General features: G+C 34.0%; 1 protein-coding gene across 1 annotated transcript; it reads left to right on the top strand.

The window, feature by feature from the left end:
• Positions 1-2,774: 2,774 nt before the first annotated feature.
• LOC129233318 (dynactin subunit 2-A-like) lies at positions 2,775-41,622 on the top strand (the record flags this gene model as incomplete). The annotated part of the gene is given in 11 exon segments (XM_054867369.1): positions 2,775-2,852; positions 3,588-3,678; positions 6,103-6,170; positions 8,549-8,647; positions 14,647-14,807; positions 16,668-16,812; positions 20,263-20,328; positions 23,172-23,210; positions 34,554-34,806; positions 40,457-40,548; positions 41,387-41,622. Coding segments are annotated over 11 exon segments (1,176 nt in total), but the record flags the coding sequence as incomplete, so codon positions are not given.
• Positions 41,623-113,300: the final 71,678 nt, after the last annotated feature.

The raw sequence follows: 113,300 nt of genomic DNA, 5'->3' as shown, positions 1-113,300 counted from the left end.
GTGCACAAAGGAAATTTGTGAAGATTCTTTCAATCCCAGCAGAACTAGCTGGCATTATCATCAAAGAACAAGCAAGATTCACAAAACTTTCATCTATAGCACATTTTTTCAAATTGAACCACCATGCAGTAGCTGGCGTAGTTGTTATAACTTGATTGGAAAAATAGGTTTCGGGAAAAGGGGCCAATTTGTTTTGTAAAGCTATGGTATAGGGTACATAATCAGGGTTAATATTTGTGAGTAAAGTTCGGGCACTTCTTGATTACATGATAAATTTACTCCCAAATACTTTGGATGGAGCATATAGGCTAGTAAATGGTTATCAGTAACTGCTTGATTCAATCTGTGCATCACTTCCTTCTCAAAAGCACACATAAGAGCGTCTTTTGTTAAATGAATCCAAACATCGCAAGCATCTGCAACTGAGCAGTTCTCTTTTTGAACTGAATCCAGAGCAATAGTAACAGGTTTTATCTGCAGCAGCAAGTGTTGAACTTCTTTGTGAATCATCTGATTATTTATAATCTGAACAATACCTTTGTCATGAATATCAGCTTCATATTCTTCTAGTATTTGTAAATAATATGGGCGATTCTTCATAAACGACTCTAAGCAGTCCACCTGGCTCTTCCACCGTGTATTACAAGGTGTATGTGGTTTCACAGCTTTTGGGTACTCCTTTAGCCAAGCTCCTTGCCTGTGATGGTTTCTGAAATATTTCTGGACTGAAACCACATGTTTAATAAGAGAATCTGGTAGGATATCCAGTCCAAGAAGATTTTAAGTAATGAGCTGAACAACAATAAGTTGTAACAGATGGCATTTCTTCTTCAATAATTTTCTTCATTAACTCCATCTTGTGTTCATTGTCAGTTACTAAAGATAATACTTTGCAGTCATATTTCGTTTCAAGCTCTATTATTGCATTTTTCGCTAAATCAGCACAGTAAGTTGCAGCAGCAGGAGCTCTTTGAGAATAGCTTTATTCAGTTATATTAAGTGTAAGTGTGTTAGAGTTGAATGAAATAAAAAAATATGTATTAATTTAAATATTTGATATATTACACTTTATATCTTGAATGCAAACAAAATAGTTATAAACAAACTGAAAAACTTGTTACTTACATTACAAGGCTAAAATTTCTAACACATAGCAATTTCAACTATGATACATTTTACTTTGCTTTGGAAATGTCAGTCTTGTTATTTAACATATTTTTACACTAATTATTAAATAACTATTATATTAAGTTTCTGAAATGATGAAATGGGGCTATATTTTTTATTTTTCTTAATTGCCTGTCATTAAGTAATTACTAGAGCTATTAAAAACGTTTTCTAGTTTTTGCCAGTTTCTGCCGGTTTTTACCGGTTATAACCAGTTTCTGCCGGCAAAAAGCCAACCCTGTTTAAAACGCAAGCTATTTTTTATCTAGAGGTCTATCATCAGCAAAAAGAAAAAGTTATTGAATAAATGTATTAATTGTTTTAATTGGTCAGAACTTTAAGTTTAGTCAGCAGTGCAGCATAGCAAGTAACAAAGCCGACAAAATGCCGGGGTTTTTATGAATAGGTTTGAATGTTTAAGTCATCATGATTAATCTGCTGATTATCTGCTATTGATTTTTGGGTGAACAGCCTTTTTCATATGGTTGCATCTTCACTGCATACTATACTCAACAAAGTAGTAAATAATTACACAACATATGGTTACATACGAGGGCGCGTTTTTAATTTTGCGGAATGGCGAGGATGGGAATAAGTGGTGGGGATATTTTTAGCCGTCAGGTGTTCTGTGACTCTTCATTAGTATAAATACCAAGTTTTATCTTAACTGCATCATTAGACTTTGAACAATGGCCAATCAAGCAATTCAATCGGGAAGAAAACTGAAAACATGAAGACCTCTTAAAGATTGTGTATTGGCCCGGATTGTTAACGCTACGAGGTTGAAACTCGTGTTTATCCTTACGAACCTGAGTCTAAGCAAGACTCCATACAGTGGCACAAAAAAGGAACAGCACTGCCAAAGAAGTTTAAGGTGACACAATCAGCTGGAAACCACATGGCGGCGATCTTTTGGGATTCAGAAGGAGTATTATTGATCGATTATAAAGATAAAGGTGTCTGTATAGCAGGAGAATATTCTGCTTCAATATTAGAACAGTTTAAAGAAGCAATTAAAGAAAAAAGAGGACATATTGATGAAAGTTGTGTTGTTCCTGCATGACAATGCTGCAGTTCACAAGAGTCGTCTTTTGTTGGCTGCCCTGCACAAAGTAGGCTTTGATACTAAGAATCATTCACCCAATAGTCCAGACCTGGTCCCGAGTAAATACTTCCTGTTCCTCAAAATGAAAATAAAAAGAACTTGTGGGAAGAAATTTACAAGCAATGAAGAAGTGAAATGAGGAATTTTTCAGCATATTTTTTGGTGAAAGATTCAATATTTTTTTATGCAGGTAAAAACCAATTTATTGATAGAGCTGAGAAGTGTTTTTGAGTTGCAAATGAATAGATAAAAAAAGAAAAATATCATTGAAGTTTAATTTACTATCCTTGTCCTCCATTCCACGAATTTAAAAAAGACTTCTCGTACTTTTCTCAATGTTTTTTTTTTTTTCTTTTTTCTGGCCTTTTCATCCTGGCTTAATGAGAAGTTCCTTTCATACTCCTTGTACAAGTACTTATGGGACTGTGCTGCATTTATTCAAAGGTAAGTATTCCTTTACGTTATTACTTCATTTAATGATTCTTCTGTCTTCCAGGCACATGACCAGCCTGATGTATATGAGACCAATGACTTGCCTGAAGCCGAGCAGGGGACCCTGTCGATGTCGGACGCTCTTGTGGTATGTTTTTATGTTGCCACATCTGTTGTTATGTGTAGTGTTGTACCCAGTACTTGACCACTTACTACTATGCCCAGTACCGAGTATTAGTTGATTTTTATGAATGGAACCATCAACACATGTGAAGAATTTTACACTGATTCAAATACGGTCGAACCTCGTCAAAATGGACTCAACTGACCCTTAAAATTAATTCATCTTAACTGTACTTCATCTTATCCAAAAAACAACAACAATAAGACTGATTGCAAATGTAGTAGTAATTTGTTTTAAGTATGTTCAGATAAATGAGGTTTGACTGTATCAATATGGATCTTGAAGAGCGTGTAATCTTATTTTTTTTGTAGTTAAGTTTTAGTTGCAATTTTGTCAAAAGACGTCTTAAAGATTTTTTGCCAATAAGTGTACAATAATAAAATTTTTTTAAATACAGTCAAATCTCGTTATTGGGACACCCGGATTTCATGACTCTCCAAATATCAAGTCACTTTTTCAAAGTCCTGAACTCATGCCATATAGTTTTAATGTTACGTGGCTACAGATTTTACAAGTTTTTTTTTTTGTGAAACTCTGGTTAAGACATTGCCTCTATGGGGAAATATTCGGTTCCGTGAGGTTTTATGCATATAAGCTGGGTATTCATTTATCCATTACCCAATTAAGCAGGGCTGACAGTATGTAAAATGTGAGTAATAAACAGTGGAAATTTAACAGCCATTTGCATCTTGTTTTCAGGATCAATGTGACAGTGTGGAAACGCTGAAAATCTCTCCGAATGATGCCTACACGAAATTTAAAGGCAAAACTCTTGATAGCAGAGGTGTAGGTGAGTGGTTTCTCTGAATTTCATTTCTTGTATGTTTATTATTTACACACTATCACCAGTAACGCAATAGCATTGAACTGTTAATAGTTGAAGAACCAATAGCATCAATAGTTTTGATTGATTTATACAGAGTTGTTCTGAAGCCCATATTATAACTAAACATCAAATATTTATTTTATTTTGAGAACATTTTGCTTATTGATACCTATCGACTTTTACCAGTGTTCGAAATTCATTGGTGATTTGCTGATCCCAGACCAGTGTAAACTGCTTTAGACCACTGAAATAGAATTCAGTAGTTCACGAGACTAGTGGTTAATCATTGTTTTTTAACACTTTTATTTTTACACTAGTGGTACCCGCATGGCTTTGCCCATAATAGAAAATTAAAAGGTCTTTTGGTTCGCCTGTATATTTACAAATAATGTATGGTGAATTTTCTCGCCAATTGGCTTGTGCCCATGTTACGGTTCCATGTTATGATAATTTCGTAATTTACTCATCCATCTTAAGATAATTTAGTTCTTAAAATTTTAATAGAAAAAGAACCACATCGAATTTTCGAAAAATCACTTCGAGGTGCACACTCCCATGCTACAAACTAACTTCGTGCCAAATTTCAGGAAAATCGGCCGAACGGTCTAGGCGCTATGCGTGTCACAGAGATCCCGACAGACAGAGGGACTTTCAGCTTTATTATTACAGGGATGAGATTTTTCCGGCTTTTTCTGTTGGTTTTTAAAACCTTTCCTCCTTTTCCTCCTTTTTTTGTCTCTTTCAGGCCTTATTTTTCTCAAAAATCGGGAAAAAAAATACGGTTTTTTGAAATTTTCGGTCCCCTATTTCTTATTTGTTCTATTTTTCCCCCTTGAATCTTCATCCTCCTCGATATCTGCCAAAAACGTACGTTTTGGAATCATGCAACGACGTCAAACACGTGCTGCGCCGAAGGTTGCATGCCTCATTTCAGATTTCAATCTTTTTGCATCCTGAAAGTATTTCAATTATTTTAAATATTGGGTGGTTTTTTCCTATGTACTACCTAATATCTGCTTATTTTATTCGTCATTTTAATAATATTTTTATTTCTTTAATTTATTTTAGAAAAAATGCAAAACCCAATCAGAAATGGGGCTCAGCACCCACAGTCCTCGAATTTTTTTGTAACTTGGCATGGTTACTTTTTTTGTGTATTTAAGAAAGGGTAAAAAATATTTATGGTGAATCTCAAATGGTTTTAGGCTTTACAATCTGTTAAAAGTTTTGAAATTTCATGATTAAATGAGGCAGCTGAAAGTTGTTCTTTTTATTCCAAAATTGTATTAGAAAGTTTTTAAAAACAAATTTTGGGCTCAAATGCAAGGAAAAAGATAAGCAATCGTTTATATACATATATATTTATTTATTTTCAATTCTTACTATGAAAAGTATGTTCTACCACATGAAGAAATTTTAGATTTTTCTCTGTTGTAAATTTTTACTTTACAAACAGATCTAATTTTAAAATTTATGTTCGCACTCGTTTAACACTATAAACTCAAATGTTTTTAATGTAAAAAATATTTTTCTCTAAAAAATATAAAAAGGTGACACTTGTGTGATGCAGCCAAGATTGACCTCTGGCTCCCCCAACCCTAGCTCAAGGACTCCAGGGTTAGAAATTGTTGCCTCTCTTTCAAAATTTAGATTTTTTTAGGAATCAACACTCTTGCAAAGAAATGGTACAATGCAGCAAATTGTACAAAATTATTACTCATACTTGATTAAATACGTATTACCTTTAAAACTGGTAAATTAGCCATTTTTTGTTGAGTTTTTGAATATCATGGCTTTCAGGTTCTATTTGGATGCGGTTTTGGACATCATCCCTTTCACGAAATTTTTTTTGGATATCATCGCTTTTACGAAATTTTTTTTGGATTTCCTCCTTTTTGCTCTCTGACCACTCTCATCCCTGTTATTAGTAAAGATTTACAGTTAGTTTTAAGATTTTACATTTACTTAAACTTATCTTGTATGCACTATCAGTTTTCAGTCTTATGAAAAACAAGTCATATGTAAATAAAATGCTAATAAATTTATGTAAAAGCATAATTCATCTTTATCTACCATTTGTGTTAAGGGGACTAATCATATTGTTTGCAGACCAGAAAATCTTCATCCTTACTGATCTGCAGGACCAGTTACTTTTTTAACAGATTTCTAATGCTGTTTACTAAATATATTTATTGCAGTTTCTCAAAGAAATTAAAATCATTTTTTTTTTTATTTAAATATATGGTATGTTTTGATGCATATCTTAACCTTTCTTATTTTCAATTTTCCCCTATTGCCATGAAACAATTCACTTTTCAATTCATATTACTGAACTCAAACATAAGTTTTGTGATGCAATGATATCAAATAAGAGCATTTCCTTTTTAGATTTTACCGACGGTATTGGTCGTTCTGGTAAAACTGGTTATGATGTCAGATCAGGTGACTGGGAAATGGTATTTATTTTTCTTTGCACGTAGTTACTGAAATAAGAGATAAAATTTCTAAATCTTTGTAGTAAATCATGATTATTTGTATTAAAGCATTTTAGTGCGTATCATGAAACCCAAAAAATATTTACAAACATGGTGGACTCTATTATTCTTTATTTAGTTAATTTAATGTGTTATGTGGTATCAATGCCATTACTAAATTAGTGGTATAATTAATGACCAAAATTTCTTGGATTCTTTCTGCTACTTTACCCGCAACATCTGATGCACTGAGATTAATGTTTTGGTAATTCAACTTTACCATCATTTTGCACCCACAAGTAATAAATAGTTCATGACAGCTTTATAAGTTGGCAAATTATGGCGACTTTACTTCTTAAGTGCACAAAAGATAGAAAGAAAACCAACTCTTTGATTTAGAATTTTTCTTCTTGCAAATAACATGGTTAAAATACATAATGTTATTTTTATTTATCAATTTTTGATTGGTTTAGCAGGTGATGTTATAAAAAAAAATCTCTATTTTAAGTAATGTTCTTAAAAACAGGTTTTTTATATGCAACACAATATTTTGTTCAAATTGAAATAAAATCACCAAATTATAATGATTAAATCATGGGATCAGTGAAACAACTGTATGCTAAGGTTTTTATTTTAGTTCCTTTGCTTTTTATTTGAGAAAGATCCATCCACATACCAAAAATAAAGATGCAAATTTTTAACTGCTTTGGAAAACATCTTCTAAAAATCACCAAAGAAATGAAAACTGGATACCTTTTTTTCTGTTTTCCTCAAAACTTTGCTCATGTATGCTGCCCACCAAAACTCAACTTTTCCACACTTCATTTTTTTTTCTTAAATTCTCTACACTAGTGGTTGAAATTGAATAACTGAATCTAAAATGTTTATAAAGCATTCCTTTTCTTTCTGTGTGTATTCCTTTTTTTTTTCTTCTTTTTGCAAAGATTTAAAAGGTGAGCTTATGAAAAAGAATGTTAGAGAGAGGGGGGGGGGGGGGGGGCAAGTAGAATACAAGAGGTGTAATAAATGAAACTGATGTTTTCAGGCTAACAAACTTAATGCTACTTATATTGGTGCTTCTTTCAAATTCAATAAAAATAATTGAAATAATAATTAGGGATTAAATGGCTTTTACTTTTGTTTGATCTGTTATTTTCCTTAAAAAACAAACATGTTACCTCTTTTTATGCCTGAAGAAATAGCCATCAATCTAAATAGAAAAAAAAAGCAAGGATTTCTGACAGTGTAATGTTTTCTTACTTTTGTTTTTCAGCAATTTTAGATGAACAAAAATATTTTTATTTGTTCATGTTCTCTTTTGAATCAAATGTAAATGCTTTTCGTGTGATGATTTTTTTTTTTTTAACCGCATTATATTTCCCACAAGAATGACATATTTAGTTCCAAATAAACCTTTACTGTAAAGGCACTTATTTTCGTCAGCCATAATTTTTGCAAAATGATTTCGTAAGCTAAAAATTTTGTGAATTTTTTTGAAAAATAAAATAATATTTCTCAAGGCTTCAATTTTCGTGATTATGACGGGATTGCGAAAATAAATATTTTTACAGTATTTGTTGCTTTAGAACTATTGAAAAAATTACTCTCTCAAAAGTAGCATAGTTGAGGCAGTGAGAAGGAAAGGGAAGTGCCAAAAAATTGAAAAAAATGGAGATAACCGGTACAAATAGTTAGAGAACCTCTCATCTGTTCTGGGGCAAAAGATGGTACTACAGTAAAACCTGTCTACAACAATACTGTTGGGACCTAAAAAAAATGTTGTTATGGGCAGGTTATCGTTATGCACACATTTTGTTGGGGCCAAAATGAAAAAAAAAAAAAAAAATTGTTATATGCAGGTTTATTGTTATAAACAGTATTGTTATACACAGGTTTCACTCTAATAGCCTTGATAGGTGCTGCTATATAGCATGATTTTTTGAAGAAAAAAATAACGAAAGCTCACCTAGAATCTGAACTTTAGACATGTTTTACTCAAAGCTTTATGAAACCCTTTTACATTCCTTTGCTTCTCACTGTCTTAGTTGTTCTTTTTAACAAATACTTAGTGTAGTTAAGCTTGAAACCGAACACATTTTCATCGACTTCATGATGTAACTAACCTTCTATTGAAATTTTTTTGCCTAAACAATACATTTATGCAAAAAAAATACATATGCATATATGTTTTTTAAATTTGTCTTTTTATCTGCCTTGATCTTCATTTTCTGCTTAGTAAACATTGGCATTGGCAAATTATTACTATTGTTGTAATTTGAACTCACTATGCTTCCAAACAATATGATTAAATATTTTCTCTGGTTCTATGATTGGTATTATTTATTTATTTGTTTTTCCAGATTGGAGATCACTCCCAAGAAAAGGAAACTCCTTTGCAGGCATACAACAGAATTCAGTTTGAAACAAAACAGCTATATGAGCAAGTGAATGAAATGAAGGTAACTTTGAATGTACATTCATTTTTGCTTGTTTTTATATTAATTTTGTGTAGCAGTTGCTTGCAAAAAGATAGGTGTCCAGTAGGGTGGTTCAAAAAAACTTTTTTTCTACTAGAGTCCAGGACCCCCTCCCCCCCCCCCCTTTTTAGACTTACTAATAGTATTATGCTGTAAAAATTTTAGCTTCTTATTCACATTTTAAAGGGTGCTGAATGACCCCTTAATTGAATATTAGACGTAGCATAGAAAATGCCACTAATTTTGAAACATTTAATTTCCCCAGCTGTTTTTTCGGGTAAATAATAATTTTATTGCAATGTATATGCATATTACTAGTGTATATGATAATGTGTAGCATTGTTTTTTCAGTTCAATGTATTTTGTTAGCCCCCTCCCCATACTTATGAAGTTTAGGGGAGGGAGTTGAGCACCCTCTTTCAGTTGAAATAAAAAGTTTAAATTCTTCTAGTATATTACTATCTACAAGTCTAAAAATATTGAGTGGTGTCCTATTATCTAGGACAAACTTTTTTTTTTACATGTATTTTTGAACCACCCTACTGTCCAGCCTCTTTATCCGTAATTTAGCATAATATATGTATAGTTTGTAACGTACCTACTATTGATGTTAAGAAAAAGGTTCATTAGTCCTTTTTTATGAGAAATAAATGCTAACAAATCTGTGTTTAGCTTCATCTTAATAAATTAGATTTCAACTTCAATATCTTTATCTAAAATTATGGTAAAATCTATTTGATTCTCATTAAAAATATATTTATATTGTTCTAAATTGTTTTGTCGATAGCTTTTAACCTCATGAGAAAAATTATTGAAGTATTGAAATTTTGATGATGGAACAGGTGCCCTCTGTTTAAATACATAAATAACAAAAAATCTATTACAAAAGTTATTATTGAAGTTATAAACTTCTTGTTTCCTATTTTTGTTGCAACAATTTTAAAGATGAATATGCTCATGATTTGAAATCAGAGTTGTAGTACCACTCATCTTTTCCACCCTCTCCTCATTTGTTGAAAATCTGCTCATCTGTCATTATTTTTAAATTTATTTACTTACTAAGGGAGGGTGGGCCACAATGAGACATTGTAAATTCAAAAATAAATACAATTCTGACAGCTACCACCACCTAGGGAGAGTATACATAACTAAAATGCTTCCCCCAGAATTCCTAGTTCCATACTGTTCTATGCTTTTGTTTTGCAGGAAAAAATTAGTTACTGTTCGGACGCAATGAAAGTTATTTGGATAATTTCTTGCATATATCATAATCTTGAAGAACTTCAACAATTAAGCTAAGTGTTGTAGTTTATGTTGTTACTGACACTTTAATCTTTTATTATTCAGCTGTAGAGATGAAAACAGTCGGAAAAAAAACAGAAAATTTCCGAAAATACGGAAAAACACCATTTTTTCCCGGAGTTAATTTTCACTTCAGAAAAATTGAAAAAAAAAATTTCTACTTTTCAAGGTTTTAATTGAAATTTTCAGCAAAAAGTGATTAGAAATCCCCCCCCCCCTTTTTATGTTAAAATACTGTCTAACCTTACTGCAAGTTTTTGTATGATCATATAACTTGCATATAGATCAAAAAACGTTTAATAATATTTTTTGCAAAAAAGCTTAAATCAATAACCTTAGTGAAGAATTTATTTTCCTTCTTCATGAAACAAACAAGCACAACATCAACCACAAAACTATGTTTCTAATGACTGTGCAAATCAAATGTACAGGGTGTGGCAAAAAAAAAAAAAAAAAACCATCCATTAGAAGACCTGAAATCCTATTTTTTTTTCAAACATTAACCTTGAAGAGCCAACTACTGAAACACTGGCCACTACCGGTGTGTTTACCTTATTTATGATACTTACGAGACAGATAACAGCATTCAGAACAATTTTACAAGCAAAAAAACCCACAGAGTAAATTTTTACCGCGATTTGTAGTTAACAAATTTAAAAAAAAAAAGAAAAATGGGTTTGTAGTTCTAGGGTTAAAAATTGCATATTTTGTCGAAATTTTCGAAAGGATAAAACTTGCCCATAAAGCTGAAGTATCAAAGTTTAACTCACATGGCATCAAAAGATAATTATATATTTAACCTGTAACACTATTTACTTTTTACCGGTGAAATACTGACAGATGTACCAGCCCTCAAAACTAAATTCCGCATAATGTCCTAAATCAGAGAAGTGTCCCAAGTAGAGATGAAAACAGTCGGGAAAATTTCCAAAAAAACGGAAAAAAAAAACGTTTTTTTCCGAAGGGGTTTATTTCCACTCCGGAAAAATTGGAAAAAATGATTTTTTTCAACTTTTCAGGAAGTTAAATTGAAATTTTCAAAACGTTACTAGAAATTTCTCACATTTAAATTCTGATGAAATCCCCCCCCCTCCTTGAATGTTAAAATACTGTCTAATTTTAATGCAAGCTGTTGTATGATAATATAATTTGCATAAAGATCAAAAAACGTTTAATAATAATTTTTGCAAAAAAGCTTAACCAATAACCTTAGTAAAGAATTTATTTTTCTTCTTCATTAAACAAGCAAGCATAACTTGAATCACAAAATTATGTTCTGCTGACTGTGCGAACCAAATGTACAGGGTGCGACAAAAAACCTGGGCAAGCAATTTTCCATGAAACTTTATTAAAAATGAATAAATTAACAAAACACAAAAATAATATGAGTAAACCTTTAGCAATCAATAAATTTAATTGGTTTCAAACTAGCAGCTTTTTGCAGTAATACAGAGATGCAACTGCTTATTGAATTTTGCCACAAGTCCTTTATTCAATCCTATTCCCTATAAAGCAATTGGTTTAGAGAGTTCAAACGTACGTGTAGTTTAGGATAGACCTTCGACTCCTAAATAGGCCATACAGTGTAATAAATGAGATTGAGGTCTAGCGAGTAGAGCGTCCACTCAAAAGATGATATCATACCAAAAAAAAAATGCGCCTTGCACCTATCTTGTCTTTTTGCCCATATGAATCGGTGCGGGAGTTCAAGGAAAATGTCCGGTATACGTTGCTGAAGTGCTCTTAGGCCCACAGAAGTACTATAACTTCTAAAATGTCCTTCTGGTTCACTTTTTGATTCATTTTACGACCCTCATCCACAAAAAACTAGAGATTTTTTTTCGCTTGTGCTCATTCCATCACAGACCAAGGCTGATTTCGGATTTTGGCGATATTTAACATTTTTTAAGGTACTTGGCTACAGACCAATTCTTATTGTTCTGGGGGATATGAGCTGGTTGAATACTATCTCTTTCAGCGTGACCTTGCGGCCTGTCTCAAACGTTTTGGGCATCTTTGGAGTCATACAAATGCCTGAACTTTTTGGAACTCGTAAAACTTTTGTTTAAGCTGTTTTTTCCCTTAGTCGCACTTTATCAGTCACAAATTCCCATCTTACGAACAACTGCTCTCGTGGAAACCCAAGGATTTCATTGAACTCACTTTTGGATGACCTGACGATTAACTCAAATGTTCTTTGTTCATTTTGTCAACTTTCCGGACATCGACGATCATTTCCAAGCCACTTGAAACAACATACCGTTTCAAATACTGTTTGCCGGGGCACAACAAGCAAACGAAATGCCTAAAAAAAAAAATTCGATATATGGAGATTTTTTCGATATATAGAAGCAGTTTTTCTATGTAATGAACATGCAGATTGCAAAAATTTCGATATACAGAAAATTTTGATATATGGAAGTTCGATATATGGAGGTCCGACTGTATATATATATATATATATATATATATATATATGTTTGAAAGTCAAAAAATTTCAATTAATATTTCAAGTTAAATAATAAAAATGTAATTTTTATGATTAGACACACATTACCCAATATTAATGGTTGAATGACGACTGGAAATATTTCTGATGTTTGACCATGAAAGCTCTCAGTTATAAAACAAAAAGGTTTTTTTTTAAAATTAATCTTACCTTTATGGGTATTTCTGTCTAGCAGAAAAAGATGTGTGGGTAGCATATATTTTTTAATGCTTAACCCTTTATGTTCCAAGAAACACAGAGCTGTTAAGAAACCCTAATTTTATTCATAAAAAAACCAAAATTTCCATTTTTTCCAAATTTTCCCGAAAAAACTCCGTTAAAAAAACGTTTTTTTTCCATCACTTCAAAATTTCCGGAAATTTTACATCTCTATTCAGCTGTAATATTTTTAAATCATGGTTTATTTTAATGATATGGAGCAAAAATCTTTATTTTTGTCGTTTGGGCCACAATGAGCCATCTCATTGTGACTCAAGCAGCAGTAAGCAAGTGAAAAATACTTATCTACTTCTTGTTTTAGTTTACACAAAAGAAGTTCAACAATAAAAAATAGGCTTGATTTAAAAATATTTATATTTTAACTAATTATTACAAGTGAACTTTTTCTTTTACTACACAGCTTTGTACAAAACAAAACTAGAAACCGGTTAGTTGTTTTAAAGTTTGCCACACGTGGTACTTATTTCAAAGCACTTTATAATTATAATAAATATTTGTATAAAATAATTGTATAAGTTAAATGCCAAATATTTATTATTTTATTCTTTTTTTGTTACTTAAATCCTAATGGTTTTTTTTTTTTTGCTTACTGTAATTAAAATTGTTTCATATGTAAGAAAAAAAGTTTTAACCATTTAAAATATGCTTTAAGGGGGTACTGGACATTGAAACCATGAAATTTATGAAAAAAAAAAAAAAAAAAAAAAAATCCGTTGTGAAAAAATCAGTATCACATGATGTTGAAATTTTTTAGTAACTCTGTACTGAATTAAGTTTCTTTAATTAACTAGTTGAAGGTACTTATTTTGCAAACTTTAAGTAAAAATACAGTGATAATTCAGCTATCCATTGTGGCCGTAGTTAATGTCTCATAGTGGCCCATCACTGGGCCACAAATTAGGCGGTCACTTGGTGATATATCGCCAGTCTTTTGGTTGCCAAGTTTTGTCGCCAACTTGGCGAAAAATTGGCGATTTTTTTTTTTTTTTTTAAATCTGCTTTCAATGTGGCCATTGCTAGTGATATTTAAAGAGTTAGAGAGAGAATCCCATTAAAATTGCAATAATAGGGAAATAGCATTAAATTGGTGTAAAAGGAAGTCATGTGATGCACACATCAGCTCGTTTTTTCTAACATTAAATGGGCTGAATTTGATGCAATATGCTATAATTTAATACCTTTAATATAATCAAGTATGTTTCTGTGCTTTAGAACTCACCAATATACGAAAAAAGAAAAATATGTTTTTTGTCTCATTATTGTGGCCCACCTTCCCCTAACCCTTAAATGCATGATTTTTAAAAATTTATCTTTTGGCTTTAAACTTCTGTTCAAATTATGAGAAAAATACTTCAAAAAATCATAGTTTAATTTAGGGATTGTTTATGGTTAAACAACCACTTGGCAACATCAGGATTTAACAAAAAATGCCACATAATTTCCAATCAAATGTCAAAACATTGATGAAAATTGTAAAATTGGCTTACTTTTTAAGTAGTCGTAAAATTTATTTGTCATGGAATTAAAAGTAGGCATTTTCACTTTAAGAAACACAAACTTTAAGAAAAATAATAATAATAAAAAATCCTACATTTTCAGATTCCAAATAACAAATCTGTTTTTGTTCTCCATCAGATGGGTGCATTTACAATTATAAAATTGGTTTTAGCCACTACAGAGTTTAATTTTTACTTATAGTATTTTGAAGACTTTAGTTGAGAATGTTACCGAATGACATGCATTAAACACAATGCATTAAAGGGTTGATGCCATTTGCTATTTTTTGTTTCAAACTAAAGTCCTTGTTTTTAAACAAGTGAAGTATTTTCGTTCATTGAAAGAAAATGCATTCTTTGTATCATTTCAAGAAACTCCTAGAGGCATTTTTGGTTGGTAATTTTGTTGAGAACGCTAGAGCAGCACTAATTGAGTATGGTTCTTTGATCCTCAGGTGTCTTCGGAGAAAGAAAGCGAGTCATCTCAAGTGCCGCCTGCAGTGCTGCTGCAGCAGATAGAGCAGCTGCAGAAAGAACTTCAGAATCTGCACATGGAGAAGGTCCTGGGCTCGGAGGCCCTCTCAGAAATGTCCGATCCCCTCGGTGCCCTACATAAGTAAGGACAACCTTTATTTCCCAAATTGGAATTTGTTTCACTGGGACGTCTTACATTTTTTCTCTGCAAATCTTTTTAAAGGTTCAGAAAACGGTATTTGTTTCCACTAAAGCTTAGAAATTTCTCATGATTATAAAACCGATTCTACCTGGCTGTTATAATTTCAAATGTTTTCCCCTTGATTCTATTCTATTACATTTTTTAATCCTTTAAGACTTCATGAAAAGCAGACTTTCTTAAAATACTAAAGAGAAGCAGACCATAACCACCTAAAGAGGTGGGAGCTAGTCAGGCTATTGTATAGCCTTTACTCCCATCTACTCAATCAGGGATTCTCAATTCGACTGAGAGAAATATATTTCTGTTTGTAATTTCTTTTTATTTTATATGTGAAATGCATATTTGTAATATATATATATATATATGTGTGTATATATATGTATATATATATGTATGTGTATATATATATTTCCCTGATTGAAATAAAATGAATTGAATTGAATAACTGGGTGGCGACAGATCAGGGAAATCAGGGAACTTTATTAATCTGGGAAAAATCAGGGAAATATCAGGGAATTTTGAAAAAAAATAACAAAAAATCAGGGAAAATTGATTTTATGAAGAAAAAAAAATTTTTTTTTTGCTTTTCAAAATTAAGTAGTTTAATTCCCTACGCATTTTCCGCCAATTATCTGTTCAAAAAGTAAAATTAATGAGGTGCGATTATACACTGCCGCATATTTGTGCATCTTTTTTCCTCATCGTCAAAGTATTGAATCTTACTTATTAACCACAGGATGAACTTCCTAAGATTGTTTCTGTGTCTGTTAGATTGTTTATTTTACCTAGCTTGAAATTTCCTTTTACGCTTTCAATACTACGTAAAATAAACAACCATACATGCAAAGAGGAAGCCTTCATTAATGCCTTAGCTCCTTTGCTTTTATTCCAATGACTCGAAGTGATTAGCGTACTGTAATCACGATTTCAAGAAGAAATCTTTGGTTTTTGAATTAATACTATAAAGCTTAAAAGTTATTACTTCTTCACATTTTTAATTTAATTGCTAAAATTGAACTTTCAATTAAAAAAACTTTTTTTGCCGTTATACTATTTGTTGTCACCGCAGATTATAGAGGTTTTCTTTTCTTCCGACTTAAGTGTTTCTTTTATTTTATAACCAAGTTGTATTCTTCTTTTATGTATTTTGAAATTAACTAATTGTTTTTTTTTTTTCTCTTGCATTTCAAAGTTGTTTGTTGCAAAAGCAATCTAAGATTTTTTTTTCGTTACATACTGAAATCATTTGAAATATAGTTAACTTGTGTACTTAAGTAAATATCTTTATTTTATTTTTTTTATTGTTAAAATGCTGTATTCATACATTAAAACCTATATTCTTGATTAGAGAAAAGCTCCCTATGAATGGATGTCAAATAGTTTCATCTGTTTTGCATAAATATGTCAATTAGTTATATAAGAATAACTACATTACTTCTATTCTTTCACTATTACTTGTTATACTTGCAACAATTATTATACTGTTTGAAAATTTAGTTCAAAATAACTTCAATTACTTTTTAGTTCTATCATAAATACACATATGTTCTGAAAGAGTGATTTTAATAGTTGCTTAAAATTCTTATGCTAAGTGGTTTCTGGAAGTAATTTTTTTTTTTTTTAAATTTTCTATAATCTTTCCATGTAGAAAAATTTAATATACTGTTTTGTAGGTCTTTTTCCCCAAATCAAAATTGACTTGATATGTTTTTTTTTATAACCATTTTATTAAGAAGTTAGCATCTTTTTAAAAATATATCTTTAGTTCAACTAAATGAGAATTGTTTTAATCATTTTTAGAAAGCTTATGGCACAAGTTGATGCATTCAAAAAACAACCTGTCCCAGAAAAAAAGACCAAAACTTCTTCGGCTGTCACCGAAGATACCATCAAGTATGAGCTGTACGTGAAGCCTGACCAATCAAAATTGGAGCAAGCATCCAAAGTATAAACAAATTCCTTGACAATTCCACTTTTGTTCCTGTATTCTTTCAAATTTGGTTCGCACACTACATTTTTCTGTTATTTGTGAATTTTAAATGCAGTCCCTACCTGCATTATTATTATTATTATTATTTTTTTTTTTTTTTTTTTTTTTTTTCAATGTGGTGCATACAATGCCTTTATAGGTACAAAATGTCAGAAAATATTTTTATGCATTCCTGTTTGTGTCTTATTTTAGAACTAATGGGAGAATTATTTACCAATAACTATATTGAAAGGATTCTGGTGTTTTGGGAGGGAGAAAAGTAACAATATTAATTTACTGTTTCATTTTTTTTTTTTTCCTTTTTTGGTATTCTTACATTGTAAAATGATAGGAGCGCTTTGACAATATAATGGATTTATTGCAAAATAGTTTCCTTGTTTGACAACCAGGGTTCGGCGTATTTTTTTAAAAAAAAGTCAGACTTTTTTGTCAAGAATTTGGTTTTAAAATTTTATTTATTTTTAAATAACAAATGCAAGTCCATTTGAGGCAGGGTTGGCAAAAACCCGGGTTTTTTTAAAAAAGCCCATGGACCCAGGGTTTTTTGGGTTTTTTTAAATAAAACCCAAAAAAAAACCCAACTAAAGTTGGGTTTTTTAAAAGAAATGTGGGTTTTTTTTGTCTTTTTTTAGGGAAAATGTAGGGTACTTGTAGCATATTGTAGCGTAAGTATATGGGCAAAGTGCAAAAATTGTCTTCGGGGAAAAAAAGCTGGAAAACTAGTTAAAATTCAGCATTTTCTGAAGAAAAGTATGAAAGACGAAAAAATCTAAGTATGGTGAAGTTTCGGATTTTTTAATTTTCATTATTACCAACAGTTAAGGCAAAGTTACTTCTCGAGTGAGAAAATCTATTGTTCGTTTTTAATTACTACGTTTTTTTTTTTTTTTTTTTTTTTTGCATTTTACTTTATTGTATTTATTTTGTTATGCAAAACTACTGTAGAACCTCAAGTAGTTTAAATCCCTTTTTACTGAATTCCAGCTTAATCAAGACATTCTTTGAATTTTATGTTGCCTGTTTTTCTATTTCTGTGTACAGAGTTAGAAATATTCAACTTTTTCGTAAGATAATGAAAATACTGTATCTGTTCTGTCGACCGTTTGAAAAATCTGTTTATTTCTAAAAAATATACCTTGTGTTTATTCGAGATTTGTGATGTGTTGGTTAGCAGAAAATAATTCACATGAAAGCCTTTTAACTAGATTAGTTTCCTCTGTACACATATTGAGAAAATCAGACGTGACAGGACTTGATGGAGATAATTTGAGTTATTTATTGACCAGTTAAAGAAAAAAGTTAAATACATTTATTTAAAATCTTTGAAGTATTTTTTTAATGCCGTTAAGAGTTAAGAAATTCTATTAAAGTTCAAAATTCATTTTTTTATGTTCATTGTCTGCGGTGAAGAACAAATAAGAAAAAAGTTTAAATTGTGAAAGTATTTAAATTAATTATTTAAAAAAAAAAAAAAATTCTCAGAAAATTTTAAAAAACCCAAAAGTGGGCTAAATAATGGGTTTTTTTAAATGGGTTTTTTCAAAAAAACCCATTGGGTCCAATTCGGCCAACCCTGATTTGAGGCAGTGAGAAGTGCAGGGAGATAAGTGGACATTTTCAAGTTTTGTCAAAAAAATGTTTAAAGCTCTTGCCCTAGGTTTTCATTGAAAAGTTTTCTAAGTCATATTGTACAGCAGCACCTACCTGGGCCAGTAGTTCTATGTATTGCCCCCAAACAGAGGAGAAATTTGCCTATCATTTGAAATGGTTATCTTCAAATTTTTAATTTTTCCCCTTACGTCCCTTTGCTTCTTACTGCTTCATTTATACTGCGCAAAAAATCTTTGATTGTTACTGTGTTTGTTACTATCTTTGTTACTATGTTTAAAATTATTGTTTTTTTTTTTTTTCCTTCCAAATACTTTTGCTAAAATTGAATTTCTATCTTTTTTAGAATAAATAAATTCCAAAATAGTCTGGAATCCTGATTCTACGAGTTAATTTTTTTAATTTTTATTTTATTTAATTTTACTTTTATTATTATTATTATTAGTATTTATGAAAAAAAGTTATTTTAAGCAAATGTCTCAGGTGCCTACAGACCTAAAAAACTTTCAAGTGGCCTTAATTTTTAAAGAATTTGAATAGAAGGTCATAAATTTTCTTAAAACTGTATGAAAAATATCTTAACTTTACCAATGGCAGAGATCACTGGATTTTAGCCAACTACAAAAAGAAAAAAAAAAGGGTTTGTTTTCAAAATTTATGCATAAAATTGTACTTTACTTATGTAAACAAATAAAAATTCTTATTTAGACTAAACATAATCTGTTTATTAATTATATAAAAATCCTACATCATTTATATACTACTCTCAAAAGTCTTAGATGATTCCTGATTCAATTTTTTTTCTATATTTCTTTCCTTTTCTCCTTTAAAAAAAATCATGTGTAAAATTAATTTTATTTATGTAAACTCTGTACCTCAGAGCCAGACTGATTTAAGTCCAAAATTTGCAATTTTCCATTTATTAGTGCATTGTGTTTGTAGAATCCTATTGCGCATTGAGCCATATGAATGTAAGGCTAAAAAAAATTGTTTGTAATTATTTGCCAAGTGTCAAAAGAGCACGAGTCCAATCCTTTGTATGCACCAAGCCATTGTTTCTCTGCTCTCCTGTAAAGTAGTGATTATGTGACTTATGTTAGTCTGGCTCTGAGGTCAGTACTGTCATGTATATTTATGGATGACATATATTCTTTATATAAGTTTTGTGAAAAGTATATCATGCATATAAATATTTTAAATATGTTGCATGAGTTTTAAAATCTAATGAAACTGGTTTTTATCAAGATAGAATGGGGTTCATATCCATTATATTGCATTAGTAGGTAAATTTCCTTTATTTATGCCCAACGGAATTGATATTTATAATTGAATAGTTAATCAGGGCCGTAACCAGAAAATAATTTCAGGGAGGGTTTAAAAACTAATGCGCAGTTTTGCGCTATTTGTGTATTCAAGTCTTCTGGTTATCTATTATGAAATCGTTTTATGTGATTGATATACAGATGAAAGACATTTGAGTTTTGGAGCAATATTTTTTGGAAATTTTTAAATATAAACAAATTTTTAAATGTCAAATTGAACTTTTCGGTGGAGGGGGGGGGGGGGTTGAACCCTAAGACTCCCCCTTGCATACGGCCCTCTAGTTAACTCGTCTTGAGACAAAGAATTTTTTGGTGCTGTTCATTAACAACATGGAAAAAGTAAATGATTGTGTTCATTTTTTTTTGTAATGTAGCTTAACTTGGTTTATTCTTGCACTTTTTGACTTCCTTACTTTTGTATGATTATGCATTGCAGCATAACTATAAAAGTATTTATTTATTCATTCATTTTTAGTTAGCAAGTCTAGAGCAACGTCTAAGGAATCTTGAAAGTATTATTGGACCAGACAAGAAGAAAATGGTAAAAATTCATCTACCATTGAACCACTTCCCTCTTACCACTCAAGATTTAATCTAATCTGTCTGAGCAACTGTATGCTTAAAAATCATACTTCACTAAATTTGTAATTTTAATGTAACTTTCTTCGTCATCTTAAAAGTCACTACTGCCTTTTCCAGGGTTTATGCGCCCTTGAAAAACCTTGAAAAGTACTTGAAAAAAAAAAAAAAAGGTTCATTCTCAAGTGCTTGAAAACGTTTCTTAGGGCTTAAATCATCAGCATCTTGCAAATGTTTAAACATTTGGCTAATCGAATGTTATTTTCACATATGGGTCATTCTCCAGAAAACAACTTTTGAACGCAAATATTTTTCAATTTCAAAAACTTTTGTTTTCTTTTTTTTTTCATTCTTACATGAAAGTGTTACTTACTAGAAGTCACCATAAACAATGGCCCAGCTAAGTTCCAATTATTTTACTTATAAATAAAAAAAATAAATAATGCCTTTTCACGGAAATAAAAAAAAAAAACTTTTAATGTCTAAAAATCGTGACCAATTTCATATCAAAGTAGTAACTTTGTTAATTGTGCAAGCAATCAACTATTTTAATGATTAGTGGGAACGTAATATTAAGCTCTCTTAATTAAAGTATGGCTTAATTAGTAGTTTCAAATATATGTCAAATAATAGCATTTAGTAAATTTGAGGATATACTGGCAATTTATAATTTTGGTAGGATGCCTATTATTGATGTATTTCCCTCCATCATTTATTTTCACCTCAGAAATAATGTCATTGATGAAGTTCTGTCTCGGTGGTGAGGAATTTTCCATTAATATGCACCTAATAGGTAAATTTTTCAAAGTTTTTTTTTTCTTCGTTGTTACAATCTGCACATATTAAGCATATGAAAACATGTTCTCTTCTTTTTTTACATTAATTTATACCCCTGAAATTCAAGTTCAGGGAGGTGAGAAGTCGGAATAACCACGTTAAGTTTTTAAAGCAAAATCTCTATCTTCTTGTTTTCAACATTGTGTGTTTAGGTAATGAAGGTGAGAATTTATTGTGTGACATGACTCCTTGTCCTACTAAAACGAACTAAAACACACTATTAAAAGATTAAATAATCTTAAACAATTAGTATTTGAGACACTTATGAAAGGAATAATAAATAAATAAGTATATACTTTAAATTAAATAAGTTATTAAGCTACATAAACAGTCACTCAAGGTGTGTGACATGCCACGGAGGTGAGAATTCACATGTTGTGAACCAAAAATATACTGAAATAAAAATTATTATTGAAAAATTGGTGGCAGGTTTAAATAGATATATTTTTGATGAAATCAAAAATCAATGTTAAATGAATTATTTCTTAACGTTTTTACTGTAAAAGGCATGTGACAGAAAAGTTACTTTTTGAAGAATGACCCATATGCTACCTTAGATTAGTATATTTTATATTTAATTTAAATAAAAAATTAATAATTTCATTTTATGGGAAATTGCCAACATTAAACTTGGTTCACGAAAATTTGCTTCCCTTGTTTGAGATTTCAATCCTTCTGCATCTTGTGAATCTTTTTAAATTTTTGGCAATTAGAAATTATTTTGACGCATGCTACATCAGATTAGCTTGTGTTAGTAATATTTTTAATAATTAAAAGATTAATTACTTTTGTTTTGTTGAATTATATACCTATATTGAAAACCTCCTCTCTGGCTATGTCACTGAACTTAGGTATTTTGGTTTTGTCCCATTAAAGTTAAAAACACTCATGCAAAAGTTTTTTTTTTTTTTTTTTTTTTTTTTTAATAGCTTGCTGATTCTTAAAAGTATACTGCTTTTAATGTGGAGATTGAAAAGCTAAAACTTATGTGATCTTCTCTTTATGACCAGGCTTTTCAGAAAACTTTTGACACATTATCAAAGTGTCTCTTGTTTTAGAAAATACAATTTTGATTGCTGATACTTTTAATGTTGCTTATTATTTATATGTTTGCATTAAATGAAATCTGCATAAATTTTTAGTATAAATTTACAATATAGAAAAAATCTTGAAAAGTAGTTGGATTTTTTTCTCTCTGAAGAGTATGAACCCTGTTTTCTGTATTTGCTTTTTTATTATATTTTTAAAAAACTTTTGGCTTTTTAAATTGTTTATTTGCAAAACTTTAATTGATCTTTCAATCTTAGGTTTTAAGCAAGAAAGAGAAGATCATTAATTGAAAGCAGTTATATGTCAACTATATTTGAAAGTTGAACGATTGAAATTTTTTTAGCATAACAAGTTTCATTTTCATTTGCTTAGTTGAAAAATGTTAAAATGTGTCCTTAGCCCTTGAATTTTGTTTTTTAAAAAGGCTTATGAAAGCTGCCAAACTTGATGCATTAAAGTTGTGGAGTTGTGAGTTAATTTTTATTTTCACAAATAAAAATTAACTCAATAAAAATCTTATTTTTGGAAACTTGCTAACATCAAGCGTGTGCTTCACCAAAATTTGCATGCAGTGTTCGAGATTTCAGTTGTTCTGTATCTTGTAATTTCAATTATTTTTGAAGTTGGAAGCTATTTTAATCCACCTGCTTATTTTATTTTTCTATTAAACTTTTAATAATGAAAAGAAATGCATTTCCACAGATATTAAAGGAAGAGAAAATTTTGTTGCATATATATATTGCATGTGGAAGAAAACAGATTAAGGAAGCAGGCTCAGGATTAATGTTATATTATGTAAATAAAAATTGAGGAAATAAATCAGTCTTTTATCTCCAATTTTGTTCCCTAATATAATTATATGTTCTTAGTGATTTTGAATTTTCTACTCAATTTAATGATTTTGTTTTTTATTTGCAGTCTTTCCTTACCTCCAACACTGATGGAAAAAGTGTAACTGTGAGTATTTTCTTTACCTTTCACAATTTCTTCAAAGTTTCTCTCTTTTCAGCCATTGTAGAACCCTTTGGTGTATCTTGTCAAATCAAATAAAATATTCATTTGATTAGTTTATAAATGCATTGTTTTTCATGCAAGAAGTCAGAAGCGTACAATTAGTATATTTTTTTATACTAAATGTGTTGAAGGTAATGAGGTTTAAGTCGACGCTGGCCTCATCAGTGGGAATTAAAAGTTACAGTTGAGGAGCAAAAATTGACTTGTACTGTACAATTTATTTCTTCCCTGTACTTTCTCCCTGTGTGAATTCAGAGCAGGGGTCATGACCCCTTTATAAGTGATCAAAGATTGCCTAAAGTTGTGTTTTGGAGACTTATTAATGACAGAAATCTTGCGACTCCTTTCTAAGAAATAATAATGGGGTGGATTTCCGAAATATTTAGAAGTGTTATTCTTCTGGTTCCAAATTGCACTCTGCTTTTGTTTTAATAATTCATTTTACATCCCATTCTTTGCTCAGTTCAAAGTTACCTTCAGTTGCTGGATCACTTAGAATTAAGTCAGTAAGTCATTTTAAATGTTTTTTATTATTATTATTTTAATTTTTAGTAACGGTACAACATTTAAATAGTTTTTCTTTTGTTTTATGCCAATAGATTCTATCATACTATTAAAGTATGAATAAGACAGTTTAAAATAGAAAATGTTGGGGAAAGTTGCCTTTAATGTCTAACTGTTTCAAAATGCTCCAGAAAACATCAGGCCATACTCTGGTGTCTGTTACAGAAGGAGATTTCCTCTCAGAATTTGCATGTTTTTTTGGGAAAATAGCAATTTTTCTCAAAACTTTGACATTGTTGATTGCATAACCTCCCCTCCCCTTCAAAGACTAATTAGAATAACACCTACTCGCAATCAGATGGCACAACTTTGAGGGTCACGGCTGTGGACAAAATTCTGGATTAATAAAACTAAAAATAAATCATCATAAATAAAATATAGAATATTAAGTTGAATAAGTATAATTTTATGTATTGTAACTATCATAGTGTCCTATCACAGTTCCAAAAATATGAATTGAAAATATCAGATGAATAAACATTGTCAAGTGCACCACCGCTATGCCAGGAACATTTCTTAAAAATAACATATGATATTGAAAAAAAGCTGAAAAGATTTATTAAATAAAGACAATGTGAAAAGTTAGAAATATCAATGGTAAATTATGGTCACAGACCATTTTTGTGTGTGAGACATCAAAATCCCATCAGCGAGTACACGCAGCAGACTCAACAAGCATGGCTCCTCCAAGCAATGGAACCCATTTTGTGAAGAATCACACTAAGTGAAAGTTAAAAGTCCATACTTGAAGTTGAAGTTCATAATTTTATGGATCCACCACATATGTATGGTAAACCCTGTACTGGTCTGACCACCAATTATATGGAAAGGCTAATATCCAGTTTACTGGTGGAAATGGAAGTGCCTATTATCTTTTAGGGATAGTAGTTTTTCTGATACTGATGTGCACATTTGCCTCTTAATTATTTCGACCCAGATTTTTTTTAATGACAATTTATTCACTGCAATAATTTTTAAGTCAAAACTATACTCGATCTATGTTCTCACTACAAAATTAATTGATTTATTTTGTTTACAACATAATTTTGAGCTTACAATTTTGCTTTTAAATTTCCGAACGAAATGAAAACATTTTCTTTTCTTTTTGTTCTTTCCATAGAAACTCGTTTTGTTTCCACTCATTTTCACCTCGATGAAGACAATAAATAAATAAGGCCCTAGTGAAATTATGAAATGCGTGGCTCAAAATCACATTGCTATTTTTCCTTCTCCCCTGCTAGGTTCATTCAGAAGGAAACGTCTTAACTTGGCCGATTGCCAAATCACGTACAATCTCTGGCAATGCCAAAAAATGTAAATCTTGTGTCACGTGATATGTATCACGTAAAAGTATATAAACCTTGTCGGGACACGCAAGCGAGTCGCTTGCCATCATGTTAAGTTTATTTGCTGATTTTTTGTCACGCATGTTTCACGCTTCTAACAGTGAATTTCAACAATGGAAAAGCGATAAAATTTTTTAGTTTCGCCAACTAAAAAACGCTTATAACTTTTTCTCTAGTGGATTTAGGTTATTTGATCTTGGACGCCCTGACAATTTTATCATTAGGAGTGCAATATTTAGAAACCAAATAAAATCAAAAGTCCATTCTGTTCTCACGTAGTGTGATTTCCGCTGAATAATTCAGGGTGGCGACAGATCAGGGAAAACAGGGAGATCAGGGAAAAGTCAGGGAACTTTATTAATCAGGGAAAAGTCAGGGAAATATCAGGAAATTTTGGAGAAATAACAAAAAATCAGGGAAAATTGATTTTATGAAGAAAAAAATTCTTTTTTGCTTTACATAATTAAGTACAGTGGCGGATCACCGCATAGGCGCATGAGGCGATAGCTGGGGCCTCCAGCAAAGCAGGGGGCCTCCGGGCCGCGAAGTGTTACATACTCAAAACGAAAATATTTTGCTTTAGGATTTGCCATGGAAAGTCATAATTTTGAGTGCAAAATGATCAAAATTCATGGAAATTGACAGTAATGGATTTTAAGCGCTGACTGATTGCTCCCCATAGGGCCGCGTCTAAGGGGGCCCCAGGCTTCAGGTGCTTTTGTTTGGATCTTTCCAGGGGAAAAAATTGTTCGTTTAGAGGAATTGCAATGGGTAACGTCATAATTTTGAGTGGAAAATGCTCGAAACTCATGGAATCTACAATTAGTCATGGATTTCAGGCGCGGGTTTGCTGCTCCCAATGGGGCCCCCAGCGTCTAAAGGAGCCCCAGGCTTGGAGTGCGTTTGTTTGGATTTTTCCAGGAGAAAAAAATGTTTATTTTGAGGATTTGCCATGGAAAGTAATCATTTTGAGTGGAAAATACTCAAAACTAATGGAAATTGACAGTTAGTGATGGATTTTTGGCGCGAGCTGATTGCTCCCAATAGGGCCCCCTAATAGGATTGCTCCCAATAGGGCCACATCTAAGAGGGCCACAGGCTTCAGGTGTCTTTGTTTGGATTTTTCCAGGAGAAAAAATTGTTCGTTTAGAGGATTTGCAATGGAATGTCATAATTTTGAGTGGAGAATACTCAAAACTCACGGAATCGACAGTTAGTCATGGATTTTAGGCGCGGGTTTGCTGCTCCCAATAGGGTACACTGCTTCTAAAGGGGCCCCAAGCTTCAAGTGCGTTTGTTTGGATTTTTCCAGGATAAAAAAATGCTTGTTTTGAGGATTTGCCATGGAAAGTAATAATTTTGAGTGAAAAATGCTCTAAACTCATGGAAATTGAGAGTTAGTCATGAATTTTAGGCGTGGACTGATTGCTCCCAATAGGGTACCCTAATAGGATTGATCCCAAAAGGGCTTCGTCTAAGGGGGCCCCAGGTTTCAGGTGCCTTTGTTTGAATTTTTTCAGGAGGAAAAATTATTCATTTAGAGGATTTACAATGGGTAAAGTCATAATTTTTTGTAAAAAATGCTCAATACTCATAGAATTATCAATTAGTCATGAATTTCAAAATATATTTGTTTCTTTCCTCCGTAATGCTTCATCGAAACAAACAGCATATTTCGTGTTCCACCGTAGCCATCACTTTTTCTGAGATCGGAAAGTTCCCGCTTTTTTTTCAAGGTCGTGTGTCCCCTAAAGAAAGTGGGGTGTTAGATAAGAAGTAACAAAAGGAAAGGCATTATATGGCTCAAGTTCCACGTCAAATGGAAGCCAAAACAGGGCGGTTGACCTTGGGAAAATGACCGCGAGCACCGTCCTTCTTCCCTGTACATTTCAATCCAATTCAGCAGTGCAGTGTCATCTTGTCTTGCAACAGTGGTCAGAATCTTGCTAGTTTAATGAAAGAAAAGAAGCCTTCTCCCCCCCCCCAAAAAAACAGCACTGGAATTTAGGTGAGCAATCAAACTTTTTTTTTCTCTAATGCCTGAACTTACTTTTTAGTCGTAAGTTTGAAAACGAAATTGTTTCAATAGAATCGGTAAAGTAGGGAAATGTGGGGCAAAGTGAAATGGTTAAGATCACTTACTTCATTTCAGTATGAACAAATTGGAATTTTGTTCGAAAATTTTCGGCTCATAAAGTAGGAACAATATATTTTGTAATAAAACTTGCATTTAAACATTATTTTTAATTTTTAGCTATAACTTTGCACCTCCAAAAAAAGGTCGAAATATTTACTTTTTTTTCTATGGGGCAAAGTGAAAAATGAAATTTTTTCGAATTAAACATTTTTTATTTGATTATTAAAGATATCTTTGATCAAATGAATGAGTAAATAAAAGAATAAATGAATGAATAAATAAAAAGAAAAGGAAAAAATAAGCAAATAAAAAATAATTAGTTAATATATGAGAAAAATTAAATGAGTCAATAAAAAAAAATAATTTTAATTCTGAAATTTTGAATTCAAATTCTGTGTTTCGCAATAACGAGTTGCGACAGGACCCTACTCATTGGAGTTATTGTTTACAGAAACGGCTCCTGTCCCCCCAAGCCTGCCCCTCCTCCTGGGAAGTTACGTGTGCTTAGTTGTGTGTGTGTAAACCTATGTGTATGCACGTAGGCGTGTGTGTATGAGTATGAGCGTGCGTGTGTGCAGGACATCGACGCCACCTACCAGAAGAAGCAGATTCCGGGGGACAATGCTCAGGACCAGCAGAGGACGGTGGGCTGTAGTGCTGCAGAGGAAATCGGGAGGAAAATAAAATCACAGTAACGTCAAGGACAGTCAAATGAGAACAATAAGCAATCGTGATTGCTCAATTGTGAATGAATAAGAAAATGAATGAATGACTAAATAAGGTAACTATTAAATAAAAGAATGTAAATGAAATAATTAATAAATAAATACGCAAGTGATTTTATAAAGTATTGAAGAAGTAAACGAAATGGAGCTGTTTCACTTTGTCCCATCTACTTTGCCCCACATGCACTTGAATAACTGTACAAATTATTTAAAACAACAAATAAGAAGCTTAATATTAAACAAATACTTTGCCGAATATTAGTAGATCTCAATTAATATTTAAAACATTAATTCCAAGAACTTTATCATCTAATAATAACAAAAATAATTTTTGACTTACAGCAAAATATTACAATATGAGTATCAATTTTTTTCTTTCTTTTTCTTTTCTTTTTTTTTTTTTCGCTCACAAAAGTAAATTTTTATAATTTGCTTTCAACTGTCAGGTCTCGCGTAGGGTGGTTAAGTAATTATATCATATTAAACCAAGATTTCTGTTCCTTGAATATAAGGCACGTGCGCAGACCAAGTTGATACCGAGTAATACTTAAGATTTATAAATTGTAAGGATTATTTCCTTTTACCAGAAATGCTTAGAAATGCCCCCCCCCCCCAAAAAAAAAAGCATCTATCAGTCACATTTGAATTTCGACGTCTTGAATTCAAATTATTTTTTAGAAATCAGGAACTGCAATAAGACCCTACTCGTTGGGTTTCTTGTTTTTACAAATAAAATGGAATGATCAAGAAATTTGCACCCGTCATATTATGACTGGTGGTTTTCTAGAATTGGTGACACGAGGTATTTCCACAAAAAAGAAATAGTGATTAGATTGCCGTAATACAAATGAAGAATTTATAGCCGATATCCACCAGTAAGTATACTTATCATGAAGATTATTTACAGTGTATAACGTTATGTATTTTAATTTCTTATCAGTCTTAAATGACGGGATAAGTGGACAGAGTACTAAGTGCGTACCGAGTACCCGGTACCACACTAATTACTGCTATTCTTTCACCACTATTCTAGAGAAATTGATATAATTATTGTACATTACTGATTCTCGTGGGCATGTTCTACGTAATACATTGTTTTAAGCAGCTCCCCCCCACAAGGCCGTAGCCAGAGGGGGGAGGTCAGGGTGTCAGGCCCCTCTCGAAATTTTCAAAATCTTGCATGCTATAAAAACGCTCTCAAAAATGTTTCGCACTTCAACTCGAAAAAGTTAAAAATCTCCCCCCCCCCCCCAATATCACCGAAGATCGTCTAAACTTCCGTTTTAAAGGCTTCAATTCCAAAAAAATCTCCGTTGAAGCGCCCCCGAAAATTAGCGAAAAAGGGCCCACAAACCTCTCCTCCCACTATCGTTACCGAAGATGTTCTAAAACATGCGTTTTAAAGCTGACTTCAAAATTTTTTGCAGGAATATCTCTCTGCCCCCCCCCCCTCATTGAAATCATTAAAGATTATCTTAGTTTTCATGGCTTAAATTTCAAACATTTTTCAGAGGAGAGCGTCCGAAAACTCCTTTTTTCCCTAACAGCATTGAAAGTCAACCAAAATTACGTTTTCGGAGCTTCAATTGGGAAAGATGGCCAATCCACTTTACGTTACCGAAGATGATCTTTCAATCGTATTTTAAAGATTTCAGTTTCAAAAAAAAAAAAATCCCAGAGATTGACACCAAATCTCTCTCCTCCCTAACATTACCAAATATCGTTTAAAACTCCATTTTTGCAACTATAATTTCGGACATTTTCGGGGGAGAGCCGCCGCCGAACCCCCTTTCTCGTAGCATAATAGGTGATAATTGACAGTTTTAAAGGATACAATTTCAAAAAAGACCGGGGGAGCGCCTCTGAACCTCTATTTACATTACCAAAAGTTGTCTAAAATGCATTTTTAAAACTACAAATAAAGAAAATTTGCGAGGTCGGGCCCTGGAATCTCTCTTCCCCATAACATCACCAAATGTCTTCTAAAACTGCGTTTTTGAGCTATAATTGAAAAAAAAATTAGTTGGCGAGCTCCTGAAAAGCCCTTTTATTAACATAATTTAGAGATGTAACAATACTGCGGTTTTACAATTATCTTCATACCTCTTCTGCTTCTAACATTACAAAAGATCGTCAAAAACGAATTTTCAAGACTACAATTCCTTAAACTTACTGGGGCAGAAGCCGCTGCATTAAAAACACTTATGATATAAAAGAAGAGACCTGCATTTTCATACACCTCCTATTATTTTTTATTTGACTTCGGAATCGCCCTGAAGGTCGGATCATGCCGCGACAGCAACTTCTGACACTTACCACTGATCCAAAAGAGGGTTTTAACCCTTTTGACAAAATCAAAGACAGTCGAAAATTAGGTTTTTACGATCGTAATTCTGGAAAATTTTCGACTCAGAGTCCCCAATCCCTGCTATCCTCCCAAAAGTCACTTAAAAGTCCATTTTCAGAATTTTGATTTCGAAAATTTGCGAGAGGACAGCAGCTACTTACCCACCTCTTATGCAGTTACCAAAGAGAACTTTAGAATGTGTTTTAAGAAGGGAAAACTCCTAAATTTAAATCTCCTTCCCATAAACTCTCCCAAAGAAGATTTGTAATGGCATTTTTAAAGTTTTATTGTATATAACTTGAAATCCTCTCAAACCTCTTCTCTTCTCCACCAGCATCATCAATCGTAGACCTTATAATTTCAAAAACTTTCCGAGTTAAAGCAACCACCTCTCCCCCTAATATGTCCACATGCATCCCAAAATTGCGTTTTTTAAACTACAATAACAAAATTTCCCGGGGTCAACCCCAAATGCGTTTTTAGGGTTCAAAAATTTCCAGGGGAGCCTTCACAAAACAAACCCTTTTCCTTGTGTTTTTACCAAATATAGCCTGAAATTGCGTTAAAAAAATGTCTTTTGAAATTGCGTCTAAAATGAGGTATCAAACCCAATGTCAGTTTTTCAAAATATTAAAAATACTTCTGAATCTGCTCCTCTCTTATAAACAATAATTTAGGTGCTCCTGACCTTCAAAGCTCAGGAAAAGTGATTGGTGGTTTATATTACTATTTCATGTTCTAATTTGTGATCCAATTAAAGGTCTTCATGTCATTGGTATCTCTTTCACGATTGCGACATTTAAGACGCCACACATCATTTTTTGTACCAACAAACTTGTACATTATTGAATTTTGATTAAGTGATATTATAATAATAATAAATTATTTGGAGAGTGGGAAAAAAAATTATAAAATAAAAAAAAGCCTTCAAAACGGCCGAGAAGATAACCAGCAGTAGCAGTGCATTTTTTAAAGTAATATAAAATATTTAATATAGTTTGGAAATTCTTGGGATAATGACTGATAATCATCACTAAGGATCGCATTAAAATCTTTTATTTGATGTCCTAAAGGTATAAATAAATTAAGATTCCCCCTCCCGTTGAAAAAAAAAATCAGGACTGTAATTGCTAAGGGGGGCACCTAGGCATATCAAAATGACCGTTACGTAACGTTTCAGAAATTATTTATCAAATTTGTAGTCTCCAGTTACATTTCGTTCTCCAGCTGAGCTTTAATTTAGACTATGATGTGCGCAAAATTAGAAACGCTTGTATTTGTCTAATATTAACTGAGCAAATTGTAACAAACTTCATCTTCTACAGAAGAAAAGCTGTTTTCGACGACGTAAAATATTAAGGAGTGCGTATGTCAATTTTAAAATACCAATTTTTGATATTTATACATAATTACACTAGTGGCGCAATCAGAGGGGGGAGTGGGGATCACGGCCTCCCCCTCATAATGCTGAGTTGATTTTTTTAAACTATTCTTTATTATTGAAGCGAAGAAAAGAACAGGTCTTGGGAAAACACAGTGATTGTTGAAAGAAAAAAATAATAATGATGGGAAAAATCTAAATTTCTCTTTAAAAGAAATCTCTGAGATAAAAAAATTCAGCAGTATGGCTTACTGTGTTCTTATTGCCACCCCATTCATATTTCGTTCTTATCTCTCCCTCTTAAGTTTTAAAATTGACACTTCTCTAAAGTCCCCCCTTCACACACACACACACACACACCGAAAGCATTATGGAGAGAAGAGCGAGACTCTGAAATACCATTTTTGAAGATCTTCAATTTCACAAAAGTTCCAGGGGTAAGCCCCCAAACAAGATCGAAAATCGCTTAAAACTGCGTTTTTGGAACTTTAATTTCCAAAAATTACTGGCTCTAATGTTGCAAAATATGGTCTTAACAATCGCGTTTTTAAGACTTGAATTTCGGAAAATATTCGAGCAATGGTCGCTGAACCACCTTCCTCTAATATCATAAAAAAATAAGTTTTTAAAATTACACTTAGAAACAGTTTAAGTGGATTAGCCCCTGAATATAAATGCTTAAGTTTTTAGGACCATAATTTTGAAACAAATGTCCAGGAGGAGAGGCTCCAGAACCTCTTTTCTGTAAAATTGTTTATCCCGTAATGTTGTCTACAATTGCGTTTTTGAAACTTCAGTTTCTAAAATCCGGAAAGAGCTAGGAGTAATTGATTTCGAGCTATTTAAAAAAAACAAAAAACAAACAAACAAACAATCGATTGGAGGCAGTTCCCTGAGCTCCATTCTTTACCCTAACGTCAATAAATATGGCCTATAATCGCGTTTTTAAGGCATCTATTTCAACAGCTTTCCCCTTGCACCTTTTGCCCCCTAACATCAGCGAAGTCTAAAATTGCTTTTTAAAACTACAAGTTTCAAATTTTTCCCGGGGGTAACCCCCGGACCCCCCTTTCTTATCCGATCAGAGGTTATCCCCCCTCTCTTTTTGCCAACTACCCCCCCCCCCGCCCCCCGTTGGAAAAACTGGGTAATTCTGGGATTTTGCCAGAAGATGGCACAAATCGGGGTCGGATATGCACCCCTGCATTAACTAAATTGCAAAAAAAAAAGAGAAAACAAAATTTTTTCGCTGTAAAGTTTTTTTTTTTTGTCGGAAATGTCGTTTTTCTCCTATTAAATAAGGATGTAAGCCCCCCCCCCCCCCACCCATTGCTGCTTGATTCAAAAATAAAAGAAAGTTATGATTTTCTGCATTGTTAATAGTAGCAAACTATCATTTTTGTCGTGTCAATTAGAGGGCCTCCGGATCAAGTTGCGCCTGGGGCCTCAAAATCGCATGATCCGCCACTGATTAAGTACTCTAATTCCCTACGCATTTTCCGCCAATTATCTGTTTAAAAAAAAGTAAAATAAATGACGTACGATTATACACTGCTGCATATTTGTGCATCTTTTTTACTAAACGTCAAAGTATTGAAATTTCCTTATACGCTTTCAATGCTACGTAATATAAACAACCACACAGTCAAAGAGGAAGCCTTCATTCCTTTGCCTTTATTCCATTGTCTCGAAGTAATTAGTGTACTGTAATCACGATTTCAAGAAGAAATCTTTGGTTTTTGAATTAAGACCTTGAAACTTTAAAAGTTATTATTTCTTCGCATTTTTAATTTAATTGCTAGAATTGAACTTTCAATTAAAAAAACTTTGTTTTTTGATGTTATACTATTTGTTGTCACCGCAGATTATAAAGGTTTTCTTTTCTTCAGACTTTAGTGATTCTTTAATTTTATAACCAAGCTGTTTTCTTCTTTTATATATTTTGAAATTAACTAATTGCTTTTTTTTCCCTTGCATTTCAAAGTTGTTTGTTACAAAAGCAATCTAAGATTTTTTTTAGTTACATACTGAAATCATTTGAAATGGAGTTAACTTGTGTACTTAAGTAAATATCTTAATTTTTTTATTGTTAAAATGCTGTATTCATTCATTAAAACCTATGTTCTTGATTAGAGAAAAGCTCCCTATGAATGGATGTCAAATGGTTTCATCTGTTTTGCATAAATATGTCAGTTATTGATTGTTATTCTTGCAACAATTATTATACTGTTTGAAAACTTAGTTCAAAATAATTTCAATTACTTTTTAGTTCTATCATAAATACACATGTTTTTAAGAGTAATTTTAATACTTTCTTAAAATTCTTATGCTAAGTGGTTTCTGAAGTTAAGTTTTTTTTTCAATTCTCTATAATTTTTCCATGCAGAAAAATTTAATATACTATTTTGTAGGTTTTTTCCCCCCAAAAAATTGACTTGATATGTTTTTTTTAACCATTTAAATAAAAAAATTAGCATCTTTTTAAAATATACCTTTAGTTCACCAACTTTACACAACTTAAAACGTTTAAAATACTGCGTTTTATACAAACATACAATGGATTTCAAGTAGAGCAAAGAAAGAAAACCATTATCATTGGTAACGTAAATCAGGGAAATTTGGTGAACTTAATCAGGGAAATCAGGGAAAAGTCAGGGAACTTTTTTTCACAGTTCCTGTCGCCACCCTGTAATTTTAAGATACTTCAAATACCCGCTACAAATCCATGGTCAAACAGTTAGTGCATTTATGGTAGTTAGCGTTGATGCAGCTCGCCTTCTTTGCAGGCTGCCATCGGCATCTTGTCCTCGAAGCTGAACCTGCTGGATGCGGGCTACTTGGACCAGATCGAGGGCCGCCTGGTGCTCCTGCACCAGTGCATGCAACAGGTGGCGGAGAAGAGGCAGCAGATAGAGGATGCCGACAAGCAGAACAGGGTTGCTGAGCTCTACGAACTGGCCAAGAAGGTGGACGAGCTCAGCACCAGCCTGCCGCAGGTGGTCGAGAGGCTCGTCTCCCTCAAGGAGCTGCACGAGCAAGGTGAGTATCTTCCACTATAATATTAAAATCTGTTCGCGTCCGTCTGTCTGTCTGAAGATCGATCTTCTCGAGAACCACTGCGAATCGGGAGTCAAACGAGATACCGATCAATTCGAAATTTTCAAAAGAAAACAATAGGACCAATCTCATAATTGTACGACTTTAGTTAGCGGAGATATTAATTAAAACGTTAATTAACATAACCCTATTCAGAAATTTTTATTTCTTTCCTGTTGAAATTTTGCATATGGGTGAGCAAATAAAATTCTAATAATTGTGTCAAAAGAGATTTTTTTGGCTGCTGTCCAAATCTTAAAACAACGTTTCCATCTAGAATTTCATTTTACATTAGTTTAAAATTGGTTGTTCTATTCGGACATTTATTGTCTGTACTTTCTTATTTTTTCATATTCAACGTTCTTAACTCTTTTCAGCATATGAAAAATGTTTCTTTAGTAATGTTTATTGATTGTAGTGTAAGTTTATCATTCACCGGCCTCATATTTTGGTACATTTAGGATGTGCGACTAATTATCTTTATTTTGTTGGACTTTTTACCGTCACATGGGTGAGTTTTCGAATTGTAATAAATCTCTTTTTCCTTCCTGTTTCGATTTTTGCAATACAGTTTGCATCGTTAAAAGAACACGTTAAATTAAGATTGTTTGGATTTCTTTAAGTGAAACAGAGTTGAACAAAAAAGATTGTTTTTAAGGATTTTAACTAAAGCTTAATTGGAATCTGATGACTTGATAATAAATTAATGCTTATTGGTATTTAATAAGTCTTGGTGCTTTAGTTTCACGTAATTAACAAAAAAGTGTGTGTAATTTTATGTAAAAAGCTGATTGTAATTGTACATAAATATTTCAGATATATTTTATCAGATTTAATTCAGTTTAAAGTGAGCACATATTATAGTTGAGAATGCATATATTTTCATCTTTTGTGCTAATTGAAAATACTCATAACTTGTATTATTGATAAATATGATTAACGTTAAAGAGGTTTTTGCCAAAAAAATGCTCTACTGGTGTTTTGCAAACCTTGCATTACGCGTAATTATTTACTCCTTAGCGCTTTAGAAACTGATGTCAGAATAATACAAAAACATGAATTGAACAGCTCTTTCATTTTTTAAGTAGCCTGTGCAACGCCGGGCACGCAGGCTAGTATATAATTAAAAACTGAGCGTATGTATCTATGTATGTTTGTATGTCCAAGTTTCTTGTCCCGAACGACAGTGAACTGACCATCGAACCAGGTATCGATGGATTCCTAATCTTCCTGTCCTATCTAATATAATCCTCCGATATTAATTAGCAGAGATATCAATTAAAAACTATTAATTATGACACTTACATTTTGACTTAAAATCCCTATTTTTTGAAGGCTTTCCTCCATTCAAATCATTCATCTCAGCTTTCCGCAACAATGCTTTCATTAAAATTCGTAACCCCCCCCCCCCCAATGAGAAGAAAAATCTGTTGTCATTTTTTTTCTCAAATAAGAACAAATAAAGTTCTGGATTTTGTTTTAAGGCTTTTTCTGTAATTAGGGGATTTAAAATGTTTCCTTTTTGGTTTTTTTTCTGCAATCTGCCACAAAATTTTACTGATTTTTTTTTTTTTGTTCAAGCCTGGTTGTTGAACACCTTTCACTTGACATAACTTTTTTATTTTCGAGGTGGACCGTACAAAGCCAGGCAATGCAGCTAGTCATGACATCATTGCCACCGATTCTCCTGATTAGCAAGGGTCGGAGTCGGGCCGATTTTGGGGTAAAGGAGACGGAGTAGGGAGTCGAAGGTTTAAAATTCGAAGAGTCAGAGTCTGTTATTTTCCCTTTAAGTCTGCTAGAGTTGCGGATCCAGAAATTTTTGTAAGCGGGGTCAAGTCCCGATGGGCAGCGCTATTATAGCTCCTAAGTAAAAAGTATCGATTAAGCATATCCTTCCAAAGGTGATGGAGCACCCCCCCCCCCCAAATGAGATTGAAACCTTTTCTTATTGTCCCTTTTTTAATTTTTCCAATGGATCATATTCTTTCAAATTTTTATCAAAAGCCATATTACTTTTGGCAGACCAACTGGTCACGACCGTGATCTTAGAATATATGAGATTACAGTTATAAAATAGTTAGAAAAGCATAAACAATACAGAAATGTGGTTAGAGATGGAAGGGTGCTCTGAAAAAACGTTTAACTCATTATAAATGATTGTTATTTTGAAAAGGAACAAAAAACTCAAAATAGCAATAGCTCAGTAAATGAACCAAATCAATCCTTTGAGTTTTGACGCACTAAGAAGAAATACCTTACAGAACCAAACACATTAATTCCACTACATTTTCGGATCTAAGAAATTGAAGTAATAGTAAACATAATAAAATTCTTGTTACAGGGGTTCAGCTGGCCCTTTGACCCTCCCCTGACTCTGCAACTCTCTTAGTGCTTTCAGAGTCAGACAAAATTTGGTGTATTGGAATCGGAGTCAAAGGCTCTAAAATTCTGGCTGTAATTTTCCCTCCGACTGCCAATTAGAAATGGACAATAGGGGGGCGGGGATTCTCAGGTTTTTTTCAGAGAATTTTGTTCCACCCGGGAAATCTCAAGCACAAAATTATGTACTTAAAATTTTTAAGTACTTACACTTGAATACCATTTTTGCAGGGTTGGGTTTTGGACTGTCCTAAAAGTATGCTAAAAGCTAAAGGGATGTAATCTAATCTATTCGTAATGCATAAATATGCTTAAATAATAAATGTTTTTTTTTTTAAATCTATGTAAATAAAACAGAGAATATATTTGTATGTGTATTGTTCCCTATACAAATCCTCAGTTTTCGTTGGATCTCAATCAAATTTGGCAGGGAGGTGCTTGGGCACCCGAGAAGGAACGTGGGGGGGTTTTCAAATACCAAAAAAGAACCGAACCGTTCAAATTTTAATTTTAGGGCCCGAAAATGGCATTAAATGCTCTTTCTACCCGAAATAATTATCCAATCAGTTTGAATTTGGCGCCATTCGAAAGCACGCAAAAAACACCCATAAAGTTCCTTCATTTCCTCCGAATTTAAAAAAAAAAAGAAAAAAGGCTGCAAAATCACACGGAAAAAATTAAAAAGCACTGCTAAGCTTAATGGAACAGAAATTCTAAATCGAAAAATTGTTTGCGAGATCTCGTTTAAAATTAGCATTCAGAAAGTTGCCACTTTTTTTTACTTGCCACTTTTTTTTACTCGGCTAAATAAAATTTTGTTTTCATTTTGAGGTAAAATTTTCCCCTTTTGATTATTATTTGGCGATTTATCTTCTTTCTTTGTTTTTGTACCGCCAGCAGAAGATAATCAGGAAAGTTGCGTTTAATTTGTTCGGGAATTTTTGATTTGACGTTTTCTTTCTCTAAAAATGATTGCTTGGACAGGAAATTTTAGTTTTTTTTCCTCCCCCTAATTGAAGCCTGATTGTTGAACATGCGCCACTTGACATAACATTTATTTTCGAGGTAGACCATGCAAAGCTGGGCAATGCGGCTAGTCGCATAATAAAGAATAATAATTTGATGATTACATATATCAGTGGCGCCAGCACACGGGGGGCGGTCCGCCCCGGGTTTCACCCATCTGGGGGGTGCCACCCATAGTGCAATTCCAAGTTTCAAAAAAAAAAAAAAAAATGAAGCTAAAATGCATTTTTAAGACTGCAGATTTGAAAATTTTCTGGGGGGAACCCCATACCCCCCTTTTTCCCAGCCCTTATCATGGAGTGAGTAATATACCCAAAATTAGGTTCATATTGTCAATACTTAGACCTAGTTGTAACTTGTTTTATACCAAAAGACTGAACCCCCATTATCTTTCCCTATGTTTGAGATATGTTTGAAATAATTTAAGGGTCATCCATTTGATACACCCCCTTACTTTTTTGACCTCTCGACGACCTGCACACATGCGTCTAGGGCAAGTTACATAAAAAGCGTTCATAGTTTTTATTTTTCGTTTGTACATTAGCCAAATTAAAACTTAACTTGCCTTAACAAAAATGTAGTTGTTTCTGAAAATTGAATTTCATGTTTACACACAACCTTTTTTTCAACGTTTGTAGGAGGGGGGGGGGGGTATGACACCATAAATTACTGCTCAGGGTGTCCTCCATGCTAGTTAAGCCACTGATTATATGCACTTATTTAATGCATCAATTAACCAACGTTTTGATGCACAAAAATTGCAAAATTACTGCAGACGTGTTTTGGTATTACAAGAACACCTTTTTCAATGCAAAGAAGTGTGAGATTTTGGATAAAAAGTCTCTTTTCTGAGATGACTTTTCCTTGTAACACCAAAACACGTGTCTGCAGTAATTTTGCAATTTTTGTGCATCAAAACGTTGGTTAATTGATTCATTTAATTTTCAAGTACAAATGGATTTATTTGTTATATGACTTATATTTTAAAACTTGAGCAATTTCTTTTTTAAATTTATTTTTTTAATACATCCTGTTACAACGAACTTCAAGGGACCACAAATTTTGTTCGTTGTAATGGAATTCAAATAATGTAACGGCAGTTATGTAGGGACTGAAAATGTATTTCGTTAAAACGGGAATTTCGTTGTATTGGTATTTGTTGTAACGGAATTTCACTGTAATACATTATGTAACTACAATAAACAATAACTATAGTAGCTTGACAATTTTTAGAAACAAATTGGTGGCATTTTCCTAAAGTAGTTTGGTGGTAATTTAGTTTTAGATTATGAAAGAGAAGAAAATCTTCAAAGCTGTAAAAAACTCTCATATATATATATATTAAATTTTTTTTTCTCTTTAGTTCAAAAATTGTCCTCATTTATTACATTTAAGTCAATTATTGTATTATATTTTGAACACTTTCCTTTGCACACATGCATGAATGTCGAAAAATTTGGTTACTATTATGGACCCCCCCCCCCCCCAAAAAAAAAAAAAACTTATGAGCACAAATTGAAATTTTTAATGAAGAATTAAACTTCTGTGTAACTTGATTAGAATTATCTGCATAAATAGGTTACATATGTATTTATACTTGAATATTCGCCATTGAATAAATATTCAATATATAACATAGCTTTGACACATTTTGTTTTTTATATTTTCTTACAAAATAGTTTTTCTAAAAATGTAGTTTTGAACAGGACGGTAAAGACCATGGTATTTACCGTGGTTTTTACTGTAGTGTTCAAAACCTTGCCAACCCTGCTTTTTTGTTAAAATATTTTTTTTCATGTTCAGTATTCCTCATGAAAACATTAACTTTGTTATTCTAAGTTTTAAGATGACTTAATTTCCCTGTACTCTAAAGTATTATTCGATACTTTTCTCATTCCATTGACACTGAATATATACACAAAACAGAATTTACGTATATTAATAATATCAATTAGTGGTAATGTTTAAGTAAAAAGGTCAATACATTTTCATTTAATGAATATGTATCTATGTGCAGACTTTTTTTTAAAGTTTATCCATGTACATTGTCTAATTTTCAGTTTTCAGTGTTAGCTGCTACGTGATACATTACAAAATATCCAATATATTTATATATGTAGTTTTTTAATTATGTTGACTTCTTTATTTTATTATTATTTATTTATTTATTATTATTATTTTGCAGCTCTCCAGTTTAGCAAAGCTCTAACTCAATTGGATACCACTCAACAACAAATAGCAAATTCTTTGAAAGGAAATGAAGTCCTGTTGAAAGAAGTAAGTTTGAACAAAAGTACTTTATTTTTTCAAGACTGGTACCTTTTCCTTGTGCATCCATGTGTGAAATATAATGTATCTTCTCCTAAATTAATGTCAGTGAAAAATTTTTGAGAAATCATTACCAAATGTATCAACCTGTATCAATTTTTGATTTTTAAGGGTAGCTACTGATACTGGAAATTTACTAGTTTTTTTTTTTTTTTTAGTTGAAACATTAAAAAAAATATTGGAACACTCGTTTGAATGGAATTCAAGCCAATGTAAATGAACTGAAGAGCAATATTTGCAGGTGTCAATGATAATTCAGGCTATGATTGGCCTTTTTAAAAATTTGTTAATGAAAAAAACTATTATGGGGAGTAATGAATTGTAATAATAATGTGCGTACTATTTATCCTAGAAGTAAATTAGCAAAACTGAAAAACATCGACTTTTCGACCATTACTTCAATTCAGTTTAATTCAAACGGAATTTTTACCCCAGTTATACACCCAGTTGAAGAGATATTCTCTCCCATTATTGTGGGCAAAGAATTGAATTGTGTGATTGTACTTACAAGACAATGTTCTGTGAGCTGGCTTCTCTCTCCCTCTCACACTATTTCTATATTAACCACTGAATAAATTTGACGAGCTAGATACAGCGGAAGTTACTGGCACATTTGCACATGCCCGTGTCTCACTCAGGTGATCTTTGTTGTGTCTTTATTGACCATGTGTTATTTTATTTGTAATGCAATCTGTTCTACTAAAAATAGATAGTTCAGATCATAATTTAACTCGTTTATGCAAGTGTATGTGCTTAAAATCCTCAAAATTACCCTTTTCTTTTTCAGGTACAAGCCACCTTTGTGAAGAACACTGAAATGATTGAAGCTAATATATCCAGCTTAAATACTAGATTATCTGCTTTAAAATAATAATGGAACTCATTAGTTTCGCTTTTTATAGGATTTTTTGCATCTGTGATCACATTTTTAAATTTTTCATTAATTTATGTTTGATTGTATTTAGCTTTCTAATTTTAAATATGGCTGCTTTTTTCGCGTGCAAGCAAAATTATAATAAACCTATTACCTTTTTACATGTTTTCATTTATTTTGTTTGGATATGACATTCCAAAAACCTGTACTTTCAGTACTCAATGTATGAAACCACACTCTGCAGTATGGTAGTCTCTCATTGCAGGAACAGTCAAAATGACACTACAAGCAAATTTTAACCGCATTTGATCAATATAGTCTTCTACGAGGCGTGTTTTTAAAGTAAGTTCCGTTTTTATATAAAAAAGGAACGAGTACAGATAGAGCTAAGTAATTTAGTGCACAAAAATCCACCACCCTTACGCTATTTTTCGACATTGCTCCCGTGATTTTCCAAGCATTTGTCATAGCGTGGTACAGGTTTTTGTATACCTATTTGTACAAAGTTACTGCCCGTTTAGTCAACCATGAGGACTCTTACAGGGCTTTGGCTGGGGCGTTTTTGAACATCCTCTGGTCTGCCCTCACCTCGCTCGCAACATCTTTCATTTGTTTCGGCATCTAAAGTCTTTCCAAGGTGGTCTGTGGCACAACAGCAATAATGAGCTCAGAGAACATGTTATCCCGTGGCTGACTACACAGGCGGTAATTTTCTATGAATAGGTATACAAAAACCCGTACCACGCTATGACAAATGTTTGGAAAATTACGGGAGCAATGTCAAAAAATAGCATAAGGATGGTAGATTTTTGTGCAATAAATTTCTTTGCTCTATCTGTACTCGTTCTTTTTTTATATCAAAACGGAACTTACTTTAAAAATACGCCTCGTATATGAGGTTAAAGATACAACTGACATAATAATGTATTTGCTAGTTGAAGTCAAAAGATTCAACTGGGTAAAATGGAATCCCCAGAAAGCTTTGAATCTTTTTCTGCCTGATTCGATTCATAACTCCCGTACACTCTCAAAGATGAGTTTTTAATTTTTTGCCAGTTGCTTCAACCATCAACTCACTCATTCTTGAAAGAATAAAACACGTACCTGTGTTAAAAACCTCTTTTTCGGCACTACAGGACAGGCCAAGGTCGTCTCAATAAGCTAGATAAATATGGACACACACACATATATACAGTGGTGGACAAAAGTATAGACTCAGTTTAAATTATTTTCATTGAAGTAAAGATGAATAGTTGAAGAAATAGTTCTAAAATTAGCATATCTTATCAATTAAATTAAAAAATTCATAAAATTAGATAATTTGCAAATTTGATATTTTATCATTACGTGAAACCTGGACAAAAGTATAAACTCAGAGGTAAAAAATCCAGGAATATAAGAAAGTTTCGTTCCAAAATGTTAATTTAACGCCATAGAATGAATCAATGTTGCCATCAGTGATTGCTAAAAGTTTTGTTTTTGGAAATTAATAAGAAACATATAAATGCACCGCTGGACAAAATTATAAACTCTTTTTTTTTTTTTTTTTCATTTTTTTCAATCATAATTTAACTCGGTTAAAACACTTTTTGTTCCAGTAAAGATAAATAACTGACTAAATAGTCCTAACTTCAGTATAACTCATAAACTTTATAAAATAAATAATTTAATTAAAAAAATCTCAACTTTAATATCTTTCTAATGCATGAAACCTGGACAAAAGTATGAACTCAAAAGTAAGGAACTCTGAAGTTTGGTAGAATTTTATTCAAATATTTAATCATTTAATAACCAAAAATGAACCAATGCTGAATTATAAAATTAAAAACTTACAATACTGCATAAACACAATTATAAGCTGACAAAATTTTAATTTTTTTTTTGGAGTTTAATTAAGTTACATTTGCAATTAATTACTTCAGTAAAACAAAAGCATAGATTTAGGAAAATGTAATTTTGCTATTAACATGGATAAATTGAAAGAAAAAAAAATCAATATTTGAAACGTTTTAAAAATTAACACTGCATTAAATCTAGCCCTTAGTGTAAACTACAAACTTTTAAAAAAGAGTTGGGGACCCCGGTTTTCTGAATTACATCGAATATGCGGCTGGGTATAGATTTTACAAGAGTTTCCAACAGCTGCAGTGTCATATGGTTCCATGTTGAAAGTATTGCCCTATTAAATTCCTCTGTGGTTTGGTACTGGTGCCGATCATGATAAACTTTGCGAACCATGGTCCCCCAAAGATTTTTAATGGGATTAAGATCCGGACTACGAGTTGGCCATTAGATAACTTTGATACCCCCAGCGCTTGAAGCATTCTTTTGTACTTTTCGCTATGTGTACACTCACGTTATCTTGCTGAAGTAACCAGTTACCTCCAGGATTCAGATGAGCAAAAGCAAAGAGATGATCTTTAAGTATTAATTGGTAATCTTCAGTGCTCTATCTTCCATTAAGAAATGCCAATCCTGCTTTACCATGTTGAGAGAGTTATTTATCTTTACTGGAAAATTTTTTTTTAACTCAGTTAAATTATGAATGAAAAAATGAAAAAAAAAAAAAGAGTTTTATGGGTGCATTTATATGTTTCTCATAAATTTCCAAAAACCAAACTTTTAGCAATCACTGATGGCAACATTTATTCATTCTATGGCGTTAAATTAACATTTTCGAACGAAACTTTCTCGTAATCCTGGATTTTTTACCTTTGAGTTTATATTTTTGTCCAGGTTTCACGTAATGATAAAATATTAAATTTGCAAATTTTCTAATTTTATGAATTTTTTAATTTAACTGATAAGATGTACTAATTTTAGAACTATTTCTTCAACTATTCATCTTTACTTCAATGAAAATAATTTAAACTGAGTCATGTTGTAATTTAAACAAAATAAAAAAAATTTGAGTCTATAATTTTGTCCACCACTGTATGTGAATTAATTTCTGCAAACAAACACGTCACAAATCTCGAATAAACAAGGTATATTTTTTAGAAATTAACAGGTTTTACAAACGGTCAGACAGAAAACAGAATACGATGTGCAGTATTTTCATTATCTTACAAAAAAGTTTAATATTCCTTACTCTGCACACAGAAATAGAAAAACAGGCAACATAAAATTCAAAGAAATGACTGGATTAAGCTGGAGTTCAGTAAAAAGAAATTTAAACTACTTGAGGAACTACAGTAGTTTTGCATAACAAAATTAAATACAATAAAGAAAAATGCAAAAAAAAAAAGTAGTTATTAAAAATGAACAATAGATTTTATCACTCGAGAAGTAACTTTGCCTAACTGTTGGTAATCATGGAAACTAAAAAATCTGAAACTTTAACATTTTTGGGTTTTGTTATCTTTTATACTTATCTTCAGAAAACACTGAATTTTCCAGCTTTTTTTACCCCAACACAATTTTTGTGCTTTGTACAATATGCTACATATGCTATACTACTATACTTAAGCTACAATATGCTACAAGTACCCCACATTTTCCCTAAAAAAAGACAAAAAAAAAACACATTTCTTTTTTAAAAACCCAGCTTTAGTTGGGTTTTTTTTTTTGGTTTTAATTTTAAAAAAACTCTGGGTTCATGGGCTTTTTTAAAAAAAAACCCGGGGTTTTGCCAACCCCGGTCCCATGGGCTGTAAGTTGGGCACCAATGACTTAAGCCAGCGGTTCCCAACTTTTGTAGAAAACACCATTGAGGGCCTCCAACTACTATTACTTGCACAGCCAAAATTTATTTTTTGGGATGGGGGGGGGGGGGGGAATAGCCTCTGGCTCATAGCTGTCCTCCCTTTCTTTCCTCATGCTGCTCCACTGATACAGATATACCATACAAGAGCCATTTTCAAAATAGTTTTTAAAAAAGAAAATAATTTTATTGCAACTTCATTGTCGTCAAAGTTAAAGCTCCATGGGATATTTGACGCAGTGTTTCCTCTAGGAGGGAATTGATATCTGGATTAAAACTGGATAAGTTTACTCTCAAATAACTCGCAACATTCATTCAATGCACTTCTATGTTATTTTTTTTTTTTAAACTGCTATGAAAAGAATCATTCAAATAGCTAGGTTGTCGGAAAGCTCCTCAAAGTCTAAATTCACTGGTTAGTCATGCCAATTCAACAAAGGGGGAGCATTTTAACTTCAAGCTTGAAGCTAATACTAGTTTCTTTGGCAATTTTCTTTAAAAGCATTTCTCTGATTCATTAGCTGTCATATTCAACTATAGGGAAAGTTCCTAGCAAATCTTAACCTTAAAGTTCCTTATTGACTATGAACCAGGGAGAGTGACGGTACTTCTATTGTAATCTCTTATATAATTAAAAACTGAGCGTACCTATGTATGCCCAAGCTTCTTCTCCCGAACGACAGTGAACTGACCATCGAACCAGGTATCGATGGATTTGTAATCTTCCTGTCTTCATGTTTGGATATTTAACATAATCCTCCGATAATAATTAGCAGAGTTATCAATTAAAATCTATTAATTATGAAGCTTGGATTTCGACATAAAATCCCTAATTTTTGAAGGCTTTCCTCCATTCAAATTATTTTTCAGTACTTCATCTCAACTTTCCGCAACAATGCTTTTTATTAAAATGTATAGCGTGAAGAAAATCGTGAGAGAAAAGATCTGTTGCCATTTTTTTTCTCGAATATGAACAGGTAAAATTCTTGTTTTTGTTTTGAGGCTTTTCCTGTAATCAGGGGATTGAAAATGTTTTACTTTTTGGGGGGTTTCCCACAATCAGCCGCAAAATTTCAGTGACTTTTTTTTTTGGTTCAAGCTTGAGTGTTGAACACGCCTCACTTGACATACCTAACTTTTATTTTCGAGGTGGACCGTGCAAAGCTGGCGACGCAGCTAGTAATTAATAACTCCTGCACCACTCCTCCTGAATGCAAGTGAATTTTCGCACAAAAAAGAAAAAAAAAACAAATTAAGACCCCAAGATTTATCTTAGTTTAGATACTCGACCAGTGTCCACGGCCCAGTAACGCTGTTCACGGCCCATGGGTTGGGAACCCCTGACTTAAGCGATTGCTTATTCAGCAAGTGAAGCATCAGAAATAGTAGTCACAGGACTAGGGTTGTCATCTTTATGGACTTTCATGTGTCTCTTTAAACTTGAAAAGTTAAAAAATGCCTTAGAACAGCATTCACACGAAACGGACTTCCCGGCAGCATGGCGTCTCATGTGCTTCTTTAAACTTGAAGAGTCAGGAAATGTCTTTGAACACAAACTGCATGCTTCTCGAGTATGCCACGTCATATGCGCCTTTAACTGTGAATTTCTCGGAAAGGCTTTTGCACAAAGATCACAAACGTATGGTTTTTCTCCAGTATGTAATCTCATGTGTAAGTTTAAGTTTGACCAGGTAGCAAACGCCTTGGAACAAAGTTCACAGGAATAAATATCTTCGTCCGTATGAACTCTCGAATGAATCTTCAACTGTGAAGTTGTGCGGAAGGCTCTAGAACAGGACTCGCACGAAAAGGGTTTTTCCCCGGTGTGGACCCTTAAATGGTTCTTTAACTGTGAATAGTCAGAAAATGCCTTTGAACAAAAGTCACACGAGTATGGTTTATCGCCCGTATGTAACCTCATGTGTTTAGTCAAGTCACAAGATCGTGGAAATGCCCTGGAGCAGTGTTCGCACCCGTACGGCTTCTCGCCAGTATGGTATCTCATGTGAGTTCTTAGATTTCCAGCTTGTGAAAATGCTTTTGAGCAATGCCCGCACGAATACGGCTTTTTGCCAGTATGCAGCATCATGTGCCGTTTCAGAATTGAAGCAGTAGAAAATGTCTTTGAACAGAGTTTACACGAGAACGGTTTCTCGCCGGTATGGACCCTTAAATGCTCTTTCAAAGTTGCAGGGGTGAAAAATGCTTTCTCGCAGTATTTGCATGCATGTGGTTTTTCACCAGTGTGGTTACTTATGTGTGACTTCAGGTGTGAAACTGTAGAACACACTTTCGAGCAATATTCACAACAATACTGTTTTTTCTGTTTTTTACCACCAACTTTCAATTTATCTGCCATTGTGAGCTTTTGTAAATCTCATACGAGTCTAAAATTTCACAAAACCGTATTCTAGAATTTCTCCCGAAAATCAATTATCAAGTCTCTAATACTTTACAATACATTTTAATGAAATTTACCTCATCTCTTGTCACTGGGAAGTTAGCCATCAAATTTAATTCTGCACAAGATCACCTACGCAAAGAAGAAAGGCATACAGAAATAGTCACACATATGCAAAGTTCAAGCTTTTGAAGACAGCTCAGTGTTTGATCAATTGTTTTATGGAGTTAAGATGAAAATTTTATTTAAGTAACTTGGCATCTTACGAATCAATAGCTTCTACTGATGACATGGATATTAGCATACATCACAAATTTCTGTTATTGCAAGCAAAGACAAAAAAAAGTCTTAGAACCAAATGAGCTATTGAAGATAGTCACTTCCATCAAAGGATGCACTGTTCAAGAATTAAAAAACAAACTGAGCTCCTAAGAACAAATTTAGTCACCGATGAATAAATTGAAAAATTGAATCAATCGTTAAAAGGAGCACCAATGGCAGTATAACTGTTTGGTCTTCTTTAGGTAGACCTGCAAAATTCTTACTCCTAGTGAGTTTGTTGTTTCTGTCAGTAACATTCAATCAAATGTGGTTTTCTGTGAACAAGAACAATCCTTGAATTGACATTGCATTGCTTCAAACCTTTACTTTGATAAATTTCATGTTGCAGAGCTATCAGTCTGACATGATGTTTGAAAAAAGAACGTGATGCCACAAAACCAAAATTATGGCTGAAAAAGAAATGAATGGAATCAATATACATAAAAGCTGACAACTTTAAGCATTTAACACCAAAAAGGGTGAACGATCTGCTTTAGAATAATTTTCCAATCTAAAATGCATTTAAGCTCAAGCAGGACCTTTAAGGTGGTCCTTAAAAATGAACTTTTGAAAATTTCATATCGCATCCTCCCATTTTAATTTATGAACCATAAAAATTTCAGACATAGTAACTGATTTTTTGGGTTAGCTACCAAGCTTCAAAGTTTCGAAAATTCAACATTTTACATTATTTGACTGACAAATCTTTACTAATAATAAAACTGAAAGTCTAGATCTGTCTGGATGTCTGTTATGCACCTAGACCGCTTGGCCGATTTTCATGATATTACAATTAGTTCGTAGCATAGGAGTGTGCACCTCGAAGGGGTTTTATCAAAAATTCGATTTTGTTCATTTTCTATTCCAATTTTAAGACCATTTTACAGAGGAAATTATCATAACATGGACAAGTAAATTACCAAATTATCATAACGTGGAACTGTACCATGGTCAAGGCCGATCCTAGGGTGTTGGCTGCCCGCGTGCAGAGACTTAATGTGCCGCCCCTCAAGAGTAATTTGCATATTTTGCCTAATCTTCAACGTTCATACAAATCTTTCTTTAAATTTCTATACCAAGTTCTAATTTAAAAAAACACACACACACACACAGAAGAATGATAAATTTATAAGAAGGAAGAAAATTTTTATAGTAAGAAACTCCTTAGGTACAATTTATATCTTTGAAGAAAGTAATAGATGTCAAAATTTACTAGTTGTAAAAACGCATTTTATAGTCTGTCTTCGGTGACATCAGAGGAAGGACGGAGGAGGGGGGATTGCTCCGAGAAGATTATCGAAATTGGCGTATGAAAAATAGTTTTAGTTTATCTTTGGTTGTGTTCGTTTGCAAGGACAAAAGAGTTGGGTATATTTAAGGTGCATGGAGAAATTTTCAAAATTGACGTCAAATATCGCAATTTTAGGAACTTTTTCGAGACTTCAGGGGAAAGTAATGTTGGAGCTCTTTCCTAAAATTCTTTCAAAATTGAAATCAACTTGAAGCTATTTTTGGTGAGCGTAGCTTAGGAAGGCTCGCGCTCTTCCCGAAAATTTTCCAAAACTGAATTTTTAAACACGCAAGTTTGGGTTACCTTTGTTGACAATGCTAGAAGGAGGGAGATTCAATCGTCTCCCATCGAAAGTTTTTCGAAATTGAAGTTTAAAACGCAAATTTAGGCCGTCTTTGCTTATGGTAGGGGATCTGGCGGCCTTCCACTGGGTGTTTCTCGGCACTATTGTTTCAATCACCCATTTTTGGCTATATTTGAAAACGATAGGTGTAACGTGAAAATGCTCTTAACCGAAATATTTTTCGGAACTAAAATCCATTATGGGTTATTTTTGGGAAGGAAGAGTTTTGGAGCTCCCAAGCTGATATTTCTAAAAACGCAATTATATATTACCTTTGCTGACGTTAACGAAACTGGGAAGCTTCGGTGGATCTTTCAGATAATTTTCGATATTAATATCTAAAAACTACAACTATTGGCTTTTGCCCACCTCACCTCGACCATTGATGGGTATGCCCTAGCGCATGAAAAGTTACCTAAGTTCTAATCCGGAATTTCTTAGAAATTGAAGTCCCATAATCATGTTTTAGGCATTGTTTGAGAACGATGAGACTAAGAGCGGGCGGGGGTTCAGTGTGCCCTCACGAACTTGTTTTTGAAACTGAAGTTAATTTCAGGCTAGTTTAGGCAGGAAGGGTTCTGTGGCTCCACGAAACCGTCTAAAAACTCAATTTTGAGATGTATGTGATAGGGTTGGAGAAAAGGGGGTTCCGGGGTCCTTCTACGAAAGTTCTTGACACTGATGTTTGAAAAAAGTCCTAGAAACGCAATTTTAAGTTTTCTTCAGTCTCGGCAAGGAGGTCATGGCATCCTTTTGGATCTATTTTTTGGAGCGACATTTAAACTTGCTTCCCGGTGCAAGAGCCCTGTCCTCCTACCTGAACAGAAACCGAGCAGTTCATTCGGGATCTTAATTAGGAAAAATTGCCGTAAAGGGAGAAAATTACAAAATTTTAGTTCATCATTCAAATATGTTTAACTCCCAGGAAAGTCACAATTTTTCACTTTCTCTCCACACATCCTTGATTGTTGAACACAGAATTTGTTGTTTGAAATGCTTGCGAGAGTATCTAATCAGTATAGCTTCTTTTTTTTATAAATAAAATATGTCTTCATTGTTTAGGTCTCTAAAAGTTTGGGAGGTAAACATTAGTGGCCGCCCTCGGTGCTCCTTTTAGAAGGCACCATTTCATGCTTCAGGAAGGGGGCCATTTCCCTCATTTCTCCTCCCCTGTATCCATGCCTGATTAACGGTTCTGTTACAAATTTTGTGCAGCATGTGTGTAAAGAGTAGATATTAATGGACAATGAACCAACAATATGTTCCTGACATTCAACTAGGGATGCACCGGATATCCGGTAACTATCCGGTAGATTTTTTAACTATCCGGAGCTATGAGGTATCCGATCCGACAAGCCACTTCGGATCCAGATATCCGACAGTTTTTTGCAGGATATCCGGTAAAAATGTGAGAGATATAAAAAGAATTTATACAGAAAACAGAAACCGACTATCACCGAATAATGCAGAAAAACTTGTTTGTAATGAAAAATCTAAAATATTCCCCTGCATTGATAAATAAAGATTCTTAAGTGTATATGGCATGAAGTGAAGCATAATTCTAACTGTCATATTCAATGCCGATCTTAACTTGAGTCCATTGGAAATTTTAGAATGTTGAATAAAGTAATAATTGTTTTTCCCAGAATAATTATTTTAACTAAGATTTTCAACTGATATTTAGCATTTAAAATAGACAGTGAATATAGAAGCGAGAAATAACAGCTATAAGTTATTGCTTCATTTTCTTCTAATTTTTTAATGGTATAGTATAATTTTTAATAATATATTTAAGAATTTAATTTGTACTTTTTAAGAATGTATTTTTATTTTTTCTAGAATTAAAATAAAATTTAAGTTCATTGTTCTAATATAAATTTATAAATTCATTTAAGAAAGATTGAACATGTTTAGCATATTTTTTAATATTATATATAAGATGTTAATTTGCATCATTAAGAATGTGTAACTTTATTTTTTGGAATTTAGTAAAATTTCAAGTTGATTATTTAAGAATTGGTTTATTAATTTATTTTTAAAAGCGTGAACGTGTTTAACACAACTCTTAATAGTTTGTTTAAAATGTTAATTTGCATCATTCACGAATGTGAATCTTTATTTTCTGAAATTAAAGTGAAATTTTCAGTTGATTATTTAAGTATAATTTTATTTATGTTTAAAAAAATTGTTAACATGTTGAGAACGACTTTTAATAATATATTTAAGACATTAATTTGCATTTTTTAATAATGTGAATCGTTATTTTCTGGAATTAAAGGGAAATTTTAAGTTGATTATTTAAGCGTAAGTTTATTAATTTGTTTTTAAAAAGTGAACGCGTTGAGAATGACTCTTAATACTGTATTTAAGATGTTAATTTGCATCTTTTAAGAGAGGGAATCTTTGTTTTCTGGAATTAAAGTAAAATTTTCAGTTGATTATTTTAGCATAAGTTTATTAATTTGTTAACTAAGGTGCCCACCTAGGGGGGGGGGATGTTTTAGGGATATTTTTCTATTTGGGAGGGTATTTATGGTTTTTAGGGGGTGGGCCCTTGCTCTTAGGGGGGGCACCCCAGTATTTAAGATGCTAATTTGCATCTTTAGAGAGAGTGAATCTTTGTTTTCTGGAATTAAAGTAAAATTTTCAGTTGATTATTTTAACATAAGTTTATTAATTTGTTAACTGGGTTGCCCACCTGAAGGGGGGGGGGTTTAGGGGTATTTTCTCTTTTTTGGGGGGCTTTCTATTTGAGGGGGGGGGGTATTTATGGTTTTTAGGGGGTGGGCCCTTGCTCTTAGGGGGGGCACCCCAGTATTTAAGATGCTAATTTGCATCTTTAGAGAAAATGTATCTTTATTTCTGGAATTAAAGTAAAATTTTAAGTTGATTATTTAAGTTTATTTATTTATTTTTTGAGTCAAACTGGCCCTGTTTTAATATTTTCTTTTTTAACTTGTATGTTAGAAAAATTTTACACGTGTATTATCTATAATAAAAATGATTTCAAAGCAAAGTTTTATTTTTTGTTATTTCTAAATTGGAAACAAGAAAATGTATTACTTTATGATGAAGTTTAAAAAAATTTCTACACATCATGCAAATCTGATAATAAATACGACTCATTATACGACCTTTAAGATTTCAACTATGAATAATTAAAAGTTTAAACTATGTGTACATTAAATACAGAATTAATTTTTGCCGAAAGTTTGTCTCTTTCGAAAAAATCTGTCGAAATAAAACAATATTTTAATGTTTCATTTTATATATAGCACAATTCCTAAATTAAAATATAGAGGCTCTAAAAAAGTACATTTGAATGTACTTAACATGTTTTTAAAGAAATGATATGTGGAACAAGTTTGATTTATTGTTTTGAAACGGCGTTGTAGAAAAATATGCGAACATGCAATGCAATCGAAATGCTGGATATCCGTCGGATATCCGGCCCGGATATCCGAATCTGGCAGGTAAGGGGATATCCGGTATCCGGCAAAATCACTATCCGGTGCATCCCTACATTCAACTTTTCTTAAACTATGCTATGCTGTCGGGAAATCGACACTTGCGTACTTTGATAATTGAACATTTAAAATTCAGCATATTTATTCGACTTATTATAAGTTATCTTGTGAGAAATTTTTGAGGAATTTTGCTTGATTATAAGAACTATATGATGCGGCCCGCGGCCGCCCCTTGCACACATGCTAGGATTGGCCCTGACCATGGGCAAACAAATTGGCAAGAAATTCATCATCCATTATTTGTAAATATACAGGCAAACCAAATGACCTTTCTATTTTCTACAACGGGCAAAGCCGTGCGGGTACCACTAGTGCATAGAAAAAGTCAAGAGTAACTACTGAATGCAGGAAGATTACATTGCTCCTATTACAAAATTGAATTATGTTTGGCTTTAATATTTGGATGGAAATTTTTATGATCATAAGCTCAGAGCGCAATATCTTAATAACACTTGATCCATCCGAGTACTTATCACATACTGAATAGTAAAAAATCAGCAGGATAGGCACTGATACGGAATAGTTACTGGACATACGGTGCATTAATATTTTCAACCTTTGTCTTGTCCCTTCTGGCATGCCAGAAAAAATGAGGTTAGAAAACTACAGTAAACTTGACAACAAATAAACATATGCTCAACTTTCAAAATGATATGAGGTCTATGTATTAGCATTAATTTCATTAAAATATTAATTATCGATGCTAGATAATTCTGATAAGAAAAATCTAACTGATAACAAATAATGTTAGAGATAACTTACTAAAAACAAAGCTAACATTAGAAATTAAAATATTTTTCAACTAGTGGTACCTGCATGGTTTTGCACGTAATAGGAAATTAAAAGGTCTTTTGGTTCGCCTTCATATTTACAATTAATGTATGGTGAATTTTCTCGCCAATTGGCTTGTGCTCATGTTACGGTTCCACGTAATGATGATTTCATAATTTACTCGTCCATCTTGTGATAATTTTACTCGGGAAAATGTTCTTAAAATTGGAATAAAAAAAGAACCACATCAAATTTTCGAAAAATCATTTCGAGATGCACACCACCATACTACAAACTAACTTTGTGCTAAATTTCATGAAAGTCAGCCGAAAGGTCTAGGTGCTATGCGCGTCACAGAGATTCTGACAGACAGAGAGAGATCCGGACAGAGAGACTTTCAGCTTTATTATTAGTAAAGATTTCATGATGAATTAAATGTTGCTATTTAATGAATAAGGGGAGGTGGGGCAGGTTGGTCCGCTTTTTTACTTATCGTTTTTTATCTCATCAAAAACTTTAGGGAGCAGTTCGATTTTCTACAATAAGTTTCACTAAACACTTCTCAACACCAGAGATTTTTTTGGAAGAGTTGAATTGATGAACTTTTTTACATTAATTTTTTAATGGAGTATTGTAAAGTGGACTAACGTGCCCCACGAGTGGGGCACGTTAGTCCACTAGCTAGTTGAACCGCATAGCACAAACAACATTTGTTATAATTTTAGTGATAAATACTAACAAACATTGTAAGTACCTTATTCTCTGTTGTGTGTAGTGTGAAAAAAATAAAGTTTAAAGATCAATATAACATATTAAATAGATTTTAATTAATAAATCATCTTTATTTAAAAATAGCAATATTTATTCACCATTAATACACAATTATTTTTTTTTAAAATCAAAAGAAAAATCAATTATTGAATATCCATAAGCCAGGTAACAGAAACTGTGAGACCAGACGCAACACGTGCGTCTCAGTTTTTTCACTAGCTTGCAGATAATTTTACCAAAGAACAAAAGGAAAGGAAGAATAAATAAATAAAATAAAATAAATTCAACTTGGCAAAGATTGTTTGGAGATCGTTTTTTGGCTAGAAAGGCAACGGATGCTTCAGCATTTCAGCTAGAAACATAGTCGCCATATTTGGTCATTCACAAGATCGAAGTAGATAAGATGCTTAAGTACCTAAAAGTTTTCAGAAACAAAGCATAATTGAATGTTTTATTTAACTGTAAACAAATGAAAATAGCTTAAAATGCGGAGAAAATCAATTTTCAAAAATTAATTAATTCATTTTTAATTTTTGAAAATCATTTTCTTGAGAAATGAAAAAAAAATATGTTAAAAGTTTCACCTTATCCTCATTGCTTTGAACGCAAAAGCGGTAAAAACTTTTCAACTAAAGTGTAGTCTCATGAGGATTTTTATTTTTCAATTATTTTTTTCAAGAAATTCAGAAATTTATTAACTTTTGGCGTAGTTGCCTACTTTGGTCATTCCCAAGCTGTTTGTACGCAAGACTTTTTAAGTGAATAGGTTTTCATAAACGGAGTTGGATGTTTATTGCAATGCAAACTGTTGAAAATTATGCTAAATGTGCCATTTGTTTCGGATAATTCTTAATTATTGTCATGAAAAATGCAAAATTTTATCTTTTATTTTCTTGTATATTTTCTTTTCATCATTACTTTAGAGGCTAATGTGATAAAAACTATTTCATCTAAATTGTAGTTTTTTAGGGATTTTGAATTTATTACTACTTTTATGTAACAAATTCAAAGATCTATTTGTAATCATGATTTTTTCGCTTAGACGCCATGGTCATTCGCAAGATGGAAATAAACAAGACTAGTATTACTTGCCTAAGTTTCCAAAAACAGAATTGGATGCATCCGTCAATACAAACTATTGAAGATAATTTTTATTCATTTATTCATTTTTTGAAAACAAAATTCAAAAACGTATTTTAACTTAAATTCTCCACATGTAAATAAATATGTCTTGAATAATTGTTTTTCATAGTATGCAGAAATCTATTTATTTTATTAAAGTAGTGAAAACTGCCCCACCCCCTTTTATACTTTAAAACGTGGCAACAGTGGTGGCCACTAAGTTTTTCGGGTCTAGTGGTCACTGCCCAGTTAGAAAATTTCTGAGTCTTGCCCTTCTTGACCTTTACAAGGAACTCATGTATTGTATGAAAAACATAAAATAAAACTAATAATAATGCTGTATTATTTTCAACTGCCCAAAATAGTGTCACAGACTGGCTAGAAAGTTTCTGCTACTGAGTTCATGAGACCATTAATGCAGATTAAAGTTAACTAAAGATGCATTAAATGATATCTGGGAATATAAAAGTGCTACTTCTCGAGCTTTGGAAGTAGCACTTTTATTGGACTGGGTTTTGGAAGGATAAGTCATATGTTACTTTTATGCAAAGTTACATCAATATTTGCTAGGGGGGAAAAGCTCTTTTTTTCTTCATTGCATTGCATGAAACTGTGGAAAACCCATAAATTCATCAGAAAAAGGAGAAATCCCAATTGCGCAACCACTTGAACTCCCACAAGGCTAACTGAGAATCTGCACTGGCAGTCAGAGGAAATTCGTCACTGGAAGAGTGAACATGTAATTTCATGTATTAAACAGTGATTAACCAAAAACCGAGTTATGTAGTCAATATCCCACTTCTGACATCACTACAAAACAACTCCAAACAGAAAAGAATCCTGTTATACTAATACCATATATTTCAAAGCTTACGTTTAACGACCTCGACTGGTAGCTACCAGTTGAGTGAAGCACGTGACAGTTAATGATCACGTACTTCAATCCAACAACTTAAAACGGTAACTAGTGCATTAACCGGTATAGATCATAGAACGTTGCGGTTAGTCACTGGTCGACCCGTTAAGTTTGTCAAACGTAACCAAAGAAAAAGCATATCTTTGTGTTTTAAAATCAAAATTAGATGATCTTAAGTAAAAGTATACTTTTGTACTCCTTTAATCAATATTTTTTTTATTTTCTTTGTTTGTAAAATGCTTGTTTAGCAAAAAAAAAATTGTTTAATACAGGAACTTTATTATAGCATGTATTGCATATTTTACTCTTAGAAAACAATTGTCTGCAAAAATTAGAAGTATATTTGAAAATATAAATAGTAAAAAAAGTCCAGATATGAAATAAATTTTTTGGTAAAATTAATTTAGAGTATAATTTTTGTTCAATAATTATAAAATATATATTTGCTTTTTTTGCCCTAAGTTATTATTATTATTTCAAAACGTGAGTAACATGAAATGAAATGAATACAAACACTAAGAATACTGTTATATTTATTGAGATCTAAGAGAAAAAAAAAGTTTTTAAATCATGTGGGTTAGGTTGCTTCGGTCTTACGTGCCCCCACAAAGAATGGACCAACCCACGGGTGCCCATATAAGGGGCAAGGGGGGCTTGAGCGCCCCCCCCCCTAGTAATCAAAACTTGCTTGATTTTAATGCTTTTTTCTTTTCAAAAGTGTAAAAACATTTCTTCTCCAGCCATTAATGAATAAGTTTTTAAAAATATCAAATTTTAATGACTCTAATCTGTCTTGAAATCCGTTTCCATGGGGAAAATATCCCGCTAAACCATGGGGAAAATGGTAAAAAAACAGTCGAAAACTTTGTACTATGGTATGAGTAAAACAACACAAGGTGCATAAAGTACAAATAAAGTATTAAAATGGAGTTATAAAAAATTTTTAACTCTATTTTAATAATTTATTTGTACTTTATACACGTTGTGTCATTTTACCCATGAGGAAAATATCTGAGCCCACCCCCCTTACAATTTTGCATATGGGCGCCCATGGACCAACCTGATCCTTCTTGATCTGAAAAAGTTATGTCATTATTTTTTCTTTTTGACAAAAAATAAAAAAATTGCCTATTATTGTGAACTAAAAGAACTTACTTTAAGAAAGGAGTTCAATTTTTTTCCTTAGTCTTGATTAGTGATGTAGATCAGGTAAATACCCAGTGGTAAATATTTTTTGGGTATAACCCCCAAATATTTTTTGGGTATTTACCCGGGCCTGGGTAAATACACAAAAAATGGTTATTTTACAAAAAAAATTGAATAGGAATTTTTTTTAAAAATCTAAATATGAAATAATTGGTAAAACTGATATATCCATATTGTATTACACAGTTTATAATATATATATATATATATATATATATATTTTTTTTTTTTTGAAAGACTTGATGAAATTATAAAAGGAACATATCGTGAACCAAAGAATCTTTTCAATGTCATTATTGGAGAAGATGTTTGCTTTTTTTTTGTAACCAGTTAAGCTTTGTACTTTTTGTAGAATGGCTTTTTCTGTCTGAAATTTGGCCATCAACATTGCTTAGGCATATCCAACACATTTAATGTGAATATCATATTAGATTGCTAAGTTGTTTCACACAATAATTCTTTAAATATGTGATCAAAATACAATTTTTGGGCAAAAATTTATTGTTTTGTATATGGTGGGTTATACAAGGTGTATTCCAAAAGTAATGCAATGGTTTTTTCCAGATAGCTTTTATTGGTCGGAGTATAATTAAACTACTTGGTTTAGGTGAGGCAGACCCTAAGGTTTTCTGAAACACCAGTCTCAGGGTTCTCCGAGCTGTGGAAGTGGCCGGACGTAAGTTAATGTTAACCTCTGCGCATCGACTGTCTCACGGGAAAAATGGTGTGCGATTAAGTTTTGTTGCTTAACCAACAAAATCTCTTGAGGAGACTAACAAAATAATTCATGAGGTTTATGGCGTCTCTTCTCTGTTCTATTCACAAGTTTTGAGGTGGATAAAGAGGGCCGGGAAGAGGTTCAAGATGAACAACGCTCTGGGATGCTGTCAATCGGCAAAATCAACAACAATGTGTTTCGTGTTCCTCAATTGTTGGGCTTTGACTCTTGATTGACCATCAAGATGATTCCAAATGAACTGAACATGTGGTCTACTGCTGTGTTTTGCATTACTCAAGATTTAGCGATGAGAAAAGTGTGAGACAATTTCGTGCATAAACACTTTGCCATAACGCACTGCGAATCAGTAAGTTCTTGGCTAAACACCAGGTGAAAACGCTGTCCCAGCCCCTATAGTCCTGACGTCCGACTTCTTTTTGTTCCCTGAGATTAAGGCAGGCCTGAAATGAACCCATTTTTCATCCCTAGCTGAGATCCAATCAGCCGTGACGAAGACCTTAGGGGAGGTCCCAAAAACGCCTTTCAGGGCACTTACCAGGCATGGCAGAGACGATAGAAGAAATGTGCAGAATCTCAAGGACATTACTTTGAAGAATTTTGGGTGTTTGTGCAAATCTGTTCAATAAATTACTTTAAAAAATATAATTGCATTACTTTTAGATTAGACTGTATATATACATAGTGGAACACATGCAGAAAAGTATTTTAATTGAACATAAATTTTTCAAATAAATACGCGGGTAAATACCCATTTTGGGTATTTACCCGGGTATATACCCTCCGAAATATAAATGCCCGGGTATTTTGCATTACTAGTCTTGATGAAAACCATTAAAAAAATAAAAGTGATAGTTTTCTGAAAATTACTCAGGACTACTGAAATAACTTTCTGGAATAAAATTTGTTCAATAAAACTGTACCGTGTGATTTCATTATAGGATTTGTAGGACCATAGGTGCTATTTGTTGGTCACAAAATAAAATTAAAAATACTAATTGTAATAAAATAATTGAGACCGGTCCAACATGCCCCACCGGTACAATGTACTCCCCTTCCCCCTAAAGCCTAAATTTACCTTTCTATAAGGATTTTTTTTTTTAATTTAAAAGAAATTATACACGAATCACAACTACTGTGATTGTTTCTGAACCAATTATTTTATCGGCATGCAAATAAATCTCTAATGAATGGTATACATGTTAATAACAAACACATATTTCATTCACCTCGTTTGTTGTTTAAATGTTTGTACTCTTGACTAAACGGTCAAATTTCTACAGTTTACTCTTCCCGTTATTGAAAAGTGAACCCAGAATAATCCGTTATGGCGAAAAATTCGAATTTCCATGCATGCTGAATTAATTTCACTTATTTTCGGCATGCCGGCTGACGCGGAGTAATAAGATATATAAATTCAAAATGAAAATATTAAAGAATTCTTATTTTCGAAAAGATTGCATACCGATTACAGTTCCTTCGTTGTCTTGATGATTATAAAATAGCTGACTGTGTGGCGTCACTGATTTTATCTAAACATGCAAGTCAGCAAATTTCCCCGCACTGTCCAAGGAGTGCTATTATATAGCTACATTTTGTAGGAGATTTCTTTTGCATGCACATCAAAAGATGATCAGTACAACAGAAGGAAAACATTTAAAAGAATACAGAAAGAAAAAAATCTCATTCAGTACAGTCAAAAAAGCACAAAATACACTTTGAAAACTATTCTAACGAAACACTGCTGGTACAGGTTACAGTTATTTACTTCCATTCTTCACTTTCTAATGCTTTATATTACTTGTGACGCAATAGTATGTTGACGACAGCTATCGGCTCGGCTCTAAGGCCCTCCTCTTCGATTGCGCTCATATTTGCACACTATCACAGGACGCGTAGCGCATTTTCACATAACAACGCCTAATAACGTTGACAAAAGAAATATAAACATGAAAATTTAACGCTCCAAATTCATTTTACACCCAATTTTTCGCGTACAGAACATATAAACGATGAAGCTTAATTTATTCAAATAAATCTTTTGCATATGTCTTGATAAGCAATCATCATGCCTAAAAATCAAGTTTAAAGTCGTGTTAAGTTTTTGAAAATCATATTATACCCTTTTTTTTCCCCTAAAGAAGGAAATGTATGAAGGGAAAAAAAAAAGTTTTTTTGCTGAACCTATAACAAACAGTGGCGGAATGGCCCGCCGACCCTCGGGCCGATGGTCCCTGCCGCCTGTACGCAATCTCAATCTCTGCGCTTTTATTTATTTATTTATTTTTTTTTTATTATTTATTTATTTATTTATTTTTTTGTTTACGTCCTTAAGCCTGTGCGGCATCGTTTATTTATTTTTATTTTTTTTCCCGCCCACAAACTTGCGCACCCACAAGGATGGCGCCCTTTTGGTGAACCCAGTCTGCCTCTGATCACAATCAATTTTAATGATTCATATATATAACTCTCTTAGAAAATAAAACGGTTTTAATACATTTTTTTATAATTTCAGATTTAAATTCTGTAAGAGCTATCTCTTAGAGCTATTTTTTTTTCTATTTCTTGGGCCATACATTTGCTAGTTTTAGTAAAATTACTGAAAATCCAAACCACCTGTGAAAATGTCAATTTCACAATTAAATCAGGGGTGCCCACCTGGAGGTCATGGTGGAGTAGGGTAAGAAGTATTTTTCGTTTTTGGTCTTGGTGGTATTTGAGTGGTATTTGGCTCATGCTCTTAACACCAGGGGCGCGCACAAAGGGGGGAAGGTAACAATACGGAAGTGGTCGTAAAGTCATTTGTGACGGGCCCCAAAACTTATGTGCGTGCCCCTGGGCGGCACCCCTCATAAAGTTATGACTGCGAGAATTTTCTGAAGCAGTTGGGGTTATCATAAAAAGCAGATACTAATGTTCTTGAAAATCTAAAATGGATTTTATTCTCCGTACTTGCATATTTTCCGAATAGCTATAATTGCTTTGTTAGTGAGTTGATGTTTCAGATTTGCAATTTTCTGACCCAGTGATTCTTGCCAATAAAAAACTATGTATTTTTGCTCCAAGTATGCCTCCATCTATTTTGTTAAGCAAATTTTTTTTTAAGGTGAAATAGTGAGACTGCCCCCCACAGGCAGTGGCGGATACAGCCGGCGGGCAACCGGGCATTTGCCCGGTGGGCCGGTTATCTTTGGGCCGATCAACTAACAGCAAAGTATTTCGGGCCTGCCTACTAACAGCAAAATTTAAGTTTTGCGCGCGTGTGTTTAGAATACCGCAAATTCGCAAAACACAGCCTCAGTTCCCCTCTTTGCATGGGCTACACCTTGCGGGTGGAGGGAGGCAGGGCCGTCACCAAGAGGGGGGAGGGAGAATCTCTGAAATGGGGCTGTCCAGAGCCTGAATACCACAGAGACTGTCTAATTCTGGGGCCCCATGTACCTATGGAACTCCACATTTTTCGAAGAATTATGCATAGCATTGCAACGATATGAAAAATACATGTATTAAAAAAAAATTATGACCTATTAATTGGAAAAAAAAACTTCTTTAAAGGAGAATTTTTAATCATTTTGCCAGTAACGAATTTCCTTGGTCACGATTATGAGGGGCCCAAAGGGGATTCATAAATGCACATAAGTGATTTATACATAGTTGTGTGATTAGACAAAGATGCCTCTAAAAATGCATTCGTGCTTTAAAAATTTAAATCAAACACTGCATAGTCTTCAGGGGACCTCCAAATTAATATGGACCTCGAGCCTTACTTTTAGTTAGTCGGGCACTGGGGCCGCCAATATATTTTTAGTGGTATAATACAAAATAAATGAATAAATTTAAAAAAAAAAAAAAAAAAAAAAAAAACCTTAGCGGCAGTAAAAAGTTAAAATACTTTTGGTTTCTTTGACGCTTTTATTTATAATTGCTCCAAAATGCAATTTACAACAAGGGCCGACGTGAGGTCATGTCAGCTTAATTTTAGAACAAGGGCCCGGCTCGGAATTGAACTCGTGCAGAGGGTAAAATATCCTAATGGCGAAAGGTGTAGAAGGGGGACCTGTGAAAAAAATTGACCTATGTCATTTTTTTCCCTTTTTGCTCTCGGTGACCCTGTTTATAACAATTGGAATAAAAGTGACAAAATATTTTTTCCGTAAAATTATTTTAAAAAATGCAATTTTAAAATACGATTCAGGACTATGAAAGACTCTATATTATTAAGGTTATCAAATCAAAGGCCGCCGAAATGTGAGTTTCAAACATTTTTTGACGAAACATAAAATATTCTGTACGCTGTTCGAAAATTATCGAAGATCGCGTAAAATTTAAATTTTTGGGCTTCAATTTTGAATAACTTCATAAGAGAACAGCCGAATCCACTCCCGCCATAACATGGAATTCCAATTTCGAAAATTTGCTGGAGGAAAGCACTCAAACATCTCCAATTTTTTAACACTCCCAAAGATGGTCTAAAACTGTGTTTTAAAATTAACAGTATCAAACATTTTCTGGGAAAGTGCCCCATCCTCTCCTCTCCCAGAACCTACGCTCCCCTAACATCACCAAATATTGCGTAAAATTGAGTTTTTAAGAGTACAATTTCGAAAATTTTCCGGGGGAAAGGTTTCCTGGACCCCCCCCCCTATTTCAGATTCAATGTTAATCTTTCCATTAAGATTATATTGCTAATATATTAATGACTCCCAGAAGCCCGAAAGCTAAGTCCACTTTCTCTCTTTGTATTGACACATGCGTTTGAAAAAAAAAAAAAAAAATAAGGGGCTGCCAAACTCGTACCCGACTCCTCCCACCAGGTTTTTGACCTCGTATCGAGTCTGGGGGTCGTCAGGGTCTGGCAGTATAAAAAAGGGAATGTTTATGACAGGGCCCAGTAATGTGTGTTGGTGTCGAGGGACCAATCACGTTCTAAGACGGCCCTAGTCTTTCACCCATGAACAATCGCTAGATCAGTTTCACAAAACAGGGCAATTAAGTTACTAGTTATGACTGCAGAAAAGGATATGCTAAACAAGCAGTGTTATCATTATGGAAATATTCAATCAAGTTCCGGGCATTATAAAAATACTTAAAAATAGACAATTACAATCACAAATTTCCCCCAAAATAAAGTTTAGCTAATACTGTATCAATTTGTTCACCATTAAAGCGCAGAAGTGTTCTTATTTGTTAAATTTCGTTTAAATAAATCATATTTAGTTGCTAAGAAATTTTTTTTCATATTTAAGTGATATCCCAATCGTTAAGTAAAATTTAATATCTATAAGTGCTATGGGGCCGCAACACCTCCTAATGCCAGGGTCGATTTTTTCGACCAATCCGCCACTGCCCACAGGTTCAAAAATATTTTTATTGCACTACGGACTACTGCAGAAAACTTTGGCCAGATCCAACTCAAAACTTTTGACATTTCATTGCCTTCATGTATGACCAAAGGTTCACTATCGTGAAGCCCGGAACTTCTTAACATTAAAATCAGTGTCTTGAAACCCGGATTGCGCGATAACTGGGTTTGCCTGTATACATGTGTATGCATTAGGGTGGTTCAAAAAATTTTTTTTCGACCTCCAGGAAGTCCAGGACACCTTCTAATTCCGAAATGGGAAGATAGGGTGTCGGGAATATTGGAGGCGCCGGGAATTTTGGGCGTCCAGGTTTTGGGCGCATTTTTGGTGCCCAAAAAACTGTGCGTCCAATCGATTCTCAGCGCCCAATGTTCCCGTCGCCTAGTCATATTAAACCGCTCTATTTCTTTTAGACTTACTAATAGTATTTTTATTCTGTAAAAGATTTAGTTTCTTGCTCAAATTTTAAGAGGGTGCTCAATGACCCCTTAATTTAACACTAGCCGTAGCATAGAAAATGCTACGAGTTTAGAAACCTTCAATTTCCACAGCTGTTTTTTGTTTTTTTTTTGTAAATAATTATTTTATTGCAATGCATAGTAAAACATAATATGTAGCCTTGTTTTTTCATTTCGATGTACTTTTTTAACCCTCCTCCCCATACGCATGAAGTTTGGGGGAGGGGGTTGACCACCCTCTTTCAGTTGAAATAGGAAATAAAAATTCTTCCAGTATATTACTATCCATAACTCTAAAAATATTGAGGGGTGTCCTGCTATCTAGGAGAAACCTTTTTTACATATATTTTTGAACCACCCTAGTGTACACATACAGGGTGTTTCAGTCAAACGCTTCAAACCTCGTCAAGGACTTCAGTTTCCATCCTGATGACTCGAAATCATTTATAAGAATGTGGTGTCAGAAATGCTTTCTTAAAAGCAGTAATGTACACAGAACCATAAAGAAAGACATACCAAGTGAAAAGTCTTTTTGATTTTACATGCAAAAAAAAGAAAGAAAGAAAAAGAAAAAGGCACATGATTCAAAGTAAGTGTTCAAAGTAAAATAAGGACTAACAAAGTCAAATAGCACAAATTGCAAACACAATGTAAAATGCAGTAAACTGCAATTTGTTCTACTTGACGTTGTTATTTTTTATTTTACTTTTTGTGCACAAAAGTATTTATTTAATTCAAGTGCTAAAAGTTTTTTCCACTTGCTACAATGTGCACTGCTCATTTTCGGAGTATGGAACTCTGAAAAGTCTGGAATACTGATGACATATCTCAAATTTCACAGAAAAAGCACAAAAATAGGGTTTTTCACTAGCACAATACCTTTCTTAGACATTATGCAATTTTAAATGTGCTTTTAAACTTGAAGGAGCAAAAAATGTCTTTAAGCAATGTTCACACAAATATTAATTTTCACCAGTGTGAACATTCTCATGTGATTTAGATATTTCGCTGAAGAAAATGCTTTTGAACAATATTTACAGGAATAAGACTTTTCACTGGCACGATACGGTTATTTGCCAGCATGCAATTTCAAATGTGCTTTTAAACATGAAGCTGCAGAAAATGTCCTTGAACAATGTCACACGAGTATGAACCTTCACCTTTGTGAGCACTCTCGTGTGATTTCAGATACGCAGCTGAAGAAAATGCTTTTGAACAATATTTACACGAATAAAGTTTTTCACTTGCACAATATCGTTTCTAGCTGGTATGCAATTTTAAATGTGTTTTTAAACTTGAAGGCGCAGAAAATGTCTTTGAACAATGTTCACACGAGTATGAGCTTTCACCAGTGTGAACACTCTCGTGTGATTTCAGATATGCAGCCGAAGAAAATGCTTTTGAACAATATTTACAAGAATAGGTCTTTTCACTGGCACGATATGGTTCTTTGCCAGCATGCAACTTCAAATGTGCTTTTAAACATGAAGCTGCAGAAAATGTCCTTGAACAATGTTCACACGAGTATGAACCTTCACCTTTGTGAGCACTCTCGTGTGATTTCAGATACGCAGCTGAAGAAAACGCTTTTGAACAATACTCGCAGGAATAAGGCTTCTCACCCGTATGAATACGATAGTGATTTTTTAGGTTTGTGGCGGCAGAAAACGACTTTGAACAGTATGCACACGAGTATGGCTTTTCGCCCGTGTGCGATCTCATATGTGCTCTTAATTGTGAAGCTTGAGAAAACGTTTTTGAGCAATGTGTGCACAAATATGGCTTTTCACCAGTGTGCAATTTCATATGGGTTCTTAAAGTTGATTTCATAGAAAATGCTTTTGAGCATTGCTCGCACGAAAACGGTTTTTCACCGGTATGAACTCTTAAATGTTCCCTTAAATGCGAAGCGTGGGTAAACGCTTTCGAGCAATACTCACACTTGTAGGAACCTTCACCAGTATGAACATTCCTGTGCGATTTCAGATGCGAAATCTCAGAGAATGCTCTTGAGCAATACTCACAAGAATAGTTTTTCTCACCTGTATGAATACGGTAGTGCTTTCTGAGGGATGCAGCTGAATAGAATGACTTTGAACAGCGGTCGCATAGGTGCGGTTTCTCTTCGGTATGAATCGATATGTGTGCTTTTAATGTTCCAGCCTGAGAAAATGCTTTGGAACAAAGTCCACATGCATATGGCTTTTCCCCAGTGTGAATTCTAATATGTTTCTTCAATTCGAATGGTTTAGGAAATGCTTTTGAACAATATTCACAAGAAAACTTCTTTTTACCACTATTGATTTCCAATTTCTCTGCCATGGTGCACTTGCACAGAACTCACACAACTGTAAGACTTATCACAAAAAAGGAATCCCTAATTTTCTATCAGCTATAAAGTGTTTGAAATTGTATTAAATCCGAAAACAAAAATAATAATGTTTTTCTAGGATGAATTCTTAAATTTATTTGTACAGAGAGTCTTAAACAGAAAAGTTTATAAATATGATCCAGGTGACTAGGATTAACTGGATAAGAAACTTGAAAAACGGTCTTAGGAAAACAAAACACGATTCCAGTCCAAAAAGTACTTAAAAAGTAGCTTTAAAAAACCATTCACTTTGAATCATCAGATTATTAACTCTTGCCTGTTTGTGTGAGCATGGATTACACTACTTGTCTTTAGTAATGAACCAACGAAACTACTGAAGATTTTGTCAGAAAAAAAACCCAAGTTTTTATAAACAGATGTATAACGCCAGTGTTCCTAACGTTAGCCTTTACATGTGCACAAACCTTTACAGAACTGAAAGTATCAAGTCATTTAATTTAAACTTAACTTATCTTAAGTATTTTGAAAACAAGCCAGCTTTCATTTGATGTAGCAATGCAATTATTTACTCAAAGAGGAAAGACAGAGACAATATATCATACATAAAATTCAAAATTTTGGAGACAGCTCAAAATTTAGCCAACTGCTCAATGAGAAATTTCGTCGAAAAAGCAAATGACTACTTCATTCAACATGACTACTTCAGAAAGTTAATTCCATCCAGGTCAAATTGTTCAAAAACTAAAAAAACAAACCAAAGGGTCTGAGCCACCTAAGCAGTTTCAGTTTCGTTTTCTGCAGATAGACCAGGTAACTTCTTATTCCTAACGAGCTAGTGGCTTAAAAAAGTATCTGTCCTTAAAATTCAAATGAATTCAATGAAATTTTCTTCTGAAAGCAAAAGTCTTTTGCTTGTGTATGAGCATTTAAATCTGTTGTTGTGGATTGGCTAAGTTGAGGAATATAAAACTTTTTCTTGTCAGGCCAAAAAAAAAAAAAAAAAAAGAAAAAAGAAAAACCTTCTGTGAGCAAGAACAGCTTCTTATTGGCGACACGTTCCTTCAACTGTCGGTTCCTACAAATTTTTGGTCAGGAATGCATATGGAGGAGTATTCCTGCAGAGTTTAAGAGAAGACTTGTAAAATATTCAATGTCATGTAACTCAGATTATGGCTAAAAGAAAAGACTAGAATTAATATAAATGCAAAACTGACAATTTTAAGCAAATGTAGTGCAGAATAATAAATAATTTATTACACAATTTATTAAATAATTTATTACTGTAAACAAGATGACTACAGTAACAATAATTAACCCAGCTTGAAGTGGCTCTGAACTCAAGCAGGATTACCTTGAACATTAAGTTACAAAGTGAAAAAATACTTCTGGGCATGCAGTGTAAAAATAAGCGGTCGATAGTCGCATCTAACGACTAAAAATTTTGACTTGAGGCCTAGATATCCAACCCTAGGCGCCGAATTTGGCACACCTAAAGGTTTGGATCACATTACAACTCCCCCCCCCCCTCCCATCCCTATCTCTGAGTCAATGTGATTCAGACCCGTGGCTGTCTCGAAGGAGTTTTCAAATTCTATCAATTTTGTTTTTATAAAATCATTTTCTTCTGCACATTTTATGCAGGGGTAACCCCCCTAAGGGAGAGGGCACCCCCCAAACCACTAAGGCCCCTCCCCAAAAAGAGGAAAATATGCCTTAAATACCCCCCTAAATGTTTCAATGGCGCCATACACCCCCCCCCCCCACCCCTTTGTTGGCAGCTTTGCTTTACATATGTGCTATCTACAGTGTGCAGCGTATCAGGACCGACGAGAGACCATGTCAACCTAGCCGGAAACTACGGGCCCGGCGACACTGGCGAAAAAATAAAAAAAGGAAACGAAAAAAAAAAAAAGAAAAAGGGGGGAAACTTCGAGCAAGAGAAAACGCAAGGATTAAGTAAAATCTACTCTTTTGGTATTTACTGTTGTGGCAATTAAAATAGAGTAAATTGTTTTCTATTGTTTTGATTTTTTCTTTTTCTCTCGCCCCCTTTTTTTCTTATTTCTCCCCTTTTCTTTTCTTTTTCTTCTTCTTCTTTTTTCTTCCGGGAAGGGCCCGGCGACATAACTGACAAGGGGCCCGCCTTGGCTCTCTGCGGTCCTGAAGCGTATAGCAGTGAATATCGATAGTATGTTTAATAAAACAATTTTATATTTGAAAACATATATTTGATTAATTAAAAATGGTACTTGGGTTTTTCGTTTTGACAACTAGAAACTTATACTAGGCTCCATCGTGATGCCTGGATTTAAATTATTATTTCTAACACTGTGCAATGTCCATTCAGTGCCACAGAGAACATTGAATGCCCTCCTAAAACTATTTTTTGGTTGCGCCACTGTATGACAGTATGAAATGGACTGACAGTATGAAGTCCTTTCTCCGCGTCGAAAAAAGGAGAAGATCAGGGCACTGTTACTCTCCCCTCAAAAAAAAAAAAAAAAAAAAAACCAAAGGGTGAGGGTTGGGGGTGGGGGGAGCTATTCTTTGTTGTTTGAACCCCCTTCAAAATAAAAACATATATACGCCACTGCGATCATTGGCTATTATATATATGAGGATTGTATACATGAGGATTGTAGTATGAAAGTGCTTCACAATGGAAATACAGTGCTTCAACATATGGCAAATTCTACTACATCTGTAACCAGGTGCAGATCCAGAGGGGAGGGGGGGGTCGTGACTTCTCCCTCCTCTAAAGTGACCAAATATTTCATAAAGCTGTATTTTGGAACCTATATTTGAAAAATATTGAACCCCAACCCCCCCCCCCCCTTTTGAGTTAAAAATTACCCTTTGACCACCCCTCCCTTTCCGATAATGAACCTTTCCAAAACCAGAAATTGGATACAACCCTATTAGTAATTCAATACATAATTTTTCCATGGTTGGTACAATACTATTTGCAATAAGTAAAAAATCTCAAAAATTCTATTTATTTTACTAGAAAAACTCATTTGGCTATTAATTCCATTATTCCATCAGAATTTATCCTTGTAAATAATCTGAGCACTTACAATTTCTTGGAAGTTGACATCCCCTACCCCCAGGTTTAATCTCTGTCCAGTACATAAAAAAAAGGGGTCAAAACCTACCTGTGACGTCAGTAACAAACCCTGCTAGCCCCCCTTTCTCCGGATGAACATTAATAAGTACGCTAAATTGCAAACATACAGATTTTTCTCTCCCTCAGCTTTCTGGTGGAGAATCCTTTTGCATACATAAAAACACCGAATTTATTTGGTAGTTTTAAATTTTCAGCTCTGTCAGCAGTACTATGACTGGCTTTTTTTTAAATATATATATACTATGCATATATGATTTTAAAAACGTTTTACTGCTGTGGGAATTTAAAGCACAGTATCCGTAAATTTTCCTTTTTTTCTCTCTCTCTCTCTCTTGTCATCTATTGTACTTTAGCTTTATTGTACAAGCTTGCTTATTTGGGTTCTGCCGGGGGCGGGGGGGGGGGGGAAACGTGAATTTCTTATATTTTTCTACGGATTAATATGGAACATATAAAAAAAAACCGCTCTTGAAATATCTCAAAAATTCATTTCTGCAGATACAGCATTCCCCACGGCTGTATAAAAACTCATTGGGTTCATTTTACATTGATGTTAATTGTATTTCATAGGCAAAACAAACGATGACAAAATGTACCAACAATAAATTTATACAAGGAATGAAATGTGAGGAATATTTATTTCACAACTTATTTTACAACACAAGACAAGAATATTTATTTCACAATTTATTTTACAACACAAGACAAGAATATTTATATTTCAAGTGACAGACATTATTATTGAGCAATACGGTTCCAAGGAACCAGAAAAACATTAGTAAGTAAAATAGTCAAACTTAAGCTGTTTCACTATTTTAAAAATAAATATGCAATGAGTCAAAGAAAAACAGGAAGGAAAAAAAGGGTTTTAAAGACCTTAAGAAAAGGTTACAATTTTTTTTTTTAAATAAAGATTACACACCTAGTGCATAGCATACAGGGTGTTCCGTTTTAACCTGCAAGAGCTTTATTTTCGCAACCTTTAATCCTAGCTGTATATATTTCCAATTTCAAAAATGCTCAACATCAGAGGCAGAGTTAAGATACTGAAAGTTTGAAGCGAAAATAAAAATGAGTCAAAAAATATAAAATGTAATTATTCATACGGGCCCTAGGTCCCCTAACTAATATTTAGAGAAATAATCTCCATTGAAAACTACTACTGACACAAAAAAACTTGACATTTGTACGATCAAAACTCAAGAAGATATTCCAGTTCAAAGTTTTAAGGGACTATACAGAAGATGAGATTGGAACTAATCGTCCTTTCAGAAGAATGACAAGTTGTCAAAGTAATAAAAACAAGGTGTTTAAATTTTTGATTGCTATTCAAAAAAAAAAAAGAAGCAAATGTTATACCGTGATACGCAAAAACGTACTATAAAACCTCGAACAATTTGAAAAATCACACTCGATGCACACATATTTTTTTAAACACTTGTTAACCACTATATTTCCCCCCAAAAGGTGTTATTGACGGCGAGTGAAAAGTGGTCTAAGTCACAAAACGCTGCGTTTCATATCTTAGTGATTATTAGTCGTACTAATTTCAAACTTTTTTTGTCAGAATTAATTTTCAATGGAGATTATTTCCCTAAATATAAGTTGGATCTGGGGTCAGTATAAAAAGTTAAATTTTGTATTTTTTGATTCATTTTTATTTTTGCTTCAAACTTTCAATATCTTAACTCTGCATCTGATTTTGAAAATACCATAGTTGAAACAATAAATATCGAAAATATCAAAATATCATGATATTTTCAAAATAAATATCGGATATATATATCAACTGATATATATCGGCGAACCCTGTCTAGCTATGCACATCAATCGCAAACAAACTGGCAAGGACGAAACTGCAGCTTCAGGATGTGAAAATCGAGCAGTCTGGTATATTGCATGAAATCAGAAGATCACTCAAACAACATTCGTACTAATAGGGTTTCTCTATAGTGTGCACTTTTAAATGCCCTTAAAGGTGAAGAGTCAGAAAATGCCTTTGAACAACAGCTGCACGAAAATGGTTTTTCTCCTGTATGCAAATTCATGTGTCTCTTTAAGTGAGAAAAGTTTAAAAAGTGTCTTCAAACAATGTTCGCACTATAGGGTTTCTTTATAGCGTGCACTTTCATATGCCTCTTTAAATGCGAAGGGTTTGAAAATGCCTTTAAACAATGTTCACATGAGTAGGGCTTTTCACCTGTATGCACCCTCATATGTTTTTTCAATCCCGAAGAGTTGGAAAACGCCTTTGAACAACAACTGCACGAAAAGGGTTTTTCTCCTGTATGCAAATTTATGTGTCTCTTTAAGTGTGCAAAGTTAAAAAAGTGTCTTCAAACAATGTTTGCACTATAGGGTTTTTTTTATAGCGTGCACTTTCATATGCCTCTTTAAATGCGAAGGGTTTGAAAATGCCTTTAAACAATGTTCACATGAGTAGGGCTTTTCACCTGTATGCACCCTCATATGTTTTTTCAATCCCGAAGAGTTCGAAAACGCCTTCGAACAACAACTGCACGAAAATGGTTTTTCTCCTGTATGCAAATTTATGTGTCTCTTTAAGTGTGCAAAGTGAGAAAATGTCTTCAGACAATATTCGCACGAATAGGGCTTTTCTCCAGTATGGCATCTCAAGTGTCTCTTCAAATTGTCAAATTGGGAGAATGCTTTTAAACAGGAGTTACACGTGTAGGGCTTTTCCCCAGTATGAACACGGACATGTTTCTCCAAGTGCGAAGTTGCACAGAATGCCTTGGAGCACTGTTGACACGAAAAGTTTTTTTTCAACGCACGGATTTTTAAATCGGATGACATGGTGAGAATAGCACGCAAGTCGGGCTGCACAAATCTCGAAAGACTATGGATGTTGGCACACAAGGATTCTTAACAGTTCTCAGTCATGCAGACTGAGCATGTAAAAGAAACCACACAAATACTGTGTATTTTCACCGTAAGTTTTCACATTTGTTGGTATTGAAAAATTCTTTGGGTTTCTGCTTGAGGGAGAAACTTACAAAAGTCTTTGAAGAAAGTAAAACAAAAATCTGAGTTCTCGACAGAAATACTTAAATCTTAGATATTTAAGCTGACATGAACTTCAAAACTCGATTTCACATAACGTCTTTGATTTCACATAAAGTTTCATAAATTTAATACAGTATAACTTCCGATTTAGCGATTCCCGATTTTCCTCAATTTAATGATACATTTCACTGGTTGACTGCATTGAATGTCTATGATACTCGATTTGACGATATCCTTGATTTAACGATAACTTTCTCCAGTCCCTTGATTATCGCTAAATCGGGGTTGTACTGTAGTAGAAACGTTCCTTTACACAAAATACAGAAAAGCAATCACTGGAACTTACATACATTTTACGTTCATGCTAATACTGATCACTCAAAACATGCTTAAGTATTTTACAGAGATCGAAAGTTAAGTTTCGGGTAAAACAGCAACTTTATTTTCTGCTTAGCGGCAATGCGCCCCGAAAATCACACTGCTCTCTTAATTAGCAATGTCCGTTTATACAATCCTTATTTTGTTAGCCTAGACAGTAAAAATGAGACTGACAGCAAAGCAATAACTTCCAGCCTATGATTAAGTGTTCAATGCTGAGACAAATTCAACACAAGTTCAAAAGTCAACAGTATGCTTGTGTGTGTGCACAATCTGACAATTCCTTGTTTTCACAAAACAACAGAAAGAAGGTATTTATTTCAATAGCAAACAAAGGAAAGAGTGCCTCTTCAATGAATTTCTGCTTCATTTGCTTTAATGCATGCAATGTTTGATGTGATCATTTGCAAAGTTACAGAAAAAGCCAAGTCGTTGTTGCATTCCACTTTTGAATAGCCACTGATCATTCAACCATCAACTTATCATCATTTAAATTCCATGTTTAATTTTTTTTTCTCCAGAGCTGCCAGTTAAATCACATTTCTTACATGAATTCACATATGAGGTTGTTGCAAGAGTCAAAAATACTTGATGTCGTACTTCTTATAATCCAATATCATACAGCCTTAAGTATAACTAAAAAGAGATCAAAGATTTAGAGTAAATTAAAATTGGATAAATGAATAAAATATATGAAGAAATATATGAAGTACATTACACTTGAATGAGGTGTCAAAAAATGTTTATACCTTTCATTGTTTTGGGCTACACTTTATGAGAACATAATACTGATTTAACAAAAAAGTTCGAAGATTTTTCCTGAATGGCTAAACTTGGCATGCAGTCAGTCAAACATCATTGAAAAATATTTTTCACTTTGATATCATCAATAATATATATAGGGGAAACTGTTGTACCTTGACCATGGTGTACCTTGCGCCATGCACTCTAATCAGCTAGCGCTTTTACCTAGTGAGGAATCATGGTACTATGTCAGCCATGACAGTTTCTCCACCTGCCAGAGTGAGTTGTAGGTTGAAACTCCAGCTTTTATGTGGACAGTGATTGTTTTGTGATTTGTGCAAACAAAAGTAAATAATTCCAGTGTTACTTAAATGAAATTGGACTTTTAAAGTCTAGTGTAGCCCAACTGATTGACCGTTATATCTATTGCCTATCTCTTGATAAGTGTATTCAATATTTATTCTTCACTTTTTACGTAGCTGTTATGTTAGGGTAGCCACTTTTGTATAAACATGCACCCTCGTGTACCTTGAAACCAAGCTCTATCTTATACCTTGAACCACTGGATCAAGGTACAATAGGTACAATACGTAAAACTGGAATCAAGAGGGATCCAGTAGATGTTGAGGCATTGCAAAAGGCTAGTGAAGCAATAAGAAGTAATGATCATGACAAAAAAAAAAAAAAAAAACTTCTAGAGAGGCCGAAAAAGTATTCAAAGTGAGCAGGTCAACCATTACTAGGCATTTAAGAAAGTTGAATGAAAGTGGGTCCAATAAACTTGAATACAACGTAAGTTATGCAGTTAAGCAAGTACAAGAGGTCTGTCTCAAGGTACACGAGCATCATGTACCATGGACCAAATTACATAAAATGTGTGAAAAATATACAAAAATAGAAAAATATTTTGTTATAATCCAAAATATTTTTTTACTTATGCATAAAGGCTTGAAGTTAAGTTTTAATAACTAAAAACCATAAAAACCACACATTCTTTTTTTGAAAACCAAAACGTTTTTGAAGTGGTCCAAGGTACAACAGTCTCCCCTATATATTCTCAAATCTTTCTACAGATAAATTCCAAAAATTCAGTCTAAATGTGGGGATAAAAAAACAAACAGAACTCTGCCAGGACCAGAGTTCGATCAAGACAAGGTGGAGTGCAGCTCCTGGTTCTTCTCACAAGAAAATGTGCATATTTTCAACGGATTATTTTTTTAAAAATGGGGGTGGGGGGGGGGGGGGAATTACTCTATCTCTTAAAATTTTGTTATCCAGGTCCACGGTACGTGCAGGACCATGTTTTAATCAGGCTCCTTTTAAAGGCGAAAAATGTTTCTTAAGTTAATTGAGCATGGGAATGAAATTTGTTCTGCTGTGTTCAGAAACTTACCTTATCCAGGATCACCAAAGGTTAGGTCCTCCTTAAAATCTTGAAATGGACTGTCTTGTTTTGATAAATAAAAAAAACAATAACATGAATGATCACAAACACAACATTTCTCAAGTATGCTTCTTCTTGAACTACTTGTCCAGCAGCTGTTAATTGAAACATTAGTGCTACAATAGAGCCATGTTTGTCTGAAGGACTACTGAACGATGTCAGCTTACTGAATTTTAATGCATCCAGTTTTTAGCCTACTTTCTCAGTAAAAGTAAGAAAAAGAAGAAAAAAGCATGAAAGAAGGCTTAATGCATCTTTTAAATATCGCGAAAAACAAAAAAAAAAAAAAAAAAAAAAAAAAAAAAAATCAAAAATAAGTAAAATAATTAAATAAATATTGAAAAATTAAAAATTGGAAAGTAGGGTATTGAGATGGGGGAAAATGTCTGCCTGTCTGTCCCCCCCTAACAACTTTTGAATGAATAGTCCGATTCGAACAAACTTTTTTTGTTCGAAAGATCTCGGCGAGGACACCTCATTCCCATATTTCACTTTTTGATTTGAACTATTTTTTGTTCAATTTTGAACAGTTCAATAAAACTTAACATTAGTGCCTACGGGGAAATTCAAGGCAATTCCGAACTGTGAGGCGAATTTGCTTCAAACAAACTTTGTAGGAAAAAAACTTTTGATGAAAAACTTGTATATAAAATATCTTTTTTGATTTGAACAATTTTCCGTTCAGTTTTGAACAGTTCAAATCCCTTAACATTAGCGCCTATGGGGAAACTGAAAGTCAATGTAGATTCCGTATTTGAAGGCGGATTTACTTCAAACAAATTTTGTGCGAAACAGCTCTTGACGCCAAACTTCAGGCTCCGACTCCAAGAATTTAGGGACACCTGACTCCGACTCGACTTCTGTGCCCGAGAATTAATCGGACTCCGACTCCCCGACTTCGACTCTGACTTCGTAGCTTTGGCAAAAATTAATACACGGAGGACAGATGACCGACTCCGATTTTTGGATATTCGACTCTGACTCCTTTATCTCAAAATGAAATTGACTCCGACTCCGCAGCTATGGTTTTAACTGTGAAATAATTATTGTTGATATGACTCGTTTTTATTTTCACGCTAAAGTTTTAATTTAGGCATTCAGTTTTCGGCGAATAAACTCGAAGTCATTCATGTTTCTATATAAAGATATACGCAGACGATTTTTTTTTTTTTTTGTTGAATGAATGAATGAAAATTATTTCTTTAAGTTGACATCTTATTGTTTTTATTTATATTTGTAATTGCATTAATTCATTAAAAAAATTATTTTTAGCGACAGGTGAAAAAGAAACGATTTTTTTTTTTTATATGATGTATTTATTTTAATAAGCTTATTAATTTTAATTATTATTTTTTCGTTTTGAAAGCTGTTAAAGAATTTTTTTAATGGAAAAAAGTGTATTAGCTGCTTTGTTTAAAAGGTGCTGCTCTTTTTTTCTTAGATGAGTGAAGAATATTTTATTCCTAGAAATCAGCATAAAATATTTAAAAAATATTTTTTAAATAATTTGGAATTTTAGCTATTTTTGAGAATATTGATCAGGTACTAGAAAGTAGTATGGGTATATGGGAAAGTAGGCTCGTTTAGTTCTAGACAGAACTTCTTGTTCTTTTCTTGTAAGTAAACAAAATTACTTCAACGTCACTGGAGAGCAACGGGGTGGATAGCTTTAAAGGGCCTATCTCGATTGCGGACTAATAAACTGACTAGGACCAGCCTAGCTGGGCCCTGAGCCTATTCCTGGTCATCACATTTGTATTTGTATATTCAAAAATATTCAATAAATGTTTTCAAAAAAAAAAGTATTATAGGTTGAAAAAAAAAAAAAAAAAAAAATACTTGTCTAAAAAAAAAGTCTAAAATTATGGCATAAGAGAGTCTCTGTCATCTCCCGCCGATTTCTATTCTGCTTGAAATCATAAAATACACAAAGATGCAGAAAAGGGACAGAGTTTGGAGGTTAAACCTTGCCTAAGCCCTTGGTTTTTGAATAAGGCATGAAAGGATTGTCTCTCTCCCCAAGGTAAATTCTGGTTGCGCAAGTGCATATATTTCTTGAGGTTTACTATGTACTACCAGGGCTGCAGAATTTGTCTGACTTTGGGGTAAAGGAGTTGGAGCCTGGAGTTGAAGGTTTAAAATTCCAAGAGTCAAAGTTGGTCACTGCTTCGTTCGTAACTGTGCCAGTGCTTGAGGAGTCGCAGTCGGACAGATTTTGGAGCAAGGATTCAAAGTCAAATGTTTTTAAATTCCCAGAGTCGAAGTCCTAATTTTCGGTCTGACTCCATAGCCCCGCTTACTACACATAGTGCTTAAAGGAGCTCCAGAAGCTTCCTATGCTAAATATGCAAGGTTGGGAAAGGTTCTGCTTTTGTTTTTCTCCATGAAGCAGGCAGTTAATCCTATTATTAGAACTATACAAATATTGTCTTACTTCTTGAGCAATCGTTTTTCTCTTTTTTAAATTAGAGATGCACCGAATATTCAGTTGATATTCGGCACATAAACCGAGTATTTGGTTCGTCCGGATACTTTAATATTCGCAACCGAATAGTGCACAAATTTAAATATTTGACAGTTGATAGAAAAACATATACTGAATGACAATTATAATAAAATTCCATATTACAAAAATATTTGAAATTTTTATTTATTACAGGCGTACCTCCTATAACACAGTACTTCTATAACATGGTTTCAATATTACACGGTACCTTTTTTTTTTCGATTATTATAACACGGTTTCGATATTACATGGTACAAAACTGGAATTTATAAGTACACGGTTTTGATGTAACACGAATTTTAAAAGAAGGAATTTAATTTTTGTTCAACACACTGTTAAAAAACGTATGGTAATAACTGTATTACATTTTTACTTTGTTTTTATGAAACTTTTACAAAAAGTGTCTGTCTTCGGTTCAAAAGCTTGGTTTCCCCGTATAACACTAACTTTTAACTTTTAAATACATATTTTATTTTTCTCATCAGTGTCCTATAAGCAAAAATATTAATATTACTTTGTTTCCAATGCATTGTAAGAAAATAACATTAGGATTAAACATAATGTTACAAATTCTGTAAATAGTAATTATTGTAGGAACGTAACCTGTAAATAGTTTCCCGTAATGAATATACAACCCCTTTTTCATTCAGCTAAAGTATACGACCCCTATTTTCTTTCTTTTCATTGATAACGGTCTACTACTTTACAGAAGCGTGTGGAATATTTGAGAAATTTCTTTTCGGTGTATTTAAGCCGTTAGCGATGGATAAACAGTTAGTTTCGATTGATATTTCGAACTGAGAGCTTTTGCTCTGTTTATTGCGAGGCATTTCGCTGTGTTGTTTTCGTATTTGGAAGTAAATACGTGTGTAAACGTTGAGTTTACGGTGTTGTGTGATAATTGCTTAATTGCTGATGAATAATTTAGCAGTTGTTGAAGATCTTTCCTGTACATAGTGTAAATAAATTTCCTGTGTTTTTATCAAGAACTGTGTCTTCATTTCAAGAAAGTGGAAGTCGCGCCGGATCCGTTACAATTTGGCGCCCAACGTGGGGCTACTTCAGGACTTTCTTGCAGTAAGTGTGACTTTGGACATTTTTTTCATAAAGACTTTTTAAATTTGGACTCTATTTTTATGGTGATTACTCGCGCAATGGATGAACAATTAAAACAACTGCTTGATGCAATCAACTCTGTGAATAGTGATATGGCGGCTAATCAAGAACAATTAAAAAGTGACTTGACTGCAAGTTTTACAGCTAATCAAGAGCAATTAAAAAATGATATGGCGGCTAATCAAAACCAATTGAAAAGTGATTTAACGGTGCTGAAAAATGACCTAGTTTCTAACCAAGAGGAAATTAAAAACGATCTTACTTCGGTAAAGACCGTGATGGAAAATAAATTTAATGAGATAGAGCATCGAGTTGATGCCATTGAAGGAAAGTTTGAGGCAGTTGAAGGCCGATTCATCGCAGTGGAAAATAAAATCGAAGAGAAATTTGAAGAAAAATTAAGTTACGTTGAAGGCCGATTCAATGCTGTAGAAAATAAACTGGAAGAAGAAGATAGAAGATTTCATCTACTTAAAGAAGAGATCTTTAAGGACATGGAAAGGATATTGGCGACCGCGGAAAGCAGCTCTGTACAGTTTGGCGCTCCCACATCGGTTGCTCGACCGTCCATTAAACTTGCCACATTTGATGGGAAAACTTCGTGGCAGGTTTACAAAACTCAATTCATGATAGTGGCGGAAGCGAACGGATGGGACTCTGCTACCAAGGCCTGTCATCTTGCAGCATCCCTGAGGGGTGACGCAGCGGACATTCTCCAGACCCTTCCAGACAGCCAGCGCCTGGATTTCGCCGCCCTCACAGCTGCGTTGGAGCTTCGCTTCGGTGAGAAGTGCCAGAAAGATTTCAGCCGACTCCAGTTGAAGTCCCGTTTCCAGAAAACCGGGGAAACCCTGCAAGAGCTAGCGGCGGACGTCGAGAGACTGTCGCATCTTGCTTTTTGCGACTGTCCTGCGGATGTTCGAGACAACCTGGCACTCAACTACTTCATCGACGGAGTTCGGAATCCTGAGATCCAGAAGGCCCTCCGGATGGCGAATGTAAACGACCTGAGATCCGCTTTGGTATATGCGATGAGATACGAGGCCGCCCAAGAAGCTACCCGTGTGGATCGCCATTTAATCCGGACTCAGGAAGCTGATGAGTCTGATTCCAGGTCGTCCCACCTCGCTGAACTTGAGAGACAACTCGGCGACTTGGCAAGACATCTGAGCAGCATAACAGCCCAAAAGAAACAAGAGCAGAAGTGCTGGAAATGCGGTAGTGAAGGACACCTGCGAAGGAGTTGTCCGGTTCGCCAAGCTACGCGAGGGAAGGAAATCAACACCACCAGAGCTCTGCAGATTTCCTCTTCCAGTAGTGGCAGTGATGGACTTTTCATTTACGCCCATGTAAATGGGAATCCTTGCAAACTGATTGTCGACACTGGAGCCAATGTGACAATCGTTAGGACAGACGTGGCTCGTGAATTCGGATTGAAACTGTTGTGGTCATCGCCACGAGTAAGTCTCCAGACTGTGACAGGCGACAAAATTGAGATTGAGGGTAAAGTGGACTTAGAAATAGTGTTTGGGAATGCCACCTACCATCATACGGCATTCGTCGCTAATATCACGGACACCTTCATTCTCGGATTGGACTTTTTGAAGAAATATGACTTCACTCTCGACTTCAAGACTAATGAGCTGCACTCTATGAGAGAAGACATAGCCGTTTTCCCTGCAGAAAGTGATGTAAAATCTGCTCATCAAATAATAGCCCAAAAAGATTTATCGATTCCCTCAAGGTCAGAATCATTAATACCTGGCTCCCTTGAAGAAAGCAATAGTTTTCGATTTGGACTCATTGAATACCCTAACCTAAGCAATAGCCTAAAGGGAGTGCTGGTGGCATCTATGCTTGTGGACCTTTCTAAGGATGTAATTCCTGTGAGAGTCGCCAACGTGAGTGAAAGGCCAAGGAATATCCGAAAAGGTGAAGTGTTGGCAACTTGTACTCCAGTAAACTGCATCATTAGAAGAATCAATTCCCCCGAAACTGTGTCTTCTGAGTCCTTGACATCGAAATTAATTGGGAGTACACCCTTAACGAAAGATCAAAGAACTGCTGCGGAACAATTGGTGGATGACTTTAAGCATCTGTTTTCATCTACATCGGAGGATGTTGGCCGTACGAATTTAACGCAGCATAGGATCTACACTGGAGAACACCCACCTATTAAACAGCATCCAAGACGACTACCGTTCGCCAAGAAGGAAGAGGTTGAGACCCTCCTGAAAGAGATGAAGGAGAATGATGTAATCGAACCGTCATCCAGTCCTTGGGCCTCTCCCATCGTCTTGGTCCGAAAGAAAGATGGCTCCACCAGATTTTGTGTAGATTACCGACGGCTGAATGAAATCACCAAGAAAGACAGTTACCCTCTTCCACGGATAGACGACACCTTGGACACTCTTTCCGGACACAAGTGGTTTTCGACCCTGGACTTGAAGAGCGGCTACTGGCAGGTTGAGATACACCCTGATGACCGAGAGAAGACAGCGTTTACAACTGGACAAGGCTTATGGCAGTTTAAAGTGATGCCCTTCGGCCTCTGCAATGCACCAGCTACGTTCGAGCGTCTTATGGAGACAGTGTTAAGAGGACTTTCCTACGAATCCTGTCTGGTCTACTTAGACGATATCATCATCGTGGGACGCAGTTTCGAAGAACATCTGGCAAATCTTAGGAAGGTGCTGCAAAAGCTTAAGGAAGCCAATCTGAAGTTAAGCCCGTCCAAATGTAATTTGTTCCGCCGGGAAGTGAACTACCTTGGTCACATCATCTCTTCTGAAGGTGTACAAACCGATCCAGAAAAGGTATCTGCAGTCAAGAGTTGGAGTCGTCCCGAAGACATCCATCAGCTGCGAAGTTTCCTGGGGCTCTGCACGTACTACAGGAAGTTTGTGAAGGGTTTTTCCAACATTGCACGACCTTTGCATAAGCTGACAGAGAGCAAGCAAAAGTTTGAATGGTCCAAAGAATGCGAAGATGCATTTCTACGACTGAAGGAGGCTTTAACATCAACGCCTATCCTCAGCCTGAAAAATCCTTCATCCTAGACACTGATGCGAGCAACGAGGGCATCGGAGCTGTTTTATCCCAAGAAATTGACGGAAATGAACATGTCATCGCTTACTGGAGCAAATGCTTATCAAAGTCGGAGCGAAATTACTGCGTCACCAGAAAGGAGTTACTGGCCATAGTGAAAGTTGTAGAACACTTCCATCATTACCTCTACGGCCGAAAATTTCTGCTTCGGACAGATCATGCCTCATTAACTTGGCTTTTGAACTTCAAAAATCCGGAAGGCCAGATAGCCAGGTGGATACAGCGGCTCCAGGAATATGACATGGAGATCAAGCATCGAAAAGGGTTATCTCACGGTAATGCTGACGCTTTATCAAGGAGACCCTGTCCTGAGAACTGCCACTATTGTTCCCGAATCGAGAAACAGTATGGAACGACTAGCCCTACCGCCTATCAGGTGACAGTGACTCCAACATCATCAGAACGTGATCCATGGAGTGACGACCAAGTTCGAAAAGATCAACTTGAAGACCCCGACATAAAACCAATTTTAGAGTTCATGGAAAGTGACAGTCGACGCCCTAGCTGGCAGGACGTTTCCATCTTCAGTCCTGCAACAAAAAGATACTGGGCTTTATGGAACTCACTCCATTTACAGAACGGCGTGCTACACCGGAAATGGGAATCTGACGATGGCAAGACATCTAGGTGGCAGTTACTACTTCCTCGATCCAGGATTTCAGATGTTCTGAAAGAAATACATAGTAGTGCGACTGGAGGACATTTCGGTGTCTTGAAAACTCTTAATAAAGTTCGGGAGCGCTTCTTCTGGAGCAAGGCAAAGGATGACGTGGAGAAGTGGTGCCATTCTTGTGACGCCTGTGCTGCTCGTAAAGGACCGAAGAAGAGAAGCAGAGGGAAGCTACATCTGTACAACGTTGGAGCTCCTTTCGAACGAATTGGGATCGACATCCTGGGTCCTCTACCAAGAACTGCTGATGGGAACAAATACATTCTTGTTTCCATCGACTACTTCACCAAATGGCCGGAAGCATATCCCATTCCAGATCAAGAAGCTACCACCGTAGCAGAGACTCTAGTCCAACATTGGATCTCGAGATATGGAACACCTTTGCAGATTCATTCCGATCAAGGGAGGAATTTCATCTCTGCTGTGTTTAAGGGCCTTTGTCAAATTTTCGGAATTGAGAAAACTAGGACAACACCACTACACCCACAATCGGACGGCATGGTGGAGAGATTTAACCGCACAATCCTGAATAATCTCTCGCTTATGGTCTCCAGAAATCAACAGGATTGGGACAAGAAGCTGCCTTTGTTCCTGCTGGCCTACCGCAGTGCTGTCCACGAGACTACCGGATATGCCCCATCTCAGATGCTCTTCGGACGAGAGCTTCGGCTACCTTGTGATCTCGTCTTCGGTCGTCCTCCGGATGCGCCTTCATCGCCTGAGGAGTACATCCAGGATCTCCAGGCCCGGTTGGAAGACGTTCATAACTTCGCACGAGAGCGAATCAACATCGCGGCGGAGAAGATGAAGACCAGATACGACACAAGGTCTTCTGGACATGAATTCAACGAAGGCGACAAGGTTTGGTTATGGAATCCCATCCGACGGAAAGGTCTTTCACCCAAATTGCAGTCGCATTGGGATGGACCCTACAAAGTCGTTAACCGACTAAATGACGTCGTAGTGAGGATCCAAAAATCACCTAATGCAAAACCTAGGGTTGTACATTATGATCGGTTAGCCCCATACTATGGCCATAGTTCATGAGTATTACGTAAACAACCATGGTTGATAACATAAAAGTTGTAGATAATTTTTTTGCTTTTAATGTTTAGTAATATTTCTTGTTATTATTGTGTTTCCTATGTATCTGTTAGTTATTAATTAATGTGAATATTTGTAAACTTTTGATAGAAGTTCGACACCCTTTCTGGGGATTGTACTGCCCGGGACGTGCAGTCCTTAGGAAGGGGGCAATGTTACAAATTCTGTAAATAGTAATTATTGTAGGAACGTAACCTGTAAATAGTTTCCCGTAATGAATATACAACCCCTTTTTCATTCGGCTAAAGTATACGACCCCTATTTTCTTTCTTTTCATTGATAACGGTCTACTACTTTACAGAAGCGTGTGGAATATTTGAGAAATTTCTTTTCGGTGTATTTAAGCCGTTAGCGATGGATAAACAGTTAGTTTCAATTGATATTTCGAACTGAGAGCTTTTGCTCTGTTTATTGCGAGGCATTTCGCTGTGTTGTTTTCGTATTTGGAAGTAAATACGTGTGTAAACGTTGAGTTTACGGTGTTGTGTGATAATTGCTTAATTGCTGATGAATAATTTAGCAGTTGTTGAAGATCTTTCCTGTACATAGTGTAAATAAATTTCCTGTGTTTTTATCAAGAACTGTGTCTTCATTTCAAGAAAGTGGAAGTCGCGCCGGATTTTCTTTTCGGTGTATTTAAGCCGTTAGCGATGGATAAATAGTTAGTTTCGATTGATATTTCGAACTGAGAGCTTTTGCTCTGTTTATTGCGAGGCATTTCGCTGTGTTGTTTTCGTATTTGGAAGTAAATACGTGTGTAAACGTTGAGTTTACGGTGTTGTGTGATAATTGCTTAATTGCTGATGAATAATTTAGCAGTTGTTGAAGATCTTTCCTGTACATAGTGTAAATAAATTTCCTGTGTTTTTATCAAGAACTGTGTCTTCATTTCAAGGAAGTGGAAGTCGCACCGAATCCGTTACAATAAGCTAAAATTGGCAAACGATAAAAATAAAAAATGAAGTTGAAACAAAATATGAAATAAAATAAATAGAATAATTCTTTTTTTTTTTCAGTATACCAGAATTGATACTTGATACTTGAATAATATTTTGTGAATGAAAATTTATGTTTCAAGAAAAGCAGTCTTATTGAAATTGGGTTCTGATGCATTCTGGCACCAAATCACCCCTGATGTATATGTTATGTTTAAGGGACCATTCATTAATTACATACAAGGATGATTTTGGTAATTTTTGACCCCCCCCCCCCATGTAAGGATATGTAAGATTTTTCAACCCCTCCCCCCTCTTCTTACGTAAGATCCCATTTTGTTTTTCAAAAGAATAAAATAATGTATCTTACATCACTGGAATCAAAACAGGGTTGGCTTTCTGCCGGCAGAAACTGGTTTCTGCCCTGCCGGTGGCAGAAACTGGTTATAACCGGTAAAAACCGGCAGAAACTGGCAAAAATTAAAAAAGCATCTTTATCAATTCAAGTAATTACAAAATGATATTTATTTAAGTAAACTAAAAAATGTAATTCCATTTCATCATTGTAAAAAAATAAAACTCATTGCCCTTTATTTAGTTTGATCAGAAAGAGATTTGTTTAACTGCTGATGCTCGTAACATTTGGATTAATCTAAAAGATGAGAATCTTATGAGCACGTAAGAAAAAGAAGTTACAGATTAAACAAGCAGTTACTGGTTGTCATTTGCTAGCTTATACGCGTCATCTAAAATGCTTGAGATTAAAATTATCATGTGCTCAAGAAGAAAATGCCAGAATTACTTGCCGATCCTCGATTTTATACCTAATATCACAGCTTTACAAAACAAATTGACCCTATTTCCCAAAACTTATTTTTCCAGTCAAATTTTAAAACCAATCCAGTTACTACATATTGGACCAGTTTAAAAAATATATACAATTGAAGAAAGTTTCATGAATCTTTGCTTGATCCTTGATGGCATTGCTATCTAGTTCTTCTGTTGCAAGAGTATTCTGTTATTTCTCCTCTATTCATATTAAATTAAGAAATCATTTATATTTTCAATCCACCTTTTCTTAGAGACAGCTGCAGAGTGCAAAAAACATAATGTTTGATTTTTAACGATATTGTAATTAAATTGTGCTTTGGCTAACATTTCATTATTTTCCTGTGCTAAATTCCTATTGGGTATCAAAGATTTCTTTTATGTCATTTTTTGAGTTTTTGCCAGTTTCTGCCACAAATGTGGCAGAAAGGGGTTTTTGCCATGCCGGTTTTAACTGGTTTCTACCAGTGGTTTTAACCACCTCGGCAGAAACTTGCCAACCCTGAATCAAAATGAAGTTCATGATTATGAAATTAAACTTTTTTGTGTAAAAAAAAATTTACTAAAAAGTGAGAATCTAGATTGAATGTTTTTTCAACATTTTTTGGATATACATTTGGATTTGGATTTTGCAATACTAATTAAAAATAAAACATGCCATGCATAGTGTGTTACTTTTATTTTTTACACCAATCATTTTTAATAAAACAAATAAAAAACAGCTCATTATAATACTTTTTTACCTTTCAGACACAAATGAAAAACGATCCCTGTCAAACCACTTGACCGCGCGATTTTAAATGTAAATATCGACTTGGAAAATATTACATAAGAATGTTCTTAACCCCCCCCCTAAAGTAAGGGTATGTAGAGATTTTTCCAACCCCCCCCCTCGGGACCCTTACAAAATTAATGAATGGTGCCTAATTAAGTGCAGCGTATGAAAGATTGAGATGTCTCCATGGGCGCCCATATACAAAATTGCAAGAAGGGGGGGGGGGGCTCAGATATTTTAACCATGGTTTAGCAGGATATTTTTCCCCATGGAAACCGAATTCAGAACAGATTACAGTCATTAAAATTTGAAATTTTTAACAACTTATTCATTAATGGCTGGAGAAGAAATGTTTTTAAATTTTTGCAAAGAAAATAGTACCAAAAGCAAGTAAGTTCTAGTTTGTAAGGGGGTGGGCGATCCCCCACTTGCCCCCCTTTATGGGCAACCTTTGATACCTTCAAAAGTCTTGATAACCAGACCTGGTAATTCTGGAGCGTGGTGGCTGTAGAGAATTTCAATTGGTGGTGCTCCAAGTCGGAGGAGGGAACGAATAATGACCTGGCAATTAAAAACATGATCCAATGGTTAGTTGTGAATGAGGACAGTGCTTGCAGATGAGATAGGATTTAATATTAGTTGGTAATATCTTCATGTCCTTGAAATGTCCAGTACGTAGCCTAGCTATTGTAGAAGGGTTTCTTGGGCAGTGAAGGTCGGGGATTGTTGCCTTGCTGAATGTAGATCCTTTGCCTGGCAACTGCATTCACGTCTGTGAAGGTGGCTGTTAGTGGTTAATCTTGGTCATGTGCTTCCTTTGCTAGGGTATCTGCACACTCATTTCCCTCAATTCTGACATGAGTGGGGATCCACTGGAGAACGCTAGTTATCTTGAGTTAGTGGGGGAAAAAAATGGCTTCAGTCTTGTCACACCATTCCGTTGCATATGGCTTCGAGTGCTGGCTTTAAGTCGCAAAGAATTAAAATTTATTCTCTTAGGTCTTTAGGAGTAGGGAAAGAGTTACAGTAGCCTCTTTAATAGCAATGAGTTCACTAGCAAAGTTTGAGGTGATTTGGCCAGTAGGTATTTTAAGCTTGATGATATTTCTCTGCGGGATAAATGATGGCTGAACCATCTGTATAGGTTAATACACTGTTTTCTTTAGCAAGTGAACGAACAGTGTTTTCGCCTTTCTGTAATAAGATTTGAGTTAGTTCTCTGATGTACATATAGTAGTAAACTGACCACTGCATGCTAGGTTTCACTAGTGTAACCTTTATTTAACGATTGTCAAGGGACTGGAAAAAGTTATCGTTAATTCCAGGAGCATAGACATACAACAATGCAGTCAAATCCGCACCAGTGAAATGTACCATTAAATTGAAGAAGTCGTTAAATCAGGTATCATTTTATCAAAGTTATACTGTATTATGTTACTGCAAAAGACCCAAATTAGATTATGTTGACATTCACTGGAAATACGTAGCTCGTGTGTTTGCAATGTGAATATTGACAATCAAGCGTCAGCATTTATCCGGTTTTGGTTTTTTACTGTAATATGTATAATATGTAATATAGTGCATTTAAAAAAAGTTTTCTTTCATTAAAAATGTTTGTGTGTCCAAATCCAGACGCAACTATTGATAACTTGACTGTATACAGAAGTACAGTTGAACTCTCTTAATGTGGTCACATTTAATATGAAATCACAGCTAAAACGAAAATTTTGTCTGTTAAGTTTGGTTTTCTATCTACATTAAAAATGTCCCATACAATACGTACAAAAAACTGAAAGAATTGGCTAAAATGAACAAAAAATCTTAAAATGTTCGTGGTTGAATGCCGTAATTTTCTTTCTTAGAAATCATTCATCATTTTGTTTTGGTGGTAGAAGTCCCATGGTGTATCAAGAACCTGTGAACATTTCAACTTACTCATAGATAAAATTGTTCATTTTCCGTTCTGGATTACAACCTATTCCGCAATTTTATCATCTTTCTTTTACGAATAGGGGAGAGGGGGGGCACATGTAAACATGGGGCATATGTGAACAAACCATATTTTACCCAGATAACATGAGGAAAAAAATCTGAAAAAAATTCATGTAGATGACAGCAGTAGTACTGTATGCTGCCTGAAATTTCAAAGATCTCAACCATTTTGTTTTTTAGTTATCATAATAACTTCTGTTTTGGTAGGTGCCAGTAAACTTTCATGTTCCAGTTCTCAGAGTAAAAACACATTCAACACTATCTTTATTATGATTTGAACTTTATTCATTTTGAAGTGGGATTTATGAAGTAAGTTTTTTGTACTCTATTTTTTGAAAAAAATTTGAAAGAAATTTTGCTTTTTATCAGATTAGACTTAAGTTGTTATATGGGGCACATGTGAACACACTATGTAGGGGCAGGTGTGAACTGTTTACATGTGCCCCATACTGTTTTTTTTAGTTATTTCAATTTCAAAAATTATTTAATTTTTTTATTTGATTAGACTAATTAAGAAATATTGAATAATTAAAAATTTTAATAATTGAAGTTAGTATCAGCTGCATCGCGACTGTGTTGGAGGCTCCAAAAGTGATCGCGGTTTGTGGAGAGAAACAAGTTGGACAAAATGTTTCAGGCGAGAGAGGTGAACTTGTATCATTTTGTGGTATAGTTAAAGCAATGGGAAATACTGTACCTCCTGTTTTTGTATTCCCAAGAAAAAGATACCAAGATATTTTCTTAAATGGAGCACCATCAGAAAGCTTAGGGTTAGTATCCAAAACTGGATGGATGACAGCAGATATCTTCCTAGAAGTTGTAAAACACTTCCAAAAGTACTCCCGCTGTACCGCAGCAAATCCTGTTTTGCTTCTACTTGATAATCATGAAAGTCATATCAGTTTGAATGTAATATTATTTTGTCGTGAGAATGGAATAGTACTCCTTACATTCCCCCCTCATTGTTCACATCGCTTACAGCCTTTGGATGTAGGTGTTTATGGCCCTTTAAATCTGCACTGAAATCTTCTTTCAATGACTGGTTGACATTACATCCAGGAAAAAGAATAACCATATGAAATTAGTCCGTGTTCTTCAGCAGCTTTCATAGCAGCCTTTACATCCAAAAATATTAAATCGGGTTTTTCTAAACCAGGAATTTGGCCGTTATCTCGGCTTGCTTTTACTGACGCTGATTTCATCCCAATTCAAATAACAAGCTTAATGCCAGTTAATCCTGAGGATGCCTCCACCAGCTGCAATGCACATTCAAGTCCTACCCCAGAATGTGTGAGACCATTGCCTAGAATAGAATTTGACGATTCCACTCTAGGGAAAAGTAAGCAGCGTCAAAAAAGAAAATCAAGAATTTTAACAGACACCCCCAAAAAAGACATTGTTGTCAAAGCTATGGAAGAAAAGGCAGAAAAATTGAAGATAAAATGTGAAAGAGTTGCAAAGAAAAGAAAGTCAGAACTTGCTGAACTGTTGAAAAAGGAGCAGTCAAAGGTTGTAGTCCGTGACTCCGAGTCCGACATTAGCTTTGAAGAGAGTAGCCATCAAGAAATTTGTGCTGAAGTCAACCTTGCACCAGAAAATTTAGCTGTGAATGACTTTGTCCTCGTAGAATTAACTACGAAAAAGACAAAAATTCACTATGTTGGCCGTATTGAGAAAATGGAGAGTGATGAAGCAAATGTTAAATTCATGAGGAAGCAGAAGAAAGAAACCTTTGTATTTCCAGAAACGGATGATACATCGATGGAAAACACTGATGATATTCTGCTAAAATTAACCCACCTACAATTTTAGGTAGCACATATCGAGCTGCTTCTTCAGTTTCTTTTTCTGTAAAACTTGAAGGCTATAATGTTCGTTGAATCAAGTTAATTTATTATGTACTCAATATTTATATTTTCATTGTGTTTATTAATGTGTAATAAAGAGTACTTAAAGATATGTTTAGGTGCATTTTATACCATTTATGTATCTGTTCACTTGTGCCCCAGGTGTGTTTACAACTGCCCCCCCCACCGGGGCAGATGTGAACAAAATGTAACATATTTTAGGATTAATTTTTAGGTTGGAATTTACTCTTGTAGAAGGGGGATAACTGCATGAAAATATTAGCAAATGTTTGATTTATCATATTTAGCACCTTTTTCTTTTTTATCTCAAATAAATAATGAAAAATATAGAAAAATGTCATTTTTGTTCACATGTGCCCCCCTCTCCCCTAACAGCTAATACAAACAATTTCGTAGATTTTTGACGCGTTCAACTGTATTTAGCTAAAAATTAGGCTGAATAATAATTTATAGGGATGCATCAGGTACCATATTTTGTTGAATACTAAATATTAAGTTAAAACTCTAACCAAATATTTGGAAGAATGCCAAATATTCAATTAAAATGACTGTGGATTTGTGTTTTTATTTTTTGCAAATTTAAAATATAAGATATTTTTTAATCTCTGTGTCTCTCTAGAAATATAAATTAAATTTAATTTATTAAATGTCCTTAATAACCTTATGTACATAAATATAACTATCAGTTTAAAATGTAACATTGATTGTTGCAAAAGCAAACTAATCCGTACATAGCAGCGGTCGGCAACCTAAATTGACTGAAGATTGACTTTTTAAGTTTGGTGAGCACAAAGATCAACTGAAAAGCTGTGTGTAGGAGGTGACACTATAGATTTAAATGGCTATATTGCACACACACACGGTTAAGTTGAGATTGTGCTGATTACAAATTGTAGGTTAACTCTCATAAAAACATACATTGATGGGGTCATTCCCCAAAAAAGCAGACATTTTGTCCCACACGTGATAGTTCTAAATTTCATTTCAAACCGTGTAAAACACCAAATTTTTTTTGTCTAAGAACTGACACATGTATGTGTGGTTTTTTAGTTAAATAATTTTTGTTAGTTACATTTTTTTAAATATTGCTTCTGGCATAAAATATAGAGCTGTCACATGTGTGGGACAAAATATCCGATTCCTGTGTAATCAGGGATCTGTCCAGGATTTTTTACAGGGTCCGTTTTTTGTGAAAAATAAAATAATTTTGTGAAAAGTGAATTAATTTTGTGAAAAATCAAATAATTTCGCAAAAAAAAAAAATATTAAATCAAAATTTTAGAATTTAGAGCGGGCACAAACTGCATAATTTAAACTTAAAGTAGAGTGTTTTCCTCTTCTATGTTAAGAATATCATTCTGGGGTGTTTTTCTAGTATTTGGCGGGGGGGGGGGGGGGGGGGCATTGCTCCCACAAGTTGCAATATTTATCTACTATTCTACATTATGTTAAATTATACTAATAATATTTCTGTACAGCATTTAAAATAATTGTAACAAAATAAATAAATAAATAAAATTCAGACGAGGGGGTTCAGCATTTAACTTTTTGACCCAAGACACTCTTAAAAAGCACAGAATTTTGTTTAAAACTTATAAATTCCGTGATTTTAACAAAAATAAAAAGAGATTTTATTTGTTTACTTTTTAACAAAGCATATTAAACATCAAAAATTCAAAAAATCGGATTCCCATAGCGGATGCAAAGAGATCGCAATTCTCAATTCATCAAAGGTATAAAAACGGCTTGTAAAAGAAATATTTTTGATAAAATAATTTTTAAATTGCATTTTAGAGTCCTATGATAAACACATTAATATCTGTGGACACAGTTGAAGCAAAAATAAAATTAAACCATCGATTCAGCATTTTAATTTTTGACTCATAAAGAAATTGGAATTTTGCTTTAAAAACTTGAAATGCGTGTTCTAACAAAAATAGAGACTTTTCATTTATTTGCATCCTAATAAAGCGAAGTTAGCTTGAGAAAAGAACAAAATATAATTCTTATATCGGATGTTAAAAGATTAATTTTTTTAAATGTAGATATTTCAAGAAAAAAAAAGGGGGCAAGTAAAACAGTTTATTTAAAGTTAATCATCCTTGTTAGCATCGAAAAATCAAACCCATATAATTTTCTCCCAAAATAACAGTTAAACATCCCGTAGCAACATAAAAACGCAAATATTGACAGTTGGTAAAATGATGAGAATATTTTCTAATCAAGTCATTATAAAGGTTTAACGCCAGACACTAAAGCTAAATGGCAATAATTTTGAAGTTGGTAACCCTATCTGAAGCGATCATATTTTTCCCCAACCCTTACTATCTCTTTGCAGTTCTAAGTTCATTTCACAGACATATATTATTATTATTATTGTTCATTAAATCATGAGCAAGGAGAAAAGTGCTTACCAACGCAGTTTCAGAAAAGTTTACAACACCGCTGCTAATTAGCTGTGATAAAACAAACAAAATTATTTAAGACTGTTAATTTCTTTCCAAGAAAAAAACAACAAGTATTATATTTATTTGGCAGTAGCAATTATTTATCACTTGAAGGAGCATCAGAGCATCACAAGAGTGACGATTTTTTTTTTTTTTGCAAAATTAGCAGATTTTGTGTAAGCTCATTCTTCTAATTTGATTTCAAAAAAGGTTCCAAAAATTATCATTTTTATTCACGGAAATATGCGTTATTTTGCTTTCAGATTTGCTCTTTCAATAAACTACTCGTGAAAGATTTGTTCTTGTTTATCAGAATTTTGTGAAGGGTTCGTTTTGGTTGATCGGGATTTTGTGAAAGGTCCATTTTGTTTGATCAGGATTTTGTGAAAGGTCCGTTTTGGTTGATCGGATTTTTGTGAAGGGTCCGTTAACGTACCCAAATATCCTCTGGCCAGACCCCTGGTAATTGCCCACTATTAATTTCTTTTTGAAGTTATCACTAGATAGTAATTAGCAAGAAAGCAAAGTATAGGTATATTTAATAGATTTTCAACAACAGAAGCAAAGGATATATTGCTCGAATCAAGAACTCTGAAACTGTCCAAAAGTATGTCCCATATATGAACAGGGTTTTTGTTATTGTCGCATTTTTCGCAAAATGCAAAAGCACTACTTCATTTGTGAAAATAAAGCAAAGCATTTTTGTTTTTTTGCTCAAACAAAAATTTAAAAGGAATTAAAAAAGAAAAATAAACAATGTATGATCCAAGAGAGGAAGCAGCATGGTGATAGTCAACTTAAACTTTTTTAAATCTTAAGCCAAGATTTTAAAATTACTATCAAGTTCAACAATATTTACAAGGATCCTTACGGTCTCAGAAATTCAGATCGGGGATGAAGTTCAGCAGATTAGAAGCACCCCTTGAGAGTATCCACACAGTAAAGTAATAATGTGCACTAGCCAGAATATTTAGAGAAAACAGCCTCTAAAGTTTCACACGCAGCATATATATATACTAGTAGAGATTACTCGCCAGCAACAGCTCGATGGCTGTGTGGTCAGCAAACTACATTCCCGTGCTGTCGATCCGGGTTCGATACCTCTCGAAGAATTTTATTATATAAATTTATAAAGCGCCTATTGCAGCTAATACTTTATTTTTAAATACGTAATTTATTTTTAATCAAGAAAATAGAGAAATTCAATCGATTATAAATTATAATTTGAGTTACCACCGCAACAAAATTAGGGTAGAACTTGTTAATTTATGTAAACAATTTAAAAATATAGTTTTTGTTTATCAATTATTTATTTATAGAGGACCATAAAATCATCGTTTTTATGATAATTATCATTCAATACACCAGAATGATAATTATCATAAAAACACAGAAAACAAAAATGTTTTTGATATGTGAATATTGATATTCACAGCTTGTCAACATTTACCAGATTTTCGACTTTCACAGTAATAAATACACAAACATAGATAACCTTTTATGGATGACTAGCAAAAATACCCGGCGTTGCCTGGGTCAGTAATAATTATGAGAAAAAATCGTTACTTGCTTTTGTTTTCTGTTTTAAGTGAAAGAATTTAAAACACATCTTTTTGACGTGATTAAAAAACGAGTTTCTTCCTTACCCATAAAACTAAAATAGCAATAAGTATAAAGAACAAAATAGTATTGATTTAGAAACGAAAGCACTATATTTAAGCATAAATAAATTTCCAAAACATGAAATTAATCTTCTCATGTTTAAAAAGATTAATCTGTTGATACTTTTTTTTAACATGGAGTCTAAAACCTTCTCTGTATGGCTATTGAAGTACGAAGCTTTTTAAAAAATGTAGCCAAGCTAGTAATCCCCTTATACTTGCTTTAGTTATTTTGGGAAATTTCAATCATTGTGGGCTCTTGGTGCGATTTTACCGAATTTGCAGTAATTGTTTTGGGATACCTTCGATGATGCTCCCCCCTTCTTTCCTTACTTTGTAAAACGATATGATATTAATTTTCGTTACAGAGATATTATTGCCAGATGCTGAGATACTTTTGGTCACCATAAAATGGCGCTAAATAGTTTCATCCGAAATGTTTTCAAAATAAGTAATAAAATTTGGCGATTGTTTGAAATTGTGCAAAAAGGAAAATTAATGGAAGTTTTTGTGCTGTTTATGGATTTGCCTAATTTAGTTGCTGGATTATTTAACACAGTAAAAAAAGTTTTTTTAAAGATTCTTTGATTGGCGATATTTTGGTTACATGGTGAAAGCTGAGAAACATTATGACATAGTCTTCGGCTTCAAAAACAGCAAAAATTTTGGCAATATGCTGGATGATTGGATAATGAGTAAGCGTTCAATCAGCATAAATAATAATAAAAACCATTAATTACATTGAAGTTCCGTTTCAATGGAAAATCATCAGCCAAATCATGTATTATTTGCCAATCTTGTGCAAAAATCTTACTTCAAGATTTGACTTGAGAAAAGCTCTGAACAATCACGAAAAACAAAGAAAGTCAACAATACAACAATTGTCGCTATCGACAGGGAGTTGAGATAATACACTAAATACTGTATTGAGTTGAGGAAAGCCTTCGAACATGGAACTAAAAAGCTCATAACTCGTTTTTTATTCTACTTAGAAATGTCGAACAGGTGCCATCTTCAGCAGAAAAATCAGAGCTTTTGATGGACATATAATGTAAATATGTGCAAGTATTTTCTCATCCCTATATTAGAGAATTTACACGAAAACTAATTTATTGCCCCCCATAACGGGACGAAAACGACCCTATTTTTTATTCTGATGCATAAGCTATATTATTGTCAAGTTTCATCAAAGTCCGTTCAGTAGTTTTTGCGTGAAAGAGTAACAAACATCTATACATCCAAATTTTCGCATACATGATAGTAGTAAGATTGAAAACAGTATTTATGCTCAGTGTTTGATATGAAAAGTCATTAAAACGCTTTATTTACAATATTTTTAAAAATTTCGCCATAAGATAAGTTTTGAACTTACTCGTTACATGAGAAGAAATGATTTTTTTCTCCATTTATAGATTTTCTTTCCCCAAAGCTTTTTTTCGCTACCCTACGTCGGCTTTGTTGATTGCATTGATTTGAAAGAAAGATTTAAGTGAATTCTGCCTATCCTGCGAGAGGAGACAAGTCGGCTTTGTCTCTATACAAAACTGCTGCTTCGTAAACAAAAATGTAAACAACAAGTATTTAGTCCTTATATTGTTGCCATTAGATAAAAAAGTCTGAACGAACACACCTCTCCTTTCCTATGGAGAGCCTCCTCCATCCTTGCTTGCAACCGTACGTACAACGGCGTTGGTTGCGTTCGACGAGCTGGACCGGCTATTTAATCATGTGACAGCTAATGATCACGTGCTCCAATCAACTGCTTAGAATGGTAACCGCGGTGGTAACCGGTTGATCATAGAACGCTTCGGTTAGTAACCAGTTATTTACCGGTAGACCGGTGAGTTTAGTCGAACGCAACCGTTGACTGTTCATGTGTTGTTTACCGTTTCCATGGTTTCTAGCCAACTTGTTGAGAAAAAGGCGGAAAGATTTCAGTTTGTGTTCTCTATCAAATCTAGCTAGCTTTGGGAAAGAAGGAGTAAGTGTTGAAATAAGCTCACAATGTGCTTGATGTTTAATAACGGCTGTTGTTGACGAATTTTGCTAAAAAATCAAAATGTCGTGTTTTTCAGTAAAATACGTTGAAAACCGAGTACAAATCGAACAGGAGCGGAACTATACATTTTGGGCCCCCCTGCAACAAAATCTGTAGATCCCTTCTCCAGAGGCCAGCAGTGTATATTTACGACGCTGGTTTTATTTAATAGGCAAGTTTAAATTTTGCTCATTACCTTTTTAAAAGACGATTGATTACAGGGTAGGGGAGAGGGGGGCACATGTAAACACGGGGCACATGAGAACAAACCATATTTTCCTATTCCTATTCCTATTCAGAGTCACAACTGACTACAACTGTTTTTATGTCGAGGACTGCGCACTAAGTGCCTTGCCTCCATTATTTTATATACCGATAGGTGGCAGCACCATCACCGGATCGAACAGTTAATGAGAATTTAGAACTAGTCCAGGAGCTAATAGCTACCTGGTGCTAGCACCCCCAGAGGTATCGTTTCACTTGGAGGACAATGAGACCACGAGCATATTTAACGACGCCCAGTCCCCTTTAATGACGACGGTGGATCTTCGACCATCGAGGTTCGAACTCAGAACCCTCCGGCCCCGAATCCGACACTCCTACCGATCGGGTTACCACGGCCCTAAACCATATTTTACCCAGGTAACATGAGGAAAAAAATCTGAAAAAAATTCATGTAGATGGCAGCAATAGTACTGTATGCTAGAATGGACTCTACTGTATGCTGCCTGAAATTTCAAAGATCTCAACCATTAAGTTTTTTAGTTATCACAATAACTTCTGTTTTGGAAGGTGCCAGTAAACGTTCATGCAGTGGCGTAGCGTAGGGGGGGGGGAGCAAAGGGGGCACTTGCCCCAGGCGGCACTTTGCTAGGGGCGGCAAATTCTGTAACACTATTTTAACATCGAAATGCTTTTTTTTTTTTTTTAATTAAGACGGTGCTTCGCTAGGGATGTATCACTAAATCAACATCAAAATGTTATTATTTATTTTTTTTACTCTTCAGTTCTAACTTATCTCAGATATTTTTTCTCGTTGAAGCACGAGCACGAAATACTGGATACTGACATGCATGCGGACCATTATCACTGGTGCTGACAGAAAGACGAGAAGAGAGAAGACAATCTCGTTGGAGAGGATTATAAATCACAAAGATCGACAAGCCGGCAGGGGCAGACTGGGTCCCCAAGAGGACGCCAACCTTAACTACGAAAGGGCACGAAAGAACTGAAGTTCAAGGGCGCAAAGGTTTTGCAAGAATAAATGAAAGCGCATAGGTTTAAGGGCGTGGAAAAAACGAAGGCGCACAGGTTCTAAGGTGCCAAAAATAAAGTAAACGAAGTCGTACAGGATTGAGGGAGCTGAAGAAAAAAAAAATTTTGAATTTTGACATCTTGAATTCAAATTATGTTTCTCGCAATCACGAGTGTGCGTGTGTTTTGTGTATGAGTGCGTGTGCGTGTATGTGTGCGCGTGTGTGTGCGTATGTGTAGGTGTGTGTAGTTGGGTGTATGTGATGAGTGTAGGTGTGTGTGTGTGTGTGTGTAGGACATGGACGCAACCTGGAGACGGTTTCCCCTAGAGGAGTAGCATCGTGAGGCGGCCGGCCGACGGTGGTGCTGGCGGGGAAAAATAAAATCATAGCACATCAAAACTGTCAAGTGAAAACAATAGGCAATCGTGATTGCTCAAATAAATAAATAAATACATAAATAAATAAAACTGTGATTCACTTTTCCCAATCAACTCGAATTTGAATTCTGAAACTTTGAATTCAAATTATGTTTTTCGCAATCACGAGTTCCGACAAGACCCTACTCATTGGAGTTATTGTTTCTAGAAACGGCTCCTCCCCCCAAGCTTATCCCTCCTCCTGGTTGGTTACGTGTGTAAAGTTGAGTGTGTGTGTGTGTGTAAGCTTACGCATGTGCACGTAGGTGTGTATGTGTGTAAAGGCCCACGTGAATGGGAATGTGTATGAGCATGCGTGTGTAGGATATGGACGCCACCATCCAGCAAAAGTGGATTCTGGAGGACAGTGCTCAGGACCGGAGGAGCCGCGCCGGCAGGGGCGGATCCAGACTATGGATTTGGGAGGGGAACTTTTCTAGCAAGTATGTTTATGGGGGTGGGGGAGTTATATGAAATTACTCATTAAAAAATAACCATAAATATTGAGTTTTACAACGTATCTACTGCTTCTTAATGCCTCTTATGAAAAAAATGTATTCATTACAAATTCTAAAAGTACAATTCTTAAATAATTAGTTTAAAAAGTTTGTTCATTTTTCTATTTGTATGTGCTTAAAGGAAATAATATTTGCACCAGTGGTTCAACCACTAAAGTTTTATAGAGGGTGCACTTTTAAAATTTTCACCATCTGATAGGGCGGTTGTTGAAAAAAAAAGTTGAAATTCTAGTCTTAAGGACGCAGTTTTAGACGGCCTCTGGTGATGTTACGAAAAAGAAAGGTTTGGGGGCCGCCTGCGGAAATTAAAGTTTTAAAAACACAATTATAGGCGATATTTATTGACAATAGGGTCAGAAATGGGATTTTTTTGGGGGGCTGCATCCGTTTTTTTTTTTGTAAAATAGATTTAAATCGAAAATCCCACCGCTAAATTTTCTGAAATTGAATTTCCAAAAACGCAGTTACAGACTAACTTTGACAATACTTCGAGCAGTACGGTTCTGGGGCTTTTCCCAAAAAATGTTTCGAAATTGAAGTCCTAGAAAACGAAGTTTTTGAGCAATATTCTGTGATAAAGGATTTAAACACTTTCCCCATTAAATGTTTCAAAACCTTAATTTTTAATGTTCAGATTTTCTACAGGAGCATTCGGACCCTTGTCCGGAAATTTTTCGTTATCGACATCTTTAAAAAATGACTGTAGACCATATTTGGTAACGTCAGGGGTTTGGCAATTTTAAAAAATTGAAGCTCCAAAAAAGCAATTTTAAACGATTCTCGAAGTTATTAGAATGCGAGGTGTTAGGTAGTTCTCCCCTTTAAAATTTTCAAAATTGAAGTCCTGAAAACAAGATTTGAGACGCGCTTTAAAGGTATTGGCAGAGGAAGCGGACTTCCGACATTATGAAGACTTTCTTATTTTTAGACCGACTAAAAAAGGCGACTGTTTCCAAGGTACGTTCTATTGTTCTCTTTAATTATAGGAAATGTTTTACAAAAACATTCTACTCGGCCTTCTGGGGAATCACGGATCCTGTCGCCCTGTGTCCCCCCCCCCTCCAGCCTCCACCTCTAATAGCGCCACTGAATTGCAGTAGCTTTAAATATAATGATCAATCCTTCACCAAATAAATGCAAAAAACAGTTTAAACAGGTTTGTCTTTATTTATTTATTTATTTTTATGCAGGGAAGAGGGGAACATTCCCCAGTTCTCCTCTTTAGATCTGCTTTTGCAATTCTCTCCTATCTTTTTCTTGCGCCTTTCTTCAAGCTAAAGTTCTATATAACTGGAGAACTTCGCTGCAATACATTGTGAAAATTTTTAAGTACACATGAGAATTTAGAGGAAGGGGAACGTTCCCCCAGTTCCCTTCCAGGGATCCGCCTCTGCTATTGTTTGATCGAATTTTCTGGAGCTTTTCCTCGAGTTTAAGTTCTATAAAACAGAAGATTTTTTCTACTCTATTGTGAAAATTTTTAGGTATATATGGGGGTTTTGAGGGGAGGAGAAGGTTCCCCCAGTTCCCTCCATGGATCCGTTTCTGTTGTTGCCTAATTGCTTTTCCTGGTGCCTTAGTTCACGTTCTAAAGTGTGTGTGGGGGGGGGGGGGACATCCCAGCAGTTCCTCTTTTTTGATCTGCTTTTGAAATTCTCTCCTTACTTTTTCTGGCGCCTTTCTTATAGTTCAAGTTTTGAAAAACGGAATTATTTTCCCGTACTCTCTTTTGAAAATTTTTAGGTACACTTGGGATTTTGGAGGGGGAACGTTCCCCCAGTTCCCCTCCCGTGGATCCGCGCCTGCGCGCCGGTGGGCGGTGGTGCTGCAGAGACCCCTGGTCCAAGCTGAAAAAGGAACCACAACATCAAGGATGGTCAAGTGAGAACAATAAGCAATCGTAATTGCTCAAAAAAATGAAGGCACATAGAGGATGTTCGAGGGCGCATCGGCCCTCAGGCCAGTCCGCCCCTGCAAGCAGTCACTGCCTTAACTAACGTGATTGCGCCTCCACGAATCTCCCTTGACGGGACTAAAAAGCCTTATGCTCCTTTTTTTTTTCTTTTTGCGCTCTCAAACTTTTTTTTTTTTTTTTTTTTGCGCCCGCCCCTCAAACCTGAGCGCCTTCTCTCTTTTTTTGCGGCCTTGAAAATGTGCTCCTTCAGTTTTTGATTTTTTTTTTGCTCCCTCAAACCTGAGCGCCTTCTGTCTTTTTTTGCGTCCTTGAACATGTGCTCCTTCGTTTTTTTTCTTTCTTTTTGCGTTCTCAAACCTATGCGTTTTTTTTTTTTTTTTTTTTTGCACGCCCTGGGACCTCTTTTTTCCATTTTATTTCATTTGTGCCCTCGAACGTGTGCACCTTCGTTTTCTTTTCTTTGTGCCCTCCCCTCGAACCTGTGCGCATTTTTCTTTTTGCTCTCTCAAACCAGTGCGTGTTCTTTTCATATTTATTTGGCCCTTTGAACTTTTGTGCGCCTTTGTGCCTTTTTTTTTTTTTTTTTGCGTCCTTTGAGAGTCGAGGTTGGTGCTCTTTTAGGAGAATAGTCCGACTCAGGTAGAAAGATCCATTTTTGAGTCCGAAATGTAAATTTTGAATAAAAAAGGAACTATTCACCGAAATTTTTTCGAAAATGTCTACAAAACTTCCCAGCACTAACCTAGATAAACTGAAAATTTTAACGAAATAGGTCCAGTAGTTTCTGAACTTACCCCGTACATATACATTTGGATTTTCTGTTTTTAATAAGATGCTTGAATTTATCAATAGATCTATTTCAAACAAATCTAAAAAAGTTCTTCTGAGCTTATATAGAAGTTTGGTAAGACCTAATTTGGAGTATGCTGTTCAGTTTTGGTCTCCTTATCTTAAGAAAAATATTAATGTATTGGAAAGGGTTCAAAGGCGGGCTACAAGGCTAATAAATGGACTTTCTCGTTTAGACTACGATTCCATGCTTAGAATGCTAAATATGTACAGTGTTGAGCAAAGAAGAGACCGAGGGGACATGATTCAGTTGTTTAAATTTATTAAAATGAAAGTTGTTACGGGGCTTAAGTTTAGCACTGAAAACAGGACAAGGGGTCATTGTTTTAAGCTATTTAAATCTTAGGCTAACATGGATATTAGGAAAAATCATTATTTTAGCAGGGTAGTGGAACCTTGGAATATCTTACCGGAAGAGGTGGTAATAAGCAAGGAAGTAGATAGTTTTAAGAGAGCCATTGATCTTCACTGGGGATCGTAAATTGACTAGGATCAGCCTAACTGGGCCCAGAGCCTGTTGCTGGTCGTCACTTTTGTATTTTTATTTATTTATATAAAGAAGATATTAATGCTAAATTATAGGCACACTTAATTTGATTCGTAATCTTCAGTGTGATCTTAACTTCAATAAATATACATAATCCGGGAAGGTTCGTGATTGAAGATCTGTGATGCGACTTAAATGCAACATAAAGTGCTTCAAGATTTATTATTTTTTTAATTTATATTTATTTCATTTTATTTATTTATTTATTTATATATATTTATTTTTAGTATTTGTTTTTCAACCTGAACTTTTTTACGGATATGGGGCACATAGAAGTGAAGACGATACTTGGATTTTAAATCAAAAAATAAATGATTGTACATCAAAAACTACAATCGAAAACAGACTGGAAAAAAAGAAAAACAGTTCGTTTTAATGGTTTTTTAAATATTTTAGGAGGGAGTACCACCTTGAGGTTCCCTCCTGGCTACAAATGCTCATCTTCTTAAACTTTTCTTTTCTCTATAGTCCCCCAGACGAATGTTTACGATTAATATAATGCTCCCTTCCTCTACAAATAAAAAATTGACTTAGAAAAAATTGGGAGGGGGAGGAGGTCCATCTCCAGAATTTCAAAACGAGGTGGGTAAAAACAGTGGTCATATTTGCAGGTCCGGATGTATAAATTTTGGACCGCCTGCAGCTAAATCTGCAGGGCCTCTCCCCAGAGGCCAGCAGTGTATGTTTGTAACATTTCTAAGTCTTAGTGCTATTTTTTTTTCCTTTTCTTTTTTTCAGTTTCTTGGACCGTCGGGCCTCTTAAGGCGGTCCCACCCCCAGGACTGCGAGTACGCAGATCCGGGTCTTCATATTAGGATTCAGGGGATCATTTTAAAAAACGACATTTTTTGCAACATTTTACAGAAACGACTGATACAATCGATATTGATAGTGTTGTTAAAGAATTTACTTTGATGAAAAGTGGAAAATTAAAATTTTAGGTTATTAAGAAGAAAAAATCTTTTCAAGTATTAAACAAATGTATCGATCAGGTGATTTATAATATTTTTTTCTTCTTCTTCTTTTCAATAAAAGGTTTAAGAAATACTACCAGTATACACAGTTTTAGGTCATGTTTTAAATGCTTTTCTCAAGGGAAAATATTATCTCTCATAATACAATAATTTTTGAAAAATATTTATTAGAATTTTTCGATCAACAGTATTTCCAGCCCTAGTAGCGCATAACGTACGACAGATAATAAAATTTTGTGTTTTGTTGTGGGTGTGGAAGGGGGGCTGGGGCATATAGCAGAACGATGTAAGAGAGGCGGCAAATTTGGTGCCAGCCCCGGGCGGCAGAAACCCACGCTGCTTTCATGTTCCAGTTCTCAGAGTAAAAACACATTCAACACTATCTTTATTGTGATTTGAACTTTATTCATTTTGAAGTGGAATTTATAAAGTAAGTTTTTGTACTCTATTTTTTTTTTTTAATTTGAAAGAAATATTGTTTTTTATCAGATTAGGCTTAAGTTGTTATATGGGGCACATGTGAACACACTATGTAGGGGCAGGTGTGAACTGTTTACATGTGCCCCATACTGTTTTTTTTTTAGTTATTTCAATTTCAAAAACTGTTTAATTTTTTTGTTTGATTAGGCTAATTAAGAAACATTGAATAATTAAAAATTTTAATAATTGAAGTTAGTATCAGTTGTAATTTATATATATGTACTAAAGAAATATTTCTAAATACAATATTTTTCCTAACAAAAAATTTATTACCATTTCTTTTAGGATTCTAATTAACAATGGTGTGGACATATAAGAAAAAGACCAACAGGGCTATGATAGTAGAAAAAGATGTTGAGGATGCTATACAAGCTGTCATGAAGAATAATATGTCAATTAGGAATGCGGCTGAGAGTTTTGGTTTGAAACCTACAATGCTGTGCAAAAGAATTTTTCAAGCTCAAAGAGATTTGAACAAAGTTGGTCCACTTGGAATGCCAGACAAACAAGTATGCAAGTAGACAGGTGTTTACTGTTGTCTGTTTAAGGGAAGTTGTTGTTAGTTGTTTTGAAGATTACTGGGCTACGAATTCGAAAATGACCGCATTGCTGGAATTCGAGATAAAGAGGTTTTCACATTTTTTTTCAAGATAAACATGGAAAATACATTGTATTTTGGTTGCAAATGCAGGGAAATTAAAAATATTCGAGATATACAGGTTTTCGAGATAAGCAGGTTCGAGATAAACAGGTTCGACTGTATAGGCGTGTATATAAAGGCTAACCTCCCATTAGCCCCTAAAATAACACTAGGGCACATAACATTAACTTCCTAATGGTATATTATCTTGTATTGGCTGTGACGCACATTATGCGTGACTTACATTACAAGATAAATATGCTTATTTTCAATATATAATATTAAAAAAATTAAAATTGGTCTATAATTTCTTTTTAGTTACATAAATGGGTAGAAGCAATGGTAAGATTGTTTTAATTTACAAGCTATAAAATTTAGAAATATTAAAAAATTCAATATTTTGTGACTCACATTACATAGAATTTAATAATTTTACAATCAACTCCTTTCTAATTTTTTTAGGAGAAATTTCACAACCTACTACAATAATTGGCTCCTTATGAAAGGAATATCTCGGAAAAAGGGTAAATAGTTGGCAGAAGAGGCTAAACCAATAAAAACATGCCCATTCTAAATTGCTTCTAGTGGAGGGAGAATTCACTTGAATGTAAGCTCATAAAACAATCCCTTCTTACAGAGAAAAATTAGTTCACCTGGAGTTACCCGATTCTAACTTGTAAACTTCAGTTAATGCAGAGAACAAACAAAAAAAATTTGGGGCATTTTTTCATGATTTTTTTTAACACCAAGTTCCCATGTTTTGTGGAATTGCCAATGTTTTCAACTGTGTTTCTCCTATTTTTGCCCGTAATTTTAAAGTTAAAGCAAAACGTGCATAAAAAACAACTTAGTGAATTTACTGTATATACATATAGGGTTGAATGGGGTAAGTAGTACCTACCCTTTATGAGAATAGTTTGTGTATATAAAGGTGTGTTAAATGAATGTAATACAGTTGATTAAGATCAATTTTGGCAAATTAGCCAAAACTATAAGTTTAAAAAGAAATTGGAAACACTAAATGACTGCGTCTATGTAAAGTTGGCAAAGGCAACCTTTATCAACATTAGTCCTACATAAATCTTAATGGTTTTCTTTGACATAAGTTTCCTAAATAACTAATCACCAGCTTTAGCAGTTTTTGTAGCTGAACTATCAATTCTTACTGAATCATCATAGTTGTTTTGTATTTCACTAATACAAATATTTCAGCAGAGTTGCTTTTGATTTTCAAATTCACACTGTTATGGGGAACCACTTACCCCTTAGTGTAGGGACCTCTTATAGCAAAATTTCATGGAGTAAGTGAGACCCCCTCCTTTAAACCACTTATTAATAATATTTCATTCAAAAATTCTGGTTGCAGTATGCACTTTAAGTTAAACTGTACATGAAGGTTTAATGATCATGAAAAAAATAAATAAAAGCTGACTGGGAAACAGTTCTTTGAAAAATGTTGCTTAAACTAGGCAAAAAAATTTTTTCAGATTTTCCTTTTTTTTGACTAAGTTCTCTGACCTAGAAAAGACTTCCACGAAACACAAAAAGATGCAAAAACAATCACTGATGAACCATGACATGATCAATGTAAAAAAGCATAAAACCTTATGCTTTTTTCAGTTTTAGGGGTGACCAACTTACCTCAGTGACCCACTTTCCCCAACCAACCCTACTTCTGAATTTTCTTGGTAAATTTTGCTTCAGTATATTTAACCTGTAATTTACATATTTATAGCTGCAATCATTGTTCTATATTTACAATTAAGAGCAATAGTTTACATCCAACATGAACAATTTACGTCCGACACCAAGGTAATCATAATTTTTTTCTTTATAATATCATTTGAAAACTGAAATATGCTTCAATCATAAGTATACTTAAGAATTAAGCTGTTTTTAGAATAAAAATATAAGCCAATTCACAGACTTTTAATAATTTTTAAGTGAACCATCAATTTTATTATTTGTGTCTTTACGTCCGACAATTATTTTCTTTTTTTTTTTAATTTATACTTTAGGAATCTATTTTGAAGAACTATCATAATTTTTCATTCAGTGGGATGAAGTCAGTGTCTTGTAAATAAATTTAATAATTTTGGATCAGTTTATATTTGGTAAATGGAATTAAAACTGAGAAATTTTTCTTCATTTTTTACGTCCAACACCATGGAATTGCCTATTTCATAAGAAAGAAAGCTAGTAATGGTTGACATTATTTTAGCACTTCTCTAATGGCCGCAAACGAAATTAGGTCGAGTGTAGCTTTATTTTTGAAATTATAGTTTTTTTAGAAATATTACCGTTCAGAGATTAAATTCAACAGGCTCATCCATTAGCCTGGATATCTTTACTTATTTTTTCTTTTTTAAAGAAAATATGTAAAACATTAACGTAACATAATTTCATAGCATAACTTTGCAGTCTGTTCAGTTTAAACATTTTCAGAGCTGCTTTTCCAAAAGTTGTCTCTTCCCTGAACTTCATTTCTTCATTAATTCTTACTTGCAGATGACATTCATTCAGACTACAGTGTTTGCTTCAGTGTACAGTTCAATTCCTGTCATCTTCACTGGACAATTAAATAAATGAAAAGCAGTTTGATTTGACTTAGCTCAATTTGATAATGTTGACCCTATATCTAGCCCCCCCCCACAAACATGAATACTGTCTTGTTCTATACAAAATTATGAAAAATTTAATCTCATGTCAGTTGAAAACCCCCTACAAAGGAAAGAAACATTAGTCTGATTGTTACATATGATTTTCGCTTGAGCTCTACAGCAGTCAGAACATTTTTTTCACTATTCATAGTTCAGAAAATTTCGTTTTCAGATCAGTTATGCTAACATTGTAATTTTAAAATGTCCCATACAGTACATTTGCTATGATGCAGTAAGTTGAGCAAATTGTACTATCTTTAACCATACCCAACTTGTAAATGTTGTTGGTTAATGAGACCTTTAATTTCATCTTAAGAATCTGTGCTATAATTCTGGGCAAAGTTAACGTGTTGTATAATTTCAGTGTCTACGATATTACTTTTCATCTCCTGGAAATAATTTGAGTAAGGCATTTCACAAAACAGGAGTCATGAGAATGTGCACATCTGATTATTTATTTTGTTTAAAGCTATTTTACCCCTTTAGAAATTTTTCAAGAATTAACAAAAGGAACTTACGGAATAACCATTAACAGAATTTTTAAAAATATACTAAGCACTTTTCATAATGCACTCAAAACGACAAAATAACTTATCTTGGTCAAAAAGGACAATATTCAAGCATTCCTGTAGTTTTCAGTTATTCCATGAAAAATGACTCCACAAACGAGGAAAAGTGCGGCGCAAGTCCGACAGAGAATTTCTTATCATTATATAACTTTCTGTCATAAATTTGAGTGTTGAAACATACATATTTTTCTGGGAAAGTGCGGTTTGAAATCACTTGAGCCGCACTTTTCTTCAATTGTGGAGTCATTTTCTTGGAATAATTGAAAACATCAGAAATACTTAAATATCGTCCTTCCTGACCCAGAAAAGCTCTTTTGTTCTTTTGAGTGCATCATGAAAAGTGCTTAGAATTTTTTTTTAATTTTAATTCTGTTATTTTATTCTTTGGCGTGTAAATGTATTTCAGAAATAGAATAATGCTGCCATCAAGAAATTTCACCTCTTTTTTTTTTCCATTTATAAATTATTTTAGACTAAAAGGAAAAAAAAAAAATACATATATGTATAAAACTGTAAGGATTTGGCACTAAAAATTAATCCTTGTTCTCCTTTAGGATTTGTTTGTGTGCTAATTTAATTAAAACCATTTAAATATTAAATGTTTACAAAACTAATTCATATTTCACAACATACAAGTTACTCGTGATAAAGATCCTGATATGTGTACTTACTTTGCCCCCCTTTTGATTATTGGCATAGATGAGGATAAAAACCCTAAGAAAACTGTGATAGTGTATAAATTTCATGCTTGGTAAAGAGAAGCCTTGATTCAAAATTATTATTATGATTACCAGGGTAAGATAAAGGCGTGGGCACATGGGGCACAGGCCCAGGGCACCAAATCTGTGGGGTGATTGATGTATTGCAAAATTTAGTATGGCTGTGTTAACATGCAAATACCAAAATATTTTGTTGCTTCGTTATATAGAATAAGTGCGGGGAGGGGGGTGGCCAAAGGGGAGGAGCCCCAAATAAATTTTGTGCTTTGTGTCTTCCAAAATCATAGTCGGGCCCTGCACATGACTGTTCTTCCGACCGCTAAATCAGAAAGTTTAACTTCATTTCCATGCCATAACTCAAAATTTTTAGTTGTATCACTTTCTTTGCCAGCTTGTGATGTGTTATAGTCAATTATTCGAAGAAAATCAATGTAACACCACCAACTAAGATGACATGAAAAACTATTTTTTTTCTTTCGATATTCTCTGAAATAGTCTTAAAAATACACATGGGATGTAATGCATATCCAAACTCTAAAAGTGATCCCAGTTTGAAATAAAAAAAAAATCATATGATTTGGTTATAAGGACACGGGTCACTTTCAAAGTTTCGAAGAGTGACCTTATAGCGAGGTTCGACTGTATATCTGTATGTTTCTCTATATCTGTTTGTAAGCAAAGCTCTTTCCACCTTAAAAAGCTTCTTGTTGCAACCCTGGCATGAAGAAGTCCTATGTAGTGAAAAATGTGCCTTAAAATAGGTCATATAAAGGCCCTATTTTTTAATGTGCTGGAAGAGTAGGAACTCTGGTTATTATGTAGTACACTTCACGCTTATGGAAGAACAAACTCAATGCATAAACAAACAGTACTGAGTAGTATAAAAATAACTAGCAGGTGATACTTACTTAGAAAAAATTTAATTAGATGTCGGACTTTTTTCAGTGTCCAAAAAGACTCTCATACACACTCAAATCTGTTTTTGTGCGGTGGATAGGGACCACATAAAAAAAAAATCGTTCAAAACTTCACAAGTAGCTATAAAAAATTGTTTTCGCAAAATGGTCAAAAAAAATTTTTATGTCGTATATAGGAACAGCATAAAAAATATCTCATGTAGAAAATAACCCAAAAACTTACAAAATAGCTATTATTGCTTGCAGCTTAAGTTGACTATGATGTCACGATGCGTGGAAGAAAAAACGAGTTAACAGATAAAACGTCACACTTTCTAACAAATAAGAGGAGGTCGCCACCTGTATATCAGCTGCTATTGGCTGGTACGTCTGATTCAAATGGATAAAACGCTCCGCACTGCTTCACTGGTAAAATTGAAAATATTTAGTGATTGACAGAAATTTTGACAGAAAAAGGTTACATATGAGTGGGTTTAACTAACTATTCAGATTTCTAAAGCGTAGAGCGTAGTTTCACTCGAATATCAGACACGGTGATAGGCACTATTTCCTTCGCTTGGTCTCAGCTCATTTCTCCACTGTCAAGTAAACTTGTAATCGAGTATAGGAACTTCTTCAAATGAATTCAAGACACTGAAGCTACTCTGAATCTCAGCCAACCTTTTTGTAATCTGGTTTATGAAATACATATGCGAACATTTTTTAATGTATCATAACGTGATTTTTGTGCGAGACTAATGTCTGCAATATTCTCTAAGTTCTACTGAAATAAATCAACAAAGAAAGTATAATCCTATCATAAAAATTTGAACATTTTATTCTGTCCTTTTACATAACAATAGAACAAATCTACACAAATACTTGTACAAAGTGTATCACATTGTTATGTAACATGTGCAATATTTTCTCTCATTGATCACATTGTGTTTTACCAATTCTTCGGAAAACTTTGGTTATTCTTACATATCTGTTATGTTTGAATCAATGACTATTCAATAGAACTTAAATTGGATACTGATATCCTGTCAACCTTGTTAGTCAAAACAAAAATTACCACCAGGTAAACGTTAAGGTTCTAAAATTTCACAAATATTTTCTCTACCTATGCTGCCGTGCTAAGCGCAAAAGTGGTATCTGCAGTTGAGTTCAAAATGAGAAACTCCCGTATAAAGTTGTGTGCCTCCATGTATTTGATTCAGAAGAAACTTTTCCGGAAATTTTAAAAAAATATTTCCCATTGACAACTGACCATAAAACATTGTATTTGAGTAAAATATGTAACAAAGAACCACCTGGGGACAATAACTCAATTTTGACAAAAAGTGCAGAAACGACTCTTGTGCTCAGCATGGCAGTATAGTTGTGTATCACGCACCACTTGGCGACTATTCTTGTGGAAAAGGTTAACAAATTCCATAAACTGTAGCATATAATTTAAAATAAATGTAACATAAAAATCAAATCCGACTCATAATGTATCCATGATCATAAGAGAAGAAGAAAATAAATTTAAGGAATACAATTACACATGAAATTACACATTTTCACAATTAATATTCTTCAGATCGTAAATGGAATGTGCAGTGGCAGTGGTTACAAGGGGAGTGGTACACAAGGTGTATTTGCCTCTGCCTTATTTTTTTTTTTTGGCAATTAGGTTTATTCCATGCCCTTCCAGGAAAGAAAATATTATGCAATTGTCTCGGGTTTCTGCAATTCTTATTAGGGGAGTACACTGTCATGGAAGTCTGAGAAAAATGGTGAAATCAACATATTGCACCCGGGCAAAGAATCACCAATTCAAAATTTGGGGAAAACGTACTAGATATTGATTTAAAATCTAAATTTAATGCTCTTTCATACCACAACTCGCACCAAGTTAATTTACATAAACTGGTGCATCATGGCATAAAAACAATATAATCAACATTTTTACACACATTACAATTTTATAATTTAAAAGAAAAATATTCTAACTTTAAAAATGCATTATTAATTGAGACAACGAAAATTAACCAGTTAACATCACAATTGTTTTGCGCATATTGTAATGTTTGAGACTAAATCACATAAAATTACTATTGCATAAACCCGATTTTCTCCAATGCTGTTTTTTTTTTTTGAGTTATGTCACTTTTCTTCCAGGGTGCAATATGGGAGAATGACTGATAGTTCGCCAAATGTGGCACTGCTTCCAAGAATGACCAAAACATTGTTGACTACAGGAATAAGAATGAAACAAATGATTGTTATAATAGATATCATCACAATGTTGCTGGATACAAATCTTTGCCATTTCTACTCAAAAATAAATAGTGATGTACCTCAGAAATTAGCATTAAAACAATAAACTTCAATTTAGATTTTGAGGATAGGAGATTTTTGGACGTTCCTTTTATAACCCCAGAAGGACCATTGGCTAAATAGAGGAACTGCTTTTAATCACAGAAAGTCAAATTGAATGGTTTATTTCGAAAAGCTAACCGAAAAACTGACCAATGAAAGTTATATTTCTTATGTTTTACTATTTAGTTTTGGTAGGTGATTGCAATGATAGTGTGGTTAATCAAAATGAATTATGGTTGATTATGCCATGAGAAATACCACATTAACACTGAAAGTTGTTCCCTTTTCAAAAGAGACTAATGAGTTCAAAAGTAGAGACGTTACCTTTTAGAAATAAACGATTCAGTTATATTTAGACAATAGACGAATTCCATTTTAAAACTGGACCAATTTTCTTTGATGGAAAAAAAGATAACAGTAAAGCAATACTTTTATTAATAAGAAGAAAGGAGTAAAACAAGACTTTTATGTGGAAAATAAATAGGGAAAAACAAATTAAACAAAGTACAGAAAAGGCAAATTTTTAGCATATACATGTTTTGGGGTTGCAGGAAGCTCCTTATAGAGGGCACCTTGCAGCTCCAAAACATATTTGTTTAATAACGTGCAATTTTTATGGTGTACAGTGAAACTTCTCTGGAGTGACCACTCTCCCTTCCTGAAAAAAGTGGTCCTTAATGGAGGTTGGTCGTTTTTAGAGGTCATTTTTGAACATGCCAATATAGCACCATAGTTATTATTTACCTTCCTCCTGCAGTGTATTAATCAAGAACATTATGATAAGAATGTATTTAAAAGAAGAAACTTAATTTTTAAGGTAAAATATACTTTTTACAAGATTTTTCTATTTAAAACTAATAGCTTTAAAGTATATGAAGAAATTCTCCTGCTTCAGATTCTTTGTTTTTTCTAAAACAACTTTAGTTTCTAGTTTAGTTTTCAGCCGCAAAAATAAATTACTAATATGTTCTTATTATTAGTGCAAGATAAGATTATCCATTTCTGTTAGAATTTGTTGTGCTAACAGCATTGATTGTACAGTATCCCCGAGTTCAGCATTTTCATCACCTTCATTTTCCTCATCGGAATCTGAGTGCCTGAAAGGCAAAACTATTTTTTTAAACCACTAATTTCCATTCTAGTTCACATTCTTGATTTCTACTCGTTTCTCGAGCGTGAGCTAACTCGTTTTTTCGAAATGTTGACTGAGATGTATGGTATGCTGCTGAAAAGCAGAATGCAACTTCACTGAAACCAATTTTTGAGCTATTCAAAGGCTCTAAAAATAGATTTTGTCCACTCTGATGAACTAGGAATGCTCCGTTCTTGCCCCTCTCTTGTAAGCAACCACAAAATTCCAAGAAACATTTTAACAAAGTTTTATTCTTATCAACCTCCCTCAATAAAAGGCACACGCTTGACTTGCCTTGAGATTTGCATGTGCCACTTTAGCTTCCCAAAGTCTAAAAAACAATGACCTCTTTTTTGTGACATTTTTGCGGTTCAAAGCAGAAAGAGTAAGAAAGGAACACGTTTGGACCCACAGGAGAATAGACTTTAATCCCTTATTCTGGTTTCTTTCCACTTTCGTTAACAAGAGAAAACTATTCTGTGCATGAGCTCTAAGTTCTAATGCTTTTCTTTTGTTGTTCTTCTGTTTCTCTAACAAAAATTCCTACGTTATTTTTAATGCTGAGGTTTACGATTTCCTGGTCGTTGTGAGAGGTTTCAATGGTCTTTCTCAGAGGTATTTTAACAGTCATATACGGGGGAAATTCGGTGCCTCAGAAAAGTGGTCGTTAATGGCAGTGGTTGCTATATAGAGGTGGTTGCTCATAGAAGTTTCACTGCATTAACGTTTATTTTTTGAACAATCAACAATTAATGACAATTATTGATTTATGGAAACAATTTTTAATTCAATATTTGGTTTGAAGCAAAGAGACTTCACACATGAGCAATGTTTAAGCACATTGTGTATTATATTGGCCA

Source organism: Uloborus diversus, unplaced genomic scaffold, assembly GCF_026930045.1.
Source record: "Uloborus diversus isolate 005 unplaced genomic scaffold, Udiv.v.3.1 scaffold_331, whole genome shotgun sequence".
NCBI classification, from domain to species: domain Eukaryota; kingdom Metazoa; phylum Arthropoda; class Arachnida; order Araneae; family Uloboridae; genus Uloborus; species Uloborus diversus.
This window is presented reverse-complemented; position numbering and strand designations above follow the sequence as displayed.